This window comes from Pleuronectes platessa, chromosome 23 (assembly GCF_947347685.1).
Source record: "Pleuronectes platessa chromosome 23, fPlePla1.1, whole genome shotgun sequence".
Classification (NCBI taxonomy): Eukaryota; Metazoa; Chordata; class Actinopteri; order Pleuronectiformes; family Pleuronectidae; genus Pleuronectes; species Pleuronectes platessa.
Window position 1 is genome coordinate 15,535,566 of NC_070648.1, and position 105,756 is coordinate 15,641,321.

At 41.8% G+C, this 105,756-nt stretch overlaps 4 protein-coding genes, 1 long non-coding RNA gene and 2 other non-coding genes across 9 annotated transcripts; 2 read left to right on the forward strand and 5 right to left on the reverse strand.

Annotated features, from left to right (window-relative positions):
• Positions 1-10,273: 10,273 nt before the first annotated feature.
• On the forward strand, positions 10,274-23,800 carry rce1a (Ras converting CAAX endopeptidase 1a). The gene is made up of 8 exons (XM_053416004.1): positions 10,274-10,616; positions 13,017-13,119; positions 13,300-13,383; positions 14,532-14,610; positions 14,805-14,972; positions 15,460-15,531; positions 15,641-15,703; positions 17,092-23,800. The coding sequence occupies exons 1-8, from the start codon at positions 10,447-10,449 to the stop codon at positions 17,319-17,321; spliced, it is 969 nt and encodes a 322-aa protein (XP_053271979.1). The 5' UTR covers positions 10,274-10,446; the 3' UTR covers positions 17,322-23,800.
• Positions 23,801-29,627: 5,827 nt separating this feature from the next.
• Positions 29,628-35,832, reverse strand: vgf (VGF nerve growth factor inducible). The gene is made up of 2 exons (XM_053415555.1): positions 35,585-35,832; positions 29,628-32,805 (listed from the first exon to the last, which is right to left on the reverse strand). Exon 2 carries the CDS (start codon positions 32,753-32,755, stop codon positions 30,569-30,571), a length of 2,187 nt encoding a protein of 728 aa, XP_053271530.1. The 5' UTR covers positions 32,756-32,805; positions 35,585-35,832; the 3' UTR covers positions 29,628-30,568.
• A 2,863-nt stretch (positions 35,833-38,695) lies between these two features.
• ap1s1 (adaptor related protein complex 1 subunit sigma 1) lies at positions 38,696-55,230 on the reverse strand. Of its 2 annotated transcripts, none has more exons than XM_053415557.1 (5): positions 55,044-55,230; positions 51,520-51,698; positions 44,908-45,016; positions 44,070-44,207; positions 38,696-43,311 (listed from the first exon to the last, which is right to left on the reverse strand). In XM_053415557.1, exons 1-5 carry the CDS (start codon positions 55,044-55,046, stop codon positions 43,264-43,266), a joined length of 477 nt encoding a protein of 158 aa, XP_053271532.1. In that variant the 5' UTR covers positions 55,047-55,230; the 3' UTR covers positions 38,696-43,263. The 2 variants fall into 2 exon arrangements, with proteins under 2 accessions (XP_053271532.1, XP_053271531.1); XM_053415556.1 differs by lacking the exon at positions 55,044-55,230 and adding an exon at positions 52,905-53,215.
• A 4,708-nt stretch (positions 55,231-59,938) lies between these two features.
• Positions 59,939-62,705, reverse strand: LOC128430141 (uncharacterized). Of its 2 annotated transcripts, XR_008333958.1 has the most exons (6): positions 62,565-62,705; positions 61,974-62,156; positions 61,342-61,428; positions 61,150-61,214; positions 60,444-60,591; positions 59,939-60,218 (listed from the first exon to the last, which is right to left on the reverse strand). It is a non-coding gene; the product is annotated as an uncharacterized LOC128430141 (long non-coding RNA). The 2 variants fall into 2 exon arrangements; XR_008333959.1 differs by having other exon boundaries at positions 60,444-61,428.
• Positions 62,706-67,357: 4,652 nt separating this feature from the next.
• Positions 67,358-72,671, reverse strand: serpine1 (serpin peptidase inhibitor, clade E (nexin, plasminogen activator inhibitor type 1), member 1). Its single transcript, XM_053416553.1, has 9 exons — positions 72,514-72,671; positions 70,592-70,830; positions 70,140-70,364; positions 69,830-70,024; positions 69,526-69,724; positions 69,196-69,296; positions 68,719-68,805; positions 67,955-68,038; positions 67,358-67,862 (listed from the first exon to the last, which is right to left on the reverse strand). Exons 2-9 carry the CDS (start codon positions 70,827-70,829, stop codon positions 67,822-67,824), a joined length of 1,170 nt encoding a protein of 389 aa, XP_053272528.1. The 5' UTR covers position 70,830; positions 72,514-72,671; the 3' UTR covers positions 67,358-67,821.
• A 15,395-nt stretch (positions 72,672-88,066) lies between these two features.
• Positions 88,067-88,140, forward strand: trnat-agu (transfer RNA threonine (anticodon AGU)). Its single transcript has one exon. It is a non-coding gene; the product is annotated as a tRNA-Thr (tRNA).
• Positions 88,141-90,372: 2,232 nt separating this feature from the next.
• Positions 90,373-90,454, reverse strand: trnas-uga (transfer RNA serine (anticodon UGA)). Its single transcript has one exon. It is a non-coding gene; the product is annotated as a tRNA-Ser (tRNA).
• Between the last annotated feature and the right edge of the window lie 15,302 nt (positions 90,455-105,756).

Consider the following 105,756-nt stretch of genomic DNA (forward strand, 5'->3'; position numbering starts at 1 on the left):
AAGTTTTGAGACACTACAGGCCTTAGTGTACCTTCAATGTCGAGCTTGTCAGATTGGATCATAGCCTCTGAAAACTCCTTACCTTAATGTGCTCATTTTAGATGTGGAAGGGTAAAGGTACAATTAAGAATTAAATAATAAAAATAGATTGACATATGTGTATATTGTTGTTGTATATGAAATAATGAGACTCTTGTGCATCTAAAATGACAACCCTTTTGTCAGATTGTATGCTGATTTTGTGCATTGGTCGATATAACTCATAGATAATTTGTTTGGTTTAAAATATCACAATACCACAACTACATATATGTTAATCTTCCTTGTCTGAGCATGTGTGTAGAATTTCAAAAATACTTTGTTGCAATGGATGCACTTTTTCTTTTCTCAGCTTCTCCAATGCAGATGCAACATTTTCATGAGGAAAATCTATAAAAGCAAAAGAGACATGACTGCAAGGGGTGAATGAATGGATGCAGATGAGAAGGGAAGGGAGGAGGTGGAAGTTGAAGCCAGCGTAGGAGGAGTGCGGGTTTGAAGGGCAAGGAGTGGGGAGGGATGGAAATGAAAGGAGAGGCAGCTGTCAGATGCTGCTGGTCTCCTGGAAAAAAACCACAACAACCTGGTCTCTGCTGAGGACGAGGAGAAAAGGGAAATGAGGAAAAGGAGAACGAGGTGGAGGGCGCGTGTGTGTGAGTTTTGGAGACAGTGTCAGCAAGCGCATGTGCAGAAATGGCGGGCTTTGGCAGAGTGATGGATAGCCTCTTCTGTGCCATGCATTTTCTAATCAAGCCACAGCCACATCCTGGGGGTGGAGAGAAAGAGGGGGAGAGAGAGAGAAAGTGAGGGGGGGCTGAAACAAAGGAAAGCTGTCTGACAAAGGAAGACAAAGGAAGGAGGGAATAATAGAGAGCACAGATGAGGGGAGCAGTCCTCAGTGGAGTGGTTGGAGGGTTTGTGGTAGAAACGACAGGTGCTGCTGCTGACGGTGCTTCGGCTAAACCCACTCTCACACAAACACTGTTACACAACACAACACCGCCCTGCAAGCCCTGCAAACCCTGCAGAAGCAGCCAACCAAAACCACGCAACACACTTTATCACAGTATTATAATACTGCACTGCTGTTCACATACACAGACATCTATCTCCAAATAAACCACAAGTAATGCATAAAGCAATGTAACAAAACATTGCACACCACAATACATGCTGCATTATGTACACATCACAACATAACTAGACATAATTCAGGAGTATTACCATTTGGCTCTTATCTTAATTATTTATTTCTGAATCCATAGTTTAGCAATCTAGCAGGTAGGTGAAAATCTGTATACCGAATACTGGTCTATTTTTGGCCCAATTTGTAACATACTATATCCAGATTAAAGGACATGGTGGCACAAAAATTTGATAACAATACACAACACTACAGAGGAAATATCACATAACATCGCAAACTAGCTTCTCCATATTTTCGCGGGAGGAGGTGCATGTGTGAAGATGTCAACAGAGTGTATGGTGATAAGAGCTGACGATGTTTGTCAGGGTGCTTTAACAAAATCACGTGGTCTCCGCAGCAGAGTTAATACGTCACTTCCCTGTCCCTGTCTGCCGCTGCCAGCTTCTCCGGATCAACTCCGTAGCCAATTCTCTTGATTTTACCCCGAAGGTCGTGTCTGAAAACGGCTTTGGATGCCACATTTCTCGAGTTTTCTCCGAAGACATCTTTCCATGTCAAACTGTAGACTCTGAATAAGTAATAATCTGGTGTCTTAAAGCATCAGAGAGTTGCTGCAAAGACACTGTTGCTTAAACAAATGGACACTTTAATGATGTCACCTTGGGCTCTGGGAAAATGTCATGATTTTGACTTTATTTTGACACTTCATATACTAAACTCCTCGTGATCATTTCCCCATTAGTAGCATTTATTTCATAGCTACAGCAGACAACATGCAAATGTTATGTCTGTAAAGTTGTATGCATTCTATCAATGGTTTTGATATTATAGCTCAAGATTCCACCCTCCATCCTGTTCTTATTAGACATTTGTGGTCCCTTTTCTTATTCAGGCTTCCCTCTCCTTCTCTCCCAGCTTTCACTCTCTAACCGCCTACTCAAGAGGAAGGGCAAATTTGTGTGGAGTGTGTGGGGGAGACAGAAAAAGGAAAGAGAGAAGGACAGGAAGAGACAAATATGACAAATATGTCTCTTCCTGAAACAAATGAACTGAGCTAAATATACTGCAGCTGACAAATGAACTCTGCAGTGAGTTATGGCCTCATGACAACCCTTACACCATTTCTCCCTTTCAACCTGTTTCAATAAAGATCTTCCACTGTCTTTGCCTGCATTCGTTTTGGCTTCCTGGAACGGACAAAGCTGCTTTTGGTTGGATAATGGTTAGATGAGGTGATTATCTGATTAACTGTATTATTATTATCATCATTAATAAGAGCAGATTTAAAATTATGCAATGGTAAGTCGTAAACAGCTTACTTTGAAAGCATCAACGAGGGCCAGAGAGTATGTCTACTCCACATTATGTAACACTGATATTGTACAAATCCTACAGACATGTTATGAACAGTCGTGTTACCCTCCCCCACTATCAAATCCAGCCTCCACCCTTTCAGTTTCTTTCTCTCTCCCACCTATGATGCTTTTCCGTTTTATTGTGTTTTTTTACTGATATTTCAAGGGTAAATCTTATCTTCAACACCAACCCACATTTTGGATGATTTTTACTTGTTTTGTTTTTCTCCTCAATAATTCAAGGTGTGGTTGACAACACCACACCTTGAATTAGAGCTTTTCTTCTGGGACTGTGACTGGGGACATCATCATTCTCTGTACTGCAACTCACAAAGGTTGTCTAGCAACATCTATTAAAGATGGAGCCTCAAAAATTCAGTGTAGCTTTACCGTTTGTTGTAAAATCACATCATGACTTTCTGTTATGAACTTAGTCTCAAGCCTAAACTACCATGCATCTATTACCAGCTAATTTTATATATCATTCTGGCATTGAAAGTTGCAAGAAATGATATGCTAAAAATAGCTCATGAGGTAAATTGTGTACATCTCTGAATCCTATGACTCTCCTTATCTGATTCTGCTGGCTCTCCTTAGGAGCATCACTGCCTTGAGCTATGTGGTAATCTCAGCATGTTGTCTTGCTCACAATGATAATGTTCATGATTATGTCTATAAGGTACTGTATGATTATCATGTTCATGAATTAGTTTAGCATGTTGGCATGCCAACTGATGGGAGTGGTTAGTATTTGTATTTAGTATTTGGTCAAAATTAACACAATGCGGAAATTATAATATAGTACTGTGATTGTAAATGTCTGTGTCCAGCATGCAAGTTGTGCAAAGCACCATATCATCATCATCATCATCATCATCATCATCATCATCATCATCATCATCATGAGTTCTATCACTTTAGCAGCCTTTCTGTTTGCATCATGTATGATGTTTGTGTGTGTGTGTGGCTACTGTGCTGTGACAGAGTGTGTGTCCTGCAGTCCTGTCTGCTCCTAAAACGCCCTGATATCTGGGATACAGTAAGACCAAACAAAAAGAGGGAAAACTAACTAGTAATTTGGAATTGCTCAGATAGAGAGATAGAGACATAGAATGACACAAATAAGTCACCAAAGCCGTTTTCAGACATGACCTCAACACGATGTCCAGAGAATTTGGTCTTGGAATTTCTGCGGCGGTTACCTTTCGCACAACGAAGCGGGAGTTTCTCCACTCAGACACGTTTGCAACAACACAGAAATCTCAGCAGATTTCAGGTGAATGGGGGCACAGCCGGCAGAAGCAGGAAGTATTATATGTATTATTTCAGCTGCAAAGATCACATGATTTTGTAAACAGCACATTGACACCAGCGTTGGCCGTTTACACCGAAAGCTCTTTTTTTGCATCTGTCTTGGCAGAAACATAATTCAAACCCCCATTCACTTGCGCTCTTGCGTAGGATCTTCTACTCCTCCAGAGTTCAGTGCATGACTGAAAACAGCTAAAGAGACATGAAAAGCCAGCATAACAGCCATACCAACGTAACACAATCATGGATTCCTGGGCATCACTATCTGGATTGGATGAGACATCTTTAAATTTGTGTTGATATTTAATTCTTTACAGGGGTGATCAAAGGGATAGGGAAGGGATATCTAGTGACACCAAGGACTTATCAATCGTTTGTCCAGGGGCTGAGATCGACAACTCAAATCTCCACTATGGGCTTTTGTGGCACGCCTTATGGTTACATCCTGCGTGTTGCTAAGCAACATAAAGTATGACAACAGCTTCTGAGCTTCCTAATAGAGCATCACAGTAGGTAATCCTGATAGCTGGAGAATTGTCTACATTAATTTTTAACCATGAGATTGAAACAGATAATGAAAATGTGTGCTGATTTAAATTTGGCAGGTTTATAGTAGCCAATATAATGTCCGACCAAAAGTCGCCAGATTTCGCAGGGGGGAAGTAAAATGACAACGGTCATGTCACAAGACATTTGGTAATGAAAATGCTGAGTCATTCTAGGTCTAAATGCCCCCCCCCCCCCCCCCCCCGCTCGTTCCTTATACGGATAACAGGTTGGCTGTTAACAGGGTGCAGGGAATGTTTTTTACAGTATAACGGTATGTCTTGTCAGTTGGTAAACATATGGTATCATCCTACACATGTATTCCCAATGCCTGTGTTGACAATCTTTCCATTAAGTCACCGGCTCCCATATCAAACCTGACTGGTGACAAATGCTTCCAGGCTGGAGGTGACTTGACTTCCTATTGAGTTGAGTTTCAACCGGAGCTTAAAAGAACCACTTCGCAAAATATTACTGAGAACTTATTTTGGAGTTATATTTAATCTTTACTGCAGGCTCACCACCTCTCAGTTTGACCCCCAGGCTCTGTGAGAGCCTGACAGGTGGGCTGCTGTGTTACCTCATCCTGTTGCCACACAAAATCGCACAACGTCTCTTGTTTAAAGCTTTGGTTTCAGATGGGATGATCATGTATTTGTCTGAGAAACCTTGATACATTGCTTGACAGTGCTCAGTATTAATTAGTTATAGCTCCTACTTCTATTTTATGCAACTTGCAACTATTTCTAGAAACAGATGGATCACAATCATGGACAGCTTAGCATTTATATAATGATCCACAATTTTGTGTTCATTTGAAGTAATTGCACCGCTATTAAATTAGTGGAATTAAAAAGAAAATCCACTGACCAAAAAAGTTAGAAGATTGCCACATCAAACAACAATAATACTATGACTGTTATCTATTATCTATCCAGTTGCTACTGTTGCTAAAGGTAGGTACCTGTTCATATGATTATTTGCAATCATGCTTACTTTTGTGTTGTTAAGGACATGATACTCATGCCTTATCACTTAGATTTAGTAGTATTAATCTAAGTGATTATTAGATCACTTAGATTATTACTACCGTATTTCCGCCCTCGTGTTGCACACACAACATACACACTAAACTTTCTCTGTAAGGCAGCTGCTACTTGTATAACATTATTATTCTATTTCAGAGTTAGCGTCCTGAGGTAACAGCCTGTTTCCACAAGTGGGGAGTAATTACAAAATGAATGAAAACGTCTTTATGTAGCATTTTTTCTCCTTGTTTGAGATTCATCTATTTTTGTATTTTCATAATTTCTTGATTACCCCAAGCATATTTTTCTGTGCATTATGTTCTTTTGGGGAAAAAAACTTTAATATTTCATTCATTTGGTTATTTTTATGTGTACATAGTTCTGGAGGGTCAAGAGAAATTCCCTGCACCCCCACACCGTCTAAGCTCCTGGATTAAGTCAGGAAACAGCCCACAAATCCAGTTAGAATGAAGCTGCTATGAAAAGGAAAGAATTCATCGACAACAGTATAGAAGTGAGTGGAACAGAACAGGAAGTAATTATTAGAAGGACTGTTTCATATTTGAAATTGTATTTATAAAAAAATGTTAAGCAGCCTTAAATGATGGTAGGTAACATACTTCAAAGCCACCATCAACGTCAACTAAGGAAAAACAAATTAAAAATAAATTAAACAGGTTTACAACACATCACAGTATGATTTGGATAACGGATAAACATGGTTAAACAATGTTAAACATGAGGGAATATTGCAACAACTGCAAGAAGGTTCATTGAAATGACCTCACAACTGTCTAACTCCACCTGTTTATTTAGAACCACTAGCTGCTGTACTTTTTAATTTAATTAGACTAAAAGGGGAACAAAAACTAAGTCTGTAGAAATTTAAATAAGCAACTGAACATTTACTGTTAATTCAGACTGTCCCTACTCAATGAAACAACCAAAAATGTGTCAGGTCCCGAAAATAATAAAAACTATTAATGAAGTATTGATCTTTTTGGCTCTAATGTAATGACATTATTAGGGACTGTATGATGATAAATATAGTGGTAAAATCATACCAATACTGATATGTGATAGGCCAAATCTGCTGATGAATCTGTTCAGCCAATATATGAGTCAGACTCTAATTAGTAATGCTCATATACAAATTATACCAACTACATTCTGCTACTATCAGTGTTGGTAGTACTGTTGCTGGCAATATTACTACAAAAATCTGTGATATTGCTACTACATTTGGTTTTGTATTATAGATGCTACACTGCAATGGTAGTATCAATGACATTCTGTTACAGCAACTACAAATAATAACCCTATTTTCTCAAAAAATCACTAATAGTGCCACAGTTACGGTATTCAGCTTTTTAAAAACAGTACATCAAGAGAGATGATAGCTACTAAATGTGCCCTGCGGAGTTTTGAAAAGTCGCCACATCGAGAAATGAGAGAAATGCTCACTGACACGGCATTTGTTGACAACCGGTTACCATTGAAGTTAGCCTTTCATGCCGCCAACACACACTGTAACAGTAGCGCAGGTACAGAGGAGTGAACTCAGCGAACTGACTCTGTGATGTAATACTGTGTTTAAGTCGGCTAACATTGGTCACCCCCCACCGAGGAAAGATGTAGCAACAAAAATCCAGAGTGTCGTGAAATAATAATTTCAAATATTTGTTATAAGTAACACAAGACAAGCTCTTTAATCCAAAATCTTTTACAGACTTTACTGAGACTCGGCTTTGACTGCATAAGTTAAAATATTAAATTATTTCTGAGTAAAATTCTAAAATTCTGGGGTTTACAGCTTTCTTGTAGACAGGCATATAGAGCACCTCCAAATTAAATAGGAAGGCTCTATCATAACAATTAATAGAGAGGTGGGCTACAGCGGATGCATTCACTGTTAAATATTTTACTCCAAATATGTGCAACCTGCACCAGCTAGGATCTACATTGTCACCACTGAGGCTCTTTGTTTTTGGCCCACTGTCATGTCAGCAAGCTAAAAATATGACTCATTACTCAGCAAACTGTAATACTGTAGGGTGATGAATAACACCCAAGCATCGCTACTACGTTTAGTGTTGTGAGCCATTTTGACCGACTCTCCCTCTCAGAGCGCCCTGAAAACCATCCAGAATCTGAGATCTCACATGAAAATGGATCAGGGATACTCATTTCTGCTCCTGGATGATTCAAACATGGCCTCTGTCTCCTCTTCTCACTCTGCTCTGTGTGTGCAGATTGCAGTGGATTGCGTTTTCCCAGGGCCATCCCTCCTCCTCTATTAAGACGTGGTGATGTAGTAACCTGATCGGATTTGGCCATATGCGAAGGATTGGCACGGGAGAGTGGGGATGGGGAAATTAGTGTCCACGCAAAATTGACTCTTTCTTCTTCGTCCTGGCAAATGGAATCAGCGTCTGGTGACTTAAACAGCCTATTGGCCATTTGTGGAGCGCACGCTGCAGAATGGCTTTGTACACAGAGACAGGGGAAACCACCGCACAGACAACGCACACTACATACGGGAGATGTCGGCACGTACACACACCCTCCTTACGCACACATTTCCCCCGACGTACACGCACACAAACAGCAGCAGCAGCAGCAGCGGTGATGAAGAGGTAAATAATAAAAAGACTCCAAAGCCACTGATGAGAACGCAATCTGCTCACATCACTTTCCAATCAAATTACCTCATAAAGACTCGGGTCAGCTTCAATAAAGGTGAAAACGTGAACGTCCACAGATTCAAAAAGTGACTTTAACCTCCATCATCTGCCTGGCAGAGCAGTGGATAGACAGCTCCTTTGTGGATGGAGCTGTTGTCTAAGACATAAGGAACATAAACAGGCCCGTACCCGCTGATGTTTGCCAATGGAGGTCCGGGACCGGCTCGGGTCTGTGCGTAAATCCTCCCCTGGATGGGTTCTGTCCGTCCCCGCAAGGCCTAGGAGGCGTTAGGGCGGAATGTGAGAGTAGAAAGAGATGGAGAAGAGGAGGAGGAGGAGGAGGACGACGAAGTGCAGGGCATCTGGAGCAGGAGCATCCTCCGCTCACATTTCATCGGAGACTGGGACGCGCTCATTCCTCTCGACTATAAGAGCAGACAGGCCTGTGTCACGCCTACCCCGCCCCTCTCTCTCTCTCTCTCTCTCTCTCTCTCTCTCTCTCTCTCTCTCTCTCTCTCTCTCTCTCTCTCTCTCTCTCTCTGATGTGAAAAACAAATCTCGTTAAAAACATCATTTTGCCATAATTTTGTACAAGTGACGTGGTGCAGCAGCGTGCGATCAGAGGCGTTGTCAGCATCTTGAAACAGAGCCCAGAAATCTGTGCATTGCACTGGATAATTACACCATGTTCAAGTTACAGTATTTTGATTATAATAAACACAGAACCACTATGCTCCAGGAAAAGGTTCTGGACAGGTGTATGCTATTTTGCCACATCATTATATTTAAGCTCTGTCAGCCTGGTTGTTTTCATAAAAATAAGAATGATAGCGATGATTGTAATTATTAATGATAGTGGCACAATTCAATAATAATAGTTTTAACAACAGACTAAATAATAATAACAATAATAATGATAGAGATTTAATCCAAATAATTTAATGTAGAGAGTCTTCACTATCATTTTTATTTTCTGCAGCAGTGGTAAAGCAATATAGGAAAACATATGATATTGCCCCATGCCCCTTTAATGGTCAATCAAATAAGCTCTAGATCATGTCTGATCTACAGCTTATGACGTACTATGCTGTCATTTTTTTAATTGATAGTAACATGCCAATGATATAATACCTACATCTCTAATTATCATTCGATCTACATATTTAGATCATGTCTACAGTCTGTAAGACGCAGAGCAGATTTTGGTTTGAAGTCATTCTCTGAATTCTTTGTGACTTCACTTATCCCATGGTGTCTTATTGGGAATTAAGCTTTAGGGTGTCTCTCTATTATTAGTTCTTAATCCACCTTTGAGGACAATGCAGTCCATGAGTTATTTTGTCTAGACATGCATACAAATTGGAGTTAAAACATTATAAAAATAATTCCAAGTTATAAAATCAATAGCCTGTGGAGACATTTAACTTACATTGAAGTTTTTTTCTATATACATAAGGATCTGCTTGTATATATAAACTCGTTTGAATTCTTCAGTCTCAACACCAGCCCATCCCAGGGCTGACATACAAAGATAAGAGCCTCTAAAGTTATATACTATTTGATGGGTAGTAATCAGTTTTTGTTTGTAACCCTAAAAATAAAGCAGCTACATGAAATTCTGTCACAATTCCCTTTATTTACAACAAGATTTTTTTGTATGTGATTGTCCCACTGCTGCAAAGGCCTAGATTACCATGTTTAATGTGGAGAACTGTGACCAAGATGGTGACATTTACAATGATGACAATTATTCTAGATAATAGGATTATATTGAAACATAAAGCCTTTTCCCAATAGTATAGGACAGGTGGGAGAGGGGAAGTTGAACAGGGAACTTGCACGATTAAAAAGCATGATTGAGGGTTTTTTCTGATAGATCACAATAAAAGTGGATCAGCTCAGCTTGGTTGTAGCATCACTTCACAGAGACAGTGCAGACCATCCGATCTAAAGACACATCGTAGAGAACTCTGCCTTGAAATGAACGATCCAATGACAGCATAGCTCATGTGGCTTTGGGAGAGTGTCAGAGGAAAAAGATGAACCAGATAATGATTGTTTTAGGGGCATAGTGAACCTAACAGCCATACAGATTGAAGGACACAGAGAAGTCCACAAGATGGCAGTGACGCCGCTCACCGTCAGTAATTTCGAAGCCGAAGAAGAACAAGGGGGGGGGGAAGCAACATCTCATGACGTAGAAATACAGCGCCACGGGAGCTAATACTTCAGCTAGCTTCATTAGCTTACGTTTCCTAAGGTTACTGACAGCTCCCCAGCTAATGTTGGCGGGTGTCCTCTGTGGTTAGATGGTTTAGTCCCCACCGACAGTCGGTATGGCAGAGGAGGAGGGTTTATCACCGACCCTTCTGACAGAGGGAATGAGACACAGCGATGGCGGCTTCGTAGCCCCTGACGGTTTGTGCTGGGTGTCGGTGCTGTCCTGTCTGCTGCTCGCCTGCTCGTATGTTGGGAGTCTGTACGTGTGGAGGAGTGACCTGCCGAGGTGAGCCGGAGATAACACATTGGCTCTCATTGCACGTTACCGTCCTTCCATGATTCATTCTGATTGTGTCCATTCCTTCTTTTATTTATTGAAACCAATGTTTGTGGCACGTCACTGAATGGGCTAAGTCTCATATTTTATTCTGTTAGTTGTGGAAGTGATCACTGGCGGACAGCCCCCTCTGACTATGTGCTCCTCACAGGTTATGACAGACACTGTTAGCGCCGCCCTGTGGCCAGCTAGCGGTTAGCCGCTTCAAACCCTTGAGCCGGTGCTGCGTTCACGCACGTGCCCAAACACACACATACACAAATCAGGATGGTGTATATTAGAGGCATGTACTATTATTTTATGTCACCAGTATTTTGGGTTAGAATTTTCTAAAAAGGTACAAACAGAACTGTCGTAGGGGTAACTTACAATTACTCAAATCAAGTTTTTCACTAACTATTGTGTATTTCATTAGTATGAAGCAATTAAATTTAAATATATAAATTAAACATAAATATTTTGACATTATTCTGTGTAACGCTGCATTTATAAATATATTAATTTTCTGCAAGGGGGGAGCAAACTCCTTTTGTGTTGCGAAATAGTTGTCATATATCTTACACCAGGCATGCAAAGAGATGCCATGCTTAACTTGTCAAGTGTTATTTGTTACAATGCAAGCTATTTTTAAGATCATTAACCTAATGTCCAATTATCAGAAAACAAGCCTGTGCATCATCACTTATTACGGCACATACGCTTTTGTCCATGTCAGGGATAGAGACTTCCCCTTTACATCCTTACCTTGGCGAGACATTTTTAAAGCCATTTTAATTTCGAAAAAAGGTTTTTTTTCTTTAGTGACAGTAAAACCCACAGGTGATACAACATTACCAACACTGCAGACTGCTGTCAATGCTGTTAGTCCTGCTGTCAGAGATGACTTCTGGACTTCAATCTCCAAACTCATTTCCAGACATGAACTGCTGGTAAAATCCAGAGAATTTGCTACGGAGTTTACCCACAGTTTGCTTTTCACACATGCACAACGCAGCAGGTGGTTCTGCTCACAACAGCATCAAATCCTCTGCATTATTTAGCTGAGAGCAGGAGCAGCCGGGTGCAGCAGATCACATGATTTTCTTACACTCAGACAGCTCTTATCACCACAAGCTCTCCAGGCATCTACGTCAGTGTCTTAACAATTATTTTTACATCTGTCCTGTGTTGGAAGCATCTTCAACCCCCCACATCACATGCTGCGAATCCAGAGGGGGATCCCCCACTGTTTTTACATATCCTAGGGCCAGGCGGAGAAAGTCTGCAGATAATCCGGAGCCTCTCATTTAGACTCTTGCAATCACACATACATCTCTTCTGGAGAAATTGAGAAGGAAGAGTTCAGTGCCGGTCTAAAAAGCAGCTACTGTGTTGGTGTTAAAAATTTAGTGGTCTTGTAATTCAGTGCCAGTGATAACAAGTGAATGCCTTCATGTTCAAAAGTTCTGACTTGGGAACCCACTCACTCCCGATTTGGCCAAGTCAAACTCATTGCCATGGAAATTCAGCAAAAAACTAAATTTCAAGAAACTCAAATATCAAACGGCACCACTTTATACCCGGATAAACATAACTGTAAATTTTCTTGACAAATGTTTAAATCCTCTGTTTGTCTAGTCCTGCTCCAGAAATGAAATGATTACAAACAGATGGATGGACAGGAATGCTTCACATCACTACATCCTCTCACATCACACGCCAGGGGGATGATGCAGAAAGTTCCATGGTTAATCCGGCCTAGATTAACCGTGGGTTTTAGACAATCACTTGCAAGGAGGAAATCCTCATTTGTTCTGTGATGTTGTGCCGCTGTCCATTTCCCCTGAACCTTAACAAAAACGTATAATTCCTCCTGCCCCTAGCAGAAACGAAAATCTGCAACTTTAGAGAGGCTTAAACGTTATTGTTGTTTTTTCATAACTTAAAATCATTACATGATTAAGCAGGAGATTAGTATCACTCTAATGTATTTAGGGCAGATATGAAGCTATACCAACAGGGGGGAAAGATTGGCCTTGCTGTGTTACAATTTTTTTTTTTGTAATAATGACAACATGTTGCTGTTTTTTAACTTGTAGCAGTTGCCCAGCAACCACCAAAGAATCCAAGAAGATGTAGGTCAACCACGAGAAATAGTTGTTTGGACTGATGGGGAGTAGATATGCCAAAGTAAGAGTACTCTGATGGAGAACTCTCTGTAGGAGCAAAGAAAAGCGTGTCAGGGCTGGTTTAAGTCCGTGTCGATTCTGAGTGGTTGCTGTTCACTTGTGTCAGCTGCTCTTGTTGTGACCCCTGTCCACTGTGATCGTGATGAGTGTCTGATGATTGTCTCCAATGGTCCATTCTCAGGGATCACCCTATTGTGATTAAGAGACGCTTCACCAGTGTCCTGATTGTGTCGGGCCTTTCACCTCTCTTTGTGTTGGCATGGAGAGAATTCACTGGTGTCAGGGTGAGTCAACTGGCCTTTGTCTGTATATTCAAGTCTAACACTTGAAGATTAAATCAATATATTCTTAATATCCATATGTACTGTTGTGTCATGTTGCTCTCCAACACATCAGCTGCTGTATTATCAGACAGAGCCTGGCTTGCTTTATTTATTGGCTATGTGTGTATTTGTGTTTGTCAGACTGACTCATCGTTATTCGCTCTCATGGGGATCCGGTTTGAAGGCCTCATTCCTGCCATCATACTGCCTCTGGTGCTCACCATGGTAAGAAACACTACTTCCACAATGTTGATGATATATGAAGGTGTTCAAAAAAACGAACCTCCAAACACAAGCAGAGCAGGCCCCCACCTATACGCCTACTACGTGCGTTCTGCAAATTAAGTAAGGCCCCGCTTCCCCCTCGTATCAAAGCGGATGTCTCAGTGGGTGTAGTGTAAGTGTTAGCCACATGTTCTGCAGTAACTGTGTGCTACTGTGTGCAGACGCTGAGCAGAACCTGCCAGTACTTGGTGGTGGATAGCAGGCGATGCAATTAAGGTACATCTGTAACTGACTAAACTACAGGAAATATCCCTGGTTGCACCATTATTATTATATTCCCTGTACACAGTGTTTATGTCATCCCGGATTAATTATAACCCTATGAACCTAAGCACTATCTCTAAGCATAGCCATTGGATCTCTATTAGGAGGCGCCATTCTTATTTCATCTACTTTTATGTTTTTGATGACAATGGCTAGAGCAAGAGTAATTGCTTTTACTATTAAACTAACAAAAGGCTGTCTGCGGTCTTGTGTGTCCCTGGTATTGGTATAAGCAAGAACAGCTACAACTATGTAAATTGGATTTACCCCTGAAGCTCTGTGTGCTTTGGGCATGTAGCTTTGAGAGAGGGCCGAAGGGAAGTTTAGCCTACTCTTGCTAGTTCTTCCAGGATCACTAACCCTAGCTTTAATGTCCTCCCTGAACTGTGTGACCCAAACACTGCTGCTGCTCCAACTGTTGTTGTGGATGAATGGAACAAATAAGCAGCCAAACCACTTCCTGTTTTAATTAGATTACCGCAATGTATCCTCTCCATGTCAGCTCATGCACTATCTTTGCCTCACATCTCTCCCTGTGAGTCAGAAATAGATCGGGATGGATGTACAAATAAATTTGTTCAGACAATTTGATTTTTTTAGACAAATGTATTTGTTTAAACTATGAGTTGTGACTATAAAATTATCCTATTAATTATTCCAGAAATCTGTCTATCTCTTGATTTTCTCAATAAGACATTGAGTACTTTGCATGAATGGTAAAAATGATAAATTATACATATGATAATAATTATATTACGTTTTGGTTGTTTGATGTCTCAGATAACAAATCCTGTCTAAAGATAGAACCTGTGTGTGTGCTGCAGGTCCTGTTCTTGGGCCCCCTTATGCAGTTGGCCATGGATTGTCCCTGGAGCTTCATGGATGGGATCAGGGTAGCCATTGGTGAGATAGCCAGCATGATGTGAATGATTTCAATTAATTTAAGATTTCCACCGCATCTAAAAAATTTATTTCTCAGTCAAAATGTTACTCCAAGAAACATCTGCTTCAGTGTGAAATATGTCAGTGAACTTAAATTAAGCGCTTTCTTTAGAACAGAGGAAACAACCTGCTGCCGTGTCTCTGTCCTCCTGCAGACCCATGCTTCTGGACATTGTGTTTCAATGACATGCGCTGGTTGAGGAATCAGGTGGTAGCACCATGGACAGAGGAGCTGGTCTTCAGGGCCTGCATGCTGCCCATGTTAGTGCCGTGTGCTGGCCCTTCTGTGGCCATCTTCACCTGCCCTCTCTTCTTTGGAGTAGGTGAGTGATAAAAACAGCAGAGTTTAATACAGCAGGGCCACATCCTAAAATACCCTGTATCAACATGCTAAAATATAGATTTTACAAAGCATTAAAAAAATTGCACTAATCAATACTTTTATATTAACAATGGATCAAATCACTATGCATACTATATAATGTCACTTTCGTTATGGACCCAACATTTATTTTCTTCTCCTGACTCTGAAGTTCCTCCCAGTTTGAAGTCATTGTTTTGATTTTGACTCTACTTTGGTTCAAATGAAGAATATTTGAGTCATATTCTTTACGTGAACACTGATGTCATTCTTCATGAATGCTGATAATGCTTTTTGTCTGCTGGGTGTACACAAGCAACTACACTACAACAAGCCATGGAGCTGATTCATCCTGTACCGTTACGCGATTACACTGTTTACTATGTTTTTATTCTGCTCACATGCCAAATGCTGTTGCTGCACTTGCTCATAATACTGCCGTCTTGCAGCTCACTTCCATCATGTGATCGAGTTGCTGAGGTTCAGACAGGGAACGCTGTCAGGAATCTTCCTCTCGGCAGGTGAGACCTTGTGTTTAATGGATGCAGCTTATTCATTGGGGCTGTGTCACATGGGCTGACAGTGTGTAGGAAGAAGCTGATGAACTGTCCTTTGTTTGGTCAACACCAGGGTTCCAGTTTTCCTACACAGCGGTGTTTGGGGCCTACACTGCCTTTATCTTCATCAGAACAGGTGAGGAGCTTTCATTTACATCTGACCCGGTAAGTGATTTGTAGGGCATAGAGGGCGGATGCCATCCAGTTCAAAACAAAAGGGAAAACTCCTGAGAAACTCATGAGAATTGGGTCCGGACTGTCTCCGCAGTTTGGCTTTCACACATGCACAATGCAGAGGTTGTTCTCTGCTCAGACACGTTCACAACTACAACAAACTCTTCGCAGGGATTCAGGTGGAAAAAGTCCACAGAAACTTCAGAGGCCCTCATTCTGAAGGCCAATGTATGCTTCTCCGTTTTGACGAACACTGACAGATAGGACCGCCCTCTCCAACGTGGAACGCCCTCTCCGTGCCTCTCCGCGGCTCCTCGCAGAGCTTTTCGTGCAGCTCTCATTTTTCTAACTACACGTCGAAATGACGCACAGCCCACGGATAGCCCTTGGCTGTGATTGGTCCGCTAACGATAGCATTTCGGAATGGAAACTTCCTGTTCCATTCCCTACATCACAATAAACCAAAATCACAACTACGACTCTATGATTAATGTGACAAGTGTGTTAAGCCAGCGGCGTTGTCCGGCTGACGGTGGCTGGTTAGAGCACTTACGGCATGTGTGTACGGTCACATGAGGTTATAAAGAACTTTCATAACGGGGCTAGCGGGCTAGCCACCATGCTAACTGCGGTGGGAACAGCGCAAAAACCCGCTGACTTTAATCCCACGGCTCTCATGACACTGTTTCTCAAACACCGTCAGGTTAGAAGCAAACACTTGGTAGTAGCTAGTATCGGCTGTCCGTGCTGACTGTGTGTGGAAGCTAGCTGCCTCCGTGTAGCTTCAAGCTGTTGCAGCTGTTGAATTAGCAACGCAGTTTGGAAACAAGACCGGGGAACCGCTGCGTTAAGACACGATAACATAAGCATTTTGACCCGCTGGGTGTCACTTTATTTCAGCAAAACTGTCGCGTTATCAACAGCCTTTTTCTGTTGTCATCGTTCACTGTGTGTGAGGAGCCGGGGGGACGTAAATAAACCAGCGTGGACTTCTTCTATATACCTCATGAGGTAGGCTTGTCTAAGCTCGACTTCCGTTGCGCCATCTACTGTTCTGGCGGTGAATTGTTTTCGGAACAAAAAGGCTCATAGAACTATAAATCAAAAAGGGTCCGTCCGCTCCGTCCGCTCCGTCATTCCGTCCTTCCGCAACGGACTCGGAGAAGCATACAGAGGCCTTAACAAATGTGTACACTGACTAACATCCTCCGTAGATACTGGGGAGGATATCTGGAGTTCAGTAAACATTCTTATGAGGACACATTGTTTTAAGTACAGAATTCATGGTGTTAAGTCAGCACTTTGCAGTAAGGCATTAAGTCAAACCCACCTTCCTCCTGTGTGTTTTAGGTCACCTGATTGGCCCAGTCCTCTGCCATTCCTTCTGCAACTACATGGGTTTCCCGGCCGTCAGCACAGCCCTGGAGCACCCCCAACGCATCATCGTCCTCTCATCCTACCTGCTGGGGGTCCTCCTCTTCTTTTTCTTCCTCTTCCCCTTCACTGACCCCTTCTACTATGGCCTTCCAACACCAGTCTGCACCCTTACCTCCTACACCAGCTCCCTCTGCCTCTCCTGATACTTGCCCCCTCCCTCCCCCCCACACACACATACACACACGCACACTTGATGAAACAGTCCAGTGTTTTTTGCCAAGTTAGCGAGCAGCTCCGGTCCTGTGGGGGCCGAAAGCGCTAGCCATGTGGGCATATTTGTCATGGAGAGGTGATGAACTCTGTAGCCCTTTACTGAGGTCTATGGACCCTCGATATGTCAACACATTTACATGACATATTTCAGTGTTTCAGCTGATCAGCTTACACAGACTCTCTCATTTTGAGTAGGTGTGATTCATGTTGCTGTGATTGAACCGGAGACTGTCCGATTCTAAGGACTGTTGTTCTGTGAGTGTTGGGCTATGATGCCACCCTGAATTGATTGTAGTGTAGATATATACGCAGCATTGAAGGACCATTCCTCCTCAGATTCTCTTACTGGTAAATCTCACCAGTTTGTGATGAAGCATCAGTATGTACCATTTCAGTGCACTATTTATCAACTCAATCTGCCCCATCCTTTTAAAGGATAATTCTGGTTTATTCACATTTTGAATTTATTTTCATGGTTTAAAGTATTGGCTTGTAGAAACTGTAGAAACAAAAGCTTCAAAGCTGAGCAAGTTCTGTGTTTCAGGTAATGGTTCACACTGGGTTATTTTCATATGTATTTTTTTGCAATTAGCCTGGTGAGCTAATAATCAGCAATGAATTAAGTAAATAAAATGTAGCTTACTGTCTCAGGTTGGGTTTGGGCTTTAAATTTGGCAGTACCAGTCAGGCTAAATTGTATCTAATAGAAGTGGGTGTAGGCTGGGTTTGTTATCCGCTTTGTGCTCCTGTTGAAATAAAGCCAGAATTATCCTTCAGCTCCCTTTTGAGGAAGACATGGAAATTGTTGCTTTCAGCTGCCGTTTGTTTAAGAAATGGTTCTTCCAGCAAAGACAGTGCGAGTCACAACAATCGCTACACAGTCAAATAACTGTAACAGTTTTTTGAATGTTGGTTGACCATTCTGGTCTACAGATGCTAATGGGGATGTTCTGAGTCTTGTTCATCAGCCAATAATCCCGCTGTAGCTGCACTGGAGCAACTGGCAAATAAGATAAATACACTATTTGGCTAAATGGTTCGGTCATAAAAAGTTGTTTTTAATGTTGTGTTTTTAGCAATTACATTGAAAAAAATGTTTTTTTCTTAATCTGAATTCAAACTCCAAGACGTGGCTGTTGAATCGGCCATTGTTTAGTGAAGAGACTTATTAACGGTCATTTATATATCTCTGCATGTTTCAGTGCTGATTGTTGGTGAAGGCAGGTGATAGGATAGTTTATGGTGGGTGGGGGGGGATTGTTGTACTGTGTAAAACATACTCTATTTAAGTGCACACTTTGAACAACCAATCTTAGGTACCAATCCAAGCAGGCAGTGTTCTCCTGGTTTTGTTTTGTGTGTGTTCTCTTGCTGCCTCATAGTGACACTAACTAATTCTCACTCTTGGATTATGTTAGGATTATGTCACACCACTACACAAGTCAGCATTTGCATTTATCCTACTGAGTTCCACTTAGTGAATTCACACTGTTCATCAGCTGAAACCTCTTTGCTGGCACTGAGTACGGCTGAATTAGCAGTTTATGTCGGATGACATAAATAAATGCATATGTGGATATAATAATTGATGGCACTTATGATATGTGTTTGGTTAGAACAAACAGTTTAGTGTGGTTCATTTGCGCTGGTACGAAAGCTGCAAATCAACCATTGGTGCTAATCAACTGGATGCTCAATCACTGAAAAGTGTGTATTGTGCTTCTATCATCCTTGAACTTTGGCAATTCATTAAATCAATGACAAGTTTGTGACCAAATGTTTGTCACTGTTCAGACCGAAAGAACAACAGGTGTGAAAGTGTAGTATTAACTGAGGCAGGTCCTGGTTTGTTGCTTAAACCTCTGCTGGAGAATGTTAGCTTGGCATCAGTGAAGTAGTCTGGAACCCATCTGTTCATTTTCCATTTTCGAAGGTTGTTTTCGATAGTTGCGGAACTGACCTACGACCAATCAAAACATAGAAAAGTTTTATGTAGAGCAGCATAGTAAACTTCAACAACAGACATCAAGGTCAGCAGTGCTCCCACTGGTCACTCCCTTGTCAGTTACCAAGCCCACTCCATTTTAGAAAAATTTAGTGTTTGGCCCAACCAGTTTCAAAACAGATGGAAATCGGTCCTGACTGGGAGACCCATCAGCCAGATTGAATAGACCTGAGGTTACTGATTTACCTGGTTTCCAGACTAGGAGAAAGCTGCCTTTAATCAAAATTGATAAAATAATCATTATAAAAAAAAGGCAGGAGTAAAAGTTGTCGCCTCCATTTCTGCGTTTTGAGTATGCCCAAATAATTTTGTTGTGTGCCTGGTTTTGGGGTGACACTGAGAACTTTAGTTAATATATTTTCAGACATGGTAAGTTTCTGTGTTTGTGTCTTTAAACAGAGTATGTTTTGGTCTTAAAGCTGGTTATTCTTTTTGCTTATCAATCTCAAGCGGAGGACCTTTGACTTCTCTAGGCCTTGATGACATACAGCATTTTCTAATTGTTTGTTTTATTACATTCCTTACATCTTTGGAACAGGAGCTTACAGTTTCTAAACCAGTCACTGTTCAAATGTCGATTTCTTAGGCTGCTTCTTAACCAGTAAGTACATCTGTAGATTTATGAGGTGTAATCCTGCTTACTTCTCCAGTTCTCTTATGCTTCAGTTATGTTTTGCTAAATGTATGAGGTGTATTTAAATAGAGACAACAATGGTCCAAACACTCTATTGCATCCCGCTGATTTTTCTTTTAAGAGGCAGGAAAAGGCTCATAGCTTTACTAGAAAAAAAGCACTAGATAGAAATTTATAATCAATGAACTTCTGACTAATGGGAATTCAATAATCTATGACCTGGGTTTTGTTTTAATAGTTGTGACCACCATTAGCATCACATTTGTAGCTGCAGTTCTAACTGCCCAACAGGGCAGCAACACAGCTGATCAAACAAACTGTGACTAAATCCACTTTGGTGTCAAAATGATCTAACCTTGAAACCTAACCTGGACTTTGCAACACAAGTTTTGCCATTATTTTCCGCTCGAACAGTTTTGATACCTGATTTAGAAGTCAGCTGGCAGAGTCGGCACAGAATTTACATTCGTGGTACCAGTGTATGTGACATTGTGGCAGCAATCGCTCTGTCCAAAAATGCAGTTTGAGTTCCCCTACTGTTTCGCTTAGAGCATCCAGGTTCTTAATTAGTGATAAGGAATTTTTTCCTTAAACCCACCAAGGACAAGGCTAAATTATTGAACACATTATTTGTCTCTTCTTTGAGACAAACAAACACTTTAGGAGAATTATACTTTGTCTAGTTCTAGCAACCTCACAATGACTTGGAGGCTGAAGGATCCCTGTCCCTGGTCCAACATAGGTTCTTGGGAGATATTTGTACCTTCAGTCCACTCCATGCACTTTCCAACAGATCTTAAGAGCTGAGGCCTGCAGTGCTTAACATCGCTGACTGTTCAGATGTGCCAGCATTTTCCACCACATTGTTATGCACTTGGCAATTTTAAAAGCTGTGACCACTGCAAACATGTTTTGCTTGTACTTTGGGGATTGAGTAGCCCAAGAGATGTATGCATAGCTTTATATGTTGCCCACATGCTGTATTAGCATGCATACATGGTGTGCAAGGCAACCACCATGTTTTTTAATATCTAAGCTGCTTTGCTGAGAAGTCTTATATTCTTATAGGGCTTTTTAATAGTGCATGCAAATAACAATTTGCTTTAGGAACTTTTACCCAGAGTAAAGTTTCTGAACATGAGTTCTTGGGAAATTAAAGTTGGTGGAAATTTTGGTAGAAAAGCATCCGAGTCCGTCCTTTAATGTGTAAAATTGGAAATCTGTTCAATTACGGTGTCTCCTACGCCTCACTCAGGTTACAAGTTAACAGGTGACATCAGATTTATTGTTCTGGTAGTTGGTAAATATAGTGATGAGTCCAGACTGACTCAAAGCATACACCACATTGTTTGGTATCATGGCTCCCTGCCCACAGTCCTTAATTGTATTCACTTGTTATCTTCTTTTCATAGTTTGTCATTAAATGTCATTAGAGCTAACTTTAAAACATCATAAGTAAAAGATGAGCTCTCATTTTCATTTGTTTTTGTTTTTGCATTGGCAAAATTTTTATTTGACCAATTACAGATGTATGCATTTGGTGCCTGTGCTGTCTCGTGAGGTCTCAGAATGCATCACTGGCTAATTTGATTGAATAGTTTAATTTTTGCTGAGTCGAGTCGTGGGCACAAGCAGCTGTTGAAACAAGATAAATTAGACATTTGTGATAATTTCTCTATCAGAGCAGCCTAATTTAACTCATTACCTTCTCACTCCACTTATTGTAGTTATCTACAGTTTAGCAGCTTGCTCCAAAGTTTGTAATAGGTGTTGACGGAAAGAAATCTAAACGCAAAAAAAACAACACAAGCTGTATTCATACTGTGAAGAAGTTAGCTGCCTGGGTGTTCAGCAATAAATCATATGTGGGAAGTTTTTGCATTCATTTTATTTGTCTGTAATGCATAGTGAATAATCTGACCAGTTGCATTATTTTTGGCAGGTGATAGTTGAAGTTTACAAACCCGTATGTGAGTTGAACTGTACCTACCTGAATCAGCCAGCAGAGGCCAGCAGAGTACTTTGGGAAAGGGAGTGAAGCTGTCGACTCCATTCTGTTTATCAGTCATCCGTCACTGGAGAACCACTTCACTGAAATATTTTAGGAACCCTGTTCCCCTTAAACAGATACATTTATTTGAGAGTTTTAGTCCTCCACATGGAAACTAAATAACGAAATTGTTTGTGCCAATGTATATTTCAATTCCAACTAATCCAGCAGTTATTAATGTTAAGATGTTTGAATTTATTTGGGGTGTGTGTTGCTTGGATGTAGGTGCTATGGTGGTGTGTATTTTGCGATTGTGAGGTTATTTGAGAGTACCCCCCAAGACATTTTTATTTTTTTAGTTAAAACCATGCTTTTTTGCTTCATTTTGGACCATTATCATTATAGAAAAATAAAATGAGCTGTTTGTCACATTACATCCACCTTAGCAAGAAGAAAAGCAAATGGTTCTGGTCACTGAAGAGCTGTATCCTTAAGTTCTCTTCATAAAGATGTTACTGGCTGATTGCACTGTGCACCATACAAACTAGAAGTGAATGAGAAATGTGCCATTCAAACCCATTCTCCCCTTCTGGCTGTGCATGGGTTGTTTCTAAGTAGCCACTATCCAGCTAGTGTAGAAATCTGAGTCCTCTCCATGTCAATCCGCTCAAATTCGTTTTTTCTGTCGGTTCACAGTTACCAGACCTTCTTTCTGAGCTCATCATCTGTGACAGCTGTAATTCTTGACTCTTCTCCCTGTTGCCTTTCTCCAGTAAAGACTTCAGGAGACATTATGGGTTCGGGTTGCAAGATTCCCTGTAGACATGTGAAAGCATTTGCTAACTTTGCAACATTACGACTACTGACAACCCATTATTCAACATTACAAAGACTGTAGTTACACTGGAACTCACGTTTTTGTTAAGCCAAATCTAATGAAAATTGACAATTGGACTGGACCTTGGAATTGGCATTAATGTGCTTTGGGTGATGATATTACAATCCGTAATGAGTGTAAACGAGTGAACGAGTGTAAATGCAAGTATGTCATCAATCCACATATTACAACTGCTTGAGTGGAAATGCATATTATAAGTGTTGTGGTTCCATCCAATTGAGGTAGCAGCAAGGCAGCTAACTACTGGTGACGGCGTTTAAGATTTCAATTTCCCTGTCATTCTCCTTTCAGAAGATGGTTTGCTCCCTGTCCCCTTCACTTTCTGAAACGTTCAATGTTCAAGCTTCTCACCAATCAACTAATCATTTTTTTCTATAGTGTTTCCTGACACTCTCTTAACCTCAGTCATGTAGAGACCTTTGCAAGATGATCGGGATGGAACACTTACCTTCATTGCTGTGAGAAGAAAACCCTATTTATATTGTTCCCAAACAATATACTCAATAGCCAATAATCACACAATATGCAGAGAGCAGCATCGACAGAGACTGCAGAGACTATTTTTGCTAAGCATTTAGCAACTCCCTTATTTTACTATACAACACTTGCAGGAATAATCATTTGAAATGTGCATTTTCAGAACTTGTGAATATGAATTGTTGGTCAGCTGGTGAAACTGAACTCCACAGATGTTTGTACTGAACACTATATTTTGTAACCAGATCTATTTTGGTGACAGAGTGTACAGATATTTGCATGTATTTTACACTCACTGTGTCACACAATCTGAGTTAGACCAACCATGTTTTAGTATGACAATCTTTTACAGAAACTTTGGAATTGCTGCAAAAAATCTATTTGTAAATAAATAACGTAATTTTATATGCGTCAGTGTTGTCCTAACTACTTTTGTGTTGTGTTGAACTGACGACTTTCCTTAGCCTTTTCTTTGGCTTTTCATTTGACAATGAACCATTTTCCCTCTACATTTCAATGTTATGTTTGTCTGCACTACATTGTAGTATTATACCATTTCTCTTACAGCAACAGTATTTTATAATATCGTTTAATTTAGGAGAGACAGAGTAATTCAATTATAGTATCGGAGACTGGACATGGAGTCTTTGGTATTTAAACTATCGGGATGTAATCATTTAAAGTGTTTTTTGTTTGATGAGCTGCAAAGGAAATTCCCCTGATGGAGTCCAGATACTGGTAGTGAAAAATGGTGGGGAATGGGCTGTAAGAGGGTGGAGAGCAGAGGAGAGGTAAATTTACTAAGCGTGAAGATAGGGTTATTGTGTATATATTGTATTTATTTTGTATTGCCAATATTCACAATTTGTCTCTAAGGGCTTAACAAGGTGCAACATTCTCTGCCCTTAACCCTCAACCAGAGTCGGGGGGGGAAGTGAGGGATCTCTCTCTCCCAGGATGGACAGAAGTGCTATAAATGTCAAGTGTAGACGAGCCCATCAACAAAACAAGAATATCTCCAACATTCATGAGAAAAGACAGTGTCTAACATAAACGGAGAGGCATATCAATGTTTGACATATTTAATCAAAAGAGAAAGTCTGACAGAGATGAAGGAAGCAATAATGGGTAGGCATATTGTATATCTAAGCAATCTAGTTGTAATCCTAATCCACAATCAACTGCCACCATGAACCTCTATAAAGCTTAAATTTCCGAAAAAAAAAGTAAAGTCAGGTCAATTACAAGCAAATGTTCTCTTGTTATCTTCCTCCGGAGCCGCATTCACACGTTGATCACAGCGGACATGGTGCGGAACGTGGTGTACATCCATAGCCTGACCCCAGAATATTTAAAAGAGTCTAACTCAGTGTGAGATCTGCAGACCCCACTGCAGCTTCTAATCCTGTAAAACCCAAATATTGAAAATAATGAGATAAGATATCCACCTGTTGGATATTGTAGGAGGCCACTGATGCAAACAAATGTATTAGGGAAGAAAAATGTTAAACTGTCTGAACAAATATAAAGAACAATTAAAACCTCATTTGCAATGTGATCTGCCTACAAAGCGTCACAACTATTCATAATAATCAACAAATACCTTGAACAAAGATTTCACAAAAGTCATATTTCTATGAAATTCAATACAAAAAAACACCAATCAGTGTCATCTATTTCCACTTCAAAATCACTTAAACTCTTAAGTTAAACATTCTGCACACTGTATAAAGCTCTTAATGCTGGTTGAATTCTGAAATAGAAGGAATAGTGAGCACTCTCCATCCCTCCTGAAGACTCCCCTTTACAGCCTCACTGTGACGATCCATTCCTTTCCAGTAAACTCAGCCCGGCTGAGAGGGATTATGATGGTGGGAACCCATCAAGATGCTGTTGGATGACTGGCATCATTACTTGGAGGGCACACAGCAGTTTCTGGTCTGGAGCAACCATAAGAACGTTGACCATGTGTCATGGCTCGTGTTTCATCCAGGGGGTGGGCGGACTCTGAGGACGACCCGCTCTGCCCCCTGAACCACAGCCTCGCTTTCCCAGGAAAAAGTCTGCAGCACACAACTGAATGAAGTGCATAAATGCCATGCTGACACCACAGGATATAAGAACACCACTTCTCTGCCATCACTGTACGACCTCACAGGCTTTGGCCGACCTTTGAACGGTTGTTGCCTGATATGTCACTTCACCACTCACCTCTATTTAACCTGTTGTTTCTTGTGCTGAAGCTCAGGATCACCTGTGGCTCACTGTTTGCGGGCACACTCAATCACAGAGCAATACAATCTGTCAGGTTCATTTTACCTGGAGAGGCTTTTTTTTGTTAACGAGAACATCTCCTGGTGAGTCCCTGAGTACATTCAGCTCTGTGTTGTGGTTGGTCACTTTGTCAACCCAATCTTTCTTGCATGACTTTACCAACACCTTTATTTTCTACCGGTTGAGTCTAGCCTTCCAAAGAAAACAGAGACATATCTCAGTGCGTATATTTTACAGTGAGACAAAGACACTGAGTGGACTGGTTGTATTTTACAGTGAGACAGAGACACTGAGTGGAATGGTTGTATTTTACAGTGATACACAGACTGGTTATGTCTAAATAAAACATAACTGAATCAATTTTTACTTTAAAACTCAGCAACATGAGTAACGTGCAGGATTTCTAAACCTTGTGTTTGTTCACGATTATCCATGTTTTAGTTTGAATGCATTGCATGTCTAATAAATGTGCACTGTGTGAGTGTGTGAGTGTGTGTGTGTGTGTGTGTTTTGGTTCTCTGCAGTGGCTGCATGATGATGTTGGTGGATGAGTCACCCAGTCTTCACCACGTGACATCATGAATCACTGCACCTCTCCGTGGGCAGAGCTGCAACCATCAACCACTGCACTCCTCCCCCTCCCACAGTCTCTCCCAACTCCCTCCCTCCCCCCTGCCTCTGCCCAGCCCTGTGTTACTTTTTCTTCACCCTGTCATCTGCTGTGCTCTCTCTTCTTTCACTTTCTCTTCTCGTTTATTTTTACCTGCAGCCTTTCACTTGATTCTATTTCAGTTCAGCTTTATACCTATTTTAATCCCACGTCTCTTCCTTGCCTCAAGTTCTGCTTTGAAAGTCTCATCAACTAATGCATGTCCCATTTATCATTTGCATCTTTTATCTTTGTGCATCTGTGACACACACACACACACACACACACACACACACATACACACACGGATAGAGAGAGTTCCCACGTCTGTTCTCAGGTTGAAATGGTGTACTTAATTCGACAGTCCTTCAATCAGCCAGCTCATTCTCAAACACTGACACACACTAACATTGGTGGTCACTGGTCTGTGTGGGTGGCTGCACATCCCCGCAGCACTCAGGGTAACCTCTAATCACCCTGCTGAACACCCCACCTATGAGCAGCATGACATTTCAAAGCAAGACAAATCCTGTTCTCTGTTCCACCATACCTTTAGTTACCGTCTAATCAGCTCTCAGCCCACACAGGGATCACAGGGGACTGTCATTCTGAACAATAGATTGGATTTATGTATCATGATCTTTTCAACAGTAGGAGACTGTATTAGTCACAATGTACCAGAGCATCACTGAGGCAGCTACTCTGAGAGTTAAGCTAATGACAGTGACATTGACAGTGCAGGGACTACTGATGCAAATTACTAAACAAAAACAGGTCCAATATGTTCACAAGCAGCCATTTGTGGGATCACCTAAATTTGAAGCCATGAGCGGCAACTAGCAGTCAATATTTGGCGCCCTCAGACTCTCAGCACTCTCTATTATTGCCTTCTATATTTTGAAACCTTTCTCCTTTAATGTGTGTTGATCTTACATCCTGCACCGTAGTGTTTCCCATCTCCGGGAATTACACCAGTTCTCCCTGGTGTTTACTCACCCTGCTTCTGCTGCCTTACCGGATTTTCACAGTTTGAATTTCCATTTCCAATTGTGTTTCCTGCGCTGCGGTTAAAGGGATAGTTCACCGAAAAATGAAATTCTACTCATTATCTACTCACCTCTATGCCAATGGAGGGCTGGCTGACGTGTGTCAAGAGATCAGCGAGAAATGACGCCAGCTGCAGTTACTGTTGCGAGTTCTCGTGTTCATAAAATTCATTACAGGATGATTGCCTAAAGTATGAATGCTCAGTGGTCCCATAGAGTCATTTCACTCACTAATGTTAGATACATATTACAAAGGGGCGACTGTGGCTCAGGAGGTATAGCTGGTCGTCCACAAACCAAAAAGTTGGCTAATGGATCCCATTCTCCCCAAACAAGGGCCATATGAGTGTCCTTGCGTGTGGGTAATGTGTAATGCAGAAAGTGCTGCACATAGATTCATACATGAAAGTGTGAAACTGTGAATGTTTGAGTAGTCATGAAGACTACCATTTACTTTTAACCTATACAATAGTAACTTTTAACTAAGGTGAGTTTTCAACAATTGTCCTGTAACACGTTCATGAGCCACTGAAATAACTGAAAAATCTATATATTCAGTAGGATGGACCAGGACCTTCGCTGTCATATCTCAGACCCACATACAATCATCTGTATCCACAATGAAGCGTTTTGGTAATAAAAATAGTTGACTTTATTTCTTTCTTTATGTGTAGCCAAAGTAGTCATTGATATGCGCCTCTTAACATCCAGCAAACGCATGTTTATTACGATGGTTACAACAAGGTACAGCTAGAAAGACCATGGACAATACTTGTCGAGTACATGACTCAAACATTGATCATACGGTACACCAATGTCATTGTTTCTGTTCGCTTTAGGATTTTTTTAATGCTTTTTTCAATTGATGCTTGTACGAAAAAAAGAATTTAAATGCAAGTATAGAGAAACGTGCAGACACTTTACCCTCATATCAGCCCCTTTTATCTTCCTTTCTCTTTGTTATTCTGTAAATTCCTCATCAATCTTATCGAAAACAGCAAGTAATAAAACCAAAAATATACAAAAAGCTTTGTTTCTTCAACTCTGTTCACTTTCTTCTGTTTGACGAATGACCTTGACTAATTTGTTCATTGCTAGATTGTCGATTCCATGATTCTGTCCAGGCTTGGCAACACAGATGCTGAGGTTCGCTCGTCACTTAGCAACAGACGGCCACAAAGGTCAAACAACACCTACAGTCCAAAGAGTAACATTTGCTCCAGCTCCCAGTGACATATTTGAAAATCAGGGAAGAAGGAGAAAAATAACAGTTTATTGATTACTGATTATCAGTAGCCATTTAAATCTCAGCAGTACAGTCCTTTTTTGCACATTTTATAATTGTTAAAACACTGTCATACGATCCAAGCCGTGAAATGTATGATCAATGATAATTAACAAACTGCGGCTTGAACAGATTCACCTGAATATGAGCAAACTGTTCCCATCCTCAGTGGAAACTGAGATTTGTGTTCATCGTCCCATCCGATTCCATAACAGAAGAGGTCGCAGCCTCTCTCCTATGGACGATATCAAGTGGTACAGAAGAAAAATAAAGAGCACCATGGGCGGAATGTCACAGTGACTTTTCTGCTCAATTTGGAAACAACTTTCCCATTTCAAACATATAAAATGTATCAATGATGATTATGAAACATTTAGAAAATGATTAAAAAATAAGATTTAAAAATAGACTCTGAGGTAATGATGATGATGAATGAAAAAACAAATGATGTATAATTTAGATCACATCAACTGGTCTTCATTGCGCTGAAGGGAACTTTGGGCTTAAGGGACACTTTGGGCAGGTATCTTTCAACTATAGAGGGGAGTCGTTTTAAAAACGAGGTCTCGGGCTTGGGACTGAGAGCAACAGTCAGGGTCGGACAGCCACTAACACAATCTTAGTTTTTCTCATGGGATTTAATGACAATAAAAAAATATTGAAACCGTCTCATCCTTTAAAAGGCATTTGTTGAGTAAAAGAACAGCGTGCCTCCACCTCTGCATTCTCCTCTGTAGGTGTCAACTGTATGGAGTTTGGCCAGGGTTTGGTGCCATGGCAACAAGGTAATTGAAGTTATGCAAAAGGGTGAGTCATCCAAGCCATTACAGTGGTGTAAGCGTGGCTTCTACTGCCCTTGTATGAAATAAGCTTTTTGGTACATTATATTTCATGATAAAGAGCTTTGGTGGGTATGTGTGACCACACATAATGCAAAGGTGCTCCTCTGATGAGGTTTTTTGCTCCATTTCTATACAAAATGATATATTTGCATAAAATATATTCATTTTAAAAGACAAGAACAGGAAGTGACATTGTCATGAGGCCAGTCCCAGTTTATGTATGATGTTGATTTTATTTCTATAAAGTGAATTGGCCAAGGGTTGCTGTATAATATGGCCAAAAGTATATGGACACCCACACTAGCATACAGTGATATTTTTAGCTCTCATAGAGATTCCAATGTTGTGTCGACAATTTGTCTTAGCCAAGTTGTGTTTCAACTCAGCAATACCCCCACTCATAAAATGTCCATAAAGAAATGGTCAGAATCCCCATTTGTTGTGTTTATATATTTTATATATAATGTTTGGTGTCCACATACTTTTGGCTCAGTTGTGCATATTTTTTCTGATGAATTATGGTTATGAAATCTTTTTTAGAATGTTTCTCTGCCTGAGATAATCCCACAAATGTTCTTGTTGTGTGTGTTTACAGTGAAATTCCACCAGCTGTCCTCACAACCTATGATTCATCTGACTCTGAAATAGATTTCTTTTTTAAAGGTACAGATCACAAGATATTTAAGCATCCTCCTTTGTTGGCATATTAAAATGTCCAAATGGAGAAAGTTGACATGCTGGGAATTTGGATGAGAAGTTCTTGCATGATACAATTCTTTGCCATGTCGTGCTTTCCACCAGACCACGTTCATCCGGGTTCTTCCTCCTTCACGCAGGAGGAGAGTAGATGTGTATCTTTCCATTCATTTCCCTCCAAAGTTTCATTTTATCCAGATTACTTCTGGAAAGGAAAGTCCTCTGTATTGTCCTTGTCCAAATAACAACCAACCCACATATCAGAAAGAAAGTTGTTACATGTGAAAAACAAAACCAAACATCAGCAAAATACAGAAATACCCTCTTTTCTGGTCATCGCTCCTCCTTTCCATTTTCCCTATTCCCACTCTTATCCGTGCTTCAGTCCAACATCCGTGGTCTGTTCAGGAGCATCTGCTGTATGTACTTCTCCAGATCGTCACGGTTGCTGCTGTCTGACTGCTTTCCAGCCACATAATAGTCTTCTTTTCTCATCACTGCAGGTGCCCTGGCTGAGTAATACATCTGCTGCTGTTGAGGAGAGATTACTTGCATTCGAGGAGGGGAGCGTGGTTTGGGAATTGGCTGAAATGTACGTGGGTATAATGGGAGGGGGTAGCTGGTGTAGTAGGGTTGCTGCTGATTACCTGCAGGTGGGGTTTTCAGCCGAGGTTGGATCCAGCTGTAATAACGACGTCTGGGAGGGAACATGTTAGCATCATCCAGAGAATTTCCAAGGTAGCCGTTGCGGGTGAGAGCAGGTTTGGGGAGGTAGTAACGAGGTTTGGGTCTGGGGGGAGTTGGATAATAGAAGGGGTAGTAATCAGGGTAGGGCTTCCTCTGGTAGTAGAATGGGTAAACGGAGGGGTAAGAAGGGTAGCCACTCCAAACGGACTTGGGTGGTTTGCGCCACAGGTCCTGTTTGACGGACGAAGTCTTCTGAGGTTTGGGCCACAGATTTTGATTGGCTAGGGGGTTTACAGGTTTGCTCCAGCGATCCTGTGATTTGGCTGATGTTTTCTCCTGGAACCAGGTTTTGAGGAGATTAGCAGCTGGAGAGGATAACTTTGATACAGGCAGGTTATTTTGCTTGGTTGAAATCTGTGACGTTGAGAAGCCATTGTTGGATGACAACTGAGAAGACAGGGGAGTTAGAGGTTGTTGCCAATGCGACGTTAGCTCAAATGGCAAGTCTTTCTTTTTCTTCTTCTCCACATCACTGATGATGTCCACCACATCATCGGCAGGAAGGTGTAGCTTGCTGGAAATTTCGATCAGCTTGTCAATAGTCTGAGGATCGATATCGTCGTCCTCAATCATTTCCTGTTCTTCGTCAGACCTCTTGTCCTCTGCTGCGTTGGACAGAGATGAACTGTACTTCTTGTTCCCGTTATTCTGTTTGACCATGTAGCGCAGCAGCATGTCTGAGGCGATGTCGGCTAGCTTCTCTTCCTCCATCTTGGCTCTCTGTGCCTCTGCTGCCTGCCTCCTCATTTCCTCCTGCTCTGCTTTGGCCCGAACCTCCTCCTCCTCTGGACTCAACACCTCCTCGTCTACCTTATCCTCCTCTGGCTCATCTTCTTCCATCCTCTCCTGCTCTGCTGGAAGCTGAGACTGTGCAGCATTATTGCCATAGTTACTGTCCTCGAAGTCATCCATAAAGTTGCCTCCCTTGAATGTTGGTAGACTTAGGGCTTTCTGCGTCTCCTCCTGCCATTTCAGTTTCTTCTCCGACATGGCAAGGTTGCTACCTTTACTTATTGGTATGATGTAATTTTGGTTACTGTAACCTCGGCTCTCTCTCTGGTTTTGCTCTGAATCCCCATTCCTCTTAGTGGCTGTGTCCAAACTAGGAAACTCCTTCATCATGGTCTCAAGGCTCCTCAGCTCCTCTGGACTGAGCTGCTCCTCCTCCTCATTGTTGCCTTGTTCAGAGCTGGTTTGTCCCTGCTGGGAGGCAGCACCCTTCTCATTCTCCACTTGTCTATCTGGACTTGTGGGCTGCTGTTCTTTTTGGACCTGGACTATCTGACTTGTGGTACGACTTGTCACCTTTTCAGTCATCTTTTCCTCTTCTTCCTGAGCTTTCTTTCTCTCCTCTTCCTCCTCTCTTTGTTGCTCCCTCCCCTGCATGGCCATCAGCAGCTCTAACTCCTGTCGTCCATCTCTGTCTCGGTCGGATCCTTCCATCGTTCTCACTTGTCTGTATTCCTCCCCTCTCTCGGCTTTGATCTCTTCTTCTATCCCTTCGTCCTCCTCTCCCTCCATCCTTCTCTCTACTTTTGAATGATTTAGTGCCTCCAGTAGAACTGCTGCAAGTGTTTTGGGATCCACGTCTTTAAAGAGGTCCTCTTCTGCTTCTGCCTCTTCTTTCTTTAATGACCGTCTCTCCTCATCCCTTCTTTCCCCCTCTCCTGACACCATCAGCCCAGGAGGAGTATTTCTATATGGGCTATGAATCTCTCCAGGGGTTTTGATAGGATTGGGGCTGGACAGTTGGAGGAAGGAAGCTCCTGTCAGGAGGACCAGGAGGGTAAGGACACTTGAGGCATTACGAAACCCAGTCATGGCCACTCAGAACTGGACCTGCTATGAGTAGCAAGGGCGATCAGAAATGTCTGGAGGAGAGAGAAGACAGAAACAGATATTCAGTTTCTCAAAAAGGAATTACACCCTTCATTAATTAAACAATACAGGAAGCAGTGTGTTTATGTGGAGTGACAGAAAGTAAGGGTGTGATACAGCTGACACTTTGATAAGTAAGTAATTTGATTTTGGAATGGGAAATGAATAATATGAAATAATATATTGGGAGTGACAAAGCTTAACATGAGATGGTCATATTCAAATAGCTTCAACTTCCGTTGGATAAACAAATCATGAAAAAGGAAAAAAACAAAAAAGAAGAAGCAAAAATGTAGTGGTTAGGATAGTTTAGGTCTGTCTGCCCTCCAGTACACTCACCAGGCATTCCCTGCCCATTTACCCTTTTTTCACTCCGATAATCTGGCATAATATATCATCTGTAGTCAGCCATGGACTATATTAACCTTTTGTCTGCTCTGCCTGTAGGTTTGAAGCTTCACTATGAAAGCTCCTATAAGGAACTTCTAGTTTCTAGGATTTTGGCGCCTCCATGGACAAAAGTGGTAGTGTTTCCAGAAAAAGACACCGCAGCTCTCTCGGATTGTTTTTACTGTAATGATATAGCATGAAACAAGGACTGCATCCGTTTACATCCTCTTGTCATCACCATCGCCTAGCAACAAAGCTAAAATGAAAGTTCTTCGGTTGATTAAAAATGTTGAAAACATGATTTTTTTTACATTAGCTATTTGGTCTTGCTTTTTGCCGCCATAAAATCGTTGAAAAACATTTTGTCACTGAAGCGCAATGAATCGTGGGATATGTTAGTCCAGGAAAAATTCTTGTTCCACCCTCGGTGGAGCCTACTTTGGCTGGAAGAACACATTTGTTGACCGCATTTAGAGGAGCTTTCTAGTTGGGACAGTTTGGTCGCGCCACTATGATGCAATCAGTCCACGAATGCAGCCGACAAAGGATGCAGCCCCTAAATTGAGACACAGCCATGGAGTTTGCTGGGAACAGACTTAGGAGCGTTGGTCTCAATGGTTTAGCCTTTAGCCTAGCCTTTGGCCTAATGCTCAACAGCTCGCGACAATAGTTTATAGAAAAAGCCAATTTTATCCCTTATTCTCTCATTGGTTGTTGAGGTCATAAAGAGGCAGCTACATTAAGATAAGACCAGTTTCATAACCGGTTGAAAAAAACCTTGCAGGTAATTTAAATCAAGTGACTGTTGATGCGTGCTTCCTCTGTAAATTAATTTTGGATCATAAAAAGATTTTTTTTTTTTACATTTTGTAATTTGGTATTGAGAATGTATTCTGTACTTCTGACAATGGATCACATGTAATCCCAGGTCACTGTTTATGAACTGCAACAATGCTGCATATAATATTACAAAAATTCGCATGACATGTTTTGTTCCTCTTGTCAAAGGTGATATTACACGTGTGAAACCATGAATTCCAAATGCTCTATTTGTAATTCCAACGCGTGGTTATTGAGTGTTCAGCCAATGAAGATCAAAACAGCACTGGCATTTGATTGACTGAAAAGCCCTAATGCAGCTTATCAGGTGTGGGCAGGGCAGGGAGAAATGAAGCAGTGATGTGCCTCCTCAGGACAAGGAGGCAGCATTGCTGCGACATTGGAATGCCATTTTGCTGATGGAGCTCAGCACCGAGGACAGCACCTGACGCTGCTTCTTGAATCTTCCATTCATGACTGCAACAAGTGCAGGGATTTTCACTGCTGGGTTAGTTTATATGTTGGAAAATATTTGTTTAGGGATGAAATCTGTTAAAATTTCCCAATGGAATTTTTATTTTTATGTGAAAAAGAACAGGAAAAGACTGGTTGAGTAGGGCATATTCTGCAGGCGAGGCAAAAAGCAGGGATGTGTGAAGTGCGATGTGCAATATAATGAATTATTAACATACACAGCATCTAATGTGACTGATCGAATGTTCTATGTACAAACTGAATTGGCTGGTTGCATCTGTCACACTTTTCTGTGCATGTGGGCTTCCAGCCTAATTAGATCTTACTACACTTTAAACCAACAAGGCAGATGAATAATCTGCTCCTTGGGGTCAGGAATCAGCAGAAAGCAGGGGAGTCCCCTCCCCCTCCTACACAGACAGTGTAATATCCCCCAACCAACAGGGGCGTCAGTATTATGAAGACATTTAGATATGTCAGAGGATCTGTCATCATCTCTGTGGTATCCCAACCTTTTTTCTGTCAGCATTACTGCACCCTAATGTACTCAAAGGCCACAGAGCTGTGCCATTTACTTCCTTTTTCAATCAGGTTATTTTTGGCAAAATGAGTCAACGTAATGAGGGCAGGAAGCAACGGTAATTGCGATGATGATGATGATGATGATGACGATGATAATGACGATGATGATGATGATGATGATGGTTTGGGTGAAGAGGTCTACCTCTGTGGTGACCATAAACCATAAACAAAGGAATATGACAAGTCGATGAAACAATAGATTCACCCTCCACGTGAGATGCAAATCATGCAACCAAATAATTGCATGTCTATAAACTATTGATTGTAAAATTAATAATCAAATGTCACAAGTCATATCTCATTCATCTAAGAGGAATTTTAATCTCCTGCAACCCATTAATCAAGGTAAATGTCCCCCTTATCTGCACGTTTTGTTTTTTTATGTGAAAAGAACTCTGCCCGTAAACAATAAATAAACCAAAACACTAGAGATATAAAAAAAATTCTCAGTGATAGTTATGGGATTTCCTTCTGAAGAAAGCGAAGTCGTTTCAAGTTGACACTTACTTGCAGTTGAGCCGGAGGATTCCAGGTCCCCCTCCTCGTAACGTCAGCCTCCGATCTGCTACAAGTGCTGCTCTCACGCTCACAGCTGTTGTTGTAGTCTAATGTTACGTTTCGTCACTGTTGTTGTTGTTTGTAACCGAGTTGCGGTCTCTCCTTACGTGTCTCTCCCGGGATCCCGCGTGCGGCTCGTCTGTTTTCAGGACCATGGGCAGTGGCGGCGGCTCCTTTATACCGCCACCCTCGTGGCTCACGTGATTCATGCGTCAAACGGTCCCAATTGACGTCACCAGGCTGGGTTTCATTCATAAGATTTTTCAGCAACCCTCACCCACGCACCCTTCTTACCCCCTCCCCTATTTGGTGGAGCCAATTAGCTGCAGTGCTGGGGATGCTGAATGAACACAAGCAGCTGAATGAATGTGCATTTCATCTGTTGTCTGTCAGGGGCGGAGAGGACACCAGGAACAGCTCCATCAGTTTCTGACAGACAAATTGTTATGATGAAAAGAATGCGACTGTTAATTATGGGTGTAAGGATGCAACAATTAATTTAATAATAATGATGATTATTATAATAATAATAATAATAATAATGATGATGATGATGATGATGATGATGATGATGATGATGATGATGATGATAATAATAATAATAATAATAGAAATAATAAAAATGAACATAACAATAGTTGTTGTTTTATGAATCCTGCAGCTCTGGAGACTGCAGAGAGAGAGAGAGAGAGAGAGAGAGAGAGATACGGACAGAGAGAGAGAGAGACAAAGAGAAAGACAAAGAGAGAGACAAAGAGAAAGACAAAGAGAAAGAGAGAGAGAGAGAGACAGACAGACAGACAGACAGACAGACAGACAGACAGAAAGAGATAAAGATAGAGAGATGGAGACAGCCAGTTGAGACAGACAGAGAGAGAAAGCTAAGGGGAGAGAGAGGCGTCCACCCGGGGACTGACGACAGGTCTATGACACAACCTTTCACCTGAGACATGTTTTAAATGATATGCAGGTGTAAATTCATTGCTTTTCTTTCAGGATTGTTGGCACCGCAACAGGATCTTTGCCGGGAAGTGTGTTCTCTACTTTGTCCCTGTTCTGCTTCTGTTCCTGTATAATGTGTGCTGCTGGCCAACTCTCTTCAAAACCTGCATCTTATTCAGCAATCCCCTCCCACCTGTCGCACAACTTAAGGACCAGCTGGAACAGTGCTACTGTCAGATCATCACATACCATCTGATTCAAGCATTTCGGCCAACTTTGTCAGATCTCTGTTAATTTGGACGGCTCATTTCTTCCATCTAACCACTGCTCTTCTCTGCCAAGGATCAGCTGCCGCCCCTCAGTTTGTGTGCCACTCTGACCCCTGAACATTTTTTCTGCCTTTGAGTATTGGAATGTTTGACATCAGTTCATGTATGAATCTAGTGTCTGTATGTCCGTTCCACCTATTGAGTCTGAACTGAAATTCAAACTCTTACTATAAAATGGGTTATAAAGTACCTTTTCGAATTAAATTATGTTTGCAGGACAAGCAGTCCAAATTCAATGCTCGTTTATGTTTCAACCTGGTTCAGTTCTATTTTTGGCTTTATATTTCAACCCCTGACATCATTCTCACGTTTTTCAACATCTTAATATTTGATGGGTATAATTTATATTTATATTTGAGCCTGAAAAAAGACTTCTCCTACTCTGTAATCAGGATCAAGTCAGGCAAATAATTTGCTCTCTCCCAAACATTTTAATTTGTTGTTTGACAGGATTGAAACTGATTTTATCGTGATTTTATTGTAAACGTTACTGCTCAAAAAACTCACCAATGTCAGAGTCGTAACCTGGAGCTTCTTGTAACTGTATGCATGTGGCAGTTGCTCAGGAGGTACAGCGGATCATCTACAAATAAGTAGGTTAGCGAGTCAAGCCAACTTTCACCCATTCCAGGTGACCAAGTGTCCTTGGGCAAGATCCTGTACCCCAAATTGTGTGGGATAGACAATACTTGAACAATCCAAGGTAGAAAAAAAGTCCAGGGGTTCTGTTTGAATCTGTGTATGAAAGGGTGAAATGCAAAAACGTTACTGTAAAGCCCTTTTAGTCGTCATCAAGACTAGAAAGACCATTTACAATTTGTGTATGTATCCATCAAAGAGTAAGTGCCAATTTCATTGAATTGGTAGTGCACTTCTAACGCTTTACTGAGCTCTTACACATCCACTCTCTCATCCTGTCTGATGGGACCTGTCTGATGACATCAGCAAAGTGTAAATAAAAAAAACAACTTTGCTTGAGCTACAAGACATCATCTGAGGAACTCTTGAACAGGACACAGATTTGTGCAAATGAGCCCAAAAAGGTGTTACGGGTTTTCAAGGTGGCTTTAATTCCAAAGTGAACAATGTTGTGTCTTTGAAATTTAAGACCTTTTTTCACTGAAGGTCAGTTGTATCCATTGGCAAGGTGCTGATGGTTACAGTTACCAAACTTGGCAGTAAACCACCTGATGTATAATGTGATGAAAGGAGCATACTCTATGTTCTATTCCGAAACAGACAAAGCAAATATTTCAGATCTAACTTTTCAAATCTTTGAATCCAATCTTTGAAATTTCTAACCATATTTTACACATGCATGTTTAGAAAAAGCGTAGTTTAAATTTACAGAATATTTTACTCAGTGGTGACAATGGAGTCACATGTATATTTGCACATGTTACACTGATGCTTATAAAATATTAGAATTTGCTTAAACTGGTGATGCAACACTGCATGCTTACTCTGTATTCATTTATTTTCCGCTGTTATCTCCTATGACATTGTTGAATGTGTAGGCGTTGTGTTGTTAAATGCTGCATATTGGGATTTCTTCTCAGCTACTTCTGTAAGTTAAAAGGGTTTAGGCATTTAGAAAAAAAATAACTGATGCTTGGGGGGGCAGTCACAAAATGCTTAAATGCTGTATCAGGCTTACTTGCCAGCTAGCCCACTTGATATTAATTATTAAGGAAGGTGTCCAATAGATTTGGGTTAAGTTTGTGTGTCCTTAGCACAAAAATGTGTGTATAGAACATTTGGAATTATTGAACAATTAGGAGAGAACTGGTGTTGTGGAACACATTTTAATGGGCAATACCTGCTGATTTGACAACACATCAGGAACAAAAGCTTTGATTTAGCTTAAAATGTTTTATTCCTTTATAAAATTACATTCACACATTGAGTCCCGTTAGCCTTCCTATACTAGGGCCCCACCACACGCCATCTCATCTTCCCCAAAAGAACCAAAAAAAACTTTAACAGGAGATTCAAAATCAAAATCTTCGGGCTGTTTGAATTCATTTCAAAACAAGAAAATTACAACATTCATTGCAAGGCATTGCATAAGAGATTAATGATACAACCTTAGTCAGGTAAATAATCTTAAAGCGGGTGCGGACTCCAATGAAAAGAAAGAAGGGACGAAGATCAAGGGATCGGCACGCTTCAAAAGAAGAGCTTGTCAGAGTTTGGAACAGCAGGAACTCTGCGCCATTAGTTTTGGAACTTTGTGAAACACACCACTATCACATCATACAGCAAGTGGCCACATGAGGCAGAGTCTGAATCTCATTCATTGTGTCATGAGTGAACAACAGAATGCAGTAACAAATGCCTTCAGAGAGATTAAAAAGATACGACAGAGAAACTAGAATGTTGGAGGAGAACAGGGGGGCAGAAGGTTATGAGAGCAGAGACATGTTTTCCTTTAGATGGAGTACTGTATAAAATGTATGAAGGCCTTCACGGTCACACAAAGACAATATTTTCAATCAAAATTCTGATTTGCATTCATTTCTCCTGAATGCTGGTCCACATATCCTTTTGCAGCCGATCATAACTCAACATGTCCATGGTCATCTTTTTCACTTGTTCTACAGGCAGATACTGTGAATTATCCTCTAACAATGGAGAAAATAATCAGATTACATATTAAGTCCTTGAGGAGCTGAATGACCACATCTGAGGATTCCAAAGAGACCCTGCTCCTTCACTTTGAAGGTGGTGATGTCCTGTGTTGTCGAACGTCATTATGGTTCCGTTGCTTGACTTTGATTGCATAGCATTGTGGTAGGTGTTTAGAGAAGCTCAACTCTCCTAGCAGCAGCACAGGCAACCAGCCAATCAAATCATGATATGCAAACATCCCTCCTGACATCAAATGTCAAAATGAGCCTGGAAGGCTGAAATAGCTGGTGAACCTGGTATGTATGTGGTAGCTGCAGGTAAAGTTAATTTCCTGTGCACTTTACTTTTTATTGCATGGACAGCTAGCCCAGCACTTTACCATGAAAGCCAGTTATATGGTAGGAAACTGATTGGTTGTCGTTATGACGATCTGGATCGCCCATGGGCATGAATTACCCCAATGTGTGAGTATGTCAGTACTGTATGGACGGACAATCAGGGTTCAGCAGAGAAACCATTGAATTGACAACAGCATTGACAGGCTCAGGCTCAATGCCTAATGCCCTCTGTCTTTTAAGGTGTAAAGATGGGAGGTCATTTGAGAGTGTAGCACTTTCTTGGAGAGAACACTGTTGCAATGACAAGCCAATACAACAACAGTGTTAAATAGTATTTTCATATGCAGCCTTAAGTTAGGTTTTTATGATGATCAATAGGATTTTATTCGTACACCACAATATTTACTGATTTAACTGATTTTACCACAGGGTAAACAGGATTGAACATGGCAACTGCTGAGGATTTGACTGCACCAACAGAAAGTTTCCTGACCCACAAACACAAACCATCATTATCTGAAGGATTATTCACACATTCAAATGTTTGATCTCCATCATCTCTGTATTGCATTTAGTCTTAAAATCAACAGCTCCCTAAGGTCAGCAGCAAAGCCCCAGACAGACGAATATCAAACTTTGAGCTTCATTAAAATCTTCCACCATCCATCTTCCAACAGTCTTTTACAGATTAAGAGAGGTTGTAAACAAGGAATCTGATGAGTGAAAATCAAAGATATTTTCTCTTAAAAATTAGACGAAGCTCCTGAGACTTGTATAATTGATATGCAGGTATAATGACTAACATCGAATAACATAGGGTTGGGAAAATGTGGTAAAACCCTAGAAAATGACAGCTTATAGTGATATAGCTGACAATCATTTTTTGTGACAATTTTTTGACCATTTCAGTTCCGTAAAATGAGCGATGATACATATTTCCTGTAGTACCATAACAGCTGACCCTATTTTAGAAAAATAAATAAATAATGACAGTATTTACAGTACCGGCACTGTCAGCGTAAATAGAAATTTCAGCAGCATAAAGTGTCACTAAATGGTCACAGAATAAGGATTAATCACTTAAATGATCGTTAATTCCCAGAATATTGATGTTAACTAGTGAATGTGCTGACACTAATCACTTCCTACAACACATTTTTAATTTTAAAGACCTCATCTTGTCTGAGGAAATAAGATAAGTGAACATGAATACGACTGCTTGCAAACAAATAGCAACATTTTACTTAAAACTTTTCATTTACTTCTATTGGTCTAGCATTGGGAGCTCATCCTGCATTTCACAAACACATCAAAATTAGATTACCAACACCAATACAACTGCACAGTAAGAGGAATAATTAAAACATTGTAAAAAATATTAATGAAACATAAGCAACCTCTGAGACCACTTTCGGATTATATCGTTGAATTCAATCATCGGGTGATTTACCCGCAGAACAAAGTCAAGTTCCAACTCCAACACTGAACCTTGCTTCTTTTCATCAGTCAGTGTTTGCTGTCAGGAGGAAAACTTAGTGGAATGTGATTTCCAGCTGCACCTTGTAACATTGCATAAGACAGATTTGACATTTCCATCTCATCTGGTACCCCAGTCCACTCCAGGTACATATCAACGGCTCATGTGTGATCAGGCTCGGTCTTTGGTTCATTATTTATGATTCCACAATGCACTTCCTTACCAAGTGTGTTGGGTTAGAAGGGCCAATCACAAATGGAAGAATACAAAACCAAACTGTCTGATGTCATAGTTCTAACCCTGAGTCCTGTCGGTTAAGATTATGCTGCTCTTACATCTCTTGCTGAGGATACAATGACTTCATATGGATTTGTGATGTAGGAGAATAAAGGTGAATGTTAATGCTGTCGCCCCAATGTCCACATCCTCCCTCAGAGCTAATCCTGCTTCACATCTGAATGGAATAGTGATCATTAGCATTTTTACAACATGATGCACTCAATGTGTGTTTCTCATCCAAACTGGCAATTCAGAAACATGTCAAAGAGTAACATTTGGGATCAGTTTGGTTTTCCTGTGCAAACAGTTTAGAGTAGCTGATAGGAACAATGGATACAACTATACATGTAATTACCCAGACTTAAAACTTCAGGTGATAAATGATTTGAACACAAATTCTGCTGTAATAAATGGAAATGGGTGACAATGGCTATCCTGTATGTTTTGCAGATTGCACAGTTTGTCAATTATTTTGTACATTATTACATAACCATAACCAACATGAATCATGGCAAAACATGGTTACCAAAACAGGACTGCACTGACAACATTTTACTTTAAATATCTGGTGATAGATTTTTCTTAATGTCAGACAATCTCATGTGCAGGTCAAAACTGATAATGAAGTGATAATAAACAGTTTGTGTTCACTTGCGTGATATAGCTCATTCCTCAGAGCTCTGTGCTTCCCAAGAACCATGAGTAACACACTGCTCCATTAGGTGACATTTTCCATCATTGACAACAGGCACTGTAGTTTCCATGTTCCCACACACACCGTCCTGCTGTCACAAATATGAACTAATCAGTCACTGCAAATAAAGTAGTCCCCAACAAATTGATAATTTTTTCCTATTTTAGCAATAATTGTTAAAACTACAGCATTCACCTGTCACATTTTTGGAAATTACTGAACCTTTGGAAAAATATATCTATGAGCTGTTGTTATTTAAGATTTTCCTCCTACGTTGGAATCAGTGAATTTGTGGCTGAGAGCCACAGACAGAGGAGGGATGTTTAAGTGTTCAGGACTGCACACACTCACTGCTGGTTTTGATCTTTCATGAGAATTATTTAAAATAGAAAACAATGTAGAGCAACATCAAACTCATCACTTTAGTGATGTCCTCCTTTTTCTGTCTCACAACTCCAATGACCAGTCCACAATCAGAGTAACTCACGATTATTCTTGACAAGATGTGACAATTCAACCTGCTTCTCTTCAGTCAAACTGCAAACCTGCCTCATAGTGACTCAAACATCAGTTTCCTCTGTGGCTTCTCATCTTTACTTTCTTACTTACAGCAAAGACAAACTCCATTTCCTTCCTTTAAATAAACCCCCCACCTCAACAGCCACATATTAATTTAAGTGTAAGTCATTACCTCCACCCTATGCTTACATCTCACACACACACACACACACGCACACGCACGCCCACGCCCACGCGCACACTCACACACTCTCTCTCTTCAACTGAGTCTCTTCCCTGGTTCCACATTAGTACCCAGAACCACAGATTCACAGAACCAGTCAGTCAGTCCAAGACAGTGCAATCCCAGAGGCTGTCCCATTCCCTCACATCCAGCTCTCTACCTTAGTATCTATAATCTCTCACAACAATGCTGTGTATTATGCCAAGCCCATTTCCTCCAACACACTCCTGGGAGACTCGTCCTCCTGCAGAGGGAAACACAGGGACATCACAATGAATAACTCAGTTACAATATTAAAATAAAAAAACAAGATATACACTTTTGACATCATCATTATATTTAGTCATTAAGTCAACATTATATTGAGTGTGCTAGCTCTCAGAGGTACAGACACAAATCACTACATCAGTCAGGCCAGAGACCGGGCTGCTCTCACGTTCCTCCCACAGCTTCACTAAATGATAACCTAAGGCTGGGTTTCACACCTCTGTACTTACATACTGAGTACACTGTGTCTGGAACTAAATTCAAATTTTTATCCAGTGAAAAATTTATCTGAAAATGTGTCATGTTATCAAATTAACTATTGAGTAAAAACGTGTTTGTTTGTTTGTTAGTACCCTTGAATTTTTGAACTTTTAGCACCAAAATCGAATCAATTTATTCTTTCAAGAGAACACGGGTATTAATGTCGAAGAAATTCCCTGAAGGCGTTCCTGAGACATCTCGAGAAACCCGAAGAGAGAGAGAAAAACAAAGCTTCATGACACCTTGCTGTAGCTGGGTGCACTCCTACAGATCCATTGAATAGCTTTTTACCAGATGTTTTGTGATAATCTGCTGACATAATGTCGCACCTCGATAAGCCCTATGAGACAACTGAGAATTTGCGAATATGGGCTGTGCTAATAAATCTGATTGATAGATAACTGACAGTATCAGGAAAGGAAATCAAACTTTTCTTGATGGAGGTGGTGGATAAAATCCTTAAGCCAAGCTTACCTCCTGCAGTATGTCTGCTTGTTCGATGGCTTTGAGGACGCTCTTCTTAGACGTGTCCTGGATCTCTCCTCCCATTAGGAACTCATCTAGAATGAAGTAAGCCTTCTCAAAGTTAAAGATGATGTCCAGCTCACACACCTGTACAAAGTAAAACACAGGTCATTCATGCTGCAGGAAAAGTCTTCACATAAAATGCATACAAGTTTTCTGTTCTTACTTCCTGCAGATTGAAAAAGGTCACAGTGGAACTAATTTAGAATCAGCTTTGTTAAATCCAGCATAATTCAATTCAATATTTGTATAGCGCCAAATCATTACATAGATTATCAGTTTACATTGTAAGGTCAAGGTCTTAGAAATTATGGAGAGACCCCAAAATGACTTTTGATAAGCAGTAGGTATTACTTATCATACTTATTTGTTAAGATACACCCACCCACACACACACAACAGCTCCATCATGATAAGTGCTGTCTGATCACGGCTTGGTCCTCTTAGATCCTCTTCAGCATTATACATCATGTTAAACAGACCTAGACATGTTAGTCTGTAGGATCCTTGCTCTAAACTAGGGCTGGGCAATATGGGGAAAAAAAAATCATACCATGATCATATAACAATTTATATATTGCAAAAAAAAAAAAGATAAACTGAAAATTGTTTCTTTTTATATATTTTTTTAATCACCCAGCTCTTCTCTAAATACGTACAGATCCTCGGTCAGATCTTGGGTGCAAGGGTTTGGAATGAGCAGTGAAGTCCTCAACTGTTAAATCAACTACAGAGAGCTTGCAAACAGACCATGAACAACACAGATATTTAGAGATTAATCACTTACACTGCCAAAGTATTTATCAAGCAGCTCTACGAAGCGGTGTATAACCTCCAGTGTGATCAGCTCATTGTCCTGCTCTTCAATTGCACAGCAGAAATACAAGCTGGCATACCTGCATGAAGAAACACACACACAAAAACAGTATATCAATACAATAACACAACACATGGTGAACTCACAAAAACACAAATGAAAAACATACAGGGCCCAACATTACACCTTGAACAAAGCATCTTTGTTGGTTTCAGACTGAGACAGGTTTCATTTCATATCCAGTATCCTTGTTGCACTTACACCTATTGGAACGCCCATGATCTTTAAATAAGGTGTGCTCAGGCGCATTGCCATCTTGAGGCAACAGAAAACCATTTCATATTTTCTTAAGCCGGTGACAAGGTATTTCACTTATCTTAATGGGATAGTTCACCCAAAAATTAAAATTCACTCAGCAGTAACTCGCTGATCTTTTCTCGCAATACTCCCGATTCTCGCAAGAACATGCGATAGCTGAAGTTGCTGCAGCAGTAACTAGGAGGACTACAGCGAATATTTAGGCTAAGGACATGGTGTAAATGACGGCGTTTCAAGTCGAATTTGAATGTTGGGGCTTATGGACACCTGCATGACACCATAGGAGCAGTATGGAGGCATTTACTTCAAATGTATTGGATTTGGCTGCAACGCTGTTTACCCCTGAAACTAGAAAGATGTTTTGTGGACTCACACACTTCACCCACCCTTCCATGGGCATAGTGGTGAGTAGATAATGAGTGTTTTTCTATCCCTTTAAAGCTTTTCTTGAAGACAGTAACATGCACCTACATAGTTGGGTGCCCAATGAGCACACACTGCATTAACACAAACAGATGGTCAAGAATATTTGGTTTTTAAAGGGAATGGGGGATGGTCATCCGTTTATTGTGCGTTTCAGATAAAACACACCCATAATAAATTAAGACTAAAGGCTCAAGTGCCCCTCAAATCTAAGGTCTGTTTTTTCCTGACAGTGTGCACTTGTCACATTAAATCTGATCTTTTCTAATCCGGGCCACTAACCCTTACCCTACCTGTTGCCCAAATCGGAAAGCCGGAGAGCAGAGCCCCATAGAATAATGTTTTTAATCAAGGCTGTTATGATGTTCTACAAAGCCCATCCAACATGTTCTACTGGGAGAAGCTGGAGTCACCAGCTTACCCTCTGTGCCTGAAGAGAGCACATCCTCAGCTGCTGTTCAAAAGCCCTGAGTTAGGGGCCCTACCGCTGGTGGCCTGGCCAAGTCCTGAAGGCCATAGTAGACACCATCTGTGTTATTAGATTAGCCACTTCAACAGCCTCCGCCAAGTGAAGAAGACCATCGCTTTCATCAGGGCTGGGGAGAAGCCAACATTAGCTGCCAGGACCGCCTCCTCTGGCACGCAAGCAACGGCACAAGACTGGGAGCTGAAAGTTGAACTGGGGAAGCAACTGAAGTTCCCAGAAGCTGTTGCCACAACAGCGTCAAGGACAGACATGGTGCTGATCTCGGAAGCCTCCAAGCAGGTCATTCTCTTAGAACTCACCTTTCCCTGGGAGGACCGCATTGAGTAGGCCAACAAGAGGAGGAGGGCAAAGTATGCTGAGCTAGTCGAAGAATGCCGAAGCAACAGGTGGCGGGTGAAGTGCGAGTCCATTGAGGTGGGATGTAGGCGATGTAGGGGTCGCAGGCCAGTCCCTCTGCAGCGTCTACAACATACTGGGCATCACAGGAGCCAGTAGGCGAACGGCCATCAAGGGGTGGCCACCAAGGCAGATGAGGTTGCATCAAGGTGGATTAGGAGAGGAGAGCCGTGGGTTGGTCAGCGCGGAGAAAATTTGATTTGCGTTTTTCATAGTTCAGCATCTTTCGGGTCCTATCGCACGCCGCCCCCCCCACCCCTGTCCTGAGCGAAGCTGTTGAGGCGCACTGACGATAGTCCGCCCCGGTCAACACTATAAGTCTGGTCTTTGTTGACACACAAAGCAGTGTGCCGTTCTCAACTTCCTATTTTGATGTTTACATAATAACTACCCTCAACTACTTCAACCCTGATTCTTTAAACTATCAGTGGACATCCTGTCCCCTTGTTTCATGTTTATAAAAATAAAGATGTTGGACAAGAACCTGTATGAAGTCTGATATGGAAACCATCAACTCCCAAGTGTACAATCAGCCACCACACTTAACGATTACAAAATACACAAATATTAAAAAACTCATTGACAAAGTATGAAGATATTGAATTTGATTAGATTTTTTCAAATACGCAGACAGGTTGTTATAATAAGTGTCTAGATGTTGATCAATCTGAAGCCATATTAGCCCAAGCCCTCACAGCATCACAGAGCTTCCATAAATGAACATTTAGGCTAGTTGTTGTGCTAAGTACAGGAGGTTTTTTCTCAGATTATAAGGGATTCACAGCTATCACGGTCTGAATGTTTGTATTTGATTTTTGAGACCTAGACAAACGAGCTGGCAAACCAGAGTGGCAACCGAAAGTCTGGGCAGTACGATCTGAGACCCGTCTATACAGTGTTAACTTGTTAAAATAAGCCGTTTAGATAATATATTAAACTCTCACTTAAGGCTGCAGCTGGGGACACTTATTTTTTCTCATAAGTGTCTGGTCGGAGCGAGGCCAGCGCCGTGGAAGGCTGCTGTGTCTCACGCTCTCCCACAGCTCTGCTCTTTTTTCTCATCTTGTTGTTATTTATTCTACTTTATTTTGTATCATGCACTCCGCTAAAGCGAGCCCTATCATCATATATGATAGAGAACAACTTCTGTCCATCGGGTTGACGGTAAAAAACACTTTTCCCCGCCACCGACAACAAACAAAGAAGACTACCCATGGCGCTGTTTACCTGCTGTACCTGGAACATGGAGGCGATGACGAAGGAAAAGAGGGTAGCGAGCCGGCGTCCTGGTCCGGCTGAGTAAACGTGAAAACCGGCCTCCTCTACCAAGCATTCTTCTGGCTAATGTCCAGTCCCTGGACAACAAGCTGGACGAACTTCGTAGCAGGATGGCGTTTCAAAGGGACATCAAGTTTTGTAACGTGATGGTTTTCACGCAGACTTGGCTCGACCCCTCGATCCCGGACTCCGCCATTGTTCCCGAGGGGGTCTCCATTCACCGCCAGGACCGGACAACAAACTCAGGTGAGAGCAAGGAAGGGGGTGTCTACTTCATGGTGAATAATCTGTGGTGCTCTGATGTGAGGATTATTTCTTCAGGCTGTACTCCGGACCTGGAGCACCTCATGATCAGATGCTGACCTTATTAAATCCCGAGGGAGTGTACATCGGTCATTATAACAGCGGTGTACATTCCGCCCAGCGCTGACACCAACCAGGCCCTGGACGAGCTGCATGCGGTTATCGACAGGACAGAGACATCACGGCCCGAGGCTGCGTTTATCGTGGCCGGGGATTTTAACAACGCCAAGATGAGGAAAGTCCTGCCGAGATACTTCCAGCACATCAGCTGCCCGGCGCGAACATGCTCGACCATGTTTACACTCCCTTTCGGGGTGCGTATAAGGCCTTCCCCCGCCCCCCATTCGGCAAATCAGATCACGTTTCCGTCCTGCTGCTGCCTTCCTATAGGCAGAAACTCAAGCGTGACAGACCGGTGACTCGGACCATTCAGCGGTGGACTGATCAATCAGACTCGGCTCTTCAGGACTGCTTCAGCACAACGGAGTGGTGCGTGTTCAGTAAAAACATTTCCAAACCAGAAGCCCTGGATAAATGGTGACGTCCATGCTAAACTCAAAGCACGGACTGCTGCCTGGATCTGGAGGAATACAAGAAATCCAGGTACGCGCTCCGGAGTGCTATTAGCAGTGCTAAGAGACTCTACAGGGACAAAGTGGAGTCCCATTACAAGGGCTCCAATACTAGGAACATGTGGGCCGGACTGAGAACCATCACAGACTACAAAGCCAAGACCACCAGTGCTGATGTAGTGTCTGCATCTCTCCCAGAGGATCTGAACACTTTTATGCACGCTTTGAGAGTAACTCCCCGGCTGCGGAGATTGAAGAGGCCCAGGAGGACCGCTGCCCCCCCCGTTATATCCAGGGCAGACGTGTGGAAATCTCTCAACCGGATCAACACACACAAGGCACCTGGACCTGATGGGATCCCCGGCCGAGCTCTCGAGGTGTGTGCAGATCAGCTGGCAGATGTGTTCACAGACATCTTCAACCTGTCACTGCTCCAGTCTGTAGTCCCCGCATGCTTCAAGAAGACCATCATTGTCCCTGTTCCCAAAAAAACAAAAATCCTCTGCCTGAACGACTACTGCCCAGTAGCACTCACTTCCATCATCATGAAGTGCTTTGAGCGGCTGGTCCAACCATTCATCACCTCCTCCCTCCCTGACTCTCTGGACCCTCTTCAGTTTGCCTACAGGTCAAATAGGTCGACTGCAGATGCCATCTCCCTCACCCTCCACACTGCCCTCTCCCACCTGGACCAGAGGGACACATATGTGAGAATGCTGTTCATCGACTACAGTTCAGCATTCAACACCATCGTGCCCCTGAAGCTCGTCACCCAGCTCACAGACCTTGGGCTCAACATCGCCCTCCGTGAGTGGATACTGGACTTTCTGACGGGCAGACCACAGGCGGTGCGGATCGGCAGCACCACATCCTCCACCCTGACTCTCAACACCGGTGCCCCCCAGGGCTGCGTGCTCAGTCCTCTTCTGCACTCCCTGTTCACACATGACTGCGTGGCCACCCACAGCCCCAACACCATCGTTAAGTTTGCTGATGACACCACTGTCATAGGCCTGATCACCGGCGATGATGAGAAGGCCTACAGAGAGGAGGTCAGAGCCCTGACATCTTGGTGCCAGGACAACAACCTCCATCTCAACGTCTGCAAAACGAAGGAGCTGATCGTCTACAGGAAGAGACAAGGAGAAGAACACGCCCCCCTCTCCATCAACGGGACCACGGTGGAGCGAGTCAGCAGCTTAACATTAGAAAACAACAAAATGCCTATCACAACCAAAAGCACGAAATTACTTTAATTTATGATAATACACATTTCATAAATTATATATGTATACAAATTATACTCAAAGACCAAGTGCAACTGTCAAATATGGCAACAATATAAATATGTAATAGATATATAAATATACAATTTAGTAGAGATTGAATAATGAACTAATCGTTCAAGCTCAACTCTAAACCTGTGTTATAACCTGGGTTGTAAACTGTGGAATTTAATTTAAAAGACATCCAAGGCTTGTGAGAAAAGGCAAACAGGAGATATCTGCTGAACAGCAGATCCTATACTACAAGTGCAGTGTTCCCTCAGTCCATCTCCACTGCAGGAATTCCCTTAACACATCACCCACCTAGCAACCCACACATACACGCATGCGCACACAGACACAGGCCGATAGGTTCTTTGTTTTGTTGGTCCACCTCTGCATTCTGCTCACAGTGCTGAGCCTTGACTCACTTATTTGTGTGTGCGTGTGTGTGCCTGGATCGATGAAAACAGAATGCAGGGTCTAACCTTGTCCACCCACCTAAAATCTAACGTTACTCAGCTACTCAACTTTTGTTGATCTCTGTGAGATGAACTTAAGTACAGTGTAGTGTTTTAAGTAGTTAAACAAGTAAGCATAATATGAAAAGACAGCACCCTATTTTGTGCGTCAGGACAAGTCTAAGGGCAATTAACTTATTAAAGGAAAAATAACACAATTAATTGTGGGACAGTGAATATACAATTAAATAAATAAGACACTTATTTAAGGACCGTTGTCTTAACTGTGTTAACATCTGTACAGAATTGTTCATCCTTTGCCTAGATTAACAGCACTGCCTTGTCAGGTTGTGTTTGGCCTTGAGGTTGGTCTATACCCCAACACACGCACATCAGACTTGTCTACAGAGCTAAAATGACCCTAACTATATGTGGTTTCCACTGTATTTGCAGCCCTAGTCATGTATATTCAAGATATAATCCCAGAAATGAACAGTATCTAACATCGTCCTCTCTTCCTGTTGCCAAAGCAGAACAGTGGGGCTGTCACTTTTAAATAAAATTCGTACGTAGTTTGTCGTGTGATATAGCAGAGGGCGGTGATTACTACCTTGCATGCCTTCTTGATCTATTAGTTAAGTAAGCTACGATAAGGCACAATAGACAAGCAGAAAAATGTCAGTGTTCAACCTAATTCGACAACATTGTCACTTCTATGTGTGTGCATGTGTGCATGTATTTTGATAAACATTACTAAAACACAGTCAAAATAAATTCATGAATCAAACTGGAACATGAGATTCATTCAGTATGTACTGATTGTTATAGGTTTTTAATAATAATAATAGGGTCTGAGCAGTTGCTGCTCCACTCGAAGTTTTGGCCAAATATCAAATGAAACTCTTGGCTGTTGGGCTCTCTTTAAGCCCGTGTATAATAAGATTCAGCCAATGAGGTGACAAACTCTTATAAGTAAAGTACCTCATTAAAGAATCCCAGACATGGAGACTTCTGAGACTTCCAGCGACCCAGCATGACTGAGAAGAAATGAGTGGCAGTTTATAATTGAGTGTTTTTACCTTTTATAGACAATCTTGAGGTCCCTCCATTCTAGGAAGCTACACATCTTTGGTTTGCGGGCCAGCACGATCTGCATCAGATCCCTGACCATCTTCTTCTTGTCACGCTCAGATGTGGCTGTGTACCACTTCTGTAGACGCAGCTTCCCCTGCCGGCTGAAAAGCAGCATGAACCTCATCTAGCCACAGAAAGGGACAGACACAGTTTAAAACAAAGAGAAGAATGAGAAGAGGATTTATACACATTCCATATTGACTTATGTACAAATAAATAAGGATATGTTATCAATATTAACGATTTGGGGTGGACGATATATCGTCTGCATGGGCGGGGGAGTGAACTGTTTGACATAGGGGGGAGACTCAGAGAGCATGGAGAGAAAGTAAGTGAAGAGTCCTAGCGAGTTGACGCGAGTTCAGAGATGGTTATTGAGAGTTTGTTCATATTCTTTGTGAACGCTGAACTGGACTAATCAGTTTACAAATGATGAAAGTGAACGGCGTTCACTCCAGCGAAGGTGGACGCTTGTGTGTGTTGTGAGATGCTAGGTGCGTTCAAGTGAAGCAGCCGGTCAGTGATTGGGTTGAAGAACAGTGAAAACAAACAGTGAAAACACAGAGTTCCCTCTATGATCCACAGCTGCTCAATGATCAGAAAAATATTGCAATATTTGTTTTAGGCCAAATCGCCCGGCCATATTATCGACTACAATTGATGGTAAAGGTCTTTACTTATTAATAGTTCTCGTGACAGTACTGAATACAATCTGGAATTTGCAGGTGAACTGCGTTTGCACAGACTGTTGGCGTTTTTGCGAGGAATTAAATGCGTGCCTCATAAATTCTAGAGCTAATCAAACTTACACAAAGTAAGACTCAAGTAATGAACGAGTCCTAATAACTTCTGATTAGCGTTGGTGTTTATTGTTAAAGAATAAAGTGAGCGCAGGTCAATTGGGGAATGTGGAGGGAGGACACTCTGACATGATAAATGGCGGCTCGACTTTTCTGCTCTAATCCTGAAACTGTAATAATTTTGCAGGAGCAGGCTGCTGTGAATCTAAACTGGGTCACATACTGCAGTGACTTTGATTATGACAGCTCTAATAAAAGCCAATCTAATAAAACCAAACATGACACAAATCTACTGTAAAACAAAAAAACTAAAATAGCACATTTCATTAGGTTGAAGAGCTCAGACGCGTAATGTGCCATTCTTGGTAAGGCTACAACACATTCTGCTGCACTGAAAGTTCCCAAGAGCCAGAGTGCCCATATTTTCTAAATTGAAGACATGTGGAACAACCGGGACTGGAAGGAAAACAAATTCTAATGGTTGGGCCACACTGGGTGTGTGTTCAGAGCATGGTGGCTACATCACTGACCTGCTGCATCTTGCGGACGTCTGTTGCTCAAACAGATTGGTGCCTGATGTGGAACTCCTACATGTAGTTTCGAGGACTGTCCTTGAATAAAAGCAGGCCTATGTGCTCAACTAAAAGCCAGGGCTCTACGGTACAAAGGTGTGAATTATTCAGACCTTACTTGACTACAAAAGTCTTGTTCAACAGAAACACTAGAGTGATTTCACTTTGAAACAGTACGAGAAGTGTTGAAAATAATGATGTACGTTACATATTTGATAGAAAGGCAATGAAACTGTGGTGAAAGATCGTTTTCTATTTAGCTGTGAACCACATACAGTTTGTGGAGCAAACTATCTGAAGAGCAGCAGGCAGTGTGGCTGCTCTAACCTGATAACATGTGCGCCAAAACTATCAAACGCAAGACGTTCCCTGACACAAGCTCAGGACACCCATCTAGTGTTCCCCAGGTGTCAGTGTCATGTTTGGAGAAAGAAGTTTCTCCACGAAGGAAGTCGGGGGCTCAACCAGAGATATTAATGACCTTTGTACAACTAATGTAAATTACTTCTTTACAACAACTCCACTATTGACCACTTAACAAGCTGATGCTAAGTTAAAAAAATGTATAGCTGACTTATGACAACTCTGCAGCATTGCTCAGACTCTTGGCTTTTATATACTATCAGACTAACTGCCAACATTCCAAACTGGTATCACAAGTGAATTGAGTGCAGTGGGAAAAAGTTTTGCCTGCTTAAGCTGTGTGGGTGGTGGCTGAATCATGTTCGTCCCTCTAGGCTTTGTGTAGCTGGGTGCTGTCACTGCTGAGACTGTTCAGTGGAGAGTTAAACTGAGCCCACGGGAGCTGAGCTCCACCTCCTCCAAACAGTCCTCGGCTGGAGCCCTGCTCCATCTGCCTCAGCATCACAGCACAGAGCCAACTCATACAATGCCTGAAACATAGGCTTTTCTCACGCTGACCAAAGGCATCAATTGGATTACAGTTTTCAGTTTTGCTGCTCAAATACTTATTAAGATAATAATAATGATGAGGATTATTTCGGATGCTACCGAAAGGAAAATTTCCTACAGGCTAATAACACATATATTCTTGCAGGTTACTCCGCAAATTTTAAAAGAAGTGTAATACATAAGTATCTGTGGAGCACTTACTGATATCTTTCATGTTAGATGACAAGAAAACAAAATCGAATTGTTTCTAAATTTCAAACTATAAACTGTAAACATTTTTGCAGTAGTGTCACTCTGCCTTCAGGCATAACAGGCACAGTAAACTGTAAATGCTAGGAGCAAAGTATAAGGTTCCTTATGGTCGTTTGTGTATATTTCACCATTCACAAATACAAAATCCCCAAACAGAACTTAAATCCTGTTTACCAACTCAAATAATCTGAGGACACTGCACTTTTCAGGAGATAACCAGTCTGCTCACAACACTTCACCCAGTATAAGCGACGCGTAGCAACCTTCATCTCATTATCAGGAAACCTGAAGTAACAGTAGGCATTCCAACACCCATCCTCATCAATAACCAATTAGCTGGAACGGTTGACAGCAGCAAATAGATAGAAAGCAGCTCTGAATACCTTCTGAACACAATGTACGCTGAGCATATGGTCACATGCCTCTAACCGTGAACTATGACGATACTATTGAAAAATGTAATTTAAGAGAAATTGGGCCGGTTATTAATATTCAACAATTTAACATTTGATGTGTACTCTAATCTGATAAAGGCCTAATGATAATAAAATGATCAAAGCTGTAGTTGTTGGCAGGAAGCTAATGGCAGCCCCCTTCATTGTTGACACAACTAAAGTCTGAAGCTGAACCCGAGGAAGCTCGACAGTTATTCAGACCTGAAATAATGAGAATATCTCTTCGCCCATTTAAACAGTACCGGGTGCTTTTAGTATGCGATACCTGGAGGGGGGGGGGGGGGGGGGGTTGAAAGCACAGCGACGGGACTGTGTCTCCCCGCCAGCTGTTGAACGGCCTGTTAGCTCGCAGGCTCCGCTGACAGGAGCCAGGTGACGGGAGCACAGGTGGAGACTTCCTGAAACCATACACCTTGCTAGCATTAGCTTAGCAGCTCGCCCCTGCCTTCCTGAACCGATGAAGTCGCGTCCAACTTACCATGTTATCCGATTCCCGCGGAGCTCCTGCGACGTTACGGGCGAACCCTTCCCGTGTACTGACCGGTCCGACGGGGAAACACACACACGCCGCAGCTAACAACGACGCTCCATGTCAGATGAACCGAGCAGGACTCGCTGCCTGCTGCACTCAGCAGTTCCGCTTCTGACGATCATGCGCAGAGTGCGCCACATGTCTCCCTCAGCTTCTCCTCTCAGGTGACACCTCCACCAAGCCCCCGGTCTTACGAGTCCTTAAGGAGGGTTCGAGTCCGGTCTGGAATGCCCCCCCCCCTTGTGACATCTGTAGCACGTCAGATTAAACATAAGAACACAAGAGGAGTCCACAAGATTTTGGTCAAATATAGAAGATTGGATAGCACTTCAAATATGTGGCATTCCATCCTTTAACATTTCTCTGATATTTTTTTATATGGGTGACTCAAATTCTTTCTCTTGAATTTAACATAATTATTCTCATCATGGATGAATATATTCTTTGTTGGAATTTTTTTAATAATAAGCTCTTCTTTATATGTTTTATCAATGTTACCCCTCCCTAAGAAATGCACTCTCTCTTGCACAAGAAAGATTTGTGATTACATTTTCTGTTTATTGCTATTTGGATCTATTGCTTTTTTCATCTGTGCCAAATGAAAAATTAATTCAAATATACATATTTACTCGCCTATGTATTTTCATATAATCATATGTTTTTAAGATATTTTGAAAGTGTTTTTAATAAATATGTCCTCATTGATATCATGTCAGTTATGTTTTGTGATTATAAATGATTAAATACAAATAATCCAAATTACATATTTTATTTTCACCCATGGAATTCTCAACTACAACTTGAACAAGATGTTTTAACAGTAAGATTAAAATAAGCCATTGAAAATTTCACCTCTAAATTCAACACTTTTCTATATGAAATCTAATTGGAAAAATGGGGATTTATCGCAATAATTATATATATATATACAGTGCCTTGCATAAGTATTCACCCCCCTTGGACTTTTTCCCATTATGTACTGTTACTAACTGGAATTCAAATAGACTTAAATAAACTTTTTCCCGTTTGATCAACAAAACATGCATAGTACTTTGGAGGTGCAAAATAAATTTTATTGTGACACAAACAATAATGAGAACAAAAAAGTTGACATCTGTTGGGTGCATAAGTATTCACCCCCCTGTGTCAATACTTGGTAGAACCCCCTTTCGCTGCAATTACAGCTGCAAGTCTTTTGGGGTATGTCTCTACCAGCTTTGCACATCTAGAGATGGAAAGGTTTGTCCATTCTTCTTGGCAAAAAAGATGAAGCTCAGTCAGATTGGATGGAGACCGTCTGTGAACCGCAATCTTCAAGTCTTGCCATAGATTCTCTTTTGGATTGAGGTCTGGGCTTTGACTGGGCCATTTTAAGACATTAACATTCTTTAATCCAAACCATTCCTTTGTAGCTCTGGCTGTATGTTTAGGGTCATTGTCCTGCTGGAAGATGAACCTCCGCCCCAGTCTCAAGTCTTTTGCAGACTGCATCAGATTTTCTTCAAGGATTTCCCTGTATTTGGCTCCATCCATCTTTCCCTCTATTCTGACCAGTTTCCCTGTACCTGCTGAAGAGAAGCATCCCCACAGCATGATGCTACCACCACCATGTTTCACTGTTGGGATGGTGTGCTCAGGGTGATGGGCAGTGTTGGGTTTTCACCACACATAGCGTTTTGCATTGAGGCCAAAAAGTTCAATTTTGGTGTCATCTGACCAGAGCACCTTCTTCCACATGTTTGCTGTGTCTCCCACATGGCTTCTGGCAAACTCCAAACGGGATTTTTTATGGATCCCTTTCAACAATGGCTTTCTTCTTGCCACTCTTCCATAAAGGCCAGATTTGTGGAGTAGACGACTAATAGTTGTCATGTGAACAGATTCTCCCACCTCAGCTGTGGATCTCTGCAACTCCTCCAGAGTAACCATGGGCCTCCTGGTTGCTTCTCTGATTAATTTTCTCCTTGTCCGACTCCTCAGTTTGGGTGGACGGCCTCCTCTTGGTAGGTTTGCGGTTGTGCCATATTCTTTCCATTTTCTTATGATGGATTTTATGGTGCTCAGAGAGATGTTCAAAGCTCTGGATATTTTTTTATAACCTAACCCTGCTTCATATTTCTCCACAACTTTATCCCTGACCTGTTTGGTGAGCTCCTTGGTCTTCATGATGCTGTTTGTTCAGTAATGATCTCCAACAAACTCTGAGTCCGTCACAGAACAGGTGTATTTATACTGAGATTAAATTGCAGACAGGTGGACCCTATTTACTAATTATGTGACTTGCAAATGTGACTTGTGAATGCAATTGGTCGCACCAGATCTTTGTTAGGGGTTTCACAGTAAAGGGGGTGAATACATATGCACTCAACACTTTTCAGATTTTTATTTGTAAATAATTGTGAAATCCATGTAATATTTCCCCCCACTTCCAAATGATGCACTATTTTGTGTTGGTCCATTACATAAACTCACGATGAAATACATTTTAATCTGTGGTTATACCATGACAAAATGTAGAAAAGTCCAAAGGGGGTGAATACTTATGCAAGGCACTGTATATATGTTCATTAAATGGAGATAAGAGTCATTAATTCTTAATGATATCAATACAAGAAAATCTAACTTTCAATCATACTTTACAAGTACACATTTGTTACTGTAAATAATCTCGTAACCAAAGGATCTATCATAATTCGTGTGATATATCTGTTGTGAATAATGGTAAATGGTTTTGAATTTATATAGCGCTTTCATACAGTGCATCTATTCGCAGCACTGTGTTATTCTATGGGGGGCCATTCGGGGTTCAGCATCTTGCCCAAGGACACTTCGGCATTAAGATGGGTCAGACTGGGGATCGAACTGCCTACCTTCAGTTTGGAGGACAACCACTCTACCTCTCAGCCAACTCCGAACTAAGAACTCCACAAATCGCAATAAATAATGTTCATGTAACATTGTTTAGAATAAACTCATATTAACTCAAATGCAACAGAGGAGTTGTTTTCTATGACAGTGTGATGATGATTTTCTATAAACACCACTGGTTAGTCCGGCCTCTCACTATGGAACCGAACTTCATTGGATTCCAGCACATGACTTAGTGATTTAACATCCATATTTAAGGTTAGTTCCTAAATATTTAATAAATCTCTTTTTATGATCTAACCCACAGGACCGGGTCCCACTGCTCCACTGCAAGATATTTGATGGCAAAGAGTCATCTTGCAAAGGGAGTGTCATGTTTAGCATTTTGTGTGTGAGGTTTTCAGTTGTCTGTGTGCAGTTTTGAGAAAGACGTTATTGTTTTGAAAAACGTGTGTTACAGTTTTTCACAATTGTTAACACACGTTTTTCAAAACAATAACGGCTTTCTCAAAACTGCACACAGAAAACTAAAAACCTCACACACAAAATGCTGACAGGCCTCGACACTCACGTTGCCATAAGCCTCCTCAATGGCCTGGAGCAGTGGGACCCGGTCCTGTGGGTTCCGTTCATATACCTTCCACCTCCAAGCTGAAAATAATTCCTCAATGGGATTCAGGAAAGGAGAATAAGGTGGAAGGTATAGAACGGAAAAATGTGGGTGGTCCTGGAACCACTCACGCACTTGAGCAGCCCGGTGGAAGCTCACATTGTCCCAGATGACAACGTGATCGATCCGCTGTGGGTCATCTATCTGGCCAGGTGATACCAGTCGGTCATGCAGGCCATCCAGGAAGACGAGGACATGGGCAGCGTTATAGGCCACTAGGTGGGCATGACGGTGCAAGATCCCATGGTGATTCATTGCAGCTCACATTGTGATGTTACCACCCTGCTGGCCGGGGACCTCAACAATGGCCCGCTGGCCAATGACGTTTCTGCCCCGTCGCCTCCTCTTCACCAGGTTGAATCCCACCTCATCAATAAAGATGTACTGGTACAACTCATCAGCTGTGTCATGCTCCTGGATCCACAGACAGCATGATAATGCAAGTTACAGTATGGACACAGAGAGGTCAACACAGTGGGCTACAGTGAGACACTGTAGAAAATGAACAATATTGGATTACAGTGACAATACATGCATGTGTCAGTGCTGAATGTATGGTACTTACAAGCACAAACTCTCGCCATAACTCCTTCATGCCTGTGTTCCATTCAAATGGGACCCTGAACACTTGTTTCATCCACATGGCATTCCTATGAAGAATACGGTCCAATGTAGAGAGGCCAAGGGTCTGGATGTTTCTAGATGTAGCATGGTCAGCCAGGATCCTAGTTTTTATTTGTATGAGTGTGATAGAGTTGTTCTCACGAACCATATCTACAATTTCCCTCTCCTGTTCGGCTGTGTAAATGCGGTGAAATTGCTCAACAGACCTGAATGTTTAGAGATTTGAGTATTTGTGTGTTGTAGGTTGATGCTTTGAGAAACATCTATTGCTATCCTCTGTGTTGATTTCTTTAATTTTAAGAATGTTTCTCATAAGACCTTATCAGATTGCATTGTGAAACATCTGGGTCACCTAATTTTAGTGTAAACAAGAGGGTGAACTCTTGACTAATGACTACAAACTTGATGTTACACATCTTAAACAATGATATGGGCGCCACTTAGACAACCAGACCTGTGTGCTTTGCTGTGACTATAAATGACTGGAACCTCAGATAAAGAAAGTTATTTTCTGACTTCCATAACTGAGGCATTCTCTACAGAATGTAATGTGCCCATTCTACTTCAGATCCATTGGATCATTGTTTGTTTATGTTGCTTAAAGAAGAGCATTCACTGCTTTAATGTAATCAGCATCTTATCTGCCAATATCATGGTGTAGAAGTGCAAGGAAATACCATTATGTTATGATCAATGTCATTTATTGTGCACAAACATTATATTAAGGCATCTGCTGGAAATGATATGATCAACAATTCTCATGCAAACAAGACTTAAAAAACTACACAAATAGTGTTTTGGAGAGGGGGGTTTCAGAGGAGGGGGCAGCTCTGGAGAAAGGTCTGTCAATCCAGGTCTGCTGCTTGGTGTGATGGAGACATGAGGTTAGCATCAGGAGCGGAGGCTGCAGGAGGGAGCGTGGAGCTGAGGCACACCTGTACTCCTTCTCTTGAGAAGAACTGAAGGACACAAACAAACCTAAGTGTTAAATTATGAAGATGGTTCCCTCTGATTTTTTTTTTTTAAACATAAACGTCAGACAGGCCACTAAAAACTAAAAATGCTGAAGCTAACAGCTACCACACAGCAAGCTAATGCCTTCCTAAGTAGTAGCAAGAGTAGCATTGTAGCAAGAGAGTGTAGCTAATCACAGCCCTCACAGTTCTTCATCAGTGGAGAAGTACCTCGCCATGTTTTCATCCTCAGAGGAGTCATCCAAAGACTGTGCTGCTGTTCCACAATATGTCAGGCCTGCTGCAGCCTGCTGGGCTTGAACTCTGAGCACGCAGAGTAGGCCCTCACGTCCCCTCTCAGTAAATGCATCAGTACTGCCTGAGAATATATGATAAAAGACAAAAACATCTCAATTGTGCGTTTGTGTGTATGTATACATACACACATACAAGGCTTTCTTTTCTACAGAAATATTTTTCCTGAGTTGATGACTCTGCTTATTGCCATCTAGAATGTGAAACCAAATATATGTTTTGGTGTACCCATACAAGATGTCCAATGTAAAACCAATAAAATCCAGTCTACTACACTACGGTTTTAATGCCTCTGCAATAGCGAGTCGCCGGAGGCATAACTGCATGTTTTCGGATTGTCTAACTTTGTATTTGTCTTAAAGTAAAAAGGTCAAGGCCACACTGACCTCATCTTATGGTTTCAGTTGTCAAGAGATACAGTGTCATTTATATGAGAGAAAATATGTAGACGGACACTGCACTGCTTAGCGGAGTCATACAACGCAGTGCGGTAATTCTAGTGTAGTTTTTTTGTAATAAATGGGTTATCTATTTTTACAATCTACAAAAAGTTATCTATACATTTGGTCACAGAATGTTACACAAATAAATTGGCATTAAAGTTGGCATCTTGCTGTCTCACCAGTCTGACGATGCAGCTGAAGCGTCCATCAAGGGCTTTCTGCAGGTAATTTTGATTGTTTGTTTCTTTTGAAGAGGAGAATAACATGAATTCGTACCGATATCAGTTTACAATCAAACCTTTTTGTGTTGACCTTGTTTAAACAGAGTCAAAGGACATTGTACAACAATGACACACATTTTTCCACAGTACCTGTCGTTCACTACTGAACTTCTGACACCCATTACTGGACTGTGTCTTCCTGTAGAGTGGTGATGTTCTCAACGTTCTTTTCACAGTCTGTCAAAACAAAATTAGAGTTACAAATGTTAATGCCCCACAACCCATTGAAGATACGGTTGTATTAGCACACCACATCAGACCAAAACAAAACTGCAGTCTGTGAAACAAGCAGTTTTGGTAGATATAAGGGAAATGCTAATATTTCTGCATGAAACATATTCAGTCCCTTAAGCAAAATAACAATGATGGCAGGCCGCAACCTCGATGCCTTCGTCTGCTTTGCTTACAGACTAGTTTGCGGAGTCTCGTGCTGCCGCCCACTGACCGATACATCATCGCTCTTTTCTGAAACTAATGAAGGCAAATTCACACATGTAGACAGAAATAAACAGTATAAATTAAAAGGTGTAAATATTGCTAACATTATGTTTGATGGGGGTCATCATTATACATAACAGAGGAAAACTTTGCACATGTATTCCTTAAATTTACTTGCCTTCCTGTGGAAAAAGTTGTTTTCCCAGTTAAACAATCACAGCAGGGAAGCATGATTGATCAAAATTCTTTCAGTGTGGTTTTTCTGGTATGTAACTTAAAAGTACCTCTTTAATGCTGGGATCATTTCTCTCCCTCATCTTCCTCCTGGTACGTGGATGATGGTAGTGGGCTCAACCCGGCTTCTCTTTCTCTCCAGGCTGCCCTTCCTGCTCTTCATCAAGCAAAACAAAGTGTTCGGTCCAAGTTGTTGACGTTAATGAAACTCCTGTAGCTTCACTTTGATCCTCCTTGATTAAAAAACAGAACATAGCAATTGTTTTATAAAATGAATCGCAACTCCATAACATGAAAACATTATTGTCATATTGCATACTATACATTAAACCAAATTGATCTGATATTGTGGAGTAATGGTAGACAAATACACTCCTTATCAATCTAAAGCATTCATAAATCAAATTCATGTTTATATTTATATTGTAGCGTCCCTTAATGATGAGCTAAGCGTCTTGAACTGGTTTCCACAACCATGTATTCACCTCCCAGGTAGCACAGGCTACCGTGGGCTGAAGCATGTGGCTAACAATGGCGTATTAGCTGATGAACAGCGTCCATAGTGTGGATTGACGGACTCTCTCCGCACTCGGACTGTAAACCTAGATCGTAACGATCTTTAAAAACAATAAACTACTTACCTGACAGAAGGAAGATGACATCGTGGTCTTCCAAGCGCTCCGTGTTTATGACGCAGCCCCGAGTTAAAGGACTGGTTGTTTACAAATAGGGTTTTTACGACAGCCACACGTCATGTCCGCTCGCGCACTCAGTCCGGTCGCGCACTCGGGCCGGCCTCGGTATAAACAGACTCGCAGGATCCTTCTCATTAGAGATGTAATCTAGCCTCAAATATTACTATTATATAACATGAATAACATTCACGATCATTGAAGGACACCACGCAGGGACTGTGATTTAAACACCAAGCTGCGCCGTGGTGGCATGGCAACCATCATAGCAACGATAAAAACATGCCTGATAACTATTAAAATATTTATCATAAGCACGAACTGGCTGAAGACTGTGGAAGCAAAGAGCACATTTCTCGCTAGAAATGGTTTCAGAATGTATTTTTATGCCCAAACTAAGTTACAAAATTATATTTTTATCTGAAAAAACAGGGAATCTCCGCCATGTTTTCCTCTCCGCAGACGGGAGCTTGAGAGTCACGTGACGTGAGAACACGCCAATGCAAAACAATGGGAGGACTAAATGTTACCATCTCACAATCTGAGAGGCCAGATTGTGAGATGGTAACGTCGTTCCAAGTGGACCAACGTCGCCATTGAACGTTTTCTGATGAGACTGGGTTGGTGTGTAGTGTTTTGACAACAAGGTGATGTGTCATTGACATCAGAGTGTAAAGAAGGAAAGTCAGAGTCTAATGCAGATAAGGGAGTGTGAAGTAGTGCCAAATTGGGGCGAGCGATTGGTACATGAAGTGAAGGTTGTGCAAATTGTGCAGAATTTTCGCTTTTTGTGTGTTAACAACTGAGAAAAACTGTAACAATTGTGAAAAACTGTAAGCACTTTAAAAACACATCAGCTGAGTTCACCTGTTTTCAACCAAAATGGAGCTTGTGCTCAAAAAAGATGAAGAGTGACGGTGAGAGGGGGAATTCACGGAGGAGAAGTCTGCGGCTTCGGCACTAGTAATGATGTTGCATACTGCACACATAACTTTCATAATGTAAATGTACTGTATTCCAGACCTATGCTGAACTACACAATCTTGTCTTTCACTGTATTTCTGAGAGTTTTACAGATGGATGCTGAGGAAATCGCATGAATTCATATACATAGATGAGGCAGGGTTCATAGGACAAAATCAAAAAGGAGAGGCAGAAATATCATTGGCCACGGGGCTATCAGCAATGTCCCGGAGCAACGTGGGGGTAATATCACCTTTTGTGCTGCCACTACACAGAATGGGTTCCTCCTCCGTCACGACAAAATGGGCCCTTACAACACACCTCACATTCTCAAATGTTTGGACCGATTACACAACATCGTCACAGCAGTAAACCACATGCACCAGATGCAATCCATTGTCATCTGGGACAATGAGTCATTCCACCGCTCTGCTCTGGTCCAGAACTGGTTTCAACACCATCCACAGTTTACAGTACCATACCTTCCACCATACTCTCCGTCTCTAAACCCAATCAAAGAGTTTTTCTCGGCATGGCGGTGGAGGGTTTACGGCCCCAGGCTCAGGTACCCCTCATTGAAACTGTACTGGATGCAGAATTTTCTGCCTGTCTGATATTTGTCGAGCTTACAGTGTTATGCACACTCCTGTAGTAGCATGAAAACTGGGACATGTTTTGTTGTGATTCTCCATGTTGACATGTTGACTTATTTGGGGATATGGCGAGAAAAAAATTAAATTTTCATGGGACTGCAGCATTGGTCTTGTGTAGTGTTTCGTGAATTTATTGTATATTTGCACTTTCTCAGAGTACTTCACTTATAGAACTCTAATCACTGAGAACTGGAATTGCTAAAAGTGTTTTAGGTTAGCAACAACAGTGTGTATTGCTCAAGTTACAAACTTGGAGTTTGATACAGCAGACGGACACAGCAGATGAGCACTGAGGAGGATTTCATATCTTTTTCATATTAAGTTTTATGAAGCACCTCTTTGTATTAATTCTGGCATGTCTTCTTTTTTTCATACTGTCTTGTGAAACGCCTCTCTGTATAAGTCCTGGCTTTTTCACCTTCGCAGCCAGTTGTTCCATCCTGAGCACCCGTGTAAACTCTGCAGAGCTTACTATTATAAAGACTCAATGGCAACTCCAGTCTGAGAATTTCATTATTTCAAATCTCAAGATGAATTTCCATCACAAATGTGTGGTTGTGCTGATTGTGCTTAGTGTTTGAAACACCGGGCCCTGTTTTGAAAATCGTGCTTAAGCAATCGAAAATAACTGTAATCCCCACTGCACTGTAAACCTTTCCTGGGATCTGATTGGTCAATAGTTGGGCTGATGATAGTTTTTGATGTCTTAGCGCAAACTTAACCCGCTTTAAAACCGGTTAGTATCCGTGATAGAGAAGTGTGCCACTTTAGTAACCCTGACAAAACCTAGAGTTCAACCTGAAACTACTTACAGTTTTTCTCAGTTGTTAACACACAAAAAGCCAAAATTCGGCACAATTTGCACAACCTTCACTTCATGTACCAATCGCTCGCCCCAATTTGGCACTACTTCACACTCCCTTATCTGCATTAGACTCTGACTTTCCTTGTTTACACTCTGATGTCAATTACACATCACCTTGTTGTCAAAACACTACACACAATGTTCAGTTGTTGCACACACTTCTCAAGTAAAATCTCAAAGCATCAACCCACAACACACAAATACTCAAATCTCTAAACATTCAGGTCTGTTGAGCAATTTCACAGCATTTACACAGCCGAACAGGAGACTGAAATTGTAGATATGGTTCGTGAGAACAACTCTATCACACTCAGACAAATAAAAACTAGGATCCTGGCTGACCATGCTACATTTAGAAACGTCCAGACCGTCATTGGACTGTATTCTTCATAGGAATGCCATGTGGATGAAACAAGTGTTCAGGGTCCTATTCGAACGGAGCACAGCCATCAAGGAGTTATGGTGAGAGTTTGTGCTTGTAAGTACCATACATTCAGCACTGACACATGCATGTATTGTACCTGTAATCCAATATTGTTCCTTTTCTACAGTGTCATACTGTAGCCCACTGTGTTGACCTCTCTGTGTCCATACTGTAACTTGCATTCTCATGCTGATCCAGGAGCATGACACAGCTCATGTATTGTACCAGTTCATCTTTATTGATGAGGTGGGATTCAACCTGGTGAAGAGGAGGTGACGGGGCAGAAACGTCATTGGCCAGCGGGCCATTGTTGAGGTCCCCGGCCAGCGTGGTGGGAACATCACAATGTGAGCTGCAATGAATCACCATGGGATCTTGCACCGTCATGCCCACCTAGTGGCCTATAACGCTGCCCGTCTCCTCGTCTTCCTGGATGGCCTGCATGACCTGCTGGTACCACCTGGCCAGATAGATGACCCACAGCGGATTGATCACGTTGTCATCTGGGACAATGTGAGCTTTCAAGTGCGGGAGTGGTTCCAGGACCACCCACATTTTTCCATTCTTTACCTTCCACCTTATTCTCCTTTCCTGAATCCCATTGAGGAATTATTTTCAGCTTGGAGGTGTAAGGTATATGAACGGAACCCACAGGACCGGGTCCCACTGCTCCAGGCCATGGAGGAGGCCTGTGGCGACGTGAGTGTCGAGGCCTGTCAGCATTGTGTGTGTGAGGTTTTTAGTTTTCTGTGTGCAGTTTTGAGAAAGCCGTTATTGTTTTGAAAAACGTGTGTTAACAATTGTGGAAAACTGTAATTTTTTCTGAAGGGGGTGGGGGGGTTGAGTAGGCCGGTTTACTGTTCTGTACTGTTCTCTGTGTGTACCGAAATAAACCTTTTTATGCTGCATATTTGTGTGCTGTTTTATGTTTGACTATGAAAAAAGTAGGCCTACACTGAAACATTTTACAAAAGGAGAAATGGCTCATTCATTCATATGGTGTGTTCCATTTTGATGATTGTGTTTTCAATTTTTCACTTCAGTGTGCTGTAAATGCTTGGTAGTGTGCAAGCAGATGCTTAGTTGTGTGTTCCCAATGAATGGTATGTGTGTGTCATTTGAAAATATGCCTGTGTGTACCAAATGAAAACACGAGTTCCATTTTGTGAACAGTTAAGAGATTTGATGGCAGAGAGTCATCTTGCAAAGGGAGTGTCAGGTTTAGCATTTTGTGTGTGAGGTTTTCAGTTGTCTGTGGGCAGTTTTGAGAAAGCCGTTATTGTTTTGAAAAACGTGTGTTAACAATTGTGAAAAACTGTAACCACATATCCTGCTTCGTAGTACAAACCTCAAGATGGTAAATACATTCTTGTGACAAACAATACATAATGGCATTGCCTCATGTAGACTTTATTCACATTAAGTACTTAAAGACAATTATACCTTAACACAAATATATAATTTGAATTTGTTAACTTTGAATACATTTGAAGGAGTTCACTCTTTACACTGAATTATATTGTCATAATACCAACACAGGATACCATTTATGAACTCTCTATAGTATGGACCCAATTAGACATTCAAATTGACTGCTAGTGTCAATTCATTTTTCTGATGTTAATTCATGGCACTAGTACTTACAGTAAAAGAAAATAATTTCCTGTAATTGTGATAATGTATCGTATTTAAAGCTAATTTCATAAAATATATTCATGGCCACATTGAGACTACGTCACATAGTTTGAAATTGGGGAACTTTTTTGTATTTAGACACAAGAGGTCAGTGTTGACCATCCACAGATCTCATGAACGCCACAAGGACCACAGATGCGGCAACTTTGTAAAAACATAGAATTTTAATAAATACGAGTACTGCAAAAATATAAATGAAACGTAACAATATGAGGCAAACAACACAATAAAAACCAACATTGCAAAAATAGATAAAAAATACATCTGCTTTAGTAATAATACAGCTATCAGTCTGTCTGCAGCAACATCGCCCTATGTGAAGTGCATCAGTGTGTGTTGTGTAGTAAAGCTACCTCATTAGTTTACTTTCCTTCATCTGTGAATCACAAACATTCAGAGAAATAAATAAACAGCAACCATATCAAGTCTTTTCAAAGATTATCTCAGTCAGTCCAATTTCCAACATCTTTCATGTCAAATCTCTTTGTCCCAGTGTTCATTAATTAGTCTACACAGTCATGAGCGGTCACATGAATCCTGGTGGTCCGGTGTGGTCAACATGTAGCGGGTAGGCCGACATATAGGCAGGTCTTCGGAGTGTTAGTGTTACTGGGGCTGGTTGAACTGACCCATGAACAGAACCGTACCTGGACACAGGAAACAGTGAAAGTTGGACACCACTCAGCTGATTTGTACAGTTCAATGAGATTTAAAGTATAAACAGGAGAGGGAGTGTTACCTGTGGGTTTGTGCTGGATGAGGAAGAGGAAGGGTCGGTCCAGGGTGATCTCCTCCACTGCCATACGAGAAAACATGATAGCCGCTAAGCGAGGGAAGAAGGGAGAAGACAACATTAGCTTTGGGCTCCCGTCATTTTTGCCTGGCCTCTTGTTTGCCTTGCATGCCTCATATCTGTTGATTGTTTTCACATTAAAAGTTAAGGTATAGGATATATATAGGAAATGGTAAATGGTCTGTTTTTATATATATCGTTTTTCTAGTCCTGATGCCCGCTCAAAACACTTTACAGTACAGTTTTTCATCTACAGTGCATTTATGTGCAGAGCTTTCGGAGAAATCAATGATACCACCAGATTAAATAATCATTACTGCGTCAAGACAATTTTTGTTTCAAGTAAATGGTGAATAATATAACAATATATAGCAACCTCCAAAAAATCACTAAAATAATTGTAATTGACATTTGTGCCAGTTAGTCATCGTTCATTCTTCCGCCAAGAAAAAATTTAATCCCCCACTGACTAACGCTATGGAGGCAGACAAGCTTGTCAGTGTTCATCACTGTTAACGAGTTTTTGATATTGTGACTTTTCAAAATTCATTTACATGATTTAAAAAAAATTCTACAAACAGATACATAACAAGATGTTTCAGAAGTAATACTATTAGTTCAGATAAATAAGAGAAAATATCCAATCTGTGTGCGTATGTGCGTGTGTGCATGTGTGCGTGTGTGCGTGTGTAATTGTGTGTGTACCCTACCTGTTGCTGCTGCTCCCTTAGTTCCTCGCTCATTCACCTCAATCTTTACTCTGTGGAGGACCTTCGACACACACAGCCTTTCATCTGCTGCAGGACAGACACACACACACAACTTAGTTTTCTACTTATTATAATTTCTAACATGGTCATACAGTAAGGGAACTCGAAGGTATAAAAAAACAGGACTACAGAGATTAGAACAGGAAACACCAGATACAACTGATACAAAATATGACTACAATATGCTTTACTCAGTATGGGACTTAAGAGGTAGTAAAAACACAAGATTAGTCATTATCCGTGAATTACACAACAAAGTGTTGAATACATCCAAATAAACCATAATTAAATCTTTCCACCTCAGAATATGGCCTCCATTATAAAGTGAGGTCTTGCTTGCATCTAATTCACTGGTTGCGATTAAGAAACTAGTTCATGGGGAATAAGAGTACCTTAACATTTGTGATGCTTACTTACTTGTGATGCGCGTGAAGTCAGCACTAGCCAGGTTGAACATGTCTCCCAGACCCATGTTAAGCAGAGTAGTCCTCAAGTTTACCTCTGTGTTCAGTGTGAATCTGCAAAAAAACATACTTCATCAGTGTTCGTCTTTGTTGCTAAAGCCTTTAAACTGATAGTAAAGGTGTCCTCAATGCACCCTACATGGTTTAGGACAGATTGTGGTCTGGTCGGCAAAGCCACTTCCAGAGGGGGTCAGGGAGACATTGTGATTGTGATTTAAAACAAGTCTAAATACAATTGTGTTGTCATTCCGTGTACAACTACTACGCAGTGGGATAAACTCACCTGGGCATGGCCAGCTGCCTCTTGACTTTCCTCAGTTCTGCCCTCCACTGCTGAATCCTCTTGCTGCTCAGATCTGCACTGAGCATGTTCAGTTGAACTTCAGGCTCAAAGGGTGACACTAGCAGCATGCTCAGAGAGTCACCCTCATATGGCACTTCAATGACATCATAGTCCACCCCATCAGGAGTTACGAATTCGCCTGTTGGTTAAAGGGAGAAGGAGTATTCTCTAATTAGCACACAGATCTGTCAAATTTGGAACAACGTGTCCAACTGAGAGGAATGTGTGCAATGTGACAGCCTACCATAATTGTAGTAGTTTGTGAGTCTCATCATGTGCACGGGCACACTACTGCCATTTGCGCAGTGGAACATCCTCTCCTGTGTCAGTGTGGGGTCAAAGGGAACTTTCCAGAGGCCCTGGAAGTGGAGAGCATTAAGGAGGACCAGGCGGGTCTCGTCACTCAGAGATCCAGATGCCAAGAACTCAGGGATGGACCCTAGAGGGTGAAGGCACAGATACCAAATAAGTCACAGGAGATGGAAGAAAAGACAGTAACCCCCTTGGGACAAAGTGGAAGCAGATGTTAGCTGTTGGCTGGGTGGGGTGGGTACCTCCTGTGTGGTCTGACACCCATGAGTTGATGATGGCGACTGCCTGGTCTGGCTTAGTAAAGTCCACCTGGTGAGGGTGGGTCTGGAAGGCCTTGGCCAGGGCCCGTCTGAATCCCTTCTCCAAACTCATCTTCCTCTCCACCATCACGCCGCTGGCTATCTCCACCCCTTCCTCACTAGAAAGATCCCGCTGCAAGAGACGCTGCTGTCGGGACGTCCCTCGCTCTGCAGGACAGGGGAGATAAGTGTTTGTTTTATGCTTACACCAATAATACACCAGTGTAACTGCCCAAATCACAGATAGTTGTCCATTTGTTAAGTAATCCCTCACACATTTGTAAACATGTGTAGCATGCGTTGGGGGCTGGAATTCTTAAGTATTCATAAACCTTCTGACTTTTCTTTAGTATAGTAAATGAGTAAATAAATTTATTTTAGCTTCATTCTCTAACCTTGCAAAGAATAACCCATAGCAGTCGTCAGGGCCTTGCGGGTGCTGCCGGCAGCACCGAGTTGAGCCATGGACAGGACGGAGGCTGCACCATATGGGGAGAAGGCCACGTTCTTGTCCACAAAGCCCTGGCTCAGCTGGAAGAAGACCTTCAGGCCAAAGTCAGTCTGCTTATCCTGCAGAGAGCCCAGCCCTACTCTGCTAAGGGTCAGCAACAGGAAAATGTAGGCACAAAACATCCTGGGAAAGAAAGAAAGAGAAAGGGTAAGTGTTTAAGTAGGGTTGGTTTGAATTCACCTTCCGATACAGCAGGCACACTTGATTTTATCACCTAAAAGTGAAAGTAAACATCTGTATCTCAAACAAATTGCACACGTCACTGGGCCGGTAAAACTCGCTCTGACTCCTCTCCACACATATTTGCAAAATGCATCAATCATGTGAGTGTAAATAGCGGCCTTTACCCTAGACATAGAGCAGACTCTCAGGACAAAATGTTGCCCTATGTATTCATAGGAGATAAACAAACTCTGCATGTCAAACAGAAGAGAGTCTGTGGGAAAACACTGGATCCCACAGTTCTGTCATTGTTCCTGTTTCTTATTAGGGAGAGGGAGTGAGTGTATGGGGTTGTGCAACACTTCAAAGAAGTTTGAATCAGCTCTCAGATGTTTTCAATAAAACTTCAGAAGTGTGTGAATGTTTTCAGCTTCCAGAAGAATACACAGTTTCGGGATTTAGTGGTCACGGCCGAGGATACAGGAAATGACTACACATAAGTGACTGTATGTCATAAACTTTTTTGTGTTATGGTCTTCATATTCAAACCCTTCACTCCATTGTTTAAGATATGTTTTCATTTTTAAGCTTGAACTACAAGATCTGCTCCTTTGAACAAATTTAAGGCATGTAAATATCCAGTGGAGTTACATTGTATTGCAGTGTGTGTAGTTTGTGGGACAGGAGACAGAAAAAGAACATCAATAACAAGAGTTACATTGGTTTTCCACTGCTAACATCAATAGCATCCAGTAAACGAGACGGAGAGTACTAGCATCATGGAACTAGAGGATTGTCCTGACCCCAGCCTCTATTTGCATAAGTACATGCTCTGACCTTTGAACAAACATAGATTCACAGTCAGCTAGTGGTTTTACATGACATGAGGGGTCAGATTTGGTAGCACCCCTAATTCCTGAAACTTTCCTCCTGCTCACAGTGGATTTTTACAGCAGAAATATATTGACATTACATGTGTCCAGCTTTTAAGTCTACAAGGCATACAAGTTAATGCACCACTCGCCTCCTCACATTAAACACACTGGAACTATAAAAACACTCTTTGCAGGATTAACAAATTCTAACATGTGTTCACTCCATCCGTTATTTCCCCTGTGGTGCCACACTTCCTAAACTTTATATTTCATTTTGAACACATATATGTCTTCTTTTGTAAATCAGATCAGATCGCGTGTTTTTTTTATATACAATCTAAATGGTTTAAGTAACTAGAAACTATAGTATTTCAAAAAGGACTTAATGTACTATAATATACTGTCGACCACTGATGCCATTAAATTTGTTGTAAAATTAAATTAAATAAAGAAAAAGCTGTATAATAAAACAGTATGCCCTGCCATCGATGGTAGCAATAACAGATTCAAAATCATCACTGAGGAAACTGAGGTCATATCCACTTTTGGGGAATCTGGGGAACATTTTCATAAAACAGGGAGACCTGGTTCCCACCTGGCTACAGCCATCACATTTGTTACCTGTTTATATTTGGCACACTGTTTTAATGCTGTTATTTACAATTCAATTCAGTTTTGCAGGATTCTGTTAATACACCAAATAATTAAAACCCTCTAACAGCATTTAATGCAAAGGTCTCTAGATGCTTAGTCTAGCGATAATTCTTACCTTGTGGTTGGGCTGTGTGAGAGGTACTATGGCACTTCTCTGTTGATCCGTTTTAGTCTCTGTCTGTGCTGCTGTTGCTGGTGCTGTTGGTGCTGTTGCTCAAGTCTGAAAGACTGAATGAAGTTAATGTCTTTATATAATGTAGAGCTGCAGGGCTGTAAACCCCGCCCCCACCTACGCACACAGTATTACAGACAGTGATGTCATCTGACACTGTCTGGACAAACTTCCTTTTGCACACACACACACACACACACATTCACACACAAAACACTCCCTCTCACTCTCCTCCCAGTCAGTCTGTCTCTTTTACCCAAAGCATGACAAAGCATACGGAAAGTCACTTAACTGTTTTCCTGTCTCATTCCGACACACACATCACTCTGGCATGTTTTTTTTCTTTTTTTTTAATTCATCGATCCCTCAGGGTCCGGGACTGTGACAAATGTAGCTCGTTGTCATCGGCTGGCTGTCATTCCGGTCCTGCACCGTCACACTGTGTGTTTCCCCCCCGGGTGAACATCCACAGGGCTTTGGGCTAAACGGGTCTAATATTTTTAAGATGTGTCATTTAGTCACGAATGAAAGTCTTTTGTGGTCTTAAAATAAACTCCAACATGAACTGTGACCCTTGGTATAATCAAAGACTGTGGGTTTAACAGCGCATGAGCTTATGGGGTTTGCCTACAATTTTTTACTGGTAGCCAACATGTGAAGAGGTACTGTGAAACCAACGCATTTAATATTGATAGTGAAAATATGGCAAGTTCCCTGCACTAATTTGAGCTGCTGGGCAGGACAACAAAGTTGTCTATTGAATTAACACAGAGGAAGAGTACTTACACAGCTCAAAAAATTTAAAATAAAATCCATCCATTGGAAGCTAACTAAGCAAACTCCATCTGCTGATGAAGACCATCAACAAAATTACCCTTAAGGGCAAAGGTAACTTGTAGCTTCTCATCTCAGCCTGTTTAGGCGTGGTTGCTGTTCCCTGGACCCAGTGGATATTATCTAGAGTAGAACTGTATCAAGTCATCCTGGGCTCAACCACAACACTCAGGCATCAGGTCAGGCATCATGGCTGATTGATATTAATCCAGTTCTTAAAAGAGACCAGGAGACCCAGCATGATTGATGTTGATGTATTTTAGCTGTTTTAATTTCATCTATAGGGAATACGATTTTGAGTCATTACATTTTCCATGGGAATTTCCAGATGATGAGTATTTGTGACTGGGATGATCTCTTTGACTTTCCTTTCAATCTCCAAACCAGGCCAAAATCTATTTTGACCTTCACTTTGGCCTATGATAAAATGCCACTCTTTCAGTTAACATACATTTTTAATGTAAAGTTTGAATTTACTGAGCACGACATGTGGTCATTCCTGTAGCTAATTGCAAATTTACACTCACTTACTTATTGGGGCTTTATTATTGGCGAATTTTTCATACTCTCACTTTGGGCATTGACACATCGAAACACCAAATATGGTTGTAGCTTCCAACATTCCTTATCCCACTACTCACCAAGCATCTGTTAGACTGTTAGAGAATGGGAATCAACACACTTTTTCCAAGTCTATCTGGATTGAGGCTTCTGACAGTCCCTCAGGAGTCCCAATTAGAAGCATTTCGTTAGAAGTTAAGAAATAAGAGCTTCCTGCATCTGACATCGGACTGCCTCAGCTTTGTTTAATGTCCTTAACTTTAGTTTTTTCGTGAATAAATTTTTTTAATATATCCAGACAGCAAATACTTAGCAATGAGAAGAGGAAAGAAAGGGATTTGTGTCTATCCAGAGTGCCAGAAACGATGAACAAGAAAAAGAAAATACCAAAATATTCCATTTATATAGAAGAATTCAAAAGAATAAAAGAAAAATCTGTTTTAAAAAATACAATTACAAAAGTTGCCTAATATGTAAATAATTCCAAACCCTCATCAATTCACACTTTATAATAAGAATTTACTAAATAATAGTGATTATACTATTTATAATAATAATATATTGAAAATCATTATGTGGTGTTCAGTGTTAATACTGTTGCAGTGACCACAACAAAAATCAATGCCTGTGAAATACTTTGGTTCATTATTAAACTACTGCAGTTCAGAGGACACTAGCTGAGTACATGGTCCTTCAATGTCGCCCAGGACGTATTTATTTTCAAACAGGTAAAGAATGTGTCTCTCCTGGAACCGTCACCTTATCGTGGTGGAGAGGTTTGCGTGTCCCTGTGAACCTGAGGGCTGTGTTGTCTGGAGCCTTGTGCTCCTGGTAGGGTCTCTCATGGCAGAGTGGTCTCAGGTGAGGGGCCAGACTAAGAATGGTTCAAAAACCCTCAATGAATATCGACGGAAGAGGAGATGTGACCCGGCCCGGAGGAAGCCCGGGGCCCCCGTCTGGAGCTAGGCCCAGACCGAGGGCTCGATGGCGAGCGCCTGGTGGCCGGGTTTGCCACGGAGCCCGGTCGGGCACAGCCCGAACAAACTACGTGGCACCCCGCCTCTCTTCATCTCATGGGCCCACCACCTGTGGGAAGACCCGTTGGGGTCGGGTGCGCAGCCACATGGGTGGCAGCGAAGGTCAGGGGTCTCGACGGACCAGACCCGGGCGGCAGAAGCTGGCTCTGGGGACGTGGAACGTCACCTCGCTGTGGGGAAAGGAACCGGAGCTTGTGAGGGAGGTGGAGCGCTACCAGTTAGATCTGGTGGGGCTTACCTCCACGCACAGTCTCGGCTCTGGTACCGTACTCCTGGATAAGGGTTGGACTCTATTCTTCTCCGGAGTTGCCAAGGGCGTGAGGCGCCGGGCGGGTGTGGGGATACTCATAAATCCCCGGCTGAGCGCCGCGGTGTTGGAGTTTACCCCGGTAGACGAGAGGGTCGCCTCCCTGCGCCTAAGGGTTGTAGGGGGGAAAACTCTGACTGTTGTTTGTGCGTATGCACCAAACAGCAGCTCAGAGTACTCGGCCTTCTTGGAGACCCTGAATGGAGTCCTGCATGGGGCTCCAGTAGGGGACTCCGTAGTTCTGCTGGGTGACTTCAACGCCCACGTGGGCAACGATGGAGATACCTGGAGAGGCGTGGTGGGGAGGAACGGCCTCCCTGATCTGAACCCGAGCGGTCGTTTGTTATTGGACTTCTGTGCTAGTCATGGATTATCCATAACAAACACCATGTTCGAACATAAGGGTGCTCATAAGTGTACCTGGTACCAGAGTACCCTAGGCCGAAGATCAATGATCGATTTTGTGATTGTGTCATCTGATCTGAGGCCGCATGTTTTGGACACTCGGGTAAAGAGAGGGGCGGAACTGTCAACCGACCACCATCTGGTTGTGAGTTGGATCAGGGAATGGGGGAAATTTCCGGATAGACCTGGTAAGCCCAAACGAGTAGTGCGGGTGAACTGGGAACGTCTGGAGGAGGCCCCCGTCCTAGGTATCTTCAACTCACACCTCCGGCGGAGTTTTTCTGGCATTCCTGTGGAGGTTGGGGACATTGAGCCGGAGTGGGCAGTGTTCAAAGCCTCCATTGCTGAAGCTGCGGCGGCTAGCTGTGGCCTCAGGGTCTTAGGTTCCTCAAGGGGCGGTAACCCTCGGACACCGTGGTGGACACCGGTGGTCAGGGAAGCCGTCCGATTGAAGAAGGAGGCCTTCCGGGATATGATATCCTGGAGGACTCCTGACTCGGTTGCAGGGTACCGACAGGCCCGAAGGGCTGCAGCTGCTGCCGTGTCGGAGGCTAAGCAGCGGGTGTGGGAGAAGTTCGGAGAGGTCATGGAGAAGGACTTTCGGTCGGCACCAAAGTGTTTCTGGAAGACTATCCGGCACCTCAGGAGGGGGAAACGGGGAACCATCCAAGCTGTGTACAGTAAGGATGGGACTCTGTTGACCTCAACTGAGGAGGTCGTCGGACGTTGGAAGGAACACTTTGAGGAACTCCTGAATCCGAATAACACGCCCTCTATGTTGGAGGCAGAGCTCGAGGTTGATGGTGTTTCGTCGTCAATTTCCCTGGTGGAGGTCACTGAGGTAGTCAAACATCTCCGCAGTGGCAAAGCCCCAGGGATTGATGAGATCCAGCCAGAAATGCTAAAGGCTCTGGGTGTTGAGGGGCTGTCATGGTTGACACGCCTATTCAACATCGCGTGGGAGTCGGGTACAGTGCCAAAGGAGTGGCAAACCGGGGTGGTGGTTCCCCTGTTCAAAAAGGGGGACCAGAGAGTGTGTACCAATTATCGGGGTATCACACTTCTCAGCCTCCCTGGTAAAGTCTACTCCAAGGTGCTGGAAAGGAGGGTTCGGCCGATCGTCGAACCTCAGATTGAAGAGGAACAATGCGGTTTTCGCCCCGGACGTGGAACTACGGACCAGCTCTTCACTCTCGCAAGGACCCTGGAGGGGGCCTGGGAGTATGCCCATCCGGTCCACTTGTGTTTTGTGGATCTGGAGAAGGCGTATGACCGGGTCCCCCGGGAGAAACTGTGGGAGGTGCTGCGGGAGTATGGGGTAAGGGGGTCTATCCTCAGGGCCATCCAATCTCTGTACTCCCAAAGCGAGAGCTGTGTTCGGGTCCTCGGCAGCCAGTCAGTTTCGTTCTCAGTGGGTGCTGGTCTCCGCCAGGGCTGCGCCTTGTCACCAATCCTGTTTGTGATATACATGGACAGGATATCGAGGCATAGTCGTGGTGGGGAGGGGTTGCAGTTCGGTGGTCTGAGGATCTCGTCACTGCTTTTTGCGGATGATGTGGTCCTCATTGGATCATCGGCTTGTGACCTTCAGCACTCACTGGATCGGCTGGCGGCCGAGTGTGAAGCGGCTGGGATGAGGATCAGCACCGCTAAATCTGAGGCCATGACTCTTAGCAGGAAACCGATGGATTGCTTACTCCGGGTAGGAAATGAGTCCTTAGCCCAAGTGAAGGAGTTCAAGTACCTCGGGGTCTTGTTCGCGAGTGAGGGTACTATGGAGCGTGAGATTGGCCGGAGAATCGGAGCAGCGGGGGCGGTATTGCGTTCGCTTTACCGCACCGTTGTAACGAAAAGAGAGCTGAGCCGCAAGGCAAAGCTCTCGATCTACCGGTCGATCTTCGTTCCTATCCTCACCTATGGTCATGAGGGCTGGGTGATGACCGAAAGGACGAGATCGCGGGTACAAGCGGCCGAGATGAGTTTTCTCAGAAGGGTGGCTGGCATCTCCCTTAGGGATAGGGTGAGAAGCTCAGTCATCCGTGAGGGACTCGGATTAGAGCCGCTGCTCCTTTACTTAGAAAGGAGTCAGCTGAGGTGGTTCGGGCATCTGGTAAGGATGCCCACTGGGCGCCTCCCTTGGGAGGTGTTTCAGGCACGTCCAGTGGGGAGGAGACCTCGGGGAAGACCCAGGACTAGGTGGAGAGATTATATCTCAACACTGGCCTGGGAACGCCTCGGGATCCCCCCGTCAGAGCTGGTCAATGTGGCCCGGGAAAGGGAAGTCTGGGGCCCCCTGCTTGAGCTGCTCCCCCCGCGACCCGACCCCGGATAAGCGGATGACGATGAGATGAGATGAGATGAGATAAAGAATGTGTTGTAATTAATAAAGTTTTTATTTATTTCACTCCAGATATTTAATTCCAAATAAAGGGAGCTCATCTCACGTGAATAGATTTTTTGGTATATAATACGAATGAATCCTTTCCCAGTATGTGGCATAATGTGTAAGTAAATAAACATGAAACATTGCTTTATTGCTTTATTTACAACCCAGGTTACCATTGAGATGACAAGTGTTAGGATTGGTCTGCTCTGATGTCTGCAACAGTACTGTTAAGCACTTTGAGTGGTCATCAAGACTAAAAAAGTGCTTTATAAATACAGACCATTTACCATTTACCATGTCATTGTCTTCAGTGTTTCAGTGTTCTTTATGTCAATTGTGTCCGAGAAACCTTTATTGGCCCATTTACACTGTCATATACTTTGTACTTTCTGCAACTCCAATGCTTTAGCTCTGTTTTACTAGCTATGTTTTAGTGTTGTTGCACTCAAATTGCCTTGTTAAATTATACATACAGTTACTGTCACGCTTGAGAACCTTCAGATGTCAAAACTTACTCAGATATGTGAGAGCATGAACTAACATATTAAAGCAACTTTTTGTTTCGCCAACATGTTTTTCCTGAGCATTACGTAACTGATTGTTATGACTGACAACAAGTGTTTGCTGTTAAATTTCCCCAAATATACACATGTATCTTACCCTCACAATCTCTGAGGATTTGGCACATTCCATATCCATCTGTGAATGGAAATTCAGTTTCTACTACCCACTGATTTCTCTGAGTGGGTTACAGAAACAGGGGACTCATCTGTTGCCAAGACACCGCACACATCATCACACACAGAAGCTTTCCTAGTTTTGGCTGCATGCTTTATCAAAAGCTTTATCATCACAGAATACGTATGGTCTTCAGTGGCCACTTCTATACTCTGAACTATGGTGTCAGCTGTTTGGCTGGTTCTTCCATCCTGATAGGAACTGCGTGGCAATGGCAGTGAACAGAAACTGCTGGTGTTATGGCGAGTTAACATGGAATGATGAGAGAGATGAGAGATAATTTATAATGACCAAAATGCAAACCTCATGTCTGTGCGAAAAAAGGAACAAACTCTTGATTTCACATGTCCATTCACAGTCCAGGCTTGTGATACACTAGGATTTAAGGTCATCTTAATACATTGAAAAATAATTAGTCATGTAAATCCCATGTTTCAAATTGCTCCAGTTTACCTTAATACCACTTTCAAATAAAGCTTTGTAAAATAAGCGTTTCATACATTTACATATGGCTTTCTACATGTAAAATTTATCAATCAGTTATAAACCATTACCGTGAATTGTTGGTTTCCCAGGTTGAGAAACATTTCTCTGGCTCACCTTGCATCTTGGTCAGGTGCTTATGAATGTGGCTAACAGACACTCACCACAGTCCAAATGCCAAACAATACACCATCTCCTCTGCGAGTGTTTGCTCACTGTCCACAACAGTTCACTTGGGGAAACCAGCAAGGTGCCTCACTGCTTCAGTCCTTTAGACATCAGTGTTTGACATTAAGGTCTATATAAGAGGTGTGCATGTGTGGTACGGAGCCTTAAAACAGTGGTAAATAGGATTATTCTTAAGATGGTTCTAATTATATACTGTGACTTTGTAGGACTTCCCTTTTTGGTTTGTTGCAGTGACACAGTATGTTCGGCTGCTGCTCTATTCACTGGCCTCGGCCCACTTTGGTTCGGTCTTGGTCTGTTGCACTTTTTGTCTTCTCATATTCTAAAGTAGGTTGTAACTTTTCTTACTTTGGCGTTAACTCAGTTCACTTTTAAAAATATACTGTTTAGTGATATTGTAAAAACAATAGATATTTGACTTGTAAATAGTTACTTAATCATGTGTAGTGTTTCCCCCATCATCTAACAAAAGTATTCTTGGAGGTTTCTTCTTATTTAAAAGTATTTTAGCTCTCCGCGTTGTATTTGATAATTGATTCTCCCGGTTTCCCTCTAGTATATTGTAATATCTCCACCTTCCTACATTAGGTGCCTTGTGATAATATGTTGTATGTTGTGATCAGTTCAATTGACGATTGCATTTTTTGGCAAAAAACGTTATTGATTTGATTTCTGTATCTTGCGTTTTTATTATGGATGAAACGTATAAAGGCAATTATTTTTTGAAATTGTAATGAATAAAGCTGTGGGGGAAATCTTTCCACACTCCGGGTTGTCGAAATTTACTCAACAGAATGAATAATGCTTCGCGGCACGCAGATCCGTCTGGATCATACAATTATTCAATTCTTTATCAAGAACGAGTCTGTTCCTTTGTCAAATTCTTCTCGTGTGAGATAATACATTAACAGTCAAAGGAGCAACATCAGACCCCCCACCTCCTTTTGTCTTTATAGAGCAACATTATTCATGGTGACGGGTGATGATGCGCCTGTGGAAATATTCCTCGTTTGATGATAGCTGAACTGCCGTAAATATAATGTTGGCATGAATCCTTTCATCAATTCTTCAAGCAGCACATGATTTCTGCACCAGATTTTTTTTAATTTGAGATGAGAAATAACCATCATCTACTGTACAGGGTCCAGATGCTACCAGACTTTTTCCTTAAGTAAAAAGTGTTGAATGTAGTTTTAATGATTATGTAGTACATAATTATTTCATTGTTATCAATACAATGGTTGTGAGATTTTTTAATCGGGACCGAAAAGATGAATTTACATCCTCAAATACACTAAATGTAGTTTGAACCCATTACTGAAGCAAATAGTAGTAACATTTAGTAACACTTTTCATGAAAAAGCTTGGAGAGACTACCGCAAATTTGCAAGATACTAGTGAGCTTGGCAGTTACATAACTGGTCTACTTTATCCAGCAACATAAGATAGTCTAGCTCACTTGGCTGTTAACTGTTATGGAAGTTTTCTGGAAGCTGGTGAAAGGATAGGTCAGGCAGCTGATGTCTTATGCAGACGAATTTAATGTAGACTTGATGCATCAAGGAGACCAGAAGGTGGAACAATATATAAACGTCAACAGAGTAACATGAGCAATTGTCACCCCCAAGTCAGAAGATGTCTCCCACAGCATCCCCATATATCTTCCTCTACCTGCGTAACCCATTCCAACAGCCCATCCATGAATGGTTAGAATTGTTGTCACTCTCTTTGTCACATGAAGGTGTTCACATCCTATTGGATAGTCTAAAACATGCATTCCTAAATCACATTGTGTCTTTACGTCTTGCCACTGGTGAAATACACAAAAGAGTTGAAGTCGGTGTGACTTGAAGTTGGTGTCTCTCTGTCTGGAGCATCTGAGTTAGATATGAAAGTCCCTCAACATAGACACTAGAATGTACTGTTGTTTGGCCCTTTATCTATAACCTGACCTTGGGTACTGCTTAGAGAGAATGGAGTATCTATGGGATTTAGACAGGCACCATTCTCCTCTACAGAGATAATATATACTATATATAATACATAGTGGCATATACAGTAATGTTTGAGGATGGTCAAAAATTCCTCAACACAAACTTGACTCTGAACAGTTTCTCAGTAGAAGGGATGTATTTGAATCCCTAACTCCTCCAATGACAGACTGCAGATCACTTTCTGTACTGGATACTATAGCAGAGAAGGATTATATTAAACTGGATAATGGGATACCCACCCTTATCAAGACATCAGGGGGTAATGGCCACCGTGTGGATATGGTGAATTCCATTGAATCTGACAAAAATTTTCCAACACTGTTCAAGATAAATAAGATAACCGTTTCTCGTCTCTGCTGGGGAGTCGGAAAGTGTGACTGTTTTTGGCCCTTGATTCACTTCCTGTTTTCGATCCTAAAAGGCATCTGCTGTTGTCTGATAGGACATGATATTGCAAGACCCTGTTTGCAGTTTTCATTTATAAGAAATGTAATATGTGTCATAGTAAGGGGTACCTCCTGTGTTTTCCTGTGTTCTCCCTGTATCCCCTCCTCCCCAGTGTGTTATACTGTATGTGTGTGTGTGTGTGTGTGTGTGTGTGTGTGTGTGTGTGTGTGAGTGTGTATGTGTGAGCATTAACCCAGCAATACAAAAACCCTCCTGCCATTCTTCGCCAGATTGTTTCACCAGTTAAGTTGGTATAAACTCTCTCAGCTGCTTTGTGGAAAATGCAAGTTTCTCTATAGATTTTTTTTTCATGCAAACGTCTAGTGCTCACAACTCCCTATATAGTGACTTCCATATTGAGAACTATATAGTGAGCTATAGTGAGAAAAGAAAAAAAGAAAACAAGAGAAAAACTTTTCAGGCGCTACTCTGCGCATTTTCTCTGTGCCGGTAATGACTTAATTGTAGACGGATTAAAGCATACAACAACAACAACATCGTTTTGTGGTAAATTCCACAATTAATTATATATTAATATTTTTTACTTTGTTTTAATACTTTAATATAAAAAAACATTTTGAATGATAATCTTTAAATGTAGAAATAACTTGTTGATGGGCTGATCTACCCATAGTTACATTTATGTTCATTATGTATTATGGGAAACAATGAGTGCAATTTAAAGGGTATAAAAAACTTCACTAAACATTCAGACACCACTACAAAATGGTGATCACACTATATAATGCAATATGCAGTGATTAGTGAGTGGTTTTGGCTGTGCCCAGGACTTCTTTGAAGGTGTCGCTTGCATAACCACCACCTGCCTATCCCCACTACAGTCAGCTTCCAGGAATCTCCACCCTCCCTCTGCCCGTCTGCCTGCCTGCCCCCTGCCTCAACTATGTTTACAAAAAAAACATATTAGTGTTTTCTGATCCCATAATAGCTCAAGAAGTGCTCCCCAAACTGTAATTAAATTATTATTTCAAGAAGGATAGAGAAACTACTACCAATAATAATAATAATAATTATTAATATATTTGTTTTGATCATTATTAGATTTATATTCTTGTGTTCAGACCAACTGTGAAGTTGAGCTGCCGCACTGTTTTGGAGCCACTGCTTTAGATAACATAGCTATTCCTAATGAAAGAGCCACATTTAAAGCATATAATAGAAAACTCTAAATTAACTGTTACATAATCTTTCATGCCATTGGGCAAATCCTTGCTGGAAAAGTTCAGTGTGTTTGAAGTAGGAGTTAAAGCGGATGGCCTGTGGTGACCTGTATGTGGTTAGGGTGAGTAAGCTGGTGAGGCCTGGTGAGCCAGACTGAATATACAGACATGAATACACTTGAATTAATCAAAACCATTGACTTACATGGTTACATAACCTGACAAGTTCTAGTGAGCCACCATAAATGAAAATACACAAACATAGAGTCTCGAGTGCAGTAAATACATACCTTCTCTTTAAACAGAGCAGGTTCTTTGCCAAACTCTAGCCTGGATCCGCCCAGTGTTTCCTTGGTAGTTCTGGTGTGTTCATCAAACAGCAACACCTGAGAGAAGTGTAAAGGCCCTGAGAAATGGAATGACCTTAAAATAAGTTGCATATATTTCATTGATATTATTGTTCCTTTTCTCTCTATCTTTAAAAAAGCACAATGATTTCCAGCTGCCTTGTTCTGATATTCTTTAGATGATCTGCCATACAAACGCGTTGAAGGAAGTTTTATTTCTGAGTTTGTAAGTTTAATTCTATCAAGTATTCAAGGAACATGACAATATCAAGGTCCAGGTTCCACCTCATTGTTGTACATTTAAATTTAAATTAAGCTGAGAATTTTTTTTTCAAACAGCAGTTTTCCAGGTTAAGAACCAACCCTGAAGCTCAACCTGCAGAGACCCCAACATTCCCCTCAGCCTGAGCTGTACCTTTGTAAGCTGATCATTTGTAAAAACTAACATCAAAGGCTATTACGAGCATCAAGCATGATATATTGTTAGCAAGTAAGCATTTTTCAATTTTGCACATATCTGAAAATGTGTCCAGTAGCATTGCTCTAGACTCTTGAGCTTTGATCATACTTCAGTGCTGACATCGACAGCTGCAGCAAACAAGTTTATTTATATAGATATATCCCAATTGGGTCGGCATTTATCAGATACAGTTCACCCATGCGCATCAGAAAACAAAATGGGGCTAGTATGAAGTACTAGTAATATAGTTCATATTTGTTATGAGATCTGCACTAACTCACTTGTCATGAAACAAGTCAAAGTGTGTATGTCAGTGGAATCAGCAGTGTATGTGTGTGTATGTGTTTGTGTGTGTGTGTGTGTGTGTGAGTGTAAATTATGTGAGTGCATGATTACGAATTACAACATATTACAAAGAAATTGACCTAATGCAAACTAAACTACTTTTTCCTTACATCAATGCTTAGTAATGTATTTTCACATCATTTGCACTTCGCCTTTTCCCCCCCTTGTCCTTACGCCACCCCTTCTTCCTGTACCTGCAGCTGAGAGTGACTCACTGTCTCTTTTGACCACTTCAGCACCGCCCATGAGGGCCTGAGTCAGTGTTTGTAAGTGTGTATAGTCTTCAACCCTCAACTCTACAAACCTTGATAACAATCGGCTGATGTCCATCTGTTTCTTGTTAGAGACACAAATCTGTGTTTAGAACACGACAAAACAAATAGATTCAAGATGGCAGTGTGGAGTCTGGTGCCCTTTGACCCAGTGGGTTGAAACCATACCAACCACACATACTTAATGACAACATTTTGAGGCCTAGATCACATAGGGAGATTTAATGGTTAGCCAGATCATTTTGGGCTTTAAAAGACAGTTTTAACCAGAATGTGTCACTATGGTAACCAGAGAGTAGTATATAAAATAAACATGTTTAAAGAGAGTAAGACTCTTCCAGTCAAGTCTGTGCAGCATTACTCCAAAAATGACAGCAATATAATAATAAGAAATTCTCCTATCGTGTAATGTTATCATATCTACTTCTTTTGGTGTGATTTAAACACTGAGTCCCTTTAGCAAGTAAAGTAGCTGCAATGCTCAAGGCTTATAATAATAAAATGAAAAGTTGGGAACTTCAGTCTGAAGATTGTGCCGGTTGCTTTACAGACTTCTAAATAGCTAAAAAAATTACATCAGTTCAGTGAATCATTCAAACGTATATACAAGTCACACAGTAGTACAATACAGTAATAAAGCAAATACTGCTCATTTTGTGAAAACATCCGACTCACTAATGAGAAGGAATAATTCTGAAGTAAAGGCTCCCCAGCATTACCACAGGTCAAGCAAACAAGCAAGATTGGAACAGGCACTACACGCTTGTCATTTGTTGAATGTTACTTTCTGCCGGTCCAGTGCTGCATGCAGTCAACTTGTAATCACAAACTATGGAAAACTCGATTTAATAGAGCCAGATAGTGATAGCACCGGTGTCCGTTTTTCTGAAACCAAATAACCCCTCACTAAATTTAACTAACTTGATTATACTCACAGAATAGGCCTGAACTTTAACATTCATTGATATAATGCATACCCCAACCACCTAACCTCGACCATCTAAACTAAATGCCTAATCCCAACATTAACCTACCTTACCTCTGACTGGAGTCCTACAACAAAGTCGTAACCCTTAAACTGACCTTAGAAGGTGTATCAGAAAGTGAGGGCCTCAGTTCCCTAAAATGTCCTAACTATGTAAGGAAAAGTCAAACTGGTACTCACAAAAATAGAAGTACCAGGCTTTGCATTAACAGATTAGCCACTCAGGGACAACATTTGTCTCCTTTTACTTAGTAAAACGTGGGATTAAACTAACACTACGGTGTCTATTTTTCACGAGTTTGATTGTTTTATGTATGGGTCATTGTAAAACACATGTAGTCATTCAGGATAGCGGAGTTGGAGCTTGCTCATTTGATTGTGTTGGTTTTAAATTTATGAGCGGATTAAAAAATAAAATAACGTGGAATTATTTGAGATGTATTAAAGTAAAAGGTCAAGCTTGTGTTGAGCATTTCTTTGTCAAGTTCCTGACAGTTCCTGTCTTTATATATGAGGCCACAACACACAATGATTAATTCCTCACAGTACTATGACAAACATGCCCCTTCTACCTCCATCAGGTTTCCACTGCTGCATTTCCCATCATCCCCCGTAAACTGGAGGAGCTTCTGTTCTCCAGGGCTCTCAGTACAAGTCAAGGCTTGACCCTGAGCACATTCTTCCATCCGCTTCACAGTTGGACTTCAAGAAAACTGCACGCCTCTTGTAAAGTGAGAGTTACAACATTAACAGAAAGAGAAACAGGGGATTATTTGTAATAAATGGTGCAGAGTTCCTGTTTAATTATCCTTCTGGTTATAGAGTATGTGTTAACACAGCCCAGCCCATACCAAACCTTATTCAACTGCACAGGGTGTTGTGGAAAAAGTGAGTGGACTGACTGTTAGAAAGGTCCTTTATTTTAAAAGTATTAGTCATTTTCCCCATGCAGCACTTTTGGTGAGGAGCACCCCTGCGTGACACACATGCTTCAGACTTTCTTACCATTCCCTCCTCCTATGAGCAGCACACTGAAAAGAAGATGGAAAACGTATGTGAAGAAGCAGAAATCTGTCCCTGCTATGATCCTGCGATTGCAAAAAAAATTACCCTGAACATATACAATATGTAAGAGATAGTCTTGCTAAGATAGAGAATGCTAGAGAATATTATAACTTTCATAGTCTGAGTGAAGAGATTTTCAAACTCTTAGGGCTACTTGGACTGGTGTTGATCAAACCATCAACTGAATCATCCTCTCACCTTTACAGCAGGGGGATCAATCCCTGCCGAATGGACTATGTAACAGAGTGGGGAGAAAGTTTTCTTTTCACAGATAACTTAGGCTGCATATACAGTAGATGATGCTCTGTATAGTAGCACATTAAAGTGCTCTATATCTGTGTTTGTCCTTTACTTTCTTTATAACTACATGTTATGTGGCTGTACATTGCACAATTAAGTCACAACAAGACTGGACTGGAAGTAGTGAAGAGATTTTAATGTATGTTTAAAGTTTATAGCTTGGTGTGAATCGGAGTCATATTGTTTTAACGTAAGGCTGTCCTTTTTTTACATCACTTGTAAGAGGACTGTTGGCGTCAATATGCTTCTGTGAGAGGCTGTGGACAGGATTTGAACCAGTTCTGTCTAATTATGCTTATATGACAGCTCTGTGTTCGTAATGCCCAAAAGTCAGTAGCCTTGATCAAAATATTTCCACTACAAATGTATGGTGCTGGTCATGACTCTGTTTCATGCCGGTGTAGACTCTGAGAGTATTAATAGAAAATGAACGTAGTGTTCATTCCAAACAGAGAGTGTTCCATTAATAGAGACCGTATGTGGTTGGAATGCAGGAAGCTGTGGCCTGGTGTTTTGGATGATTCGTAACAGGAAGTAACTCATGGAGATTGAAAGTTACACACTGGAGAAAACAGGTCATAGTGTGTGTGTGTGTGTGTGTGTGTGTGTGTGTGTGTGTGTGTGTGTGTGTGTGTGTGTGTGTGTGTGTGTGTGTCTGTGACACAAAGCATCATGTGTGACTAAATGAGCGCCTCATCTACAGACTGAATTTCTCTTTGCATTCTGCAATAAAATGGTTTTAAATAATTTTATGTAGTACACAAGTACAGCAGCTGATTCCACAGTGGACCATAGTCCATTACATTACATTACATTACATTACAAGACATTACAATACATTACATTTAGCTGACCCTTTTATCCAAAGTGACTTACTATAAGTGCATCAGGCCGAGGGTACAAACCCAGAACAAAAATCAAGAATTTCTTCCAAAAATAAAGAAAAACTACAGAGTGCTGTAAGTAAGTGCAATTTACGTGCTACTAAATTGTTTTTTTTCTCTGGGCTAATTCAAAATGAATGGTGGGCTGCAGTTGGCCCGCGGGCCGTAGTTTGGACACCCCTGAGTGTACACAAATACAATTATTATCATGATCACAGGTGTATAGGCATATCCACAAATGAATATAGTCCCAAAATTTTCTGTCCAGTGCCACACGGTGCCGTGGCTTAGTTGGTTAAAGCGCCTGTCTAGTAAACAGGAGATCCTGGGTTCAAATCCCAGCGGTGCCTTTTCTCTGACTTTATCACACAATGTAGGTTTTACGTTTTTAACCTGGCACTTGTTCTTGTTCTTCTTTTCTTCTTCTTCGCTCAGAAAGGTCTTACATTTTTATCCACATTTATTTATTTATTTCCTTGTTTTTTTCCACATTTATTTATTTCCACATTTATTTATTGCTGTATTTCTGTGTCCATATGTGAATGAGGTAGGAGGTCCCAACCTCAACCTGGAATAGGGTTTGTCAACTGAGCGATCCAGACAGATACAATCAATACCTAGCGATTCTTCTAAAGAGACGTGACGCTTACAGTCAGGACATATCGCGGGCCTGGGCAAAAAAAAATTTAAAAAATTAATGCAGCGGAGTGCCTTCTATTCAAACTCCTTAATAATGCCGTGTTGGTTGTCATAGATTCCGTGTGTGAGTATTCTCAGCTAAAGCTACATCATTTTAGTCTTTTTTTAACTTCTTCTCAGTAGTTGGAAATTTTTATTTCATGTTTGAGCATGAAGCATCGTTGAGTCTGTTAAAAAAGGCTGAAGTTACTGAATTGTTATGTATATTGTTTAACCTTATGTCCTTGAGATGCACTTTTTTGGTTTTTAATTAAAATGCAGCTTATTGAGTGTAAAAGGGAATATTTCCTTCTCTAGCTTCGCCACCTGCTGGTCGTTTTGGTTTATCATTAAACTTGTTTTTTTGTGTTGGCATACTTGGATATTCAGTACTATCTCAGGTTCAAACTGCACCATCTTTTCATGAACGTGAACTAGTTCATTTTCATCTGCATGAACTGAACTTTGAACTAGTTTATTCTAAGTTTGAACTGACACATGAGTCAGCATTGAAAGGCAGAAGAAGTAGAACTGGATCAACGCACTCCTCTGACCAATACAGCATAAGACTGAGGTTAGGACCGCCTTTCTCATTAGCATACGGACACAGAAAAACATAAATAAATAAATGTTCTAATAAATAAATGTGGAAATTAATTTAAGACATTTATTTCTGTGTTTCTGTATTTATTTCCTTATTTATTTCTGTGTTTATTTATTTATACTTAAGTCATGTGCCTATGGAGGACCATACATGACTTAAGTAAAAATAAATAAATGTATAAATAAATACAAAAATAAATAAATAAATAAAAAAGGAATTAAATTAATTAATACAGAAATAAATAAATAAATATGTTAATACGAAAATAAATGTCAAAATAAATGTCTTAAATATATTTGCACATTTATTTATTCCCTGATACATTTCCTTTTCATTTGCAGTGTCCTTATGCTAATGAGAAAGGCGGGCCTAACCTCAGTCTCGAGCAGGATTGGTCAACTGAGCTACATACACACAGCCCCTGCGCTCAGTCACACACTCGCTCAGAGACACGGGCAGTGACTGAGACTTGAGCTTTTCACCGTGAAACAGCCGGTTAGTGACTTTGTAGAACAGTGGAAACACAGAGCTTCTTTGGTCACATCTGCTCAGAGATCAGCAGCTTCATGATCAGAGCAGAAGCTGCAGGTGGTTTGTACCGAGCTGGAGTTTCTGTTTCCTCCTTCTCCTCTCGGCTCGCTCCTTGTGCTCAGTAGAACACGTGACGCTCACAGTCAGGACTACCGACACCTAAATCATCCCAATAAAAAATAACCTTAACTAACCCTCTGAACTTGAACTAGTTCATTTTAAGTGTGAACTGGCTCAACGCTGCAAACAGCTACTGGACACCAGTCAGCATTGAGAGGCAGACGTAGGGCTGGATCATTACACTCTTGTGACCAATCCTGCATGAGACTGCGGTTAGGCCCGCCTTTCTCATTAGCATAAGGACACTGCAAATGAAAAGGAAATGTATCAGGGAATAAATAAATGTGCAAATATATTTAAGACATTTATTTTGACATTTATTTTGGTATTAACATATTTTTTTTGTTTTTTCTGTATTAATTAATTTATTTCCTTTTTTATTTATTTATTTCTGTATTTATTTATACATTTTTTTTTTTTTTTTTTTTTTACTTAAGTCATGTATGGTCCTCCATATGTGCCGTCCTTCATTTTCTTCTTCTTTACTCAGCAACCACCTTTATTGACACGTACAAAGCATAAATGTGACTTTTATCACCATTTGTAACTTGCTCATTAATATACCAGTATTACTGCTTTGATTTAAAGGCGTAATTCATTACATCATGAATACATAATTACGACCAGATAATATCAACCAAAAACAAAACGCTGCGAGCAGGGTTCGAACCTGCGCGGGAAGATCCCATTGGATTTCAAGTCCAACGCCTTAACCACTCGGCCATCGCAGCCCGGTGCCTAATATCCACATCTTAGTCATTTTTAAAAATTGGGAAAGACTCGAATGGTTTATTAACGTTTTGCAAATCATCTACATCCCTGTACATCATTCGTTTTCAGTCCCGAAGCAACACGAATGGCAAACGGTGCCTCGCTTCGCCTGGTTACATATGCAGGTCAACGTTCGGCTAAACAAACGGTCATAACCCCTAAAGGCCACAAGAGGGCAGCAGGCCCCCACTAGACCAGTGATGGATGTACACGAATTTCAGCCACGGGCACACTCTCGATCCCATTTTATTTAATGCACATCTTCACTTGTGCCAGCAATGTAAGGAGAGATCAGACGCCATGGGAGTAAAGCCATGGAAACATGATGAGAAACAGGGAAATAAAAAATAAAAAAATATATATACAGTCTTGTTGTTCTGGGTTTATACCCTCAGGTTTGAATGCATTTATTGTAAGTCACTTTGGATAAAGCGTCAGCTAAAAGAAATGTAATGTAATTATACAGAATTTATTTTTATTTTAAATAGGCCTCATACGAGCTGGGTCAGTTGTATTTTAGAGCTATGTGGCAACTTAAAATGGTTTGAAATTTTGTATTTTGCTATATGTGTACAATCCAAACAATAGGCTGATCAACACCCTCAGCACAGCATTATTTTTTCTTTAGGGTTGGAACGGTTTTCTTCGCCACACAAGCTGCTGGAACCCTATTGCTTTTGTCCTGATTAAAGGGCCAGCCTGAGATTTGGGTCGAGCAGTGTTGTGAAATCTGTCTGTCACAGTGATAACTCAGGCAGCTTTAATCCACTTAGCATCTGGAGGCTGCTGGCAGGAGTCCACAAAGTCCAGGTTCTCAGTACTCCCTGTCGTCCTCATCTATGATGAGGCTGCCGATTGCACAGTCATCAGAGCCAGAAGGGTCTGTTGTGACAGAAGTTTGCCACAGCCGTTTGCTGCAGGGCCCCCTTCAGCAGAGAGATTTGTCTTGCACACAGTCCCGGGTCCTCACATACTGAGGATGGTTGGACAGGTAGTCCAAGATCCTCCATATGTGTGCTGCTCCTCAGCTGCATTATATCCCTCAGTCTGCACTTCCAGAAAGTTTTCTAGAAAGAAACAACACAACAATGTTGAAAAATATTGCATTTTATCGGAGATATATTTGCAGAATCAGTTACTTGTTTTATAAGAAAATAATGGTAGTTATTATCATTATTAGGATTATTTGTATTGTTCTGATTGAGGAGATGATAGATTTGTGACTCCTACCTCAGCTGTGCACCTCTCAGTTAGTAGGTGTGTGTTTTCACACTGTGTCAGCTGAGGTGCTGCGCCTGCCCCTCTCAATCAATCAAATTGTATTCGAATAGCCCCTATTCACAAATCCAAATTTGTCTCATAGGGCTTTAACAAGATGTGACATTCTCTATCCTTAACCCTCCACAAGAGTCAGGAAAAACTCCTAAAAAAACTCTTTCTCTCTTAACTCCATTTCACTGTACATATTCGTTCACTGTATATATTATTGTTTTATTCCACTTAAATGTTTCTATATTTTTTAAATATTTCCTTACTTTTATTAGTATTACATGTAACTTATCGCTTTACTGATGTAAATTGTTTACTGCCCTTGCTGCAGTAAAGTTGCACATTTCCCCATTGTGGGAACCATAAAGGATTATTTTATTTTATTTTATGCCGTCATTTTGCGTTAAAGGACCAGTGTGTATGATTTATATGAAACGGATCTTCTGCCAGAAATTGAATATAAAATATGTTTCCACCAGTGTATTTATTCTAAATTGTAAGAACTGTTGTTTTCTTTACCCTAGAATGGGCCCTTAATATTCAAATACTTCACATCAGTAGCAGGTCCTCTCTATGGCGGCTGTTGTTTTACAGTAGTCCAAACTGGACAAACCCCTTTTTAACATGTTCTCTTTCATGTTTGTAAGGAGAGGGTAAAGTGGTATTCAGCTGTAAGATGCAACTTTACCACTAGATGTCACTAAATTCTACACACTGAACCTTTATAACTGAAACAAGAAACTAATGTTTTTTCGTTTTAAACAAAAAATTGGGGGTGGGGGGTGGAAACATGCACAACCAGATAAATACTAACTTCCTGGGCTCCCAGGGCTTTTTTATGAAATTACATTTCATAGCATTTAGGACACAAACCCAGAACAGCAAGAATCATGTTAGAACATTAGCTTTAAAAAGGCCAGACAACAAAGTGCTAGATGTAGGTGCTACTTATAAGTGCAGCTTTGACTTTTGATTATTAGACCATCATCTTCTTAGCCAAGGTGTACTCTTTAGTCTGCGGCAGAAGATGTTTAGACTTTCTGCTGAACCGAGGAGCTCGTTCCACCATTTGTGAGCCAGGACATCAAACAGTTGTGATTTTGTTGATTTTGGCTAGCTGTCCCTCGCAGTGAGGGAGCAGCGAGTCGATTAGCCGAATCAGAGCGGAATGGATGGGCTGGGGTGTAAGGTTTAACCATGTCCTGGATGTAAACTGGGCCTAATCCATTTGCAGCACGGTACGCAAGTACTAATGTCTTGAAACTGATTTGGCCAGCCACTGACAACAAGTGAAGGGAGTGTAGGAGCGGAATAGTGTGAGTGAACTTAGGTTGGTTAAAGACCAGTCGAGCTGCTGCATTCTGGATGAGCTGCAGTGGTCGGATGGCACTAGCAGGTAGACCTGCCATGATGGAGCTGCAGTAGTCTAGGTGTGAGATGACAAGAGTCTGGTCCAGATGCTGTGCCGCCTTCTGAGGGAGAAGGGGACATCTTCTCCTGATATTGTGCAGATATTTAGAAAGAGAAATTAACTAAGGAGTGAAGCAACCAGGAAGGAGAAAACCAGAAAAGAAGTACCAGATGAACCTGTTGAAGAAATGGCACTCTGCTGAGGTCCTATTAATCTGTGTATAAAGACACAGGAGCACCACCACGAGAGGTCATAAAGGTGGGCCCTTATCTGTCCCCCCAGCAGTGACAGGAGTGCATGGAGATGGTGGACCGTAACCAAGATGTGTTCTCAGCCAAGCCTGGCACCACTCACCTCACTGTACATGAAATCCGCACAAAGCCCGGTAAGATGGAAAATCAGCGGCCCGAAGAATGCCAGTGGCCCATAAGGACACAATTCGGGAAGTAGTTAAAAAGATGCTGGAGCTGGGAGTTAGCGAAGAGTCCCACAGTGCCTGGGCGAGCCTTATCGTATTGGTCCCCAAACCTGACATGTCAACTTGGTTCTGGAAGTACTTTAGAAAGCTCAATAAGGTACCAGTGTTTGATGCTTACCCGATGCCCCTGGTAGACAAATTTATAAATAGTCTGGGAATGTCCTCACAAAAGGATACTGGCAAGTCTTGCTTTCCCCAGCTTCCAAGGAGAAAACAGGCTTTGCAACAAGTGAGGGGCTTTTCAATGCACCAAATTACAATTTGGGCTGCACGGAGCCTCGGCCACCTTCCAACGGCTAGTAGACCAGGTCCTGCTACCCCAAAAAAATTATTCTGCAGTCTACTCAGATGAAATAGTGATACATAGCACAGCATAGGAAAATCCTCTACCCATGATACATATGGTGCTGGATGCACTGTGTGAGGCAGGCTCACAGCTGATCCCAGCAACTGCAGGCTAGCATACAGTGAAACCAAGTGCCTCAGATACACAATAGGCCTGGGCCAGCTTGTCAAACCGCAAGATGCCAAACTGAGACTCTCTTTGTCACAAGACTGTGCACGTCCAGTTACAAAGAGACAACTGAAATCTTTTATAGGGCTTGCAAACTACCTCAAGGGCTTTGTTCCTAACATTTCTTTCTTTTGCTGACAAATATGAACACATTATTTGCGTTACAAACCACCACTTGTCATCATCCTTTGTGAACCCACGCCTCACAAACCGATCCCGACCTCTCAAGACATCACAAACTGTACATAGTTTAACATGCCACCTGTTTTGATTCGTTTAGCACTTTCTTAAATAATAATTTTGTAAACCAACTATGACCTAAATTATAGTGAACATTAAGTGTTTTTAACAAATCCAGTCCCTTCCTCAACCAGTAAACCCATCGCACTTCCTTGTAAAAAAGGGACATGTGTTTCCCTTGGTCACACCTCCAACCTGAATATGGCTGGCCACACAATCAGTCATAGGCTATAAACACATCCTCACCTTTACATGTGCATTCACCAAGTGGATGGAATGCCCTGCCACCTTAAATATCTGCCTACCTCCTGATGAATCACATCTTTTCAAGGTTTGTCGGCCCAACCACATCAATGCAGACAGAAGAACCCACTTTTTATTTTGCCTAGAAAAATCTGGACAAAAGTCCAGAAGGTCTAAAGGCAAATCCACATCATTTTAATGGTAGTGACATACATGGTTTGTTTTTTATTAGAGACACACTACACCTCCAAATTGGGATTGTGGTACTATGCCAACCAACTGGACAGGTGGGCTCAAAGACAGAGAAACTAGCTTTCAAGTGTAGTGTGTCTCTAATAACGACCACAACCATGTATGTCACTACAAAATGATGTGGCTGCTGCTCCCCTTCATGACCCTTGGCCTTATAACCACCTCAGCGAATCCTACAATTGTTGAATCCAGAACAAACTCTGGGTATCTTTTAAATGAACAACCGTGGCTGCAAATGACTTATTCCTGTCTACATGCACGAAAGTTTAGCCTTGAACAATATGGATGTATTATGGATCCAGAACTAATCATATATTATCAATGAGGCCAGTTAGCCTCCATTGGAAAAACAGTACAGGGCGTGGTCTTAGTGCTCAATACTCATGGCAAAAAATTGCTCAGGAATGCAGCTTTCATGAATGCTCTGCTGTTTGTAGTACAGGTTGATTCGGCTCACACAACTGGTTACAATACTGACATGTTCAGAAAAATTTGATCCTTTCTTAACCATCTAGCTACGGGAAGAATTTCCCCATATCTTGTCTTTTTCTCCTTAGCACAATACACCCTCACCACAGCCACTACAGGCCCACCTAACATACACCCTAGGCTGTACCCATTTACGTTGACCCAGAGGTCAGGGAAATGGCATTCATTACATTACATGTCATTTAGCTGACGCTTTTGTCCAAAGCGACTTACATTTTTTAAGAACACTCAGCATTTATGAGGGGCCATTTTAGGGGTTCGGTATCTTGCCAAAGACACTTGCATGCAGATGGGAAAGAGTGGGATTCGAACCAGCAACCTTCTTGTTGCAGACCACCCGCTCTATCCCCTAGGCCAGTGAATTTCAACCTTTTTTGAGCCGCGGCACATTTTTTACATTTACAAAATCCTGGGGCACACCACCAACCAAAATGACACTCTATGGACTAACAAAGTACATATAATACATATAGTTACAAATATTATTTCTAAATGTATTAAAAAGCACTATTTAAAATTATTTCAGCCCTTTCTTACTCTTACCTTTTAATGAGCACAAATTGAATCAGATTTATGCAACAATCTTTGATTTAACTAAACTTTATTTAACGGAGACATATTATACCCATTTTATCACATTTGATATGGTTCCTTGGGGTCTTATTGAAATGTCTGTAACATATTTTGGTCAAAATACCACAAGGATCATTTAAAGCAGGACCTTTTAACCCTGTCTAAAACAGATTGACCTGTTTTGAGTGCCAATAGTTACTCCCGCCGTTTACCCGCGCTTCATTGAATTTCTTCACTTTGACATTCAGAGCACTGGGCAGAAACCACATCGCGTCAACACCCACCGTGGGCCTTCGCGATGCTTTGTTTTAATTAAACAGTCGGATTCCCCTGGTCCGCACCAGTTCTGGCTGCTAGGCGCCAGCCGAGGCGCACCGCCGGAAGGGGCCCCCCGCGGGAACGGAGGGTTCCCCCAGCAGGCGCTGTAGCTGAGGTGATCCGCGAGAAGGGCCTGACACGCGTCCAGGGTCGCTGCCGCCGACCGCCGTACCCGGTCCCCTCCAACGGCCCGCCTTCCGCACCGGCGACGGACACCGCCCCACGGTCCAAGAGAAAGAAAGCCCCCCCCCCACCACTGACGCCGTGAGGCACAACGGAATAGGACCTCCCCCCCAAAAAAAACGTCTAGGCGTGCCGCACGCCGAGTCTCCGGCGGCGTGGAGAGGAGGGCGACTGCTCCCCCAGCCGCGGCACCTGCCCAGCGGTTTAACCACAAATACCAATGATATCGGTGAAAGTCAAGTTTATTACCGATGTGCAGATGTCGGTAAACGAGGCAAATATCTGCCGCTACCGATGTTCGGCTGATACTTCGGTGCAACACTAGATATTAGATAATTTCCCATGGCACACCTGACGATCTCTCACGGCACACTAGTGTGCCGCGGCACACTGGTTGAAAATCACTGCCCTAGGCCACACTCTCCATCGTTCGCCTACCAGTAATGGTAAATGGTTTTGTATTTATATAGCGCTTTTCTAGTCTTGATGACCACTCAAAGCTCTTTATAGTAGAGTTTTACATTCAATCATTCACACACACATTTATACAGTGCATTTATTAGCGGCACTTTCTTGTTCTATGAGGGGCAATTCGGGGTTCAGTATCCTGCCCAAGGACACTTCGGCATGCAGATGGGGAAGACTGGGCATCGAACTGCCAACCTTCAGTTTGGAGGACAACCACTCTACACTGTCACAGCCGCCCCGGTAATGTGATAATGACACCTTACAATATTTACCTAATTAAAGATGTGGTGAATGTAGGGACTTGGCATGTGGAAAAAACATTTCAAAGCACACACCCGATCGTAGTAGCCTACAATGACAGCAGCCCAAAACTAAACGTGGCCCGTAACTTACACTTACTATATGTGTACTCTTTAGAGAGACATCCATTTTCTGTCCCAATGCCGGACATCAATCACACCAGGTCATCAAATCACCAAGACTCAAGCAGAGATTTAAGAAGATCACTGGCTTATTAATTCTCTAGCAAAGGTAGTGACTGTGAAAGGCAATAGTTAAAGAAGAGACTAGCCTCGGTGGGAACAGTTCTAACTCCCCTACAATCTTTGAGCTACTGTTTGAGTAGTGATGTATCATGTTACCATTAGTTTTTCAAAGTAGGTAAGGCGTAGCTCTCACCAGAAGGGAATCGAGTTGAAGTTTTTCCTTTTTTATACCAGCCATATACAGTGCCTTGCATAAGTATTCACCCCCCTTGGACTTTTTCCCATTATGTACTGTTACTAACTGGAAATCAAATAGACTTAAATAAACTTTTTCCCATTTGATCAACAAAACATGCATAGTACTTTGGAGGTGCAAAATAAATTTTATTGTGACACAAACAATAATGAGAACAAAAAAGTTGACATCTGTTGGGTGCATAAGTATTCACCCCCCTGTGTCAATACTTGGTAGAACCCCCTTTCGCTGCAATTACAGCTGCAAGTCTTTTGGGGTATGTCTCTACCAGCTTTGCACATCTAGAGATGGAAAGGTTTGTCCATTCTTCTTGGCAAAAAAGATGAAGCTCAGTCAGATTGGATGGAGACCGTCTGTGAACCGCAATCTTCAAGTCTTGCCATAGATTCTCTATTGGATTGAGGTCTGGGCTTTGACTGGGCCATTTTAAGACATTAACATTCTTTAATCCAAACCATTCCTTTGTAGCTCTGGCTGTATGTTTAGGGTCATTGTCCTGCTGGAAGATGAACCTCCGCCCCAGTCTCAAGTCTTTTGCAGACTGCATCAGATTTTCTTCAAGGATTTCCCTGTATTTGGCTCCATCCATCTTTCCCTCTATTCTGACCAGTTTCCCTGTACCTGCTGAAGAGAAGCATCCCCACAGCATGATGCTACCACCACCATGTTTCACTGTTGGGATGGTGTGCTCAGGGTGATGGGCAGTGTTGGGTTTTCGCCACACATAGCGTTTTGCATTGAGGCCAAAAAGTTCAATTTTGGTCTCATCTGACCAGAGCACCTTCTTCCACATGTTTGCTGTGTCTCCCACATGGCTTCTGGCAAACTCCAAACGGGATTTTTTATGGATCCCTTTCAACAATGGCTTTCTTCTTGCCACTCTTCCATAAAGGCCAGATTTGTGGAGTAGACGACTAATAGTTGTCCTGTGGACAGATTCTCCCACCTCAGCTGTGGATCTCTGCAACTCCTCCAGAGTAACCATGGGCCTCCTGGTTGCTTCTCTGATTAATTTTCTCCTTGTCCGACTCTTCAGTTTGGGTGGACGGCCTCCTCTTGGTAGGTTTGCGGTTGTGCCATATTCTTTCCATTTTCTTATGATGGATTTTATGGTGCTCAGAGAGATGTTCAAAGCTCTGGATATTTTTTTATAACCTAACCCTGCTTCATATTTCTCCACAACTTTATCCCTGACCTGTTTGGTGAGCTCCTTGGTCTTCATGATGCGGTTTGTTCAGTAATGATCTCCAACAAACTCTGAGTCCGTCACAGAACAGGTGTATTTATACTGAGATTAAATTGCAGACAGGTGGACCCTATTTACTAATTATGTGACTTGCAAATGTGACTTGTGAATGCAATTGGTCGCACCAGATCTTTGTTAGGGGTTTCACAGTAAAGGGGGTGAATACATATGCACTCAACACTTTTCAGATTTTTATTTGTAAATAATTGTGAAATCCATGTAATATTTCCCCCCACTTCCAAATGATGCACTATTTTGTGTTGGTCCATTACATAAACTTACGATGAAATAAATTTTAATCTGTGGTTATACCATGACAAAATGTAGAAAAGTCCAAAGGGGGTGAATACTTATGCAAGGCACTGTACCTTATAAATGTGCATCAGATTAACAGCTTGGCTCTGGTCTCTTTGCACACCATAGCTTTGCACGGTTTACACAAGTGCATCGCAAACCCGGCGGCCCGTTAGGGATAAGTTGCCCCCCCGCCAGGCCAAAGCATCGCAACTTTTTCAAATTTTTTAAAACTACAGTTAAAGTAGGGCAGCTTAGTTGGAAGCATAAACATAGTAATTGGAATAGTTCAATTAATCAATGACCTCTGCTGGTTAAACATAAAATCAGATCTGAGATCAGTGTGCTCTACATTTGTTGTGCGTGTTCAATGGATGGCTGTGCATGTGAGTGATGTTCAACACTGATGTTTCGTAATATCATAAGCGAGGCCTCTTTGTCACAAGCTACCAAACAATATACGCTAGCTGGCCAAATGAGCCTCCATATCCTTCTCTCGTCACAAGCGAAATGGGACTCCCTCTTACATGGCCTTGGCCCCCCATCTCTTCCCCCTGCCCCCCCTACACTCATAATAGATGCGATATTAGCTTTGAAAGGAACAGGCACTCAAAACAGGTCAATCTGAGGAGGGCTGTTTTAGACAGGGTAAAAAGGGTGCTGTTTTAAATGATCCTTGTGGTATTTTGACTAAAATATGTTACAGACATTTCATTAAGACCCCAAGGAACCACATCAACTTGTGGTAAAATGGGCATAATATGTCTCCTTTAAAAGAGGAAGACACCTCTAAAATATAAAAAATGTTTGATGTTTTTTTCAGGCAGCCAACTACTGGAGGTGACAGTGACTCCACAACAACCCAGCTCCCTGGAAGCAGAACAGCTGCACATATTGTTCTTAACACAGCCTGTGATTCGTGGATTGTTTTAACGTACAGCAGACTAGGGCACTTCATGTGTGCTAAGAACCTCTGACCAGTGACGGTGTCAACTGTCAATGTGAAAAGTGAGTGCAGGTCAGCGGGGGAGTAGGAGGGAGGACATGCGGCAGGGTACTGCATGGTACAAGGACACCAGACATGCAATGTACGTCAGCGCCGATCCAAAAGCAGCAGCAGCAACAATCTTGCAACAGCGGGTCGGTTTTGTTCAGTACCTCTGATACTGTAAAAAAAAGCAAGAGACAGAGGCCAGAGTCATTGGCAGCTGGTAACCTGACTCTTACACACCTGTCTCTATGCGATCAGACACACACACACACACAAACACACAAGGAGGTACAGTGAGAGACTAGTTGGAAGAGGACGCAAAGGATGAGGTAGTGACACATGAGCATAAACGTCCATGTAAGGCTATATATCTGTGTTATACCTGTTTTAGAGGTCACATGCCACTGGGCCTAGCAACCACCCTGGGGAAAAGCCTGCTCTCAATAAAGATATTGTCGCTAATTGTAGTAGTTGCAGATGCCACGTCCAGCGATTGAGTGCCCTCAAGTTCGATCCCAGTCTTCGCCACCTCATAGAAAAATTGCTGTACATAGGTTCACTGTATGGTACTGTAAAGTGCTTTGAGTGGACTCGAAAATCGCTGTATACATCGAATAGAAACTCTCCAGCCTCTGCTTCTGTTGCACTATTCATACTCAGGGCGTCTGTACCATTGCAGGTGCTTTCCATGGGAGACAGAGCTGTAGGGCGTCATTCTCCTTTTCCTTCCTTTCATGAGCGGAGCCGAATTTGCCTTTGGGGAGATCTGCAACAGCCGCAGGCCATTGAGTCTGTCCGCAGCGCGCTTACACATGTCGTGTATATCCACAAATCTCTGGTATAGAAGTATCCTCCTCGTCCACACTGGGTTTGTGTTCCTTGGGGATGGCAATGGAAAGGATCAGGTCCCTAGCCCGAGACAATGCAGAAGTTCTTCTGTGAATATGCGATTGTGAGACATCAAAACGAATGCGAAGAAAGAACACTCCTGATACAGAAGGCAATATACAAGTGCAGTCTATCTTTCTGCCAGCGAATAGAAAGTGACACTTCACTATGTATGACGTGTGTGTTGTAAGATCAGGTCAAGTTGTGTTTTTTTGATCAGCTGGAGAAATCTATGCCAGATAATGCTCCAGAACTGCTGATCGAGTCTCATTCTTCACAATTCTATTGCACAGGTCATTTTACAGAGTAAACATTTATTTCAATAGGTTGATGATTTGTTGTAGTCATTTGTCAAGCAGTAGCTTTCAGCCAAAAGTTCAAGCTAATTCAAACTTTTGGCACAGTTCTACTGTATGCACCATAGATGAATCTCAACACACCACGTTGTACAAAAAGGAAGCATAATGAAGGCAATTCATTTTTTTCATTGCTAATGCAGCCTCACATAAATTAGAAAAGTCCCTAGACCAATTCCAACTGTTCAATTCACCCTCAAACAGGTTCTTATATATTGCATCCATGCACCTTCTCTATGACGAAATAGATATGCAAATAATAATAATTAATATAATTATTATAGTGATCTTTATCATAGAAAAATGTGCAATGAGTATATAGAAACATTACCTTATCAACCATGGAGTGATGGAAAGGGGAAAAAGTAACAGAAATGGGGATGGGGGGGGGGGGGGGGGGGGGGTTGTCATTCCTGGCTGCTAAAGCAATTAGATAATAGGTCTGGATCAGCAGTGTACAGCCAGCTCTGCACCATTAGAGATTAGCTCGAGAAAGCTGTTTTACTGCCTGCTGGATGACTTGTGTATGTATTTCATCTATACACCAGTCTAACCCTATAGATCCTAAAGTAATACCTCTTAAATGAGGCAGACACATTTATTTATTACATATTTGTGCAGTGTGAAAGGGTGAATGTGAGGTGCAGTCTGGTCGCTAAGACTAAATAAGCACTATATGAGTGCATTAAAATTACAATTGGTGCATTGATCCATCTCTATTTTTCATTTATATAGGAAAATAGAAATGATCTGCCAGGGGACTAAGCCATGGTTGATCCCACCAAGACTTGTGTGCAAGCATCAAGTTACTCTTCCTTTTCCACAATCATCTCTTCTTGCAACCTCCCTTGTAGGCAGTGGTGGCTCTAGTTTGTGTGGTACCCTGAGGAAACTAATAGCAACTATAATAGCAACCATAAATACCAGATATTATATAATACAGTCTTAATAATCACAACTGTAGTATAACTGTAGTGTAAGAAGAATCGAAACAATTGTGGTGTGGGGCCTTGGCCATCAATACATTCACAATAAAGTGGTTGTCAGAAAGATGTATATTAAAATATTAATTTGGAATAATTTCGATTAATATTAAAGTTACTTTATTTTTAGAAAAACAATATCTGACCCAACAAATTAAACTATATAAGTGTGTGTGTGTGTGTGGTGGTGTGTGGGTTGTGTTAAAAAAATAAGTAAACAAGATGGTAGTTAACAAAGAAAACTGTAAGGATGGTGGCTCGACCACATGGCTGTTGTGTTTCTAAAGCTGCTTTCAGACATGCACTGGACTCCGCAGCTCCTCCGTATTTTCTCCAGAGGAGGTGCATGTGTGAACGCAAATGTCAGAATGAGAGGCTCTGCAGTGTCTACGCACTCTATCCACCTGGCCCCCTAATGTGAAGTCCGTAGAAACCCAGGAGCAGTCGACGTGTGACCACAGCAGGGGGATCGATTCACAGCGAGCAACTGGGGGTTTGATGACGCTTCAAACATGCAACAGATGCTAAAATGAAAAGAAATATCTCAGAATGAAAAAGCGGAAACATACATTTATATGTTATGACCTGCCTCCACCTCCTGCACCACCTGAATACTGCGTACGATTTCTTGCTGTTGTGAAAGTGTCGAACGAGAGGAAAATCTCTCATTGCGTTGTGCATGTGTGAAAGCAGAACTCAGGACCTAGCTCTCTGAAGGTCCTCTGGAGGGGATTTCTGAAAAAGGCTTAAGACACCTGTTAGTGCCAATAGACATCGAAAATTTCTAAATATATTTGGGTCCCTGATCATTTAGTGTCTTGTAAACAATAAGGACGGATTTGAAATCAATCTTATTTCTTACTGTAGGCCAGTGCTAAGACCTGAGATATTTTTTTAAACATTTTGTAAGTACCCGGCCCATCAGACTCAGAACGAGTGTCCACAGATGCTCAGTTGAAGGTTCAACTGCGCAGCTCCATCTCAGATAACTCTGTGCACCTTCCTTTTCTTTTTCCTTCCCCCCTATCTCTTCTGGGTTTGACAATATTTCTTTTGACTTCAAATCTGAGATCAAACCAATTTTGCTTCAGTTAAGGCTTCCTAAATATTCTTTTCAGTTTCTGTGATTTCTGTACGCGAAAAAGTCTCACTACCTTTTATGGTCATCAGCGGGAGGTTAACCAATGCTAATTAGGACAAACTAACCGGCGCTTTCAACTTACGAACACATGGCATTCATCAATATGAAAACACAGATGCAAACAATTTTTAAGTTTTATAGAAAACTTCTGAAGAACAAATTTAAGAAAATTCTTAGAAGACACTGGTGAAGAATCATAGAGGAACACACTTTTACAAGCTCTGCAAAACATCCCCATGTCACTTGACCTTGAAATATTGTGGGAGCGATTAGCTGCAATCAGCACGTCCAGTTGTTCTTCTTCAGCTGCAGCACCTGGGCACCACAGTCTATGGATGACAACATAACTTTATCCACATGACGTATCTTACTCATCAGTACATGTTACTGACTTGACCCCTTCCCCGAGTCCCTTTGCTTTATTGCCCGCAGATCCGGGCTCGCTGTGGCCGCACCATGGATTACGATTTTGGATCGCGCATCAGAGGTCGCAATGGTGGATCCAGTATGGCGGATTCTATATCTTGCGGGCTGATCGTGGTGGTAATGGCGGATCCTGTGTTGCGTTGGCATCATATAATGGTGGTGGACCACGACCGAGGTTGGCGTCTGATGAGGGATCCTAATAATCAATCAATCAATCAATCAAATTTTATTTGTATAGCCCATATTCACAAATTACAATTCATCTCATAGGGCTTTAACAGGGTGTGGCATCCTCTGTCCTTAACCCTCAGCAAGAGTAAGGAAAAACTACTAAAAACCCTTTTAACAGGGTAAAAATATGTAGAAACCTCAGAGAGAGCCACATGTGAGGGATCCCTCTCCCAGGACGGACAGAAGTGCAATAGATGCCACGTGCAGGAAAACATCATCAATAATCAAAGTCTCTAGCAGCATTTGATGAGGGTAGACATCCCGAAAGACAACCCCAACATGACATGCCAAGCAGTCCCGCTGCAAGTACAGTCCATGGTCAGCAACCATCTAGACCACGATCCACCATCCAGACCAGACGCCACTCCAGTCCTCAGTCACCGTCCACCGCCACCCACCAGGACCCATCACGAGCCACCACCGCGGTCCTGGTCCACCGCCCGTGCCCAATGCCAACGCGACACAGGGTCCGCCACCAGCACCACGATCAGCCCACATGACTCAGAATCCGCCACAATGGATCCACCACCGCGACCCCCGGTGCACGATCCACAAACCGCAATCCATGGTGCGGCCACAGAGGCCCTGGATCTGCGGGTGATAAAGCAAAGGGATTCCGGGGAAGGGGGATAGGGATGGAGAAGAGGAAGGAGAAGCTGGAAAGAGAAGCTCCGTGTGTCATGTGTCATAAAATAGAACAAGTAACGTTCTGGCGCACTAATTAGCTCTAACTATAAGCTTTATCAAAAAGGAAGGTTTTGAGTCTACTCTTAAATGAAAAGATGGTATCTGCCTCCCGAACTGAAAGTGGTAGATTATTCCACAGCCGAGGGGCTTGATGGCTAAAAGCTCTGGCTCCTACTCTACTTTTAGAGAATTTAGGGACGACAAGTAGGCTTGAATTCTGGGAGCGGAGTGCTCTAGCGGGTTTATAAGGTACTAACAGCTCTTTAAGGTAAAAAGGCGCCATATTATTAAGGGCCTTGAAGGTGAGGAGGAGAATTTTAAATTCTATTCTAGATTTAACTGGAAGCCAGTGTAGCGACGCTAATACTGGAGAAATGTGCTCTCTTCTCTTTGTTCTCGTCAGGACACGTGCTGCGGCATTTTGGACAAGCTGTAGAGTCTTTAACGACTTACTGCTGGAGCCTGATAATAATGAATTACAATAGTCCAGTCTCGATGTAACAAAGGCGTGGACTAGTTTTTCTGCATCTTTTTGGGAAAGGACATGTCTAATTTTGGAAATATTACGCAAGTGGAAAAAAGCGGTCCTAGAAATTTGTTTTAAGTGACTATTAAAGGATAAATCAGGATCGAAGATCACTCCCAAGTTCCTGACTGTTTCATTGGAAGCAAGGGCAATGTCGTCTAGCGCAGCTATATCATTAGATAATGCATCTCTAAGGTGTTTGGGGCCAAGTATTATAACCTCTGTTTTGTCTGAGTTTAATAAGAGAAAATTGCGGGTCATCCAGGTTTTTATGTCCTTGAGACATGTTCGAAGTTTAGTTAATTGATTACTTT

What these genes read in the sequence shown, in the direction of transcription:
- rce1a (XM_053416004.1), top strand. Translation starts at nt 10,447, where the DNA reads ATGGCAGAGGAGGAGGGTTTATCACCGACCCTTCTGACAGAGGGAATG. An exon ending in TGCCTCTGGTGCTCACCATG is followed by an intron (nt 13,384 to 14,531) that starts GTAAGAAACACT and finishes TGTGTGCTGCAG; the next exon opens with GTCCTGTTCTTGGGCCCCCT. An exon ending in TGGGATCAGGGTAGCCATTG is followed by an intron (nt 14,611 to 14,804) that starts GTGAGATAGCCA and finishes GTCCTCCTGCAG; the next exon opens with ACCCATGCTTCTGGACATTG.
- ap1s1 (XM_053415556.1), bottom strand. An exon ending in TTGATAAATACTTTGGCAGT is followed by an intron (nt 44,208 to 44,907) that starts GTAAGTGATTAA and finishes TACTTTGTACAG; the next exon opens with GTGTGTGAGCTGGACATCAT. An exon ending in AAGCAGACATACTGCAGGAG is followed by an intron (nt 43,312 to 44,069) that starts GTAAGCTTGGCT and finishes TTCCCTCTGCAG; the next exon opens with GAGGACGAGTCTCCCAGGAG.
- vgf (XM_053415555.1), bottom strand. Translation starts at nt 32,755, where the DNA reads ATGACTGGGTTTCGTAATGCCTCAAGTGTCCTTACCCTCCTGGTCCTC.
- serpine1 (XM_053416553.1), bottom strand. Translation starts at nt 70,829, where the DNA reads ATGTTTTGTGCCTACATTTTCCTGTTGCTGACCCTTAGCAGAGTAGGG. An exon ending in GGTGTCAGACCACACAGGAG is followed by an intron (nt 70,025 to 70,139) that starts GTACCCACCCCA and finishes TTCACCCTCTAG; the next exon opens with GGTCCATCCCTGAGTTCTTG. An exon ending in AGGCAGCTGGCCATGCCCAG is followed by an intron (nt 69,297 to 69,525) that starts GTGAGTTTATCC and finishes GTTTTTTTGCAG; the next exon opens with ATTCACACTGAACACAGAGG.